We start from the raw sequence: 144,179 nt of genomic DNA on the forward strand, positions 1-144,179 counted from the left end.
TAACCAGCTTGTTAAGTCTGTTGGTGTCTCCGGCTCCAATGCTGCCCCCCCCCCTCCCTTCATCTTCTTCCCCCCCCCCCCCCCCAGCAGACCACAGTGAAGTACAAAGCACTGGCCACAACAGATGGTAGAACATCTCCAACATCTCGCTGCACACATTGAAGGATCGAAGTTTCCTCAAGAAAAAGAGTCGACTCATCCCCTTCTTGTAGACAGCGTTGATGTTGGTCTTCCAGTTCAGTCTGTTGTCATGGAGACACCAGGTACTTGTACTCCTCCACCATGTCCACCTCCTCTCCCAGAACTCTCAGCGGTTGTGGAGCCGTCGTCTTCCTCCTGAAGTCGACCACCATCTCTCTGGTCTTGGCCACGTTCAGGAGCAGGTGATTCCTTCCCGCCCACTCCACAAAGTCCTCCACTACTGCCCTGTACTCATCCTCCTGTCCATACCGTCCACTGACTCCTCCTCCCGTCCATCCCTTATACACCATCCACTGACTCCTCCTCCCGTCTACCTCTTATACACCGACCACTGCAGAGTCATCAGAGAACTTCTGCAGATGTCTTCACTCTGAGTTGTTCTGGAAGTCAGTTGTGTATAAGGTGAACAGGAAGGAGACAGAACAGTTCCCTGAGGAGCTCCAGTACCACTGACCACCGTATCAGACAGCACACTGCCCAGACGGACAAACTGTGGTCTGCCTGTCAGGTAGTCATTGATCCAGGAGACGGTGGACGTGTCCACCCCCACCACCCGCAGCTTCTCACTCAGTAGCAGTGGTTGGATGGTGTTGAATGCACTGGAGAAATCAAAGAAGGTGATTCTCACAGAGTCACCGGTTCCATCCAGGTGAGACTGAGCTCGTTGCAGCAGGTAGATGATGGCGTCGTCCACTCCCACACGAGGCTGGTACGCAAATTGCAGAGGGTCCAGAGAAGATTTCACCAGCGGCCTGAGGTGGGCCAAGACCAGCCTCTCCAGCACCTTCATCACATGAGATGTGAGGGCAACCGGTCGGTAGTCGTTAAGGCCAGATGGAGTCGTCTTCTTGGGGACAGGAACCAGGCAGGACGTCTTCCACAGCACCGGGACCTCCTCCTGCTTCAGGCTCAGGTTGAAGAGGTGTTGTAGGACCTCAGCCAGCTGGACGGTGCAGGTCTTCAGGACCCCGGGGCTGATGCCGTCAGGTCCTGCAGCCTTGCGCTGGTGGATTCTCTCCAGCTGTCTCCTAACCTGGCCAGTCGTCACAGAGAGGAGGGTGGGGGGGTCAAGGTGTCGATGGAGGAAGAGCCCTTTGAGATTGAGGGCTCTATGCAGTTCACCAGGGGGCGCAGAGGGGGAGGGGGGAGGCAGCAGCAGCAGAGGTGTTTTGGAGGTGTGAGGTGTGGAGGAGACAGATGAGAGTGGTGAACTAAACCTGTTGTTGAAGAAACAGTTCCCCCTGGTTGTTCCTCTCCAGTTCCCCCTCATCGTTCCTCTCCAGGTTCCCCCTGGTCGTTCCTCTCCAGGTTCCCCCTGGTTGTTCCTCTCCAGGTTCCCCCTGGTTGTTCCTCTCCAGGTTCCCCCTGGTCGTTCCTCTCCAGGTTCCCCCTGGTTGTTCCCCCTGGTTGTTCCCCCTCTCCAGGTTCCCCCTGGTTGTCTCTCTGTCCCCTTGAACCCAGTAATCTCCTTCATACCGGTCCACACCTCCCTCACGATGTTCTGTTGGAGTTTGGCCTCCAGCTTCCTCCTGTAGGAGTCCTTGCACTCCCTCATCTTCTCCTTCAGGTGGCGCTGCACTCTCCTGAGCTCCTCCCTGTCCCCAGACCTGAAGGCTGCTTTCTTCTTATTAAGAAGAACTTTCAGGTCACTGGTGATCCACGGCTTATTGTTGGGGAAGCATTTTACAGTCCGGGATGGTACGGTGGTGTGTTCACAGAATTTAATGTATTCTGTGATACAGTCCGTCCTGCTGTTGATGTCCTCCCCATGTGGTCCACACAGCACATCCCAGTCCGTGGACTCAAAGCAGTCCTGCAGGGCGTCTTTAGCCTCCTGTGTCCACCTCCTCACAGTCCTGGTGGTTACAGGCTGCCTCTGCACCAGAGGAACATACCTGGGAGTCAGCAGGACCAGGTTGTGGTCTGATCTACCAAGGGGGGGAGGGCAGTAGCACTGTATGCATCCATGGCATTAGCATACAGTAAGTCCAGAGTTTTATTGTTCCTTGTGGGGCAGTTCACATACTGGTGCAAAGTTGGCAGTACTTTATCCAGACTGGTTAAAGTCTCCAGTAACTAACAAAAATGCACCGGGATGCTGAGTCTGTAGTTTAGCCACAGTGGAGTAGATGGTGTCCACTGCTGCCTCTACGTCAGCTGATGGAGGAACGTACACAGCGATAACAATGGCGGACGTGAACTCCCTCAGTAAATAATACGGATGCATCCCCACGGCTAGAAGTTCAATGTCCGGGCTACAGAAACGTTCCTTCACACACGTGGTCGGGATTACACCACCTCTCGTTCACATAGACTGCAATCCCTCCACCTTTCTTCTTGCCGCTCCGAACAACGTCTCCGTCCCCCCGAACAGTCCTGAAGCCGGGTACGGCCGCGCTGTGGTCCGGGAGATGTGAGTGCAGCCATGTCTCGGTGAAACACATGATGCTGCACTCCCGGTACTCTCTCTGGGTCTTTACCAGCGCCGAGCTCGTCCGTCTTGTTGGCCAACGACCTCACGTTCCCCATTAAGATCTCCGGTACCGCTGGTTTGTATTTCCTCCTCTTCGCCTTCAGTTTAGCTCCAGCTCTGCAACCCCGACGTCTTCTCCGAAGTTCATCGGGGATCTCAGGCCTCGCTCAGGGCAGCAGCAGTAGAGGTCTACTCAGTGCAATCAGCTGATCACGAGAGTAAACAATAACAATGCCCCCAACCAGAAAAGTGGAAAAGTTACGGTCCATTACGGACCGTTAACTGAACACGAGAGAAAGAAAAAAAAAAAAAACTACGAAGAGGAGAAAGACTTAAAAAATACTAATAAACAAAACACTCGGGGAGGAGCTGCTGCAACAGGCTGCCGCTAGCGCAGCGCCATCTTACATTTCAGAGGGAAATATTTTTACTCCGCTTCATAGTTAAGATCAGAAGAAGTTCCACAACAAATACATAAAGAACACACCTTAGATCTGGATCCTTCTATTTTTAGTTTGGCTCAGTGGTTTTGGTGTTTTACATTTTCTGGCTGCGTGATGCCTTCGGTTTCTATTTCTGTATTTTTGCTGCTCCGATCGGAGTCTCAGAAACACTCTCGAGTTATCGTTAAACAAAGTGGTGTATCAGATGTTTCCTTTCACCTCTGTTTCATTTATATTTAGCTCCAAGGGGCCTTTTACCTGAATCATCCGTCTACACACACCCAAACAAAACACGCCTTGTACGTCGGGAAGTCTCTGACGGTTTCTGTCCTTCCTGCAGGATTCGTCCTCAGCTGGCCCGCGAGAAGATCGAGGGATGTCACATCTGTACGTACGTGATGCCCGGGGAGCCTCAGGTGATCCTGGGGAAGGACAAGGCCTTCACCTACGACTTCATGTTCGACATGGACTCCCAGCAGGACGCCATCTACTCCACCTCCACGGAGAAGCTGATCGAGGGCTGCTTCGAGGGCTACAACGCCACCGTGTTTGCATACGGACAGGCGAGTCTTTGTCCTCGCTGTCACAGCTGCAGCGCTGACGCTGCTCGGGGTGTGTGTGTGTGTGTGTGAGTGTGTGTGTGTGTGTGTGTGTGTGTGTGTGTGTGTGTGTGTGTGTGTGTGTGTGTGTGTGTGTGTGTGTGTGTGTGTGTGTGTGTGTGTGTGTGTGTGTGTGTGTGTGTGTGAGTGTGTGTGTGTGTGTGTGTGTGTGTGTGTGTGTGTGTGTGTGTGTGTGTGTGTGTGTGTGTGTGTGTGTGTGTGTGTGTGTGTGTGCGTGTGAGTGTGTGTGTGTGTGTGCGTGTGTGTGTGTGTGTGTGTGTGTGTGTGTGTGTGAGTGTGTGTGTGTGTGTGTGTGTGTGTGTGTGTGTGTGTGTGTGTGTGTGTGTGTGTGTGTGTGTGAGTGAGGACAGACAGAGAAGGGGATGTGAGCGGTGGAGAGTTTTGACATTTGTGTAAAAAGAGACGAGGAATTTGGACCGCTGAGAGCTCGTATTTGTCCCGCCATAGTTTTAATGAACGACTTAGACATTTCCAGAAACACACTTATTCTCTGTCTTGCTGTACACTTAATATGAAGCTGCAGTCGGAGACGTTCAGCTCAGCACAAAGACTGGAAACAGGAAGGAAACAGAGAGCTCAGCAGAGCTCCTATTACCTTGTTTCCAGTCTTTATGCTAACGGTAGCGACCTGGCTGCTAGCTCCAGAGCGACGCTGATGATCTTCCCGCAAGAAAGACAAAAAGTGGATTTACAAAATTTATGGCAATATAGCAGTTTCTTTATTAAGTGCATAACAATTGTATACATATGAAAGAAACCTCAACAAAATATAAGGAAAGAGAAACTTTGGGAAGAGCAGAGAGGGCTCCAGCGTCAACAGGCAGTAATAGCTTCATGTTACAGTAAACAACAGATCATTATTATAAAAGATCAGTGGTTTGTGATCAGTGGTTATTTTACCACAGGAGATATTTCTGCAGCTACAAGTTAACGAGGTGAGATGATGAGGGAAATATGAACACAAATAAGCAGTTGATCTTTAGTACTCTCACAGTAAACTACCAGCTGTGGTCGTCTACAAAGTCAAAATGCATTGATTGTTGAACCTTTGACCTTTAATGCAGATCAATGATAAAACTTTGTGATCAACATGGAGATTATTCGTCCATAATCTTGGTTCATGTGTGTCTCCTGGTTTTCCATACAGAGTCTCATTTTTGTGGCCAAATTAGATCAGCATGTTAAATCACGAGGGAGCTCATAATCTCATAATCCGACAAGTTCTTCTAGAGAAACAGTCATTCCCAGTTCTTCTAGAGAAACAGTCATTCCCAGTTCTTCTAGAGAAACAGTCATTCCCAGTTCTTCTGGAGAAACGGTCATTCCCAATTCTTCTAGAGAAACAGTCATTCCCAGGAGAAACAGTCATTCCCAGTTCTTCTAGAGAAACAGTCATTCCCAGTTCTTCTAGAGAAACAGTCATTCCCAGTTCTTCTAGAGAAACAGTCATTCCCAGTTCTTCTAGAGAAACAGTCATTCCCAGTTCTTCTAGAGACACAGAGAAACAGTCATTCAGTCCAGTTCTTCTAGAGAAACAGTCATTCCCAGTTCTTCTAGAGAAACAGTCATTCCCAGTTCTTCTGGAGAAACAGTCATTCCCAGTTCTTCTAGAGAAACAGTCATTCCCAGTTCTTCTGGAGAAACAGTCATTCCCAGTTCTTCTAGAGAAACAGTCATTCCCAGTTCTTCTAGAGAAACAGTCATTCCCAGTTCTTCTAGAGAAACAGTCATTCCCAGTTCTTCTGGAGAAACAGTCATTCCCAGTTCTTCTGGAGAAACAGTCATTCCCAGTTCTTCTGGAGAAACTGTCATTCCCAGTTCTTCTAGAGAAACTGTCATTCCCAGTTCTTCTAGAGAAACTGTCATTCCCAGTTCTCTCACTAGTGCAGCTGCATCTTAAAGGACCTTTAAGAACAGCTGGTTTATTAGATCCATCCTGATTCACGATGTCACTGAATATTCAGAGCAACTTCATCCACATGAACACATATCAATCATTAATGCTGCAACTCTTCCATATAACTGATATCTGTAGTTCAATGTAACATGACATTTGTTGTGTTTCAGACACACTTTTTTTTGCTGTTTACAATTAAAAAAAAAATCTTTACAATTAATGAACAACAGATATCTGGCTGAGTTTTAACAAAGCTTTCGTTACATGGATTTTTCTAAAGCCACATTATTGCTGTGGATGGTGCATTGGATGAGTAATGTGTAACAATTTATATAAACACAATAAATAAAGTTCCTTTTGAGCGAAAATGTGGCAAATGTGCAGGTTCCAGTGTGTGACCTTCCTCAGTCTTGTGATAGACAGTCTGTAAATTTGATTAATTCCATCATTTGAATATGTTGCATCTTGCTTTGGGAAATTCATTTGCACATATTTCACTGTTTTCAAATAGATTTTACAATTAAATGAAAAAATAATCTGCATATTAATTGATACTGAAGCTCCACCCCCTCTCCTCTTTTTCTCCGATCAGTCCTCTTCTTCCTGCTCCTCCTCTTCGTTTCCATCACCAGTGGAAATAACATGAACATTTTAGCCCCATAACACCCCCCACCTCCCCCGTACCTCCCCCTACTGCTCAGGTTGCCCTGGCGACAGAGCTCCCGCTGTACAGCACTCGCACGGTTCAAAAGTGAAGTGAAGTGAAGCGCGCACCTTTTAGACAGCCATACATCTTTAATGTGTGTCCGAATTAACCACGTGTCTCCGTGGCAACGGCTCGTTGTCAGTGCTGGCCTACTTCTGGAGGCACAAACACACCGTCTGCCCCCGCATCAGGACCGCTCGCCTCCGTGGCTTTACACGGACTAATCTAGATTTAGAGCGACCCACTCAGCCGCATCACAAGAACTCGACCCAACTGGGCTGCAGATAGAAACAGACAGTGATGATGTGGAGGATAAATCTGTCTGATCTGAAGAGCTGGAGATCGCTCAAAGCCCCGCTTCAGTTTTATCAAACACACTGTGGGAGAGACGAGAAGCATAAGAATCATTTCTAATTCATGTTGATTTCTTTTCTGGAATAGTTAAAACTTTCTCAAACATAAATGATTCACTAAAGAAACAAAGATTAATAAAGAAGCGATGGATCGGTTCTTCATCTTTTTCTTTTTCAGAGTCGCACACTTTATCCTGACTAAAAACAAACAGCTGCATGTGGAGTTACCGTAGAGAGGCACTGCATTCTGGGAAATGTAGGACATCCGAGGAAACGCTGGGGTAAAAGAAGGCAGATGTTTATCCAATAAAAATAAAGTTAGTAAGCAGAGATCTGCAATGAGCACATAAAAACAGTAAAAAAAAAAATGCAGTTTAACATTTATAGCAGAGACTTAATAATGCAGAAGTGAAGTAAGAACAAAGTAATGACACGTCTTCACAGAATATAATTATATATCTTTATTTGTCGAACATTATTCAAACTCCGACATATAAAGAAGTTAAAGATCCCTTGCAGACATTTTTACACATAAAATACCACTTTAAAATGACATTTACATCTTCGGTCAGTAAAAAGTCTGGTATAGTTTGTAAATATATTCTGTTTCACTTTACCCTTAAAACCATTTTTCAATGTTTGTGCTCTGGAGGTTTCAGGTTTCCGTGGAAACGCACCAGTATCACCTTTAAAAAACTATTTGTGATGTCACAAATCATACTGGGAGTCCGGTCCGTATCTTTGTGCTTTTTTTCTGACATTTGTTCCTTCCCATCCAGACGGGTTCGGGGAAGACGTACACCATGGGGACCGGCTTCGACGTCAACATCGTGGACGAGGAGCTGGGCATCATCCCGCGCGCCGTCCACCACCTCTTCAAGGGCATCGAGGAGCGCCGGCAGGCCGCCCAGGAGCAAGGCAGCCCGGTGCCCGAGTTCAAGATCAACGCCCAGTTTCTCGAGGTACGAACGCAGCTCATAGCAAAGTTTAAACAAACAAAAGAAACCCGTGAGATGTTCCTCTTGGAGCTCCAGGACGGGCGAGACAGAGACGTCACGGTCAGCTTCGTATTGTTGACACCGGCCGTTTAACAAGCCGTGACAGCAGCGCTCCATCACCGCAAACTATCCAGTGACAATTGAACTGCAGCAGCTGTCAGTAGGGGATTACGGGGTGTTGGGGGGGTGGGGGGGGGTCTGAGTCTGGTTAGGAAGAGTTAACAGGAATGATGTGAGCTGACAGTTGTGCTGCTCCGTCAGACTGAGACAGGAGCTGCAGAGGAAGATGAAACCAGATTTGTTCAGAAATCCCAGACAGGAAGAGACAGATTCACAGTTCCTGTTCCAAATGATGTAAATCAGTTTCTGTCTGTGTGATTAAAGTCCTGCAGGAGTAACAGCTGTTTGAGGGTAAATCCATCGGACACCGAGACTCACTGCAGGCTTTAGAGATTCAGACAGACAACTCCCCTCATACGCCAGTGGATGAGGATGATGATGATGATGATGATGAGGATGATGATTGGAAAAGCTAATATCTAATCAAGGCCCTGAAATATTTCTACTGTCCAACGTCAGTTGTCTTTGATATTATCTCTGGTTAAATAGATCCATTTCCAAACATTTCAGTATTTAGGTGGGGAGGGAATAATGTCCTCCGGGGACGGAGTGAAGAGTTTTATAGTTTCAGGCTCTCTGAACTCTGAGCGTCGTCCTCCAACTGTCCTTTCACCGTCAACATGGTGGTTACTGAGCGCTCAAAGCATGTAGCTTCATACTTATTATGATTATTATTGAAGGTTGTTGGGCCTGCATGCAGCGTGACGGTAGAACCTGCAGACAGTACTCGGGGCTAAATAACATTTTGGAGTTTGTTGTCTGGTTAGTATTTTAATTTTACTGTAAATATTCTATCGAAGGTCAGTGAGATGCAAATTTAACATCAGATCACAGCATCAGCCGTCCACGAAGGAAACCGATCGGGGTTGGAGATCAATCAGGAACAATAGTTGTGTTAGCGTCAGCATTCCACCATCATTTCTCTCCATCATGCGGTTTCATGTTTCTTTCTATTTAATCAGAAATAAGCTGCTGTTGTTCATCCTGTTTCATTATTTTCCTTCTTATGCTTGTCTGAAATGAAATTCAAGATAAAACGATGAAGATCTGAAGTAGAAAAACTTTGAGCTCCTATCAGCTGTGATGATTCAACCTATTATGTGAAGTTCTGTTTCTGTCTTTTGTCTTTTGTTTGCCGTCCTGCAGCTTTACAACGAGGAAGTTCTGGACCTGTTTGACTCCACACGAGACATGAAGCAGAAATCTCACATCAAGATCCACGAAGACGCCGCCGGAGGGATCTACACGGTGGGCGTGACCACGCGGACCGTGTCCTCCGAGGCCGAGGTGAAGGACACCATCAGACTGTCATTAGTCATTCAGCAGCGCACTCTGTTGGTGGCTCTTTCTTTTGCACCAGTTCGATGACTAAAGGGTCTAAATATGTTTAATTACTATTATTTTTTTTAAACTGTGTTTATTACTGTAACTGGTGGAGAAATTTTATTGTCTGAGAATTTGATGAGAGAAGTTGAATGGGAGTCTATGGAGCCGGAGGCTTTTTGGAGCCGACCTCTAGTGGCACTCGCTGGTATTGCAGCTGAAGACACTTCTGGATCGAAACCATTTTACAGACCTGAAGCTACGAACTCTTTTATATCCAGTCTGTGGATTTGTATGAAACCTTAGACGTAGTGTAAATAGTCTATAAAGGGTCAAATCATATCACATTACATACCATGTTATTTTTTTCCCAATGTTAGAATCTATAGTTCCAAGAATTGGAGCTCTAATAATCTGATATTTTTGGGTAATTCCAGAACATGTGGTCCACAGATGCCGGTGCCGACCCTCACCCTTCACATGAGGGATTTATTTCTGGAAATATCTTATTGCTCCTTTGTTCAAAGGCTCTAAATATTTTATGGATAACTGAGTATCAAAGGTCTTTGTGCTTACAGCCTCTTTACCATTACAGAGATTACAGTAATGAAGCTTCCTTTATTCATAATTAATGTATTATTCATTGCTGCACTGATGTTTACTTTTATGAACGCCACAGAGTATTTGCTGAGCATCGTTGTTTTTGTTTTAATGTTGGGTATTATTTGTGCGACTCCTCAGATGATGCAGTGCCTGAAGTTGGGAGCTCTGTCTCGCACCACCGCCAGCACTCAGATGAACGTTCAGAGCTCTCGGTCTCACGCCATCTTCACCATCCACCTCTGCCAAGTCCGCGTCTGCACCTCCGACAATGTGAGAGCAGAGAAACACGGGAAAGTAGCAGGACACCTCCTCAACGTTTGGTTTAAAGCAGGACTCGTCGCTCACCGTGTTTTCATGTCTCCACTCAGCAGGATAATGAGACCGATAACAAAGTCTCCAACGGGAACTCGGAGATGGACGAGTACGAGACGCTGACGGCCAAGTTTCACTTCGTGGACCTCGCCGGGTCCGAGAGGCTGAAGAGAACCGGAGCGACGGGCGACCGGGCCAAAGAGGGCATCTCCATCAACTGTGGGCTGGTGAGTCCTCCTCCTCCTCCTTCTCCTCCTCCTCTTCTTCCTCTTCCACCTCCTCTTCCTCTTCCTCCTTCTCCTCCTCCTCTTTCTCCTCTTCCACCTCCTCTTCCTCCTCCACCTCCTCCTTCTCCTCCTCCTCCTCACTGCTCAGGCTGTGTTCAGTGATCATTAGAAACAGACTGCCACCTAGTGGCTGAACTTCATAAGTGAAAGAGGACAAAGCCGTGATGATGCAACAGGAAACACCCAGAAAGGAGAGAGGAATATATTCTCAGTAAAACTGTGTTTGCATCAAAACCTTTGAACAAGAACTGTTTTACCCCAAAACATCCAGCAGCTGCCGTCCAGAGACAACTGCACCCTGATTTCATTCATGAAGAAGAGAAACATGCATTCAGTCATTATTTCATTAATAACTGAGTTTTCAACAATGGAAAATTCAATAGAATTTATATGTTTAATGTTAATGGTTGTGTTTCCTTTCCTTCCTTTGTTCCTTCTTTCCCTCTGTCTTTCCTTTGTTCCTTCCTTCTGTCCTTCTTTCTTTCATTGTTTCCTTCTCTGACCTCCTTTCCATCTATTTTTTACTCTTTCCTTCTTTCTTCCCTTCTTTTTTTCTTTTATCCTTTTTTGTTTCTTTGTTTCTTTCCTTATTTCTTTTTCTCTTTTATCTCTTTCTTTCTCAATTCCTTTCCAGCGACCTTTCCTTCTGTCCATCCTTCTTTATTTCCTTCTTTTGTTCCTTCTTTCTTTTCTACTTTCCCTCCGTCCTTCTAGCTGTCCTTGTTTCCTTCTTTCTTTCTTTCCTCCTCTTGTTCCTTCTCGATGATGGAACTAAACAGGAAATAAGAAGCTGTGTTTGACCCTTATTTCCGCATTTGTTGGCTGTGATTGTGTTTCTCATTCATTGTGTAACTGAGGAGGCGAAGTCAAGATTACAAGACGTCACTAATCAGAATGATCTAAAAGAAAAGTGGTGGATTAAACCAACAGCAGCTGTTTAAGAGACGATGAGATGTGATCGTACGTTGTGTATTTAGTGACCTATATAAATCCTCAGTAAATTGCTGCATTACTATGAAATATGTCCGTCCTTCCCGCTCAGCTCGCTCTGGGGAATGTAATCAGCGCTTTGGGCGACCGATGCAAGCGGGCGTCCCACGTGCCTTACCGAGACTCCAAACTCACCCGCCTGCTGCAGGACTCGTTGGGAGGAAACAGGTCGGTGGACGACTCCTTTCACGTTTCACCTCGAGCGAAGCGTCGTCTCGACCCGATGCAAACTGATGAGTCGACAGTTTAACAGTAATCCTCAAACTAACATTAAAAGATTCTGTTTTCGTCTGAAAACTAAATTAAACCCAGAAATTTGTCATGGTGATATTAAAATGCATAATTAATTAGTTTTATTTTTTCACATTCTATTTGTATTATTTTAATCGCCTGATTTTATGCACTTAAATTTTAATCCTGGTTCTTTCATTTAACTTTATTTTGTAAAGTGTTGTATAATTAAAATGTATTCTTATATTTTGTATTGTTATCAGTATCTAACAACAGTACACGTGAAGTTTAATTTGATGTTTATTGGTTAAGAGAATCTAAGGCTGCCGGCAGATACAAATCAAAATATTATCACCTTTCATCCGTCTGAAATAATATTTTGCTTAGTTTGAATCTAATTTGCATTTTTCAAACACTGCATTCATTAAATCTATCATGTGTATAGAAATACCCGGAAATGTAGAGAAGCTGCATCAACCACCTCTTTCTCCTTCTCTCAGCCAAACCGTGATGATCGCGTGCATCAGTCCGTCCGACCGAGACTTCATGGAGACCCTGAACACGTTGAAATACGCCAACCGGGCGCGCAACATCAAGAACAAGGTGATGGTGAACCAGGACAAGGCCAGCCAGCAGATCAGCGCTCTGAGGACGGAGATCGCTCGCCTGCAGATGGAGTTGATGGAGTACAAGACGGTGAGGAGACGGGAGGAGTTTTCAGAAACAGCTCCGTACGATGCAGTGAAAGTAACGAGGTGTCCCCCCTCCTGCACCGCAGGGTAAACGCATGGCGGGCGAGGACGGCGTGGAGAGCTTCAGCGACATGTTCCACGAGATCTCCATGCTGCAGACGGAGAACAGCAACCTGAGGGTGCGAGTCAAAGCCATGCAGGAGACCATCGACGCCCAGCGGGCGCGGCTCACGCAGCTGCTCAGCGACCAGGCCAACCAGACTCTGGCCCGGGCCGGTACGGCTGCACACCTGTCCTTGTTTATTGTCGTCGTGGTTTATTATATTTGTTAAGGCACAACGTGACATTTCTTCCTGCATCTCCCTCATCTGAAATCAACGCTGTCTCCCGTCCAGGTGAAGGAGGAACGGAGGAAATCGGAAACATGATTCAGAGCTACATCAAAGAGATCGAAGAGCTTCGGTAAATATCTGGAGAAGACCTTTATTATTTGAGATTTTATTATACGTATTTTTTTTTCTAACAGGACATATTGATATGTCGCCATGCGGGTAGATTTAGTTCATGTTAAGGTTGGGTGGTGTGTTGTGGGGGTGCTCGGTCTTCAGCCGTCTGCTCTCCGTCCTCAGGGCCAAACTCCTGGAGAGCGAAGCTGTGAGCGAGAACCTGAGGAAGAATCTGTCCCGCGCCTCCAACCGCCAGTCGTTGTATGGAGGCCCCAGCTCTTTCTCCTCCACCGTGCTGGCCCCGGAGAAGGAGACCTCCGACATCATCGAGCTGGCCAAGAAAGACCTCGAGAAACTGAAGAAGCGAGAGAAGAAGAAGAAGAAAAGGTAACGAGAGCGTTTCAGCCCGACGGCATCATTTGAGTTGTGCAGACATCTGAATAACTTTCAAACTGGGATGGAAATTAGTTTTAATTTATCCTAGACCCTTCATAACTGTCCAAAAGCAGATTCATTTACCCAGAAGCCACTTTGGCTTGTTGTACATTTTTAATAGGAAATGTGAAGACAGTTATTCAGTCCCTCCAGGAAGTGTGATCGTTGCAATATGTTTGAAATTCCCTCGAGTTTTCTGCAAAAATGTCATCATCAGAATCTGCGCTGAAAGTATTGATGACATAAAGTAAATCTTTTGAGACAAAACTGTCTTTATTAACAAAAATATCTCAAAGTCTCTGCTCCTGTTTTCATCACCAAATTAACTCTGTTTACCGGAACAAGAGGAGAAACAGGAAGTGACGGGGTTTGTGGGAAATGTGTTCTTCACATTAAAATGATGATTAAATGTTTGTGATCAAAGGAAGTGATTCCATATTACTGGATGTTAAATGAGTTTTCTCCACACGTCCAGTTGTCAGAGACGTCTCTTTGTTTGTTTCATCCAGCAGGTCTATGTGTTGAATGAACATGAATTAAACAGCATCTAAAGCTCTTATTTTGACAGCTGATGTAGTCCTTGTTTCTATATTCCAGTCACAGACGGTCTGTTCTGGAAACATACGCAGCTTATAGGAGCTTTTAGGACCTTTTAGGAACTTGTAGGACCTTTCATCTCCATGGTTCTCTAAGTTCAATAAATACATTAAAAAAAAGATTAGAACTAAAATATTTCTGTGATCATTATCACAGGAAGTGATTATATATGAATTCCTTTATCATTTGGTGCTTAAAAGAATAACATTTTTCTTACAATTGTTTCTAATTCCTGCCATTTTTACACAAAAAAAACTCAACAAATTACATCAAAGTTTTTGAGAAAATCCGCTGCAAAATCAAACATTATTGATCACAACAATCACAAAACCTCCTGGAGGGACTGATTATTAAAACATGTATATTTAAAGGCTCCTGGACTTTCAGTCATAATCTGTAAACTGAGGCAGTTTATAGCTGCTAGATGCTTAAATAGTTTATGTGCAGTTGACTTGGTTAATACACATGGAGGTGATGGTCATCAGAAGATGAGACCATCGTCGGCTCAGAGGCTGCAGGTTTATCCAGGATTATTAAAGGTGGGCTGTTCAGTGCGTAGCTTCTTCCTCTGACCATTCTTCCCTCCATTCTTCCTTCCTTCCTTCCTTCCTTCCTTCCTTCCTTCCTTCCTTCCTTCCTTTGCTCATCTCTTGCTTCCTCCTCTCGTTTGACCCTTCACCCCTCCACGAAGACTGCAGCAGCTGCTGGAGGAGAGAGAGAGGGAGGAGAGGGAGGAAGAGGTGGAGGATGTCAGGTTTGTCACAGCTCCCTCCCTCCTGCTGCCATTCACATCCTTTGCTGCCCCGACTTCAGCAGTTCATTTTACTTTTTTTTTTTTTTTTTTTTTTTTTTTTTTTTTTTTTTTTTTTTTTTTTTTTTTTTTTTTTTTTTTTTTGTTTCCCTTCCGGCAGCTATTTCCCCACCTGGAGTGAAGCTGTAGAAGCACTTGCATTAAACACAGTTTTTACCATTTAATAACCTGAATCTTTCTTTAGCTCTGTGCTTGTTCAACTTTCATTTATCCCTCCTGCTACACGCCCGCTTCCACCTGCATTGTTTTTCTGTTTTTTACTGAGTATGTAATCAGTATTAAATACAACTTGGAACCGAGTCAGCAGAGAGGTTTTCAATGTAACCCTGTCAAGGTGAATAACACTGTTTCCTGCTTCTATGAAAACATTTTCTGATTCAGATAATCACAACCCCGTTTCCAAAAAAGTCGGGACGCTGTGTATTTGGAAATGAAAACAGAATGCAATAATTTACAAATCGCAAAAACCCATATTTAATTGAAAATGGACCAGAGATCATTGCAGATGGACTGAGGTGAAGTGAAAACTGTCCTGAGGTCTGATGGATCACAATCTGAGATTCTGTTTGGAAATCATGGACGCTGCATCATCCAGGTTAAAGAGGAGAGGGACCATCCAGCTTGTTATCAGCTCAGTTCTAAAGCCAGCATCTGTGATGGTACAGGGATGCATTAGTGCACACGGCATGGGTAGCTTGAACATCTGGAAGGAAGCATTAATGCTGAATGATATATTCAGGTTTTGGAGCAACATATGCTGCCATCCAGACAACGTCTCTTTCAGGGAAGGTCTTGTTTATTTCAGCAGAACAACGTCCAACCACATTCTGCACGTATTCCAACAGCATGGTTCTCTAGTAGAAGAGTCCGCTGATAAACTGGCCTCCTGCAGTCCAGACCTGTCAATCATTGAAAACATCTGGAGCATCAGGACATGAACAATACAACAAAGGAGACCCTGAACTGTTGAGCAGCTGAAATCCTCCATCAGGCAAGAATGGGACCACATTTCACTTTCAAAACTCCAGAAACTGGTCTCCTCAGTTCCCAAAGGTTTCCAGAGTGTTGTTAAAAGAAGAGTTGATGCAGCTCAGTGGTGAACATGATCCTGGAACAACTTTATAGAGACGTGATGCTGCATCAAAGTCCAAAAATGTATGTAATTTGCAAATCATTGTATTCTGTTTTTATTTCCATTTTACACATCGTCCCAACTTTTTTGGAAACGAGGTTGTAGATCGGCTCTTGTGCAGAATCTGTTCGCACGATGCTTTTCTTTTCTTTGCTCTTCTGTGTTCATCTTTGGTTTTCTTTTTGCTCTGCCCATCCAGGTGATTTGTGTCGAACACCACCACAGCACTGCTAACCCTCTGTGATTGGATAAAATATATCCATCAGATCCGCTTCACAGATTTGGTTCATACTTATTCTGTGCTGCTTTTTCCTGCTGTGCTTTTTTAAATTTTGCTGTTTGTGTTCAGACTCAGATGAGATGCCTCCTCTTTGGTTTAAAAAAAAAAAATTACAATCTCTTTATGACAAACAAGCTCATGAAGCTTAATGTATGTTTTTAAAAAAATATACATTTTATGTCTTAAAAACAACAACAGTGGCTGCAAATATGATTTTAAATGAAGTCCTGAGCAGTTGTCAGCTGTGTTGTTGCACGACGGTTTGATAGAACGGCAGTGTGAGTGAGGTTTGGTTAGAAATGTGCTTCTTATTTACATGATGTACCTGCAGTCCTCTTTCTGCAGAAAACATTGTGCTCTTCTTGCATTAAACAGTGACGACTCTTCGAAATCATCTTGGACTCACAACAATCTCTGAATCTTTCAGTGCCAACAAGGAAGACGTTCCTGACAACGAGCAGGAGAAGGGGACGGAGAAGGACGGGATGGAGCGCATCAGTGAGGACGCAGAGATGGTACGACGTCGTGTCCTCACAGTCGGCCTGAATAAACCCAACGGACACTAAACTGTTTAATGTGTTCCGCTGCAGGACGTCCAGGAGGCCAGCGACCACGAGGAGGGAGAAGAGGAAGAGGAGGAGGAGGAAGAGGAGATGGATGTGGAGGAGAGCTCTGATGATTCTGACTCGGAGTCGGACGAAAAAGGTATGAAACTGTTTCAAGGTTTCAAAATCTCACTCAATGACTCGTGTTCCAGATGTTGTACTTGTGTTCCAGATGTTGAACTTGTGTTCCAGATGTTGTCCCTGTGTTCCAGATGTTGTACTTGTGTTCCAGATGTTGTCCCTGTGTCCCAGATGTTGTACTTGTGTTCCAGATTTTGTTCTAGTGTTCCAGATGTTGTACTTGTGTTCCAGATGTTGTACAGAACCATCAGAACACTACCAGTACCAGGATGAATCACTCAGAACGCTCCAAAGAAGAAGTGTGAAACACTTTTCACCCTAAACGGTCCATCTTGGCTCCTTAGAGGAAGGGGGCGGGGCCATAAAGGATTTTCAAATTAAAAGCGTGTGATGAAGCTGCAGCTGTTCCTGAACACAACATGTTTCTTGTCTGCTGCTGCTGGACAGAAGAATCAGTGTGTTTATTGAGTGTTAAACAGAGGACACAAAAACACGTTGATTTCTGGGTAAAATAATTAAAGCTGCAGATGTTTTGGAGGCTGATGTGGTCACATGATGAGGTCATTTCCTGTCAGTGCAGAGCTGCAGTGTGAGTTGAAACAACACTACTTCCTGTCCTACACAGTAAGAGTCCTGACATGGACGAGTGCTGTTTGTTAGTGTGCTGATGGAAAGACCATCTGGAACACAGCAAAGGGCTGATGTTTATCAGGCTGCAGATTCTCCAGCAGGGGGAGCTCTTCAGTCACCGTCAGACTTTACGCATGTCAGCCTGACCAACTGATCCAGTAGTACACTTTAGTCCTGCTCCTCCTCTAACAGCATAAACATGAACGGTTTTAAGACGGTAAACATCACCGTGGTTGTCCGTCTGTCCGACAGAGAACTACCAGGCGGATCTGGCCAACATCACCTGCGAGATCGCCATCAAGCAGAAGCTGATCGACGAGCTGGAGAACAGCCAGCGGCGTCTGCACACGCTCAAACAGCAGTACGAGCAGAAGCTGATGATGCTGCAGTGCAAGATCAGGGACACGCAGCTGGAGCGGGACCGGGTCCTCCACAACATGAGTGAGACTCGGGGTCCGAGGGGGGGTGCACTGCACTGCACTGATTTACTGTACATAATTCATGTGCTCTGACAGTTTGAGCTTCATGTCTCTGCCTCTCATCGGTTTATTTAAGTCTCCAAAATAAGTATATTTTTAATTTTGATTGTCCTACTTATATTTGGAGAAATATATATCTTATGTTTGATCTCAGATGTTCCTCTTTAGTAAAGAAACAAAACTCTTCAGGCTGCTCAGGATTTTTTGAGACAGTTATATTTTTAATCAGTGATGGATCAGAGGTTCGTCTGAGACACATTTTAAAAGCACTGAGGAGTTTCAAGCTCGTCTGATTTAAAGAAGACATAAAAGAGGCTCCTTGATTGGCTGTATTTTTACAGCATTAGTGCTTCTGTCTTTGTACGGAGGATCACCTTACTTTGATTATTCATTTTTTGTGTGTTGATTATTTTTAGGTTCAGTAGAAAGCGGCACCGAGGACAAGGCTCGTAAAATCAAAGTTGAATACGAGAAGAAGCTGAGCGTGATGAACAAGGAGCTGCAGAAGCTGCAGTCGGCTCAGAAGGAGCACGCCCGGCTGCTGAAGAACCAATCGCAGTACGAGAAGCAGCTGAAGAAGCTGCAGATGGACGTGGCGGAAATGAAGAAGACGAAGGTGTGACGGGTTCATTATACGCTGCAGCTACGATCTCTCCTCCTGTGACTGCACTCATTCTGCATGCTGCAGATTCATGGCTTTGCTTCTCATATAGTTACAGTAAAAAACAGCAAAGTTGATATAAACTTTGAAAACAGGCTGATTTTCTAATTTCTCAATAAATATGAAAAAGGTTTCAGATTTCTTCCAAACAGAAGACAACATATCAAATGTTTTATGAACATTTTTTGCCCATTTTGAATTTTATGACAGCAACAAGTTGTTATAAAAAGACGTGCAGTATTTCCAGTTGTGAACTGAATCTGTGATCGGTTCAGGTTCGTCTCATGAAGCAGATGAAGGAGCAACAGGAGAAGAACAGGATGAACGAATCTCGCAGAAACCGAGAAATCGCCTCCTTGAAGAAAGACCAGCGTAAACAGGAGGTAGGTGGATTTCTGCTCTCGTTTCAGTGTGCTGCCGTTACGTCTCCGCCTCTCTGGGAGTTAGAGTTAACGAGCATTGTTGATGCCGTGATCGTGTTTGTTCCTCAGCATCAGCTGAAGTTACTGGAGGCTCAGAAGAGGCAGCAGGAGCTCATCCTGAGGAGGAAGACGGAGGAGGTGAGCTGTCAATCAAACATGCAGAAACACCTGCGTGTAGTATGATCTTAGTGTGTGTGTGCTCACCTGTGTGTGTGTGTGTGTGTCAGGTGACGGCTCTGAGGAGGCAGGCCCGGCCCACCTCAGGGAAGGTGGTCAGGAGAGTCAACCTACCAGACCCGGTCCAGGACTCCGCCCACCGCCCCCCCTCCGGACGCATGTACTCCCCCGGCAACGCTGCTCTCAACGGCACGCGGTGAGTGTGTGTGTGTGTGTGTGTGTGTGTGTGCGTGTGCGTGTGCGTGTGCGTACAAATGTGTTTTATGTTTCCACAGAAGGAAGATGGGAAAATGTAGAAACTTCATAAAAGCATAAATAAATAAACCTGATTTTATCCACTTAACATGAAGACGGTAAACATCCAACTACAGTGAGGAAATCCACCCTAAAATGAAACGTCCATCTGTCTGTCCTCATGGCTTTGTCACAATATTGTTTTTTATTTTATGAGATAATTATGAATCTTTCCACCTCCCCTGAACGTGTGTGAGAGCATTTAAAGGATCTGACTCCTGAATCTCTTCCCTGACGACCCGCTCTGTGTCTGCAGGTCTTATTACAGGCGGACGGCAGGTATTTACTCCACCAGGATCGCTCGCAACAAACGTCAGTCTCTGGAGCGGCGGATCTCCGACGTCATCATGCAGAGGATGACCATCTCCAACATGGAGGCCGACATGAACCGCCTCCTCAAGGTAAAGCCTGAAGCAGCACACGGGGACACCGATGGTCTCTGAAGGATTTCCATTCAGAGGGTTGGAGGAGCAGGAGGATTTCTTGTTTTGCGCCGACCTTTGAATCTTTAAGTAATGTGCTCTTATGAACTGTCGTGGAAAAGCTGCTCTGTTCTTGGCTCTTAAAGAAAAACACAAACACCTGCTGTCATCGCAAAGGAAATATATTCACGTCGCGGCAAAGGAGGCAATATTTCCTGTTTCAGCTCTGCACATTTTTCACTGAGTCTCCTGTCCTACCTGTCTGTCGTCATAGCAACGGGAGGAGCTGACCAAGCGTAAGGAGAAGGTGATCAGGAAGAGAGACCGTCTGGTCCGAGAGGGGCCGGAGGCGGAGAAGACGGTGCTGCCCCTCAACGAGGAGGTGGACGCGCTGACGGCCAACATCGACTACATTAACGACAACATCGCAGACTGTCAGGCCAACATCATGCAGATGGAGGAGACCAAGGTGGAAACATGTTGGCACTTTATTCTGTCCCTCCAGGAGCCTTTTGGTGATTGTTGTGATCAAACAAAAAATATTTTGAGAAGGATTACGATGTTATTTCCAGAGTTTTAAGTGACTTTTTTATGTAAAATTGTGGCAATTAGACAAAAATTGAAAGGCCAAAAACAAAAAATTAAAAAATTTTTTTTTGAGCACTAAAGTAATAAAATCTGTAATCACTTCTTGTGATAATAATCCTGCTGCACATCACAGAAATATTTTAGTTCTAATCTTTTTTTATGTATTTATTGAACTTAAAGAACCGTGGAGATAAAAGCTCCTAAAAGCTCCTAAAAGCTGCTAAAAGTTCCTAAAAGGTCCTAAAAGCTGCATATGTTTCCAGAACAGACCGTCTGTGACTGGAATATAGAAACAAGGACTACATCAGCCTTTCAAAATAAGAGCTTTAGATGCTGTTTAATTCATGTTCATTCAACACATAGACCTGCTGGATGAAACCAACAAAGAGACGTCTCTGACAACTGGACGTGTGGACAAAACTCATTTAACATCCAGTAATATGGAATCACTTCCTCTGATCACAAACATTTAATCACATCATTTTAATGTGAAGAACACATTTCACTTCCTGTTTCTCCTCTTGTTCCTGTTTCTCCGGTGAACAGAGTTTTATTTGGAGATGAAAACAGGAGCAGATACTTTCTGGTTGGAAATGAGGAGTTATTATTAATAAAGTCAGGTTTTTTTTTTTTTTTAAGATTTATTTTATGATGTTAATACTTTCAGCACAGATTCTGATGATGACATTTTTTTGCAGAAAAATTGTTGGAATTGTAAAAAGTTGCAAGCTCCTACAAATATTGCAGAGATTGCTTGAATATTCGTTAATTATTGCGATTTCCTGGAGGGACTGTTTTATATTGTACTGACAGAAGTTCTTCATCTAATTACCAGCAGCTCAAGCAGAGTCTCTGAGCTGTGAAATCAAGCATTTCACACAATTTCATGTCTTTTTTTCTGTTGTTGAAGTCGTATAAATAGAATTTCATGTTTTTGTTTTTTTTCCCAGGAGGAAGGCGACACGGTGGACGTCTCTGCTGTGATTGGTTCCTGCACCCTGGCGGAGGCTCGCTTCCTGCTGGATCACTTCATGTTGATGACGATTAACAAGGTAGCTGCTCTCATCAGGAAAACTCCCGTCTGTACAGTAAAGATGTCACTACTGCCTCCAGTTATGAACAAACAAATTTTATCAAATTGAGGTGTTTCTGTTATTTATAGATATATTTATTGATATGGGATGGACAAAATAATAAAAACACCTGTCAAAACAAAGCAGTTCAACAGAATTACAAATCAACACTTATCTGACCGTTTCATTGAAAACTGACCATTATGACATTATTATAATACAACAAGTGATTGTATGTGTAAGATATGAAGTTATAGACGTGGTACTTTTCCAAACCTGACGATACTACGTCCCGCCCACCGATAGCTGTAACCTGACTCCACCACAGGCCTGTCAATCAAACAGACACGCCCCCAAAAACAGGTCTTCTTGAATCTTCTTTTCTAATGAATGAGGGATTATTTTCAGATGGACCTCCAGAAAACTAATAAGAAGGAGTGACTTTAGCTAACAACACCGAGATAACTGATGGACACATTTTATTCACTTTGGATTTGATGAGAGAAGTTGAATGGGAGTCTATGGAGCCGGAGGCTTTTTGGAGCCGCCCTCTAGTGGCACACGCTGGTATTGCAGCTTAAAGCACTTCCACTACTTTTTCAGAGCTGCAAGCTCTGAACACTTTTATATTCAGTCTGTGGTTTTAACTCCAAGTTGGAGAGCAAATACAAACAGTGTTTAATGTGTACTGTGTGCCCTGTTCAGGGTCTGCAGGCGGCCCAGAAGGAATCCCAGGTGAAGGTGATGGAGGGCCGGCTGAAGCAGACCGAGATCACCAGCGCCACTCAGAACCAGCTGCTCTTTCACATGCTGAAGGAGAAGGCCGAGTTCAACCCCGAGCTGGACGCGCTGCTGGGGAACGCTCTGCAAGGTGAGGACGGCCCAGGACCCTGAACACGGACCAGAACCCACCGTTTCACTCAGACCACCTCCTGAGAGGCTCGCTGAGGTCATCGTGTAGTTTCTCTTCCACCAGTTGATTCGTGTAAATTCGTCCCTGAACCTGTTTGTTACGAAGCTTCTCAGGAGGTGAACCGGGTCACGGGTCAGTTGCATGTTTGGGCCTTTTGAGATGCTGTTGCTTGTCGCTCTCTGCTGAACAGAAGCTGCGACAATTAATTTCACTGTTAAATTACATAAATACAATCATGTTACTCATGTTCAAGGTTAGAGATGAATTTAAAACTTCATGTGTTTTCAATCTGTGTGCCGGCCTCTGTTCAGCAGGGCGCTCTGTTTACAGTAGATGCATTATATTTTATTTTATTTTATTAGAATTTCGGGGGACTGTGTTTTTGATTTGTGCATTGCCTTTTTTCTGTTCCCCCATGTTTTCTTTTTCTTTTCTTTTTTTTGTGATGTTTTTGCAGAGCTAGGTAACCTGCCGGCCGGTAAGTGAAACCACGTTAGACTCTAATCTGTGTCATGGATGCATGGTTCCTTCCCTTTGCACTCTGACGACTAACTGAACGTAACAAAAAACAGGTGCATGAGGTGCAGTGCAACCAAGCTTCCCTCCATCTGTTGGCTGACACCTTCCCCCCCGTCTTTTACCCGGATACACTCGTCCTCCCCTTCGTCCTCGTCCTCCTCCTCCTTGCAGCTCACATGTGCTGCAGCCTCCATGCTTTAGCTCCTGCTAACCCTCCCCAGGAACCATACAGCAGGGATGTTTCATCTCTGTTGGACCCTGTAGGTCAGCTGACCCCATCAGGACCAGCGGACTAATGACTCCTCCCCCTCCTCCACCTTGTTGTCTCATGTTTGGTCTCTTACCTTCATCTGACCCCCCCCCCACACACACACACACACACACACACACTCTTTATAACCCCTCTCTGACCTCGGAGCTCTCATCCTCTTCGATCCCATTGAGCTCAGCGAGGACGGTTTGTTAGAAGAAGCATGGCGCTGCGCTGACGTCGCCCTCATCTGCTTCCCCTTCTTCATCTTCTACATTCATTGTAAAAATCAAGAACACGGGAAAAAGGAAATAAATAATTTAGTCGTAGGCGAGGTGTATTTTGCTAAGAACCATTTTATAAAGTTCAAAGCAGATAAATCAGCTGAGAGCATTATAGATTAACTCTGATAACATTCACTGATCTCATCTGACAGAAAACGGGGACGACAGCAGCAGCGATGAGTCGGCACAAAGCCCGTCTGCAGAGGGAACGTGAGTCTACGTTATCACTCGAATATCACACATATATTACATTCATATTACCGTTAAACATCAAAGGAAATCCTGTGTTACATGTAATGTTGACATGTTTTATTTTTACGTGCTAATTGGCTCTAGAAGTGTTTTGCTTCGGGTATATTTTGTACTTTTATGTTTCATTTATTTACCTTAGATGTTGATTATATTTGACATTGTTTCATGTTGTGTTGTATTTATGTTGTTTATATTATTTATACTTCATTGTGTAATGTCAGGTTCTGTTTATTTTGTGTTTATTTCTATTTTATTAAAGCGATTTTATGTTGTATTGTTTCTGTGTAATGGATTTTGCGCGTTGCATCTTTTTATGTTAAGTGATTGTTGGACTGTGTGCGTGTGCACAGGGTGTGTTTTAAAACATGTGTGTGTTCCCTGCAGCAATTTGGCATCAGATCTCATGAAACTCTGTGGAGAGACCAAAACACGGAACAAGGTATCATAGAGTTTCTTATGTTTTATGCATTATGTTGTGCTCATCTTTCTCTCAGTTCACTCCTTCACTTATTTCTCTCACGTCTGTGCTGCACAGGCTCGAAGGCGGACCACCACTCAGATGGAGCTGCTGTACGCTAACAGTGACTCCGCCCCCGACGCATCCGCCGCAGACTTCTCCGGTCCGATGCTGCCGATGGCGGAGGTGCCGGACGGGGGCGGAGACACGGAGGTGTCGGGCTCATCAGTCAGGGACTACACAGCTCTCTCACCCGGCTTTTCCTCTAAAATGGGCAGCATGTAAGTTCAGGCCCGACACGCTTTTCACTAACACTTTCAATTCTACTTCCTGTTTTATTCCTGCATGTTTGATGTTGCTGCTACTTCTTCTGCTTTATTGGATTTGATAATTGTTCATGAGCATCTTTGCAAATCCTTACTCATTTAGACGAGCCCTTCAAAGTAAAAGCATGAAGATATGAGCAGATATTAACATGTATATGGCTTGTTTATTGCTGTCCTCTAAAGAAAATAACAGCACTTCTAATTCTTTAGTCACATGATAAAAGCAAAACTATTAACCAGGCTGCTTTAACAGGCCAAAGCACACTGAGCACCTCAGCTCATCCTTATACACACATTCAATTATTAGTTTTATTGTTGGATACTAAACATGAGCTTGGCGACGCCCCCCGCCTGTTTTGGGACTTTACATTTCAGGTAACGGTGTTTCTGTGTGTACTGCATGCTCACCACTCCATCGTTGCCATTGTTTTTCTGTCAGTTTCAGGTCCCTCGGTTGTTTTTTATGATTGTTTCTGTGCACTGTCTCTGTGTTGTTTGTGGATTAATCGATAAATCCGAACGCTCAGTTCTGGCTCCAGAACTCCTCCGGTTGTGGAGAAGCGAGTGCCGGAGCCTTCGCCGCTCTCTCGCAGGAAGACCTATGACAAGGCGGCCGACAGGGCAAAGGTCAAGGAGATTAAACAGTAAGAGCTTGTTGCCGCCAGCATTGTGGCTGTGAAGCCGAAAAAAAGAAAAGCGGCATAACTTCCCTCTGACTCTACTAATTCTCCTCCTGTGGGTTTCCTGCTGTGAAAAAGCATGTGGTGTGAAACTAGATCTGACCGCTCTGCGTCCTGTTTGATGACCTTTGACAAGTTCTACGCTGAATTTAAAGTCTCCTTCTTCCTACCCGTGTCTTCTCAGAGCCATGATGCTCATTTCTCCTGCTGCTTCTGGTAGTTTGACTCAAATTCAGTGTTCAACTTGCTAATCAGTTCCTCTGCTTCTGACCTGCATTTTACTGATTGAGGAAATCACTTTTCTTTTCCCTTCTTGTGCATATGCTGAGTCAACACTTCTAAAACTGGTGAAATAATCATTCAATAATCAAAGTAAAAAACCATTTCTGTCACCCTGTCTCAGATTACAGCACAGGAACACTCTGGGTTACTTTCACAGCCGATAGATGGATCTTATGTGCACAGATTGTTTGCCAGCTTGAAACAACATTTACTGTGCGTTCGTTCTGAAGCACGTCGGTGTGCGAGTGCATGAGGACAGTGTGAAGCCGAATATTGCTGCATTCACGTCAGATGGCAGAACCAGGAGGCAAATGAAGGATTGTTTTTCTGTTTGAATTTCAGTCTTGAATTGATAGTAGAGTCGAGACAGGAATCGTGGGGGAGGAGAAGGAAATGACGATTCCCTGAGTTGAACTGTGTTTTGACCACTAAGCTACTAAAACACCCAACAGGACGAACTCTTCATGATCTCCATCTTCACCCTCAGGCTAACTTTGACCATTTTTATGGAGAGTTTCCTCCTTTTTCCTCCTTATATTTTTTTCCAGGTGTTTAATGAGCCCTAGTTCGGCTATTGTTAGATTTCAGCTGCTCTTAAAAGTTATTTTTACATGAGATGCACGATATTTCTGTCTTGATGTTATTTACATACCTAAAATTACAGAATGGGTTCAGGTTTCTCTTCCAAAGCTGCAGCATTAATAAATGAAGGTGTGAGAAAAGATTGAGTATAAATAAAGTCATTGAGGCTGCTTCATTGCTGCGATATGTCAGGTTTTTAAATTAAAACTAGAATTACTGGCAGCAGCTGTCTGCCTCTGCTGACCCCTCCAGTTGTACTTTACATGGATATATGTGTAAACACACTTCATTGCGTAGCCAAAGTGAAAATTTGTGGAAAATGTGAAGAAATTCCCGTCAGGCGTCCCTGAGCTATCGCGTTCACGAGGCTATCGGCGGCATAAAGAAGGAAAATAAACGGCTGTAGGAGATGTGAAGTGAACGTTGCGGTGAAGCAGCAGCTTTCATGATGGAGAACAACCTGCCTGAATGACCGGCCCTCGGTCGCCCCCGTCTGGTGACCCGCGTTGAGCTTCAGCCGCGGGTTCCCTTCCAGCTTCAGATGAGTGTGAACATGTGAACGCCTCGCTGTGAAACCCCCCGACGCTTCTGCCATGTGACGTGAGCGCAGCATATGTGCCCCCCCACCCCCCTCCCTTCTGTCCTCCCACTCTTCTGCTCTCGGTGTGTTAAACAGCTCAGCGCACACTTTCATTACGCTGCACCTTAATTGGCAGCGCCGCTGTCTTCCTCCACAGCCCGGTCAGCAGGAACCCGAGGAGCAGCCCGCCACTTCCTGTCCCCCCCGCCGCTCGGCCCACTAGCCACGCCCCCGCATTTAACCGTGCGACGGCGTGCGTGGGGCGCACGGTGAACGTCCTGCAGGATAAGTAAGCAGCAGAGATAAGTAAAAGTGACATCAGCAAGCCGGAGAGTCAGATTACAGCTGGAAGGACGAGCAGGGAGAAAGATTTCACTCTGACATCCGTCAGTCTGTCAAACGCAGCCCGACGGCCGACGGCCAACTTACTGTAGATGTTTCCTGTCAATGAGGACATGTGGATTTGGAGATGTAGTTTTTAGAGTGGGTATGTTGTGGTGTTAAAAAAGGAGCAGCGTTGTCGAGGTCGTATTTTTGACCATTGTAGTTGTTTTGCAAAGTTTATTGTAGGACTGAGGATTCATTTTTCACCTTCCATGAAGCCATCGTTCATTTCAGTTGTGCTGGCTCTCGTGACCACGCCCCTTTCTGGGGGACAACAGACTGCTTTAAACGAACCGCTTTAAATACTACCGCTATACTGAGGAGTTACTGTGTAGTTAGTTGCACCAACAATGATGTGAAAACCTCTGAAGAGGGATCAAATGAAGCTTTGTGATCGATGCAGCGTGTCCTATACTAATTTAAATATCTACTTTAAATGGTGTTTTTGGGTCATTTATACACTAATTAAACTTTTTTAGTTTGCTTTTGAACCACTATTTTACATTAACGTCTACAGCGAGGGTCACTCGTTTTCCCCCAAAAGGGGGCGGGGTCTCCAGTCTGACCTATAGAGAATGAATTTAAACCGACTTAAAGACTCATCGTTGACCGATAACCTATCAAAGTAAACTTGTTTTTGTTTAGTGGTCAGTGGTGCATTTAAAGATTATTTCCAGACATGTTTTAATACATTTGAACATTGATTTGTCTGATATTTTTATCATAAAAGAAAATAATAATCTGCTTACAAATTCTGAAACATCTACATCTCCCTCCAGAAGCTATAAATATGTTAACTTCTAACACTCGGATATTTAATATTTTTTTCCATCCCATTATGAGAAACATAACATAAAAACAAAATTAAAAAAAAAATCCTTATTAATCCTTATAAATATTCAGTGGGATATTTTTTTTTAGCAGTTTCCAACTCCAGTATTATATTTTCAAACTGAACTGTATGACCTGGAATAATAATAATGGGAGAGAATATTCATAGTTAGGGTTTATATACCAGGAGAAACATTTACTGAGGCTGAGCATTATGTTTTTGAAATACTTTGCTTTTACATTATTGATTATCTCTTGTTGTAGCTCGTTCAGAATAAAGAGGAGAAATGAAGTAGAAACATCAGAAACTCTCTTCTCCTCCAGGACGGACGGATGTCTCCACCTGTCCTCCATCAAACTCCTCCGCCCCGCCTCCCCTCCGCTCCGCCATCCACTCAAGTACAAACTGGGTTTTTTATTGTTTTTGATCTGCCGTATGTTTCCACCTTCTGGTGCACGGGGTCAAAGGTGAATCTTGAAAACAGTCACGTGGTGTTGGAGTCTCTCTGATCACGACCAACACTTGGTAGAAATCCTGCAGGTGGAAAGTTCCTCGTCTCCTTTAATATAGTGTTGAAACCACCGACTGGATATAAAAGAGTTTGTAGCTTCAGGTCTGTAAAATGGTTCTGATCCAGAAGTGTCTTCAGCTGCAATACCAGCGAGTGCCACTAGAGGTCGGCTCCAAAAAGCCTCCGGCTCCATAGACTCCCATTCAACTTCTCTCATCAAATCCAAAGTGAATAAAATGTGTCCATCAGTTATCTCGGTGTTGTTAGCTAAAGTCACTCCTTCTTCTTAGTTTTCTGGAGGTCCATCTGAAAATAATCCCTCATTCATTAGAAAAGAAGATTCAAGAAGACCTGTTTTTGGGGGAAGTGTCTGTTTGATTGACAGGCCTGTGGTGCAGTCAGGTTACAGCTATCGGTGGGCGGGACGTAGTATCGTCAGGTTTCCGATCAGATCGGTCAGATCCACCGCTGGCCCCTCCCCCAGCTCGTCCAAATATGGTCGCTTCCTACCCAACTAGCAAGATGAACTGGAGGCTTCATAACGTTCACAAACCAACGATGACATCACTGATGGATGATGACATCACTGATGGTTGCTGCTTAGTAAAAATATATCCCAACATGATTACAGGCCAGCAGCTGTTCATCAGACGGTCCTGTAACGGAGCTGTGACAGAAATCTGACAGAATCAGTGAATGAGGTTGAAATCAGTGAAGGATCTCGTTCCTGGGATCAAGAGATAATTACAATAAAGATTCATTGTGTTCAGCTAATTACAGCTTCAGTAATCCTCTCTGTTCATTAGCCTTTTATCATTCTGGTGACACTTCTTTTAAACCTCGCTCATTCACAGCTCCTGAGTGTCGATGTGTTCACCACCACCTCCTGCTGCTCCTCCTCTGATAGCTGTTAGCGTGCAGCTTTTTGACCGTTACACCATCTGATGACAATTTCTTGATCTGACAGGTCGATCGGTAATCGATCAGGATCCCGGGAAGCTGCTGACGCTCGCTTTAATTTCTATGGCAGGCTGGAAAACACAAGCGTCTCTGTTCATGGGTGTTTTTAGGGTTCTCGGCTGGTCCTTTGTTTCTTTTCATCACTGCACCGTCTCATGGTTTTTCTTTGGACTGCTCCTGTCGTCTCTTCCTCCTTCTGATTTTCTGATTTGCAGCCTTGTGCTCATCAGCCGTGAGAGCTGTTATGCATGAGTGGTCGTGATTTATCTCTGCTGATTATTATGGGTTACATCCACGCTGCCCCTTTTCATACTGGTGTGTGTGTGTGTGTGTGTGTGTGTGTGTGTGTGTGTGTGTGTGTGTGTGTGTGTGTGTGTGTGTGTGTTTTCTCCAGGGGCGTCATTAACCCCGTCCCTCCCATGAAGAGCAGCCGCTCGGCGACGCTGCAGTGCGTCCACGTGGCCGAGGGTCACAGTAAAGCTGTTTTATGTGTCGACTGCACCGACGACCTTCTGTTCACCGGGTCCAAAGGTTGGTCCTCACCGTCCTCCTCTCAGCATCCCGCCAGGTCTCTGATGGTGAAAACTTAAGACGTATCTCTTAATCTTGGCACTTAATTGAAGCTCAATTGTTTCATTCATTGTGTACTTTTCTCCTGTTTTGATAGTATTTGAAGTTCCTCCCTCTGTGCAGCTTTGGGACGCCGTGTTGTGTGAAAGGTTTAAACACGAGTTGAGTTGCGGTAGATGTGTGTGGCGGTGACGGGCTGCGTGTCCTCCTGCAGACCGGACCTGTAAGGTGTGGAACCTGGTGACGGGGCAGGAGATCATGTCGCTGGCCGGCCACCCCAACAACGTGGTGTCGGTGCGCTACAGCTCCAGCCTGGTCTTCACCGTCTCCACCTCCTACATCAAAGTGTGGGACATCCGGGACTCGGCCAAGTGCATCCGGATGCTGACGTGAGTAGCAGCGTCTCGGAGGACCTCCCTCATGTGTCTCTACCAAAACATCTGAACTGGACACACAGACACAGTTTTTCATAATTATCGACGTGATGAACTCCTAATAATGATTTATGTCTGAGGCAGTTTTACCCAATAATCCGTCCCTCCAGATAATGACAGTAGTTCAAGCAAACTCCGCACTAACTTGCAATTTGATTAAAATCCCACAATTTTTCTGCAAAAAAATGTCGTCAATAGAATCTGCGCTGAAACTATTAACGACATAAAGTATGTCTTTGCAAACAAAACTGACTCTATTAATAATAACTCCTCATTTTCAACCAGAAAGTCTCTGCTCCTGTTTTTATTACTCAAATAAAGATCTGATGAAATGTTTGTGATCAAAGGAAGTGATTCCATATTACTGGATGTTAAATGAGTTTTCTCCACACGTCCAGTTGTCAGAGACGTCTCTTTATTTGTTTCATCCAGCAGATCTATGTGTTGAATGAACATGAATTAAACAGCATCTAAAGCTCTTATTTTGAAAGGCTGATGTCGTCCTTGTTTCTATATTCCAGTCACAGACGGTCTGTTCTGGAAACATATGCAGCTTTTAGGACCTTTTAGCACCTTTTAGGAACTTTTAAGACCTTTTATCTCCACGGTTCTCTAAGTTCAATAAATACATTAAAAAAAAAGGTTAGAACTAAAATATTTCTGTGATGCTCAGCATGATTAGTAACACAGGAAGTGATTACAGATTTATTACTTTATCAGGTAGTGTTTAAAAAAAAAATAAGCAATTTCTTTCTCGACTAATTCCTGCAATTTTATGCAAAATTAAACATTTTGATCAAAACAACCACAAAAACTCGACCAATTTATAAAATGAGAAGAACTATTGGGATTAAAGAGATGCAGGAGGAACTTCTTGAGCTTCTATTCATTTTTCATCTGGACTAATGTCACATTTTCACCAAAACATCTCGTCATTAGTCCTGAAAGTTATTCAGTGTGCTTCTTTCCTTCTGAACTACTTGTTTCACAGATGTTTCATTATGTGTCTCCAGGTCCTCGGGTCAGGTCAACGTTGGGGACGTCTGTGCGTCCAACACCAGCCGGACCGTCGCCATCCCAGCAGGAGAGAACCAGATCAACCAGATCGCCCTCAACCCCAACGGGACGGTTCTGTACGCCGCCGCTGGAAACTCGGTCCGAGTGTGGGATCTGAGGAGGTGAGCGGAGCGGCCGGAGGCGGGTGGGGGACACGCTGTTGTCACGGTGATAACAACCTGATCTATCGTGGGATACGGTGGCCCGCAGGGTCAAACGTAAAAACATTTCACAGAACAGCTTTTGTGTTTTCTGAAATGTTTTTGCGCTTAGTGCAATATTTGTGTGTTCTGTGAAATGTTTTTGCGTTTTGACCTTCAGGGCCACCGTAGAAGGAGATCTTCACCATTTTGCTGATGATTTTGTTTTAAATGAGTTTTTTTCATGTCGTGTCACCAACAGATGAAAAAGATGTCTTCAGGCCGGTCTATCACCGGAGATTAACACTAAAATGATAAATATTAATGGGAACTAGGAACTTTTCCATGTCCAGGATTTAAATGATAAAACTGTTTTTATGGTAAAAAAAAATAGTACTTTAGGCATAGTTGTTAGATTGAAGAACATTTGAGTTATCTGCCTTTCTACATTTGATGTATATAAAATATCTACAGTGACCATGAGTTCATATTTTCACTTTAAGAAAATATTAAAAGAACAAAGTATTTAGGCTGAAATAACTTCTACTGACTGTCTGTTCATGACGCCCAGTATTTCCTCTTCGCTCCCCTTGATGCTGAAACACCGTTTATTAATGCACAACACACATCGTGAGTTAATACGACGCCGTTTCTTTTCAATCAGAGGACTCGTATGAAGTATCTGATCCAGATCTGTCACCCGTCACCTGCAAAACAACTTTAAATCAAAACGCCCTGTGAGGACACGTTATAATTAGACTGTGTTTACCCACATGTCACATTTGAACATGACAGAATTATTTATGAAGTACAACTCGTCTGCTCTTTGTACTGGAACGACTGAATTTTACTTTGATGTGATGAGGATTCATGTCAGTTTCCTCCCCGTTTTTTGTAGCTGGCCAAATTTAAACATTTGAATTATTGAGTCTGAAGGTTTTCATCTTTCAGCATACGAGTCTGCTGCTTTCAGACCGACGTGTTGTTTGAAACGTAAACGTACCTGACGGCTGATGTCGGCCTTAAACGGAGGTGTTGTCAGGAGCAACAAAAACCTGGTCTGCAGTATTTTACTGTTATTTTAAGATTTCATTTTAAAGACAAGAATGTGCACCCATTTGTTACACAACACACACACACACACACACACACACACACACACACACACACACACACACACACACACACACACACACACACACACACACACACACACACACACACACACACACACACACACTTGTTACACACATGGAAGCATGCAGCAGCACACAAACATGCAAAAGAGTACAGTGTGAAACATTATTTCTGCTGCTGCGATGCTGCGTTCGGATTTTGAACATAAAGCTGTTTGTTCGCTGAAGCGCAACAACGTCTGAACTGTTGAAGGAAACTCAGAAGGTTTAATGTGGAAAGATCTCTGCAGACTTTGTTTTACAACATCTTTATCCAGATTATGACATGACAGACATGACATCACTGTGACGTAGATCACTGCAGATCCTCGACACCCTGCACGGTCTCCATATGCACTTCATTCCCAAGTGATGCTGTTATGACGTATTTTATGTCCTTAAATTCCTCGATGGGCAATAAAGGTTTTTTTATTCATTAATTTTTTACTCTGTCAGATTTGCATCTACTGGAAAGCTGATGGGTCACCTGGGCCCGGTGATGTGTCTGACCGTGGATCAGTCCGGAAACAACCAGGACCTGGTGATCACGGGCTCCAAGGACCACTACATCAAGGTGGGCTGCACAGCGCCACCTGCATGTGGAGCTTTAGCACTACAGACATTTCTCTGTGATGATATTTCACCAAACTTCTCTGTAAAGCGTTGACCGCGGCGTGTTGTCGCTGTTGCAGCTCTTCGACGTGACTGAAGGTTCTCTGGGAAGCATCGGTCCAACGCACAACTTCGAACCGCCGCATTATGACGGGATCGAGTCGCTGGTGGTCCAGGGGGACATTTTGTTCAGCGGCTCCCGTGACAACGGCATCAAGAAGTGGGACCTGGACCGCAAAGACCTGCTGCAGGTACGAAGGAGAGATGACAAGATAGAGGGAGACATTTAGATTCTTTGTGGGTCAAAAGTAGATATACAACTAAATATACTATTACAAATTTTATATTCTCTATTTACATAATGCATTTTTCAGCCGGAAAATCTTCGTTTAATGGCTACTTGTCAGCAAGTTAGAGATCATAGTTTTACTTTGCAACAATAAAGGTGACGTAGTAGCTCCGCCCCCAGAGATCTGATTGGTCAACTAAACATTTGGAACAAATCATTATGACATCACATCCTGCTCATCACTAGAAATATCACTCCACCTCCTCAATGGGAAAATAGAGTTAAAATATAATTTCATATAATATGTAATATAATGTAGTTTCTACTTGTTATAGATCTATTAAATGACCCATTTGGTGAAGTCGGGTCTCTTTTGGTCCTTTTTGGTCGCTCTGAGCACCCGTACCGTAACACCACGGATAGTCACGCACTTACAGTCCTAGAGGAGGCTAGCTGGACCGGTTTGGTTTGAACACATGACACGGAGCTAAAATGTTAAAAACACATGAGTCCATGGATATCTTTGTTCATCAGATATCTTTGTTCATCACATATCTTTCTTTGGTCATCAGATATATTTGTTCATCAGATATCTTAGTTCATCAGATATCTTTGTTCATCAGATATCTTTGTTCACCAGATATCTTTGTTCATCAGATATCTTTGTTCATCAGATATCTTTGTTCATCAGATATCTTTCTTTGTTCATCAGATATCTCTGTTCATCAGATATCTTTGTTCATCAGATATCTTTGTTCACCAGATATGTTTTTTCACCAGGTATCTTTGTTCATCAGATATCTTTGTTCACCAGATATCTTTGTTCATCAGATATCTTTGTTCATCAGATATCTTTGTTCATCAGATATCTTTGTTCACCAGATATCTTTGTTCATCAGATATCTTTGTTCACCAGATATCTTTGTTCATCAGATATCTTTGTTCATCAGATATCTTAGTTCATCAGATATCTGTGTTCACCAGATATCTTTGTTCATCAGATATCTTTGTTCATCAGATATCTTTGTTCCAACCAGACTGAGCTAGCTGATCAGTTTAGTGTTTCTATGTTCTGTATTTATTCAGTTGGAGACTAGAAATCCTCTGTTGCTAGGTGGTTGCTAAGGGTCGGACTACTTCCTGGAGTAGTAAACATTACATAAGAGTCTACTGATGTGAGTGAAGTGTGTTCACTGATTATTTTTGGTGTTGGTTTCTTCCATCAGCAAGTCCCCAACGCCCACCGGGACTGGGTGTGTGCGCTGGGCGTCGTCCCCGGCTCCCCGGCCCTGCTGAGCGGCTGCAGAGGAGGGGTGCTCAAGCTGTGGCACACGGACACGCTGGGGACTCTGGGGGAGCTAAAGGGTCATGAGAGCCCCATCAACGGCATCTCAGCTAACAGCAGTCACCTGTTCACCGCCTCCGAGTGAGACACACACACACACACACACACACACACACACACACACACACACACACACACACACACACACACACACACACACACACACACACACACACACACACACACACACACACACACACACACACACACACACACACACACACATACATGCAGACAGAAAGGAAATGATAACACTTCAGGGATGACTGGATCCTTCTACTGTTTCCTTCCTACGAACTGTTTGGTTAAAAAAGCAGCGGTGAGGAAATCGAGGTGTAAAAACACTCGTCGTTCTGACACCGAGAACAAGACTGTTTTCAAGCAGTGATTTCCAACATGATTTCCATCATGATTTCCATCATGATTTCCAACATGATTTCCAACATGATTTCCAACATGATTTCCATCATGATTTCCATCAGCACGGTACGACACAGTGGACTTATTCTTTAGCCTTTAACCAATCGGCATCGACCACCATGTAGACACGGGAACGGCGCCAGCTTCATCTCTGATTGGGGAGCTATCCTGGATGTCAACAGGGTTTCCACACTATCGTTTATTTACAAAAATAAAGTGGAGTTAAGCTATAAATTATCTTCAGGGCTTCTAACAACAAACTAAACAATCCTATCTTTGTAAAAAATAATCTTTGATAACCTGAACTGAGGTTGAGAGAAGGAAACACTGAGTTTTACCTTCCTAACCAACAAAACCAGGAGAAAACAGGAAACAGCATCTGTTGGTGGCTGGTTGTGAGTCCTCCTGCACAGGAACCAGGACCATCTTTGGTCCCTCAACATCATCAGGACCAGAACCCTGCACACTCAAATCTACTCACACATTCAAGGAAACAGCAGCTTTATGAGCCCAGTCGTAACGCCACGATCACAGCTTTTTAAAAACAGGTCTCTGGACAGCAACGGTTGAAGTGTTGAACTGGGCGGAACCAGGACACCAGTCTGGCCCTAAGAGGTCCACTGGACCTTCAGTATATGTGATCAGCAACTTACTCCTGGATGGAGGAGCCAAACACGAATGAACTTAGTTCAGTGAACAGCTGACTTCATTGGGAGGATGTGTTGTGACCTCTTTCCGTTTGTTCTTTCAGCGACCGCACCGTGAAGATCTGGCGGGCCCGCGGCGGGCTGGACAGCACCGTGGAGACGGTGGATAACGTGGACGAGGTCGCGAGTAACTGAACGCAGCGCCGCCCTGCTGGTTAGACTGTAGAAGGACATGACGGCATGCTGCGATGCTGCTGCTGCTGCCCTGCACTTTGACCCCTAAACTCCTAAACCACGACCCTTCCTACACCACGTAACCTTGACAACGGAGCTGTCAGGAAACACACAAGCTAACACGCTAGTTCTTCTCTTAGACTCAGAGCGCCGCCGTCATCAGGAGGTTATTAACGACATCACTGTTAACGATAAGAAGTCACACGATAACGCACTCTCAGCACACACAAACACACACACACAAACACACACACACACAAACACAAACACACACACACAAACACACACACACAAACACAAACACACACAAACACAAACACACACACACAAACACACACGAACACACACAAACACACACACACAAACACACAACACAAACACACACACACAAACACACACACACAAACACACACAAACACACACACACAAACACACACACACACACACACACACACACAAACACACACACACACACACACACACACACACACACACAACACACACACACACACACACACACACACACACACACACACACACACACACACACACACACACACACACAAACACACACAAACAGACAGGAAGTGTTTGAGGCGGCAGAGCTTCTGGGTTGGTAGCTGGTCTTCACAACCCAGTTCTCCAAAAAACTAAACTAACATCCCGTCACTCTTTAATCCCAAATAACTAAAGTGTCTTTACTGTGTGAAACAGACAAATCACCGTCCTCTGTCTTCACTTCAGAGGCCAAAAATAAACCGTTCAACTGTCGTCTCGTGAAACAGAAGCAGTTCCACATTTACAGAAAATATACGCGTTATCTTTCTGAATTAGATGAGAAAATCAGCACCACTTATCGACCTGTGCATTAAAGTTAAGGCTACAGCTCATCACATTAAATCTCATTTATTTAATCTGGAGGAAAGAACGAGGTTTTTACTCGTCGTTTCCTCCTCAGATTAAAAGAAACACGTTTCTCTGTTGATTACGGCGTTTTGAAGGTTCAGCTCGGCGAGCTGTTTCCTGTCTTTATGCTAAGCTACGCGGCCGCTAGCTGCAGCTTCATATCGACCACGAGTGTGAAAACCGTCTTCTGGTTTCATCCTTTAACTCTTCAGCACTTGTATAAAAAAAACACCAAAAAAAAGAGTCACGTAATCCTTGTTAAATGTGGCCGGTCGAGGATCTTCTTCACGTGTTGTTCATGTTTCATCGTGTGTTAAATAAAACGTAGCTTCACTGAACCGCTGAGTCGTCGTCTGCTCACCTGCTTCTACCCAATCAGAGGGCTTCTAGTGGTGGACTCCGGGCGAGGTCCACTCGTTACCGTAGCGACGTGTCTGTGTCTGTACTAGTATGTTTTTAGTTCTGGAGAGGAGAGGAGATGCCTTCAGACTGTCCGTCTCCCGGTCCTGGTCCCTCGTGGACTTCTGGTCCCTCGTGGAGGCTCCCGTGGTGTCCCTCCACTTTACCGCTCTGTTGTTGATGATGAATGTTGGGTGAGACGGCAGCTGTCACTCAAACACGTATCTACTGGATGTCGTTGATGTATTTAATGAGCTGTGACTGAATGTTGGTGTTGTGGGACCACCGACCCGAACGCAGTCTCACGCTGAGCCAACAGTGAATGTCGGGACTGAGGTGGCGGGTGATGTTTCGTGGCCTACGGTTAGTTTCTTTTTTTCCCGGGCGTTTCCTCCTCTGGAGTTTTAGACTCTGTAGCGATTCTAATGTCAGATGCCTGGTGAGAATAAACGCCATCTGTCAAAAACAACCAGCTCTGTGTGGCTTTTCTTGGTTTCATCTCTGCTTTAAGAATGTCATTCCTGCTCTTCATACATCTGCAGGCTGGGTACTTATGGAAATATCTACAATTAAATATGATCATTGCATAATTCTTTTTACAAATCGGTGAGAAAATTATGTTTAAGCTGCAACAATAAACTAGTTGATTGACAAAAAAAATGTATTGATTAATGTTCGAGGTTAATTTACATCCATTTTAATACACATACAGTGGAAAGAGGTGCAAAGATAATTATCTTAAAACACACAATTAAAATGTGTTGCCAAAAACATACTGAAGACAATAACAGAAGAGCAGAGACCAACTGGAAAGATAAAAAGTGCATCAAGTAAGAGGAAATAAATAATAGACATCAAATACAGCACAGTACTTCCTGTAGTGAAGCAGCATGAAGAAGTCCAACCAGGTGGAGTGTTATCATGTTATATTATTATTATTGTCACTTCATTTAATCATTTAATCATTGAGAGCCATTTTGACATGAACAACCTCCAAGTTTTGAACCTTGTTAATGTCCTTGTGATGTTGTTTATAGACTGCAGGACATTGAACGCCATGACTCAGCGTTTCTGTGTTGGACCTGCAGTGACGGTCACATTTTTAAAAAAAAACAGAAATCAGACAGATCATGTTTTAAAGGTCACAGACCTCAAGAAGCAGCCGTGTCATCATGCACGGCTTTCCAAAGGGGTGGGTGGAGGTGCAGGTAGAGGAGGTGCAGGAGGAGCTGGAGGTGGGGACGGTTTGCATATTCATAGTCACGTACTGAATGAAGGCAAAGGTGTTGATTATTTTCTTAGAAAAACCCTCAAAATCTGTAAATCTGATGTGTAAAACTTAGTTTTTAGAGAGAAACTTGATAAAAAAAAATAAAAAATAAAAGACATTCTTCGATTGAAGCTCCTGAAATGTTTTCTGGTTCCTTTAGTCCTCCGTGATAATAAACGTCTCCTTCTGTCTTTAGGAAACACTGGTTAACATTTCTCACCATTTTCAGACATTTTAAAGACCGAACCACAAATTGATTAATCAAGAAAATAAAGTGATCAATCGATAATCATGATAATTGTTCGTGTCGGTGTTTATGTCCTCTTCATCTTCTTTTCCAGTCTTGAATATCTCCTGCGTCGGTGACCTCTTCCTCATCACATGCTACGTTGTTGGTTTTTGGGAATCTTATCACCGTAATGAGTTTTAATTTCAGGCTTTTTTCTGCTCCAGAGTTTCTTCATTTCTTTCGCTGTTTCCTGTTTTTAAATCTACTTCCTGTAAAGAAGTCTGACTTGTTGAAAACTGGACACAAGATGGCAGCAGCAGCACCTGCAGGTCCGACCGGAGAAAGCCGAGGTTCTCCTCAGAGCTGCCGGAGTCCACAAACACTTCCGCTGAGGTTTCACACGTTGGTCTGGTTTTATTGTAAATGTTCCCGACGAGCGTCTTCAGAGCGGAACGAGCTGCCGGCTCCCGTTGACCTCGGAGTCGTGCAGATAAACACAAACTTCAAACAGAAAAAGCTTCGTTACAGCACACATTACATCTGTGCTTATTTTAATCTCGACCATTCTTTAAAATCTTTATCTTATTTAATACAGAGCTTTTATTTTGGTCCAGTAATCTGACCGTGTTATCGATCGGATCGTCTCATCTGATGCAGTTCACATATTTCATCTACAGTGATGAACTTTTCCAACGACGAGCAGCCATCCAGACAAGTTCACTAATATTCTACACAACTCACGAGAGGCCGTTTACTTAAGTGTCATATGGATGCAGCTGCACAATATTATTAATACGTTTTTCAGGGTGGATTTATATCAACATATGTAAGAAATAAATGCTTATAAAATCCTAATGAGGTTAAATAAAAGACCAAAACAAGCAGAAAAAAAAGCATGTTTCTTCTTACAAAATGAGCAGAAAAAGAGAAATTCCTGTTTTAATATTTATTATTGTTCAGATAAAGTTACAGTCTTTAAAGACACGGGAAGTGAAACCTGTGTGAGAACAGATGGGATGAAATAAGGTGGATTTGATGTATGTGAGGTTTTTACTCCACGACATGAAGCTGACAGCTTTGATGTTTTATCAGTGCAGACACATACGGTGTCTTTAGAAAACGTATAAAATACAATACAGCTCCGTTAAAGAGAAACTTCCCTTCCAAACCTCTCAGGGAGTTTCATTTGAATAACTGTTCAAAGCTTTTATAAAATCCAAATAAAACATTTAAAAAATACAAACACAACATAAGCTTGAATACAAATTTGTGACAAAAAATGTTTGGTTTGTTTTTCTCCCACCATATTAATAGTCTCAAAAACCTTTAGCTGTGTTCATGTGGCCCTTTGGAGGGGCTCGACCCCACCGTTGGACACCACTGGACTAAAGTACTGGTCATCTTGGTGTGATTAAAATAGTTTAAATTCACTCCATCCTCAGTTTGTATCATTGCTTTTATTTAAGTAAAGCATCTGAATTCCTCCACGACTTTATCATCACATTGTAATTCCACGACCTCATTATATATTTTACTCTTGATAATCAGTATCACGGCAAAACGTGAAATAGACACGCAAAACTTGAGGTAGCCAAGATTTGGGCTGTTTAGGCGGGAAAGGTACACATTCTGAAAGCGTGAAACTTGCACGCACGTAAATGTCACATGATTTTAAGTCCATTGAGACCAAGTGCAAAGGACAGTTTTTGTCAGTATCAGGAGGCGTGGCTTGGTGATGTCATCCATCGGTTTGTGAACGTTATGAATCCTCCAGTTCAGATTCTGTCCGTCACCATCTTGCTAGTTCGGAGCGGTTTGGAGCAGGAAGTGACCATATTTGGACGAGTTGGGGGAGGAGCCAGCGGTGGATCTGACCGATCTGATCGGAAACCTGACGATACTACGTCCCGCCCACCGATAGCTGTAACCTGACTGCACCACAGGCCTGTCAATCAAACAGACACGCCCCCAAAAACAGGTCTTCTTGAATCTTCTTTTCTAATGAATGAGGGATTATTTTCAGATGGACCTCCAGAAAACTAAGAAGAAGGAGTGACTTTAGCTAACAACACCGAGATAACTGATGGACACATTTTATTCACTTTGGATTTGATGAGAGAAGTTGAATGGGAGTCTATGGAGCTGGAGGCTTTTTGGAGCCGACCTCTAGTGGCACTCGCTGGTATTGCAGCTGAAGACACTTCTGGATCGGAACCATTTTACAGACCTGAAGCTACAAACTCTTTTATATCCAGTCCAATGTTTTTTCATGAGTTGTTATTGTTCCTTAACATCAACCACATGTTTTTGCTAAAAGTTACATTTTTATCGTAAGAAAGTGTGTAACTTTCACGACAGACAACGCAGAGCGTGGCTATCTCACGTTTTGCTGTAATGGACCGGCGTGTCTATTTCACGCTTTGTCGTGATACCGGGTTGACTGTTCACTGTGTAAACCACCAGGGTCTGTGGTTGTGTGTTTTGTATGCTGTATGAACAGTAAAGAACAGATTCTGGCCTGCAGCAATAGAAGTTTAATAAGAAGGTTGATATCTCACATGTTCGACTGGAACACGGTGTCGAACACACACGTGTCAGATGTTGTTTTCCGACGCCTAATGAACGACTCGGCAGGCCTTCCCGGTCTGCTGTCATGAATCTGCAGGACTGTCTGACAGGCAGCACCAATCAACGGCCTCCTGATGGGACCGTTACCGTCTCTGAGGTCACGTCGGGTCGAACACTTCAGGAAGCTCAAGACAATCATCTTCTTAGAAACTCCTCACACAGACTTACTGTACATCTCGTTTCACAAAGACATCACCAGCTTTTTATTAAATTGTCCAGCTAGCTTTTCCACAAACATCTAATGTGTCAGAAGTCTATTAATCTTCTTTTTTTTTTTAAAACAGCCCGAGCAGCTGTTTCACAAGATGCAGAGATGTGCAGATTCTCCCCGACCAGCATGGAGAGATTTCAACCAGCATCAGCAGAAACTGGATCTGAAAGAAGCTTTTTACCGTGAACACTGTCACATCAGACCAGGTGATGTTTACTGCACGTGGACACACAACTTTCACTAAAGTGGCTGTGCTCGGCCAGAAAAACCTCCTCATCAGCAGAAACACGGCTGAAGCGATAAAAATACCAACATGTGAAAAATAATGATGTTATTACAGTAAACCTTTTAACTGCACTTCACACTCTCCGCATTTCAGCTGGTGTCTTCTGAACATTCAGGATGTTGGCGTGACTTGAGAATAAAGTTGTGTTTGAGGAGGTTTTACATCCATCACAGAAAAACTCTGGCACATTAAGAGAAAGGCAGATTGAGGAGAAGCTGCTTCACACTCGGATAAGTTTAGATCTATTTATGGCACTAAGACATGAATATAATACAGCACAGTGGGTCAACATTCACTGGCAGCTCAAAGCAAGAACTATTTTACAATTTAACAAATTAAAAACCAAACTTAAGTAATGAAAGTACTCTGATTTTGAGTTGAGAATAAATCTCAAAATATATTTTCACATTCCCCAAATTTTACAAAAGTTTCAATCCAAAGACATAACTGAACATCAGAGGAAAGATTAGAAATGAGTGTGAAGGCGATAAAACAGCTCCCCAATAATAAAACTCATTTGTCAGACACCTTTCTTATATGATGATGATGATGGAGCCCACCACTTCACCTAGAAGTGCTCCCCCAACAGCACTATAAAACTAATATTGTGCTCGTACTGAAGAAGGGCTGAGATGAATTAAATCCATTATATACCCCCACGCCCTCCCACCCCCATCATCATCATCATCATCATCATCATCATGGCTCCTGACTGAGCAGAAAACAGACTGAAACAAGCCACAGCAGCAGCACGGCAAAGTTTGTGTCCTGCTTTAGGTTGAAAGTTACTTTTATTATCGTTTAAACCCATTTCCTCTTTTATTTTGAAAGTCTCTGAGTGTTCACCTGTGGTCCTCTCTCTCTCTCTCTCTCTCTCTCTCTCACTCCCTGCTGTGTTACCTGCAGGCCACGCCCACCTCACCTGCTCTCTGTTCCCTGATTGGCCCCAGCTGCTCTCACTCTCCAATCACCTCTGTCAGTATTTATTCTGCAGGTTTTCAGTTCGTGGTGTTTGGTTTTTCATCTCCAGGTCGTCTCCGGGTCGTCTCCTGGTCGTCTCCGGGTCTTTGTGGATTTTTACTTCGACCCTCTGTGAGTTAATTTGTGTGTCTGCATCTGTTGGTTTGGTTTTGTTATGGCCCTGTTCTCTTGTTAGAATACATCTTGAGTTTGATTCCGAGCCTTGTGCCTTGCATTTGGGTCCAACCTGCTCCTGAACCTTAACAGGACCCTATTTTCCCAAAGTCCTACGTTGCCAGGCTCCAATTTGAAAACATTCGGTCTCTCTTCACTTTCCCTGCTGTTCCCACTTTATAATTAAGCTGTAAAGTTCTGTTTACAACCACTAAATGCCAGCAGGAACCCGAACTAAGTGACTGTCTGTCTGCTTCTCCCCCCCCCCCACCAAACACGTTTCAGCACCATGGACAGCGAAGCTCACAACAGCACTTCATAAGTCGTGCAAGTCAATCTGATAAAAACAGAACAGATCAGCTGCATCATAGTCAATTTAACTGGAGAAACGTTTTTAAAGAGGTCGGGTCTCCTGATCAGCTGTTTTACCTGCAATCTGTGATCTCTTTCTAATTGATTTGTCATGAACGAATTGACACACAACACTGACTTTTTTACTACTTTTTTGCGTGCAGAAAATCAACTTGTGACTCTAAAATGGACGATTATTTAGAGCTACCCCTGAACGTCTCTGAAGAAGGTTTTCAGGGGAGCTCGGCTTGTTTTCGACTTGTTATTCAAACCATGTTCCCAAAGTCATACGTTCCCACGGTCCCCCAACCATGACATGAAAACCTTCCCCCACCACAACCCATATCATGTTAAGCTGCTGCTGAGCCAGGGAAGATCCTTCTATCCGGGAGCATGTGATCCATCGTCATGCTCTTATGCGAGTTCATAACGTAGCCCGTTCTTGGTTGTATTTCTATACAGTGTTTATATATGCAAGTTATGACTATCCTGATATACAATGATAAAACGTTGCCGCTTGATATTTCACCACCTTCATTTAGCTTGTTAGCATGCTACCGTTTGTTAATTGGAATCACCTATAGGAGGTGTTTATATGCGGATGACTGTTGATTTCTTACCTCATCCAGGATGCAGTGTACCTGTCAGCAACTGCAGTCTAAAAAAACTGTCATTAAACATGTGAAGCTGAGACTTTTCACACATCTATCTACTCCATACGAGGTCTGAAGCAGAATCAGCGGATGCTCATGTTTGGAGGTGAAGTTCTTCCAACAACAAACTGTCTTTTTACCTGAATAAGAGGGAAAAGTCTGAGATGTAACCAGACCACAACACAATCAAACGCAGTCATTTCAGTTGTCTGTTTCTCATTTGTTCTTTTACCGACCGTGGAGATAAATGGGAGGGAGATGATCGTGTGCTTCCGTTAGATTACCAGGTGCTGAGTGAAACTCTTTTCACCAGAAAATCACAGAAATTGAGGGAAGAATGGAGGAAACCGATGAAATCCTAACATGCAGTAAGGTTGTGGTTTCAGTGCGTTAAAGCCTCGTCCTGTATTTACTGGTGGAAGCTGCCTAATTGTGTTTTCTTTTGTCATGTACTAATAACACAGTATGTCCTGAATGTCTTCATGGTTTTGCTTTAAGCCTCTTAGTTCCAACAGAGAAATCCTCGTGCTGTTGCAGACATTTTAGCTTCAACTTCCTGTTTGGGGAGCTTTAAAATATAAACATACGTGCTTAATGAAAATGTCATAAAATATGTATAAAACCCCCAAAATGTTAGATTTTTGCTAAAAAAAAATGCCCAAAGTTGTTACATCAGACCGGCGTACAGCAGCGATGCCTCCGAGCGACACAAAATGGGTCACAAGTTGATTAACAGCATGAAAAAAACACATTTACGTTCCTCATTTTTCCCCGTTTGCTTTTCAGCCATGTTGGAGGCGTGACTCCGAGGGGGGCGGTGTCCGTCTGGGGATCCGTCACGCTGGTCCAGACTGAAGGAACTCAACAGCTTCTGGCTGAGCTGCTGCGGTTCTTCCCCCGGAGGTGAACCGCAGTGACCCGGGCGACCAATCCGCTGCTCTCTGACGTGGTAAACATGATGTCTGCTGAGCAGCGTCAGGCAGGACGCACTATTTAGTTACTAATTCTTCTTTGATTAGTTATCACTCTGAACGTAGACCGCGGGTTTAGGAAGTGACATTTGAATGATCTGATGGGTGACTACAGCACGACAAAACAAAGCAACATTTTCACTCGTAATACCTGCAGAGCTGCTGCTGTGGGACTGACATGGAAATACAAGAAGCAAACTCATCAAACTCTTCCGCATATTTAGAGACATTTCGTGTTTTACGAGGACGATGAAAAGTCTTCTCTGCTGTAATTAAGGTTGCATTTTATGATCATATAACGGGCCACCTGTTTTTTTTAATTGACTGATTATTCGTTTTGCCTGTAAAATAAAAGAAAAAGGGAAAATATCCTCATCACATTCTCTACCTGTCCATAAATAGGCCTAATCTTAATTAAAGTCTAGTTTCCAAATATGAACAAGAATTTCAGACATACAACGCATAAAGATCAGAAACAATACTGGAGGCTAGTATTGATTTAAATCACACAAAAATAATGATTATGCTGTAAACTGCAAACACTCCTTTGGCCACAGTTATAATTTAAAGACTCTACAGGTTACAAGACATGATAAAGTTGTACAAAGATCTTCTTTTGCATGAACGTGTGTATATGGACGATCTTTGTTTTGGCGTGGGAGCGGTCAGGTGGGCGAGCGTTGTTGTCCGCAGGTTTTCGCGCCGCCCCAGCTCGTCCAAATATGGTCATTTCAGACCAAAACATTTATTTTTTAAATGGCGACGGTCACAATGCCCAATAAAAGCATCAGTAGGCGGGTCGTCTTGTGTTACCGGTAAACTCGCCTGACGAAGCCTGGGTGAGTAATTTAAGTAAAATATCAAGAATTGCAACGTGGACAGTAAAGTAATATTTTGACTTTATCAGCGAGCATGTCGATACCTTCCTGGTTTTTAGAGAAATATTAACAACTTTACGGACTTTGTAGCAAAGTCTTCTCTAAGATTAGAACAGAATGATGGTAAGAAATAATCCACTGCTGCAAAATGTATCTCAGCATCATTTGTGCTGCATGTTGGTGAGTCGTGTTTCAGCCCAGATCTCTTCACCGGAGGAGTGAACAGGTGTTTGACCCGCTGAATGAACTCTGTCAGTTTTCCTCTGACTAACGACAGCTGACAGCTGTTCCCATTTTTAGCTGCCAGGCCGTCGCTGGGGGGTTTAATCGGGTTTGTTTTGCTCAGGTGTTTTTTTTTTTTTCACTACAGTTCAATCACAATTTCCTCATCAGAGCCTCTTTTTAACTTGTTGAAGGAAGCAGCTCGCTCCATGCGGCTGGAGAAGAAAGAAGAATGATCCACGTGTGTCCTGATTAATCCCGAATTACTGATGCTTTGTGTTTGGCTCTGTATTTAAGTCGTGCTGTTGTTTCATTACTTTTGAGTTGAACTCCAAACACTGATTATTACACTCCGTCCCACCCACAGGGAGAACTCAGCTGGCTGGCTCGTGAACAATCCTTCATATTTCAATACAGGGACCGACTACTTTCATTTTTTTCATCTCTAAAACTTTTTTATTCAAAACAATAGGTTGTAAGGAAAATTAGCATTCAAATAATTTAACATTGTTCACTGACAAATTTCAAATAAGAATCGTCAGACGACTGCTGGGATAAAATATCATGAATTAAATGAACACGCAGCCTTTTTATATTAACAGTCAAATATTTCTGCTGTTCCACAAGCGTTTTAATTGGTTTTAAAAATGCATGAATCTCAGGAATCGATGATTTTATCGAGTGGTTGTTTTGTTAAAGTTATTAAACGAATGTTTTTTTTTAGGTCTTTTTCTTTTAGTGCTGCGGATGACAACACAAACTGTCCTGAAAAATATTCTAAGTACAGTTGATATGATTTTTCAGTGGCAGATTAGTTTTTCTGGTCTTTCTTGATAAAAAGACATAAACTAGATTGTCTGTTCACGACTGCGTGTATTCAATGTGACTTTACAATCCTCAGTTATAGAAAAACAAAACAACAACTACTAACTAACAGCAGGGCACACGTATTTAAACTGAATCAAACTACAGAAACTCTTAGAGCCGGTGTTACACTGAAATCTGTCCTCCATCACATCCTGTGACCTCCCCTCATATTTGAACCCGGACTAAACTGAACCAACACACCAAATCCCAGATTTCAGTGCAACACCAAACTGCTCCGGTGACTCACTGCCGCCCCCTAACGTACAAAGAGGAATTCAGAAATGGAGTTGAATTCTTCCAAATGACAGTTTTAAGGATTATTGTCACCTGAACACATCTGGGACCAGATGTTAGCCTCCACATCGGTCCCCAGTTCAAATACAAATCTGTAATTCACCCTCTCCGACTGATCCAACTTGGTAAAAAAGGTCTTCAGACATCTTCGTGGAGAGACTGCTGGATGTCTTTTGTGACCTGAGGCTGCAGCTGCAGGTCTTTTCTGCTTCCAGCTGCTATTATCTCTCAATTCCAGACACCAGTCCAAAACAATGATGGTTTCCAACGTCATCCACAAAACTAGAACCCCGAACCAAAGGAGCATTTATCCTTCTGTCTCTGGTTCCCTACAAAAAGACGGGAGCTGTGATGTTTGCCTTTATGTGTGTGTGTGTGTGTGTGTGTGTGTGTGTGTGTGTGTGTGTGTGTGTGTGTGTGTGTGTGTGTGTGTGTGTGTGTGTGTGTGTGTGTGTTCCCGCCCCTTTCACACTGTCCTCTTTCCTCCTGAGCACGAAGGCGCACACGCGACTCCGGCGCGCTGCAGCTTTGCGTCCGTGGTGTTGTTTTTTCTCCGCCTCTCTCCGGTGCCTCGCGCTGCGCTTTCTGACAACAAACGTCTCGCTCCGTTGCCAAGGTTTCCTCTCTTCCTTCCTCCCCCTCCCGGTGTCTCGGCTCCTCTCATGCCGCCGTTAAGGCGCTGGATAGTTGTCGGTTTGTGATCGACCACAGCAGCAGCTCCATGAACATGGCGTGCATCGGGGACGCAGACCCCTTCACGGCTGCGATACCTGCCACCAAAGTGGAACTCACGGTTTCGTGTCGGTGAGTGTAAACTACTGCGGAGAAGCATGTCGGTATATGTCAGATATTACTCTGATATCTGACAGTTGACGGAGAGTTGGTCGCTGAGGACCGTGAACGCACCACAAACTCTCTTTCCGCTCGTTTTCTTCTCTGAAGTCCAGTTTACTATCAGGGATTTGAACCCGAGACGTATAATTTTGAGGATCACTTTTCTCTTTGGTTACAGTCGTGGAAGTTGGGTGATGATATTGCAGCTCACATTGGGAGGAAACAGGGGAATTCAGCTGCATGTTTGTGCGCCTGTTTGGAGGCACTTCGCCTCGGGATGAGCGCCAGATGGAGGTCAGAGTTGTCATGTCTTTACTCTGAGCGGTGAGATATCTGCCACGCGCAGAGCTGTGGGAGTTTTACAGTAAATGACCACTGATGTCACTTTGTGTCGTGGTGGTTGTGTGTGAGGATTTCCTGCAGGAAGGATGGATGAAAGATGCACAAGCACTTAGTTTGGTTCGCATTGAGGCGTTGGTGTTTTTTTAAACACAACCAACTATTCTCAGGATGAAACTTCTCATATGTGACCATTTTCTTTTTCATATCATGCATAATATGATTACTTTCTTGACTAAATAATTAAAACATGTAGTTATATATCAACCTGTGTCCCATCAGTCTGTGGTCTGGTTCACAACCAGATACCAGCTGATGCCAAGGATTGATTTGCAGATTATTTGATTGATTTATGATTTATTGTTTGATACTAAATTGGGGGAAAATTCCTGCCACAATTCCTAAAGTGGCATCTTTGTATGGAGTTGCATTGAAAACAAGTCAAGATATTGTATTTCCAATCCCCGAGGACAAAAGGAAGCAGCACGTCTTTACTGCGGAGAACGGGAACCAGGGAACGTTTATTTCAACAATAAATAATCCAAATTTAATGTTCAGTCGATCGACATGACTATTTGATGAGTAGTTAAATGCACCTCTGTGATATCTAGAATATCTTCTATCTTCCGGAGGATTTTCTCCGTGTAACACGTCAGTGCAAAACGCCAAAGCACATTACCCACACCACATTACCATCAAAACTAAATCTGATCAGCTGAACAACAGAAAATGATATAAACAAGCAATTTACATAATCATTCAGTCATTTAAGACATCTCTGAAGCAAAAAATGTCAAACATTGTCTGTTTTCAGCTCCTCTGAAGTGATGATTCGCTGCTGTTTGTTTTTTATGGCAGAAACTAGAAATATCTGATAATCAAAGACCGTGTTGTGTTTCTGTGTGTGTGTGTGTGTGTGTGTGTGTGTGTGTGTGTGTGTGTGTGTGAATCTTTTCTGGCTGTAAAACTGTGATGGTTATTTGTTTCCTGATATTTAGCTCAAGTGATCCATGTTTTTCCTCTAAATGTGTATTCGGTCACCCACATACCGTAAGAGCCTGCGCACTAGTGCAGTTTTTACATTTGACATGAACCAGATAGTATAAATGATCCAAATCATTTCTATTAGTCGACTAATTGCTTCAGCTTTAAAAGTCCCCAAAACATATTTGACAATATCAAAATGCAACGTGATATAATTAAATGAAAAATGTCAAGATATTTTGGCAAAGCAACATTCAGGTTTAGATTCAGGCGCACACCTTGTTAGCACACCTTGTTAGTTTGTCATTTTACCAGAAAACTAAGCCACCTGATTTGAGACATTTACAGAACAAAGAGTTAGACGGAATTATTTCTCCACTGAAAATCAGCTGTTGCTGGAAACTGAGCTGCAGTTGCAGTTTTGTGCCTAAAATAAAAGCCTGATAACGGTTGAACAGAAGAAGTCGGCCTAGTAATGACCTTAATGATGTGAAGGTGTTTAGTTTAGGGACTTTGTATTCCTACAAAATGCTGTTCTTATCGAGGCCAACGTGACGTAGAAGCTCCGGCGGACAGTATAAATACTCCTGACTGTAAAAAGGCACCAGTTATTATAGAAGATGGAAAATGGACAAACTGCCCTGACATTTCATTAATGGTTGTACAGTGAAGGTGTTTTGAGTCACACAACCATTAAGTAGTGTGTTTCTTTACTGTCAGATATCACTATAAGAAACGTGAACATGTGGACGTGTGTTGCTCAATGTATGGAGGCCTGTGATAGACAAAATTACAAAAGTCTCTTTGGACAAAAGAAAGAATGGGTACATGAATGAAATCAGCTTCAGCAGAAGCTTCGGGTGACGATCGACAGAGGGGGAGTCGATATTGCAATCCAGCAGCGGTGCTCTGTCCGACCGCGTTCAGCCCAGTTCACCGGTTGAGAACGACGCAGAGGAAAGCTGCAGCAGCGTGAACGTCCCGTCTCAGCGCGACTCCGACGCTCAGACCGCGGTGGGCCGTTTGAGAGCGAGAGGAGACACCGACACCGACTCCTCTAAACTGTGGTTGGTTGGAAAAAGACGGAAGAAAGTGACAGAACATGAGAGGTGTGCTGTCTGTGTGAGCCGGGTGTTCCCCAGGTCACTGCAGGGTTGAGCTGCTGTGGTCATGTGTGCACTCGCCAGTTATTTGTCTAAAAATGATGTATTTTCACTCGATATTAATGCCAATAGAAACAATAATCGCAGAACATTATTAAAACAATCTTTTTCTGAATGGACTTCCACTAGCAGGTACAGGTGTAGTTAAACTCCATCATACTCTTGTTGGTCCGGTTTATCAATACTCGAGTTTGTTTTCATGAATTAAAGTAACTGAAATGAGACGAGCCGGTCCTCGTTCAGGGTCAGGTGACCTTCAGGTGGCCTGGTCGGGTCAGGCTAATGAATTGACGCTAACTTGGGCGCTAACCCTGTGACTTTAACCAGCCTACCTCCGTTACACACTCTTTCTCTGCTTTCTCTTGTTTTCAACCTTTTTTTTTCTCTCGTGTTTTCGCTATTCCTCTAGAAACGCAGCTGTTGTAAAACTTCACTATCTTTATGTTTTTAGTCGCTACGAATGATGTCCAGCGCCAAAAAAAGCCTGAAAAGTTGTTGGTGATGCTTCAGTGCAAGGAGATGTTACAGCGTCTCGTCTGGTTGCTTCGGTGGAAGCTGGCAGGTTTTGAACGTTGCCTACCGGACGACTTGCGAGTATCAAATCTTTGGTGCTAACTGGCCCTCACAGTTTTTGCTTGTTGTGCCAATTAACTGCAACTTGGTGATTAAGTCCTGGCAGATAGTTTTGATTTAATGTGTCTGATGTTTTTGAGATTTCGGTGTCTTGCGGTGGTGAATGCGGTTTGATTTTTTGGGAACAAAGACATCACAGAATAACAATTGAAAACTCAACAGCAGCAAGTCTGTCCAGAATAATGACTTTTTCACTCGGCAGTCGCACAGCAATTTTCATTGGTGCTATTTCTGCAGTAAAAAGAGACTCAAGTGTTCACAGGGACTTCTGAAGAGAAACCGGGACATTGGAGAGCAGCAAAAATCGATTAACTTTCTTTATATTGGATTTGTGACATATCTCAACACATGGGAGTTGGACTATACGTTGTTGTTGTTTATATGGATTTTTGGGCGAACGGATGCAGATGAGGCAGAAAGTAGGACCAAGGAAGTGAATGTTAAAGGCCAGAGATCTGTCATGAAGGGGATCTCTGTTGATCTTGCACCTCAAAATCAGTTGACTCTTCATCAGGAGGTGAAACAGGTCTTCAGTGACTCTGGAAGATCTTATCAAAGCTTAGAAAGTATTGCTTTCTTGATTTATGGCGTACTAACTTTAACAGAAAAGCTGCACTACAAACTGGAGATGTGAAGACATGAATGATTACCAGGATTATTGAAATAATTGATTTGCATCATGGGAAATGTAGGATGGTGTTGGATTTGGTTACAGCTGCAACAGACTTTAAGTCACAGTCTGGAAACTCTGTTCACATTAAGGTTTGGTCGCCACTCTAATGCAGCGAACCAATCAGTGACCCGTGATGGTTGACTGGTGCGAGGACATTGAGGTCAAACATATGTTTTAAAATAATGTTCCAATAATCGTCGAGCTCGATGAAGCGATACGAACAGTTGTAGCGATGCCAGCATATAGCGATGATTTAAAGCTGAAGCAAGATCAATGCTCCTTGTATCCTTAAATTTATTCTATATAAAGTTTGCAATGGGGAGTTACTGAGATGGAGTTGCACTCTTCTCTCATTGGATGAGAGTCTTTATTGTTTACAGCTGATTGGTTAAAGGCTGCCCCAATAGTTTCAAAATGAACCCGTTGGGATGCAACGACTAGAAACAATCTTCAATGGGGTGTCACCAGAGGCATCTTTTCAGTGTTTTTGGGATCTGGTAACACCAGACTAAATACAGATATCAGGAAAATATCCGATATCAAAAGTCCTGTTTTGTCCAACCAACATCTAAAACAATCCTGAGCAATCATTCAGTGAATCTTTGTGGTTGTAATCGGTTTCACTGAATGCACTTCCATTTGTAACCAATCAGTAACCAGCAGTGATGTCATCATCCATCAGTGATGTCATCGTTGGTTTGTGAACGTTATGAATCCTCCAGTTCAGATTCTGTCCGTCACCATCTTTACTAGTTCGGAGCGGTTTGGAGCAGGAAGTGACCATATTTGGACGAGCTGGGGGAGGAGCCAGCGGTGGATCTGACCGATCTGATTAGAAACCTGACGATACTACGTCCCGCCCACCGATAGCTGTAACCTGACTGCACCTCAGACCTGTCAATCAAACAGACACGCCCCCAAAAACAGGTCTTCTTGAATCTTCTTTTCTAATGAATGAGGGATTATTTTCAGATGGACCTCCAGAAAACTAATAAGAAGGAGTGACTTTAGCTAACAACACCGAGATAACTGATGGACACATTTTATTCACTTTGGATTTGATGAGAGAAGTTGAATGGGAGTCTATGGAGCCGGAGGCTTTTTGGAGCCGACCTCTAGTGGCACTCAGTGGTATTGCAGCTGAAGACACTTCTGGATCAGAACCATTTTACAGACCTGAAGCTACGAACACTTTTATATAAAGTCTGTGGTTGTAATGTTTATGCCAGTATACTACTTTGCAGCAACATCCATTGCATTAATGTGATTGTTATCACGTGTTCAGGCTCTTCTAGCTGCCCGGGTTGACACCTTTGACAGCTACACCAAAACAAAACTGTGTGCGGTGGGATTTTCCCACTTTGGTGTCGCTGTTTTTGGACAACGCCGCTGAACCACTCAGTCTAGATAGATCCCTTGCTGGAGTGAAAGCCCTCATTCACTCAATAAATCCAAACCGTCTCTGGTCTCATCGTTTGTGTCTTCAAGCAGCCGAACTGACAGACTGATTAACTCGAGGCCAATACGGCGTGTTGGTGAGTGGACGATCCCTCCGTCTGCGTATCACGCCGGATCGTAAGGCCACGATGAAATCCGCACATGCAGCTTGATGTGCTTAACTGTCTACAGTCCAGAAGGAGCACGGCAGGCCTACAGCGCTGACGACCAGAAGAAGCAGTCGGTCTGTGTGGGACTGTTTGTGTTCACAGCTGTCTTCTGATCTAAGTGGTCCACAGCGGAGAGATAGCCGTGACCTTTGGGCACAAAAGCTACCTTTTGTATCCCGTGGAAGAATTGAGGCGCTGCGATGTGGCTGTATTGAAGCCGGACGCCGACCTGCTGGGAGGCCGGTCGATGTGTCACAGCCGATGTGGCACTCTCCACGAGGAAGGTGAAGAAAGAGACAGAAAGACTTATTGGAGCAGAGAAGGAACCCGGAGAGTGCAGATTCCTTCTGTCACTTCTGCACACAAACGGCCGTCACGACTGTATTAGTGAGCACGTTTATTAGGCAGCAATTATAGCAATCATACAAAAAACAAATGGAACAAAATATCCCACAAGACAAAACGATATATAATTCCGTTTTTTTTAATTTTCACAAAAAAAGACAAGAGTAACATTTCTAATATAACAGAATATTATATTTTCTATATTGACACTAATGTGAATTGTTTGGTGCTCACCATCTTGCAGTGGTGCATTTTGGAGGGAAACGGCAAGTTTCATTTTACAGCAGCAGGGCCGAGTACACGTGGAACATCTAAGTAGAAATTTCATATTTCAAGCTTTGTTGCTGAATAATGAAATTTAACCAAGTAGTAAATATGCAGATCTTATTCAGTGATTTATTTATTGCTGTATTAGGTCACCGGGTGAACAGATTTTTGCTATTAATATATCTTTCAATATTCTCAAATATGTTTGTTTTCCTTAAGCCCGTCAAACTGCTGTTTTCAGTTCATTTAGTTAATCATCTGATGAACACAGGACTGAAATGACCTGAAAACTGAATGAAATGAGTTGAAAAGAAACATCCTGCTGCACCGTGCAGCTCTGCTCGCTAAATCCTTCACAACTCAGGTGGAACAGAGCAAAGAGCATAAAACCAACAGATCCAGTCGGCCTCAGCTGGCGACTCCAAACCGGCAGTGGCTGCATTAATGAGTTTCTTGAAGCAGTTATTTAGTCTAATTAAGGCACCAGGCAGCCACCGTAGCTTCACCTGGTTACCTCCGAGAGACGACATGCCTCCATCACATTACCAGCGGCCTCACCTCCTACCCCTCCCTCCCCCCATGCTCTTCTGCTTTCATCTTTTGCATTGCCTCTTTCCTGCATCTCTGTGATCGCTGTGGACAGATCTCATGTTGATTAGTGTTCAGTGATTGATGCCTTTCTACTGAAGACAATACGGGATTTTTATGCAGATTTATGTCAAATTTTGAGCTAAATAAAATGAGACTTTCAGAGCTAGTAAATACATTCTAAAATATGGTATGAAGAGTGAAAGTCCATCAAAATCCTCTTCAGATAATATACACATGAAATCTGGATGAATGGATATGAGGGAGTGTTTTTTTAAAAGTGCATTTACAGTGATTTTCTGGCCCTGAAAAAATGAGGCCAACGCAAAAGTGTCTTAAACTGCAATACCACGGAGTGCCACTAGAGGTCGGCTCCAGAAAGTGCCAGTTTCCATAGACTCCCATTCAACTTCTCATAAAATAAAGGTAAATAAAGTCAATACAAATGGTACCCACATTTTCTGTGTCATTTGCCAAATTCTCTCTTCCAGATTAGTTTTCTGGAGGTCCATCTGAAAATAATCCCGTCACTAATTATAGAATACAATTTTCTTTTTAAGTGTTTTTGGGGGGCGTGTCTGTTTGATTGACAGGCTTGTGGTGCAGTCAGGTTACAGCTATTACTGCTGGTTGCTGCTTGGTAGGAGCGCTTGTTTTGAAGTTGCTGATGTGCCGAATGAAAATGTGGCATAATTGTTGTCATTCAAAAATGAGATTGCGTAGACACGTGAATCGAGATCGGGATTTTATAATAATAATTGTACAGCTGTAGTATCGTTTACATAGTTAATCACATGTTGCTTTTAGAGTTATTATTGCAATCACTTAGTAAAATGTAGGCGGACTGCTGGTGTCTTTGGTTTCTCCCAGTGAGGCAGCATGCCTTTAGTTCATTATTGGATGCACAACAGTTTCCCCTGATGACACACAAGCAAACACAGAGACTCTGAGAAAATCGTTGAGCGTTAAGAGCGTCTCAGGTGCTTCAGAGATGCATTGATAAGACCAGCGGCGTGTTTTCCTCAGTCTCAATTGACCGTATTGATCCGGTGTTGTGCTGATCATTACTGTGTTCACAGATGGAACCTCTTTATTTACTGATTTATTGCTCCACAGACAACTGCCACTCTAGCAGTAAGTAAAACTGCACGCTGGCTTGCAGGGCTAAATGTCAAGCTCATGGCCTTATGTGCGGTTATGCGATGGGAGTAACCGCCCACGCTTCAGCTGGAAGCTCGCTGGGTTTAACAAGCAAGAAGGCGAGAAGATTTTTCATGCTGGGAAAGTTTTCTCGCCATTGTTGGAATGAAGAGAGTGAAGGCTGCCGGGAAACTCAGCCACGGTTGATGCTTCACTCCCATTGGGGCCATGCAGGCGTAAAATGTATCATCCATCCAGCTCATAACGTGTTTAAGTAGTTGAATGGTGAGACTGAGTGAAATTAATTTAAATTTGAATTTACACAAAAACACAATGAATTTCTGAAACTCTGTTCGCGTCATATCGTGCAGAAATGAATGGAAACTAATGCCTAAATATCAGAAGAACCGTTTGTAAATTGTGAGCAGAAATTAATTGTTTATTCAGTTGATAACGAATAAAAAATCTTGCAAAAAGTATGATCCTTTAAGCTCCACTCACTATGAAACACTGGTACACATATAATGTCTCATTTATGATGCCAGTAAAGTTAAAAGCAAAAGTTTGGCACTGCTGCGTAAGTACAATATTTAGTAGATTTAGATAGTAGTAGTAGTAGTAGTAGTAGCAGTTGTAGTACCTTATATAAGCTTTTTTCAAACATTATTTTTTTACTTCAAAAAAATGATTAAAACAATGTGTGGCGTGTGAAAAAGTTTGGCATCTTTGTACACGTGTACGATACTGTTTTTGTTTTTCTAGGTCGATACTGATTAGCCTGGCTACACCCACTGAATTCTTTCAGCTTCAGTTGTCACTGTGTCCATAGTGTTGAAACCCTGAGGAGGGTTTCTGTTCTTTACAATAATAAAGTCTGAGTGCACAACATACGTCAATGTGATTGGTTAAAGGCGGCTCCAGTAGTTTCAAAATGAACCCAAGATCTTCGCACATAAGGACTGGAAACAATCCCAAGTGGAGTATTTCCAGACTATTGTGCAGTAAATTTGGGTCCTTTAATACCAGACTAGAAACCGACATCACAAATATTCTGATACCCAAATGTGGTCATCAAACACTTGTGATAAAGATGTATATTGGCAGTAGTTTACTGTTTAATAGTAAACTTAATTGTCCAACATTGGTGCATTGAATCAGTGAATTTCACTGGGAATATTGTAATTATAAATAATTCTAAATTACAAAAGAAAAAAAATAACTATGGCAATTTCTAGATGATTCTGAGCATCTTTTTCTAGATTTCTGTTCTGTAAAAAAAAAAAAAAATTGCATATCAGACAACATATGTGTTGATGCGGATATATCTGAAAGATCGGATGATAAAATCTGATTTTCCTGCAAACACCATTTCTCACTGCAGGTGTCAGGTGATTGCTTTTACATCAAATTAGTTTAGATTAAAACATTTTTTTAATAAAAGTCTATATGCACATTGTCCTTTAAAAACATTGGGTTTTTTAAAAAAAAAATTGCATTTTACATATAATATAAAGCTATAAATAATATTTAGAAAACACAACTAAGCATTGTTAGAATGATATGCACAGAAAATGCAAAATACCTGCTGTATTCATCATTTGAAATAGAATATAAGGTGATTTCTAGCTTTCTCACTCCTGCTGAGATGAAATCCTTCTTTTTCTTTTTGTCTGGTTTCAACCATCTGAGGGCGGGCACATCTATTCCCTTTTTTTCAAGAACACATCTCAAAGAATTTGCTCTCAGTTGCTCTCAGAGATGGAAGTCCCCCTCCAGTTCCTCCCATACCGGTATTTAAGGCTCCAGCTGCCATGTTTAGGTGGCTGTGATGTAACTGTTGGGATTTCAAATGTAATTCTGGTGTCGAGGAGGGACCGCCGTCGTAAATGTTTAATGAACTACGAGGCACTCTGCTCGGACCGCCCAGACGTTTCGAGGCCGCCTGCAGAGGAAAAAGTCTTTTTAAAGAGTCGCCCATCTCTTTCAGGTGGAAGCCCTCGGGTGCACATGAATCATAGGGAGGTTACCATATCCAGAGAAGTGTGTGCGCACTTCTGCAAACACACACGCACTTACAGTTGCGTGCTGTCTTTCATACTTCTTTTTCCTCTTTCCTTCACTCCTTCGTGTTCCTCTCCTCCACTCGTGCTCCTCTGGGAGTTGCCTGGGTACAGTATTTCTCTTTATTGGACATCTATTCCATTTGGCAGGTGAAGTCGCCCACTTCTCACTCCTACACAACCTCTCAGCCAGTCAGAAAACACAGCCCCGATATGAGTGGGCTCAGTTCCATCGCTTATTATCATTTATTTAAGGTCTTAAAGTTGGGGATGGGCCGGTGGGCGTGGCCTGACAGCGAAGCAGCCGAGCGTGGCGTTTTACCATCTGGGCCACACTGGGATCAGCACAACACGAGTGCCTGATCCAGATACATCACGAGCCATCAACGGCTTGAAGACGCTGGCTGCTTGTCAGACAGGACAGGACGGGGGACAGAGTGCTCGCCCTGCAGGCAGCATGATAGCAGGAGCCTCTCTCCCCACTCTAACCCGTTTTTTTTTATTCCCTATCAGCAGTGCACAATATGGACAAAGTCATGCTGCTGGGATTGTTGCAGCTTAAAGTGATACACCACTATTAGGACATCAAAATATAGCCTGCTAATGTGGATTTAAAAACGTCTGTGAAAAGTTTGTAGTTTCTCACAGACAAGAAGGCTGAAGTCAACTTTAACTTATGTCAGTTTCAACGGGTTTCATTGATGACCAGGTTTCACAGTGGATAAAATGATTCCAACGAGCAGGAAGTGACCATATTTGGACGAGTTGGGGGAGGAGCCAGCGGTGGATCTGACCGATCTGATCGGAAACCTGATGATACTACGTCCCGCCCACCGATAGCTGTAATCTGACTGCACCACAGACCTGTCAATCAAACAGACACGCCCCCAAAAACAGGTCTTCTTGAATCTTCTTTTCTAATGAATGAGGGATTATTTTCAGATGGACCTCCAGAAAACTAATAAGAAGGAGTGACTTTAGCTAACAACACCGAGATAACTGATGGACACATTTTATTCACTTTGGATTTGATGAGAGAAGTTGAATGGGAGTCTATGGAGCCGGAGGCTGTTTGGAGCCGACCTCTAGTGGCACTCGCTGGTATTGCAGCTGAAGACACTTCTGGATCAGAACCATTTTACAGACCTGAAGCTATGAACTCTTATCCACACTATATCCAGTCTGGTTTTTTCATGAGTTGTTTTTTGTTCCTTAAACCCAGCCACATGTTTTTGCTAAAAAGTTTCATTTTCATCCTTTGGCATTGCAAACTGGATTCAGTTTTTAAGTGTCTTCCATTATCAAAGAGTCTTTTGATTTAAAATGTCATTTAATAGAGTGCAGCTATAAATTGAACGTGTGTATTATCTTTTGATGTGCTGTAAAATACTGACGTTATTAAGCCTTTCTGTGTTCGCTCTCTGAAAGCTCTACGGAGGTCTAATGTAACATTTGGCGGGAGTGCAGGCTGAGTGACAGACTGAAGGGTTCACTTCAGCCCGCCGGGATGTTGTTGGACTTCTGGCTACCTCCTCCTGAGCCCTGGTCACTGTAAGCAAACGACAAACCACAACGGCCCGTCGCTGGTGATGACGTAACAGCCCAGGTCTCCCTCTTCCTTTCGCCCGAGCTGCAATTCATTTATTTTTTTCCTGCTCTCTGGTCTCAGGCAGCTGCGACATCTTTATGTGCATATTTAATTCCTTCAGAGCGGTATAACCTCGGAGTACCTCAGCAGTGCCGAGCATCTGCTCCGTGATGGGACTCTTTGGTGCATTTATCCCTCCCCATGCAAAGAGCAGAGACTGGAGTGTCATGTAAATTTGATGGCAGCCTCCGCTGTTGCTTCTGCCACCGAGGGAGCGCAAAAAAAGTGAAAAATAGTTCCTCTCCTCTGCTGTTTTCTCCATGTTTTAAAAATAAATGGGCTCCACTTTAAGGTTGATTTTATAGTCTGCTTAATGTTGCTGCCAGGATGACTGGATGAAATGGCTTTTGTTAATCAAGTCAGAAGAGGATTATGGGTAAACAAGTTGTCAGTGTCACTGAGGGAGCTAATTAGGGGAGTTTTAATGATGTATTGTAGTTGCACTTTCTTTGTTGAGCTGTCATTAATTTCTGTCAATGTGTTTCTTTGTTTTCTTGTTTTTCAGAAACCTGCTAGATAGAGACACGTTTTCCAAGTCTGATCCAAGTAAGCCTGTCTTTCATCTCTCTCTCACACACACACACACACACACACACACACACACACACACACACACACACACACACACACACACACACACACACAAAATCTACCACTGCACATGGACATGTGGACATTAAATTCTGCAGACAAACAGAAATATCCACAGACAAACATCCACCACATGCAGGCAGATTATAACTGTACAAACACAGGCTTGCATGCACACACACACACACACACACACACACACACACACACACACACACACACACACGGACACGTACGCCGCCTGTGTGATTCAGTAGACATTTGCATATGTCAGGGGTCGTATTCGTCACTGTTCTCTGTTCCCAGTGTGAGTGAGGGGAACCGGATCATCTTCACACACAAACCAGCCACTTCCATCCTACAGATTAAAAGCCCCCCCCCCCTCCCACACACACACACTTGCTTGACAGCAGGGGTTCAATTTGGCGACTGGTCCAGTGGTTTTTAAAGGCCCAGTCTGCTCTCCAACAGTAATTCGCTTCAATAGAGAAACATAAAACGTTGGTTTAAAGTTTTTCCTTGTAAATAAACTGAGTTCTCATTTTGGAGAATGAGTTTGTGTTTTAACATGTAAACACAGCGGCTCGGTGTCAGACCTTAATACTTTTATCATACAGAATAAATTGTGTTGTCACACCATCAAAAAAACTGATTATAACAGCCTGAACCAACAGACATGATGCGTCATGAAGGTCTCAGTTGAAGAGAACCTTTTCTCATTAAGTACTTCTACAATGTGTTTGTAACATTTAACATGAAAAAGCTCCTCAATTATATAGATGGAAAAGAGAAAGAAGAATGTTTTCACCTTCAGTTGAGGAGCATTAATCACACCTCTGGGATTGATGTCACCCCCTGCGCACCTCTGAATGCTGCTCACCTTCACACTCACCCACTCTGGACCAGCTGAGCAGGAAGAAGGTTATACAAACCAACATTTATTAAACTATCTTTACACGAGTAAAGTGGTGGAACATTAAAGTGTGTGCCTACGACCACCTCTCTGATCACCTCTGCACATCGTGTACGAGCTACCATCAAAAAGATCAGACTTGTTCCTGTTTCGCATGAATGGAGAACACAAACATCATCCATCAGTGATGTCTCCAGACCATCAGTGAGATCATCATCCATCAGTGATGTCATCAACCATCAGTGATGTCATCATCCATCAGTGATGTCATCGTTGGTTTGTGAACGTTATGAATCCTCCAGTTCAGATTCTGTCCGTCACCATCTTTGTTAGTTCGGAGCGGTTTGGAGCAGGAAGTGACCATATTTGGACGAGCTGGGGGAGGAGCCAGAGGTGGATCTGACCGATCTGATCGGAAACCTGAGGATACTACGTCCCGCCCACCGATAGCTGTCACCTGACTGCACCACAGGCCTGTCAATCAAACAGACACGCCCCCAAAAACAGGTCTTCTTGAATCTTCTTTTCTAATGAATGAGGGATTATTTTCAGATGGACCTCCAGAAAACTAATAAGAAGGAGTGACTTTAGCTAACAACACCGAGAGAACTGATGGACACGTTTTATTCACTTTGGATTTGATGAGAGAAGTTGAATGGGAGTCTATGGAGCCGGAGGCTTTTTGGAGCCGACCTCTAGTGGCACTCGCTGGGATTGCAGCTGAAGACACTTCTGGATCGGAACCATTTTTTAGAGCCAGAAGCTACAAACACTTTTATATTCAGTCTGTGTTTTTTTCATGAGTTGTTTTTTGTTCCTTAAACCCAACCATACGTTTTTGCTAAAATTTTCATTTTCATCCTCCACAAGAAAATGTCTAACTTTCACGCCTAAACAGCGCAGAGCGTGGCTATCTCACGTTTTGGTGATATTGCAGTTTAAGGCACTTCTTTCAGACCTGAAAGCTACGTCCGCTTTTATATCCGGTCTATGAATGTGCAGCAGAGTGATGTGCATGGAGCAGGAAGTCTACGTTACGTCACTTGGTCACCATCAGTACCTGACTTTTGCCCACCCGTTTTGGGAACAGGAAGAAGTTGCAGGGAGCCGAATGTGGCAGTTAGGGATGATGGGGAGCTACGCTTGTTTAGTTGCGGTTGAAAAACTTGTTGGAGAACCAAACTGCCACTTTAGGTTGTTTCCTCTGAATGTTTTTTTCCTCAGAACGTCACAGTAGAACTCGGTGTTGACGGTCTGGACCTGAAGGACGATTTCATGGTGCACAACCTTGCACACGTCAAGGAAACCGTCCCGGTTGCTCTCCTGACTCGACGCTCTTTTTACGGTCGAGGAAAGTGATGTTCTGCCCTTCTAGAAATGTGAACGCCTCCTAAAACACCTCATTTGGCTCGTTGCTTTCTGAAGCACTTCGAGGGTTTCCTTTTTTTTCTGAGTTTGACACAAAATCCACGGTGACGTGACGTAACTCTGAATACTTCCTCATGAAGGTTACTGCTTCCCCATGCTACGTGCTCATTACTCAACTTTTTAATCAGACCTAGAAAATTGTGACAGACGACTGCGTAATGATTGGTGTGAATGTCTGTAAGAGAAATAATATATGAACGTGATCGACAAATCTGACAGTCACAGTCTCATAAGACAAATACGTTGTTTGTCTGATTTAGTAATTACTTGTTGATCAATAGTTTCTGATTTCAGTCGGGCTACTGTTAGATCACCTTATTGAGTTCCTCCGTGGCTGCTCGTCTCCAGAAGATATTAAGAATTTAAGCAGCTTCGAAGCTCTTTTTAATTAGTAAAATCAAGATTTGCCTCGCAGCCCTTTAATTGCAAATTCAAATGGATTCATGCCAGACTAAATGCTGAGAACAGATCCTGTCATCCTCACACACACGGCCCACGTGCACCGGCCCGCCCGAGGACGGTAGGAGTTCCTTGGTGTTTTTTGTCTGTCATTCCTGCTTTGTTTTCCGGAACAAATTGTGACAGTCCTGTCAGATAGCAGCTCTCTGAAAAAAACACGATTGGAGGAAAACACTTTGAGGTGTATTAAAATTATGAAGTATCTTACTCACCCTCTATTTATCCACGGTTTGTTTAGTGCTCATTTTTTTAGCATCACCTTTCTCGAAAACCTGAATATTCAACGCTTTGCCACCTGAGTGCCGCGAGTGCAACCCGGCGGCGGTCTTAGTCTTTGGTCGGTTGTGTGTGAACTCATAATTGATGAGCTCCCAGAATTTGCGGATTGGACCTTTAAATGTCAGACGGTGGGAAAGGAGGATGAGCATCCCTGCCCGCCCCAACGTTTATGCAAGGAGGCACTTGTGCTGCGTCCATGTCTCTGCTCTGCTGACAGCACTGGCCCCAGTCACACAGCATTAGACCGCCTCAGCAGAGCCGCGCACACACACTCTCACACACTCTCACACACACTCTCACACACACTCTCACACACACTCGCGCACACACACTCTCACACACACTCTCACACACACTCGCGCACACACACTCTCATACACACTCTCACACACACAAAAGCGCACACATACAGGGCCTCAGGCAAGCTCACGTACCATATTCATATTAGCCTATAAAGCTGAACAACAATCCAGTGTTTCTCTTTTTTTGTGCGTGTTTGTGTGCTTACATGTGTGTGTGTGTGTGTGTGTGTGTGTGTGTGTGTGTGTGTGTGTGTGTGTGTGTGTGTTGTGCATGAATGTGGACGTGCTTTGATCAGTGTGCTTCAGCAGATTGGAAAAGGGCATTAAGCAGACACGAACATTATCAAAGTACGCGCCGTCGCTATCTCCCACATTCAAAACGGAGATGTTGTTAGCAGCATCATCATCCTCAGCTTGACGAGCAGGACGAGTTGAAAGTGCAGCGGCACCGACGGGCGAGGGTGCGTTGCTATTTACAGGCGTGTGATTGATGTATCGCTTTTTTCTCCCGTACAATAACGCAGAGACCATGTGTCATCCGACGCTTCACGGCAAGATTAAAGGCCGGCTGTATATCCGGCCAGCTGAGTGCCAGCTGGCTGCACACCACCCACAATGCAACGTATACGGCACGCAGAGCAGCGGTCGGCCAGCACCCGGCTCGACCGCCGCTCTGCGCACTGAGCACTCTGAGCACTTCTGCAGGGTGAAAAAACATCAGTAATAATATAGTGCAACTTCAGCCCTCCTCTAAAAGATGAAATGTCTTTTTTTTTTGGGTGTAAAAAGTGGGTTTGAAACTGTCACGGCTGCTAATGAAGCCATGAATAAATCAGTCAATTCATCTGTTGGTGGCAGCTCATACATTAACTCAGGCATAAATTTACAATTAATTAATGCTGCTGTTAATGTGGAAGGTGTTTCCTCCCTAATCAGATGTGACATGATCGACTCAACTACATTTTTTCTTTCACGGAGCTCTCAGAGCGTCTCGTCTCTGATGTGGTTGGTTTTTTTTGTGTGCCAGGCTGACAGCACCTTTTTATTTTAGAGTTCATAAGTGGATTTACCTTTTGGCCTCAATAAGCTTCTTCCCTGTAGATAAAATATAAATTCCCGCCTTCATCCTTAAAGCTTGTCAGAATTGATCTTCTTGCTTTTCTGTGCAAATAGACGGTTTGAAGTCAGAAACGGTAAAGAAACATTTCAATTGCTTTTTTTTTTGTCTCTACTGTGAGAAAATTGAAGGTGATTTAACCATAAATCAGACGCTGAACATGTGACAGATGTGTTGGAAGACCGTAAAGGCGGTCACAAGCAGTCCTACAAAAACATGGCGTAACCGTGGTGAAATAAAAACCAACCAGCGTCGCTGTTGTAAACCTGCGATCATCTGAGCTCCACTGAACTCCTCAACCAGTTCACCAGCGCCTCCGTGGAGCCCCCCGGGGGGTCTGCAGGCCAGGCGGACCATCTTAGTGGTTTCTGAGCACTCAACATAAGCTGACAGGCTTGAATCTGCTGCTTTCGTAGCTTTACTTTTTTTTTGTGCGCGTGTGCAACCAAACAGGACAAGGACAGGCAGAGGTTGTTGTTGTGGCCTTTTAGAGCTGAGGATCATTGTTACTCAGGTGGAATGGGTTGGAAACGGGTTCCTCTCTCCGCCTCCCTCCAGAGGTGTGTTTTCAGATGGTTCCTAGAGGATGAAGCTCCGGTCAGAGCGGTGAACAGCCGCCAATCAAAAACAGGAGTGTGTGTTTTGGGTTGGTTAATGTAAGCCTTCTCAGCAGGTTCGGGTAGCTGGGTTACAGCACTCATCTTTATTTCAGAGCTAATCTATGTGGTGCAAGTTTCCTCTGTAAATCTATCTCTTTTTATTTTCTTCAAACAAAACAGGTTAACGGACAAATTAGCAGGTTAGCAGCAGCTTTGTTGGTTCGGTCAGTGACAGTCGCACCCGTCAGTTATTGGATGGAGATATTCAGTAACAACTTATTTCTCGCTATGTTACTGTAAGTCCAATAAAAGCCCAATAAAATATGTGCATTTTTAAACCCAGCCGACCTGAACGTGGGGACAGAGGACGCTCGGCTGCTCATCACCAGTCGTCCCGGCTGCAGATCTCCTGATGAGACAACTGTGACAAGAGCAGCTGATTTGGAGAATAATCCACGCGTGACATAAAACTGTAATGAAACCAAATGTAGGCGACACATTTCCTTTAATGTTATATAATTTACATCACAATAATTTCCTTCATTATTACTGTTTGGGAATTTGTGGCATTTTGTATCAATGTATTTCTGGGGAAGTTTATCTGGTCACCTGTTTGCTACACCTGTTGTTTGTATGTGTAACGACAGCTGCTGACCACATCACCAGACCCTCCACCCGGTGCAAACATCCAGCCCCCCCCCCTTCCCCCTCCAATACATGACATATCACCAATGACAGGGAATAAGGTCATTGAACAAACAAATTAGCATTTCCCAGCACGCCTTCTTCCTTTTGTAACTTTAAAGAATGAAGTAACCAAATTAAATGGGTCAAACTGATGTTTCAAAATAATATTCATTTGAATAAAAACATGACATTTTTACTTAATCTGTGTTATATAAGCTGAATACGTTATCTAACTAAGTTATTGCTTTTTCTTGGACTTAAAACACAGGTCTTTGCAACCTGGTATCCCGGCAAAGCATGAAATAGCCACGCCGGTCCACTACAGCAAAACGTGAGATAGACACGCTTTGGGCCGTCTAGGCGTGGAAGTTACACGTTTTGAAAGCATGAAACTTCCATCCACGTAAATGTCACGAGATCATGTAACTGAAGTCAGAGGCAACAAAATATATTTTTTAGCAGTATTAAGAGGAAGGCGGGATGGCTTTGTGTTAATAGTCCCAGACTACCACGATGAGGTTTGAATACGGAAGTGACAGCGTTTTTGTTCAGTTGTTTTTTGTTTGCTAACCTTTCACAAGTTAGTTTTCCTGTAAAGCACATGACACGACGCATGCAGTAAGTTTCATTTTCGTCCACTACAGGAAACCGTGTAACTTTCCCTCCTAGACAGCCCAAAGCGTGGCTATTTCACATTTTGCTGTAGTTTTGACCGGCGTGTCTATTTCACATTTTGCCATGATTCTGGGTTGGTTGAGAGGTCTGTGTTTGTCCCATCGAACCACGTCCGACCTCTACCATACACAGACTTTACCAATCTTTATACTTCATCACATGACCTCCTTCTTTGACCCAGGTCATTCATGCGTGTACTTTTCACGCCTAAACGCCAAGGCGAAGCAAAACGTGACACTGACAGAGTATTCTTTTGTGGACAGATAACCGGCTGAATAATGACTGAAATACAGGAGCGTGTGACTTATTTCATAATACTACAAAATGTAGTTTACATCAAAAGACAACCAGGTAATCTAATTAAGAAAGACCCGAGTTAGTAAGAAGAGAGATAAGACACAATTTAATGACATTTTGTTTTCACATAATAAAGATAAAATCCTGAACTTTAATGAACAGTCTGCATAAGTTTTTCCACCAACACACTATTAACTCTTTCGTAATGTTAATCAGTCGAAACTAATTTACAAGTGTCTGGTCCCAGGGGATCTCAGAGATGTCAGCCGCTGCTGTGTGTGTGTGTGTGTGTGTGTGTGTGTGTGTGTGTGTGTGTGTGTGTGTGTGTGTGTGTGTGTGTGTGTGTGTGTGTGTGTGTGTGTGTGTGTGTGTGTGTGTGTGTGTGTGTGTGTGTGTGTGTGTGTGTGTGTGTGTGTAAATACAGTAGAGGCTGCTAGAATGTAAATGAAATGTCATTTTAGTGCCAGCTGAATGCCTCTCTCTTGTCTCACTGATAGTCCATCATCAAAAAACACTCCAGGACCCCTTCAGATGGAGATGCTCGAATGTCAATAAGGAGGACTTTCCGCCCACACAAACACTCATAGATCCCATCCTCACCCCCCCTCGCTCTTCCCTCTCCCTCCTCACTGAAATATCATCACGCTGCAAGGCAAAGTTCTAGTGACATTTAATTAGGGAGTTTTCCTCTCGTGGTGGGGTCTGGGGAAAGAACACGCTCTCAGCTGACTTCTCAGCGATGTTTGTTCACTGTTAAACACTCTTCAATGATTCTAACCTCCTCTCTGTTTCTCATTCAACAGTCTGTGTCCTGTACGTTCAAGGAATAGCCAACAGGGAGTGGAGGGAGGTGAGTACAGGGCTGGGATGTTGGGGGATTGTTTAGAAATGCCACCAATGCAGCATATTGGAAAGTCATACTGAAGCAGTATCATGTTTTTTTTGGAAAACCTGCCTGTGAGCCAGCTTACAGTTTGTTATAATAATAATAATAAGACAATCAGTCTCTCCAGGAGTTTTTAACATGTATTTTTCACTTTTTTTTATAAGTACTACCTGATAAAGGAATAAATCGGTCATCACTTCCTGTGATAATAATCCTGCTGCACATCACAGAAATATTTTAGTTCTCATCTTTATTCATTTATTTATTGAACTTAGAGAAACGTGGAGCTAAAAGTTACAAACAATAATAAAAGCTGTGTATGTTTCCAGAACAGACCGTCTGTGACTGGAATATAGAAACAAGGACGACATCAGCTGTCAAAATAAGAGCTTTAGATGCTGTTTAATTCATGTTCATTCAACACATAGACCTGCTGGATGAAACCAACAAAGAGACGTCTCTGACAACTGGACGTGTGGACAAAACTCATTTAACATCCAGTAATATGGAATCACTTCCTTTGATCACAAACATTTAATCACATCATTTTAATGTGAAGACCACATTTCACTTCCTGTTTCTCCTCTTGTTCCTGTTTCTCCAGTGAACAGAGTTTTATTTGGAGATGAAAACAGGAGCAGAGACTTTCTGACTGTAAATGAGGAGTTATTGTTAATAAAGTCAGTTTTGTTTGAAAAGACTTATTTTATGTTGTTAATACTTTCAGCACAGATTCTGTTGATGATGTTTTTTTGCAGAAAAATCGGAGGAATTTAAAAAATTGCAAATATTGCCGAGTTTGCTTGACTTTGTGTTAACTTCTGCAATTTCTTGGAGGGACTGAACATGATGTTTTATTGCTCCAGGAAAGGCCAGGTTAACATTTGTTGTTTTGTTTACTTCTTTTGTTCTGAGCATCTTAACAGTCCTCTGCAGGCATTTCTTTTCTGGAAGTGTAAAAATGTTTCGTTACTATCGCTGGGTATTCACGTTATATCCGAGGTCTTTAATGGCCTTCTCATTTATCAGAGAGACAACCTTATTTTGTGTTGCTGTTCTTTCTCTGTTTGGGTTGATGGTACCTTTGAGCTTGAATAATTATCCCCAGGTTGTCTGACAAACATTTAATATAATCCTGGAGTTGTTTGTTTCACAAATGCAATTTGTAAGCACTTCTTGCATGGAGATGATGTTTTACAAAGTATTGTCATTTGCTAATTGCAGATACATTTGTGCTACTGCACGAGCCACAATATTGGAGTGAAACCTTCTTTAAAATAATTTGACGCAATGATCTCAAATTGAAAACTGTGGCTGCAAATAAACAGACAACGGGTGTAATTTAGTGAATATTTGACCTCCGCAACCATTAGGAAGTATTTTTATGGGCCCATTTTGGATTAGCCAGAATAAGTCTTTGGGCAACTTTATATTTCACATAAGTAACCGAGCATTTCAAATGATCACATGACAGATGGAAACCAAATCAAACTTTTTTTTTTCCTAAAAACAAAATTCGCAAAATGTGCCCAGACTGGTGCATCCACATCTCACAGGTCGTCTTCACAGAGGCCATTTTAGCAGATCTCAGACAGCTCGTCAGGCTCAGTGCTTCATTGTAGGACGTGACTAAACTCTCAGCAGCTTCTGGTGAACTTCATCATTATATTTGAAATTTGGCATCTTGACCTGTTTTTACATTGACAACAGATTTTATATTTTTGTCACATTATTGGTACAAAATTCACATAAACACAATTTTTTTATAATTGCACCTTCACAAAGCTAAAATAAAATATATAACATCAAACAGGGCTATTTTTCCAGGTGTGTAGTTGAAGTGATTTTTGCAGCCATTAACCAAAGATCACCTTTCTCATTTGTCTTGTAGTTCGGAAGAACAGAAGTCATCGACAACACCCTGAACCCCGACTTTGTCCGCAAATTCGTCCTCGACTATTTCTTCGAGGAGAGACAGAATCTGCGCTTCGACCTGTGAGTCAACGATGAACTTCTGCATGTTGACGTGTGTTCGTCTTTGTGTATTTTATAGTCGATTGATTGTCAATTATTTCCGAATGGTTTTTGTAAAGTATTTTTGCTTGAATTTTCCATCCCTTGCATCTGTGTGTGTTGTGCAGGCGTGGGTGAAAGTGCTGCTTTGTGCGGAGCAAAGTTAAGACTGAAATATTCATGGTTTGCGCCGAGGGAGATGTAAGTCTTCTCTCTTCTGAATAAAAAAACAAGTTTTCATGCCACGTTTTCAGCAGCGTTTCCATTTGAAGTTCTTCCATTCATACAACGCTGTGGGACAAAAGGGGGCCAGATGGCCACCGTGAATCACACGTTTCTTCATGGTTATAGCATGTTTGCTCTCATCTTGGTATCCAAGACAAAGATAGGTTTACCTTACAGCAATATGTTAATGCAATCACCTTAAATTATTATTTTAAACATAAAGTCCCATTTTAGGGTGCTGTGTCGTGCACAGAGAGCCCTGATGAAAGTAACAAATGACCTCCTTTTAACAGCACATGCAGAAGTCTTAATCCTTTTAGACTGAAGTGCGGCATTTGACACAGTTGATCATACAATTTTAATTGACTGCCTTAAGCACTGGGTGGGTATCTCCGGGTCAGCGCACAGTTTTCTCAGAGCTCACCGCTCAAGTAGAAGCTGCTCTGTTAAAACAGGTGATTCTTCAGCTGCAGAAAAAACAACCACGTCGTGCTCCTGGATCGTATTTTGTACGATCATTTCTGCAATATATGTGTGTTGAGTAAATTTCCGAAGATATCCCGGTGGATTAATTTGTATTTGAACACTTTAGACTCAAGAACGTCAACGATGACTCCTCAGTCAAAGAACATGAGCAGAAACAATGATTCTGATTGGATTCATTGATAAATAAACACCAACATTAGATCGACGATATCAAGACGCTGGCACATTGAAAGGACCTGCAGCAGCAAACAGCACAGGTGCGTCATTAGAATGAGGGGAAGAAGTGTCAAGTACAGGTTTGGTAATATGAGACATTAATCAGCTGGTAGTTGATGAGACAGCCAGTGATTTAAAGCACGAATCAAGCAGCTGATGTAGATCAAACCTGTATTTCTTCACCTGAGCTAATGCTGCGTATCGGGACCAGTACCCAACATTTATGAGCAACACTGAAAACCATGTTACATGAAGAAGAGCTGCGTTCTGGAGATAAGAAATCCATCCAACCGGGGTCACGGGGGGGCGGAGGCAGCGTGCACCCCGGACAGATTGGCAGTCTATCGCAGGGCGTCGGAATACAATAGTTTTTATTTTAATTTAATTAAATATATATATAGTTTATATCAAACGTGTCAGAATTAATAATAACGTGAACGGAGCGCTGCACAGAAATGTGCACGAAGAATTAGGACGCTATAAACCTTTGAGTTAAGTATTTATTATGCTGCTGGATCAACATGAACATGACAAACTTGAGTTGGAAATCAAACTTGTGTCAAATCTGATGAATTTGAACCTTGGATTTCTTGTGGACAGTTTAATTATCATTTGGGCTGTTGGTTTGGTTTTGCTGAGGTTTTTGTTGTTGTTTGTTGTTGTTGTTTGGCATAGTTGGGCTGTTGGTTTTGTTATTGAAAACTTGTTTAATCATAAAATAAATAAAAAAATGATTTGAAACCCAAATGTGCATTTACCAGCAGTCAGAAAAACACACGTTGATGTTCAAGTGTCGTAACTCTGAAGGCTACAGGTTCCCACTGCTCCATGAACAATCTCCTGCTGTAGATATTAAATTATATCCAGGGTAAAGCCAAGTTAACTTTCATCATAATAGAAATTTGTTTTTAAAGTTGTGTAATCTTGCTGGTTTGTAAACTGGCAGCTTACTTGTCTAGTTGGCGAAAAGTAGAAAGATTTGATTGACATACAGTGAGGAAGTTGTCCTGATTGGTTCTTTGGGTTCAGGTATGTTAATATTGACAGATTTCTTTATGATAATAATAACACAGTTGAATTTCCTCTCATCCACATCATGTACACTTTATTTGAGGTCACGGTGCTGCTGAGTTAAAAAACAAGTCGGGTTTCATGTAGCCCTAAAACATGAGCTGTCCGAGTGGTTATGATAATTTTCTCTATTGTGCTGCCGCCTCACGCATCTTCTCTGTGTTTTCCAGCAGTAGGTTCTGAAATATGAAATGGCTCTCATTTGTTTGTTTACTTTTTCTCCTGTCAGCGGAGCCACATGCTGCGTACAAGCTGTGGGAGGTTACAGTGAAGGTCAAGGAGAGAAGCAAGCTGTTTCTGTGTGTGTGTGTGTGTGTGTGTGTGTGTGTGTGTGTGTGTGTGTGTGTGTGTGTGTGTGTGTGTGTGTGTGTGTGTGTGTGTGTGTGTGTGTGTGTGTGTGTGTGTGTGTGTGTATAACTGTGTGTCAGATATTAATGAATATCTGGGAATGTAAGTATGTGTTCAGGTTTATGTTTGTCCTTTTTTAGGGGTAAAGTGTGAATATAAAGTGTGTGTGGTGAACGTATGTGTGATTTTTCCGGTTGTATGAATCATTGTTGTGATATTTTGTATATGTGTGTGTGTGTGTGTGTGTCTTTTATCATTTGTGTGTACATTATATTCCTGCAGACTTTGTATCTTGTAAGATGTTAAAAGCAGACAAGTAGGGCTGAGTATCAAAGTTAAATACTTTACTAAATAAAGTATTTAAGTCATTAATATATAAATAAAATACTAAATTGCTTTGATACTGTGTTGTATCAAAAACAACCTCATCATTCGTAGACTTAACAAGCGTCGTGGTCATCAGCTGTGAGGCTCCGCCCCCCGTCATTAAACACAGTTGCAGCAGAGAAACAGACAAATTAGCGCGACTCGATGACAGAAACATACACGAGCGACTCTGATACTGCGCTGACATGAAACGGATGCACAGGATCTAAGTCAATAAATCGTAGTTACTGGACGTAACTGCAGTTCTATGAGTACGTGTTCAGTAACGGGACTGGTGGCACGTCTGTCTGACGCCGGCAAGCTGGCACAGAACATCGGTAGATTTTAGTGACGAGTGATTGTCTGTAAATTATAGCTACAGAAAATCACCTGGGTTACACTCTCCCCCTCTAAATGCATGAAAACTATACATTTGTATAATGATGTGTCAATTCAGTTTCTTTTTCTTTAAATAGATTTGATTAAATTGCTTCAAAGTCGAGGTATCGAAACTGGGATTGAAGATTTTTGAATGACACAGAGCGTTTACTGACATGCAGTGAAGTGTCTCTGTGTGTGTGTGTGTGTGTGTGTGTGTGTGTGTGTGTGTGTGTGTGTGTGTGTGTGTGTGTGTGTGTGTGTGTGTGTGTGTGTGTGTGTGTGTGTGTGTGTGTGTGTGTGTGTGTGTGTGTGGTCTGGCCTGGCCAGGTCCTGCAGGGCTTCTTGTGAGTGGCAGAGCAGCAGACTCCTGTTTTCTGGCCTGATGGCTCTGTGATCAACTGTAACCAGGGCACATCCGCCCCTGCGCACATGTGCTGCCCTCAGAACAAGGAAGATGTCCAAACACACACACACACACACACACACACACTCACCCCCACAGGGCGCCTCTGTCCTGAGGTCTGAAAACAGTTTTACTGTATCTCCTGCAGCTCCCTCCTCCCTTCATTACCTCCACCTCCCTTCTTCCTACATGAGGTCTGAAAACAGCCGGACGGCACCGAGCTCCCCACAAAACCACCCGTATAGATGCTCCAACATCCCACGCTCTCTTTACCCGAACACCCCCAAAGCCACAACACACTTCTTTGCTTCCTTTGCTGCCATCCGTGCCTGGAAATCCTGTTAACAGCATCTCACTGCTGGCCACACTCAGCGCTCCTCACCTCCTTTCTTTTTTTAAGATTTGAAACTGGAGATGCTCAGTGAAGCCAGTGGAAGACCCCTGGCTGGGTAGTTCTCTAATCAACTGTGGCAAATTAAATCAGACCTCGAAAAAATCAATTGAAATATCCCCCCAAAAAGGAATAAAAGAACAAATATAGCTGTATTAACTCTGTTTATTTCACTGGATTTAAGTCTTCTTTTTTTTTTTAGACCCAAATGTAAAAATTTATTTCATGCTTCAAATTTTGTATTTGTTTGTAGAAAGACTGTTATTTTCCATTCTAATTTACTTATGGGTCTTAATTTTGTAATATTCAAGTAGTCATTAAAAAAAAACACAAAAAATTGATTACTATTTGCGACTATCGTTTTTCTTTATTTTCCCCATTTTCACCGCTGCCTGCTTGTAATGCGTTACTCCCGTCAGAAGGTGGCGGTAATGTTATTGAACACTGTGAGTAGAAGAAGAGCACGTTGTCCGGCCACATCGACTCAATATAAAAGAGTTCGTAGCTTCAGGTCTGTAAAATGGTTCTGATCCAGAAGTGTCTTCAGCTGCAATACCAGCGAGTGCCACTAGAGGTCGTCTCCAAAAAGCCTCCGGCTCCATAGACTCCCATTCAACTTCTCTCATCAAATACAAAGTGAATAAAATGTGTCCATCAGTTATCTCGGTGTTGTTAGCTAAAGTCACTCCTTCTTATTAGTTTTCTGGAGGTCCATCTGAAAATAATCCCTCATTCATTAGAAAAGAAGATTCAAGAAGACCTGTTTTTGGGGGCGTGTCTGTTTGATTGACAGGCCTGTGGTGAGGACGACAGAAGTTAATTAATAAGTTAATCATTGAATAGTATTTTTGTTTGAAATGCAAAATCTCTAATCTTCCTGTATGGACCTGATCTAAAAACTGGAGGGTCACGATTTCCTTCTTTTCTACATCCGTATCGTTGTTCATATACCACGTTGTGGATAATCTGGAGACCAATTAGAGCCTTGAACGCACAGTACGGTGAAAACACGCGTGTTGTATGTCGTATCATGAAGCTGTTGGTGAACCGAGCTCGAGTGTCTCTACGGCCCCGTTTGTTAGTGTGCCGTCATTAGTCATCATTGCTCTGTTCAAACGGAGCTCTGAGCGCACACACACACACACACACACACACACACACACACACACACACACACACACACACACACACACACACACACACACACACACACACACATACACACTCCCCCGCAAGACAGACAGCACAGGAACCAAAGAGAAATCCTGCCTGGCCTGGTGCCAGTGCAAAGTGATGTCATCTACATAAACACACAGCAAATGTGCACTCACAAGGCGCCGAGGGACATCTACAAACACTCGTGTGTGTGTGTGTGTGTGTGTGTGTGTGTGTGTGTGTGTGTGTGTGTGTGTGTGTGTGTGTGTGTGTGTGTGTGTGTGTGTGTGTGTGTGTGTGTGTGTGTGTGTGTGTGTGTGTGTGTGTGTGTGTGTGTGTGTGTGTGTGTGTGTGTGTGTGTGTGTGTGTGTGTGTGTGTGTGTGTGTGTGTGTGTGTGTGTGTGTGTGTGTGTGTGTGTGTGAGACCAAATCAGCATACATACATCCATGGTATGTTTTATTTTTATCGCTCTCGCCCTCTTTGGGGATTTCATCATTAAATAAAATTGAATGAATGATTTATGAACATTTGGGAGTGACGGAGGCGAATAGAACATGAAGCCCACCTGTGCATTTTGCTGGCGGCACGTTGCGTAACAACAGCGTGTTTCCTTGTTCTTATGGTTTACATTAGCAGCAGCGCCGTACCGGAGCCCGGTGCCATCCCGCCGTGACACACCGCGTCCCCCGGTTCTGTCAGCAGGCGCCTTATCGTACATGGCATGCTGTCTGTAGGAAGTAACGCTCAGGCTCTCCCTTTTACACACTCCGCTGCACCCTGCTGCACACACACACACACACACACACACACACACACACACACACACACACACACACACACACACACACACACACACACACACACACACACACACACACACACACACATATTGACGCACAGCTGATACACCGGAGAAGGTTCCATGTTGCAGCAAGTGAATAAAGGTGGATGAATTGCTCTCTGGAGAGGCCGGTAGATCACATGATCTGCTTAACGTTGCTGTTACTGATGGTTTTGGATGGATGTTTGTTCCTTCATTGCACGGACAAATATTTCAGGTGTGGATTTGTCATTTGTTGTACCTTTGAATTAGTTTCTTTGCTGTCACGTGGGAATTTATGAATTGTTCAATTTGTCAACTATAAGCTTAGTGGGCGACAAAAAAATGTAGACTACTTAAAGAGGAAGCCCACACATCAAAATGTGTTTACAGATGTTAAAGAAGGTTGTATAAGGTACCTTAAGTAATGAACTTGAGTCAGTGTTTGTTACAGCCATAAAACTGACTGTGTGGAGTGAGACAGAAGTGAGCTCAGGAGACACCTGCAGCTCACACCTTATCACTACTTAAGGCTGAACCACTGACTGTTTATAAAAGTGTTCGTAGCTTCCAGCTCTGAACAATGAGGCCGATGCAGAAGTGTCTTCAGCTACAGTACCAGCGAGTGCCACTAGAGGTCGGCTCCAAAAAGCCTCCGGCTCCATAGACTCCCATTCAACTTCTCTCATCAAATCCAAAGTGAATAAAATGTGTCCATCAGTTATCTCGGTGTTGTTAGCTAAAGTCACTCCTTCTTCTTAGTTTTCTGGAGGTCCATCTGAAAATAATCCCTCATTCATTAGAAAAGAAGATTCAAGAAGACCTGTTTTTGGGGGCGTGTCTGTTTGATTGACAGGTCTGTGGTGCAGTCAGGTTACAGCTATCGGTGGGCGGGACGTAGTATCGTCAGGTTTCCGATCAGATCGGTCAGATCCACCGCTGGCTCCTCCCCCAGCTCGTCCAAATATGGTCACTTCCTGCTCCAAACCGCTCCGAACTAGTAAAGATGGTGACGGACAGAATCTGAACTGGAGGATTCATAACGTTCACAAACCAACGATGACATCACTGATGGTTGATTGTTGGGTTGAAGGCTACATTCGCCACTACAAAAATATCACCATATTATCTAGCCAAATGGTAGAGTTGCATTGTGGGTAATGTAACCACTGGGTTTGACAAGAAGAAGACTGCATGAAATAAAAAATATATATCTGGTTCTGCTGCGTCAATTTTCTGTGAGTCAGAACGTGTTGCATGAATGTAATTGGTGGAATACTCCTTTAACGCAGCAGCATCATCGATGCAGGGCTGATTAAACATTTCAGTGATTATCTGAAGCCACTTTCAGTTTCGGTTGTGTGTGAATTTGTCCGACAAAGAAGCTAAATTGACTGTTGGGTCACATACTCATACAACTCAAGTTACGTCCAGTAACTACTATTTATTTATTTCAGTTCCTGAGCACGCGTTTCATTTCATCTCATAGAGTCACCTCATAGTTTTCTCTCACTGAAGGTTGTGTGAATTTCTTCAGTTTTTTTCTGTTTGTTTCCCGCCTCTCAGATGAGCTCCCCCCAAATCCTTCAGCTCCATTTGCCAAGTTTCCCTCCTTGTAGCACCCACAAAATAAACTAACGATGAGCATCCTGCAGAGAGCAAAAGAGAGGAAAGAAGGTGGTTCTTCATAAGGAAGCTACTGGTCCTGATGATACTGGATACTGTGTGTGTGTGTGTGTGTGTGTGTGTGTGTGTGTGTGTGTGTGTGTGTGTGTGTGTGTGTGTGTGTGTGTGTGTGTGTGTGTGTGTGTGTGTGTGTGTGTGTGTGTGTGTGTGGGCTCTTTCTGTCTTGTTCTTTTTCCACGTTTCATTCAACCACCTAGAATTGTGATTGTGTATGAAATACTGAAACTGAAAACAACTTCTACAAAAACATCAGTACTAAAGACTGGAGAGATTTTCCGTCATCCGTTGTGTCCTCGTGCATGAAATCAGATCAGTACAGCGTTTGGTGCTGCGATCTCCGTCCAGCCTCTTCCCTGATGGGTGGAGCAGTCGGCTGCATTAACGTTACCAGATGACGGAGAAAAGCATCAGAAGCTACTAATTTGTGTTTTGGTCTTTCAGCCACAGATCAGCTGATCTCAGATCTTCATATCACAGCTTCCCATCTGATGTTTTGTGTCTTTTCTCTGCAGGTACGATTTAGACTGCAAGAGTGACAACCTCTCCAAACACGTGAGTGTCTCCTTCACCGCAGCTCTTCAGCAATCAGTCCTGCATTCACTCATATCACAGACACACTTCCCCCTCCACGACAATAGCAGTCTGATTTTAATCTGAGCGGTGGGAGTTACAGCAGTCCTGTTGGCTTTTAGAGTAAAGATCTCTCTCACCCAAACAGGAGACATTCAGAAGGCCTTCACGTTGTTCGCGATACGATTACAAAACAGTGAAAAACTTCAGGCTCACAATCACAAACTTTTCCCTCCTGAGTCGTGGTTTGTCTTGAATAAGAGCTGCCACTTCTAGTGACATTATGTGAAATGTTTTATTGGTGCATCTTTTTAATTCTTTGTCTGTTTTACTGACTCATTCAGATTTATGTCTGATGAGCGTGTTGCTTCTCTCAAAAGGAGTGAAACTGATATTTAGCTGTCAAAACAGAAATGTCTGATTTAGAAAAAGTATCAATTTGCAAAGATATAAAACTAAGACAATTAAATCCTCATCTGCTCGCGGCAGCATCGATTCTGTCTCTGAACATGATGACGTCATCGTGGGTTGCGCTGCGAGCGACGTAAGAAATCTGATCTGATCGCATTTCATGTGTTTTTTTATTTGCTGTTCAGACTTTAAAATATCGATCTGGATGTGACAAAGACGAGATTTGTGCTGTCAGTCTGAACGTAGCCTCGGTCAACCAAGTTTCCATTTGTCGTTTAAATTTTTAAAAATAAATGTGTCCTTATTAACGACCTGCTGAAGCATCGGCTGCAGCTGAACTTCCATTTTCACTCACCTGTTGTGGGAAGTGAATGACTCGCGTTTGTGAAGTAACGGTGATTCATTTTCTGTAATCAATTATTATGTATATATAATATATATTTAAATAATTAAACTAATATCATAAACATGCAACAACTGGTCAACCGTTGACTTGAAGTAACGACTATAAATCAGACCCACTTATTTCTATTTACATTTGAACATATCGTGGAAAAGCTGTTCTGTTCTTGGCTCTTAAAGAAAAACCCAAACACCTGCTGTCATTGCAAAGGAAATATATTCACGTTGCAGCATACGAGACAATATTTCCTCAATGCTCAAAGAATCTGCACTCAGGTCCGGCATCATTACACTGAACACGGACGCAGCACATCGTTTCCCAACCATGTGTAGATGATTATGAAACAGAAATCACAGTCGGCAACTCATTTCTGGCAACATATGCGTCGTGATGAAGTTACGACCTGGGCCTCTCGACCTTTAACCTTTTACCCGACTTCAAATATCAGACGGTCTGACTCCAAGCACAGCAGCTTCTCATTTAACATAGGAATAATACGTTTATTACAAAGTTTACTTTCACAAACTCCAACAAATGGCTGCATATGGACCCGACAATGGTTTTATATAAATACTGCAGCAGAGACTGAAGAGTAACCGAGGTGGAACCAATACTTCTGGAACAGACTGTATGTTGTTTATCTGGTTACAAAAGGCTGTATTAATATAACAAATAGATCCCAATACAATAAAGACATTTGGTATCTTAAAGGGAGAAACAATGAAAATAATCAGTCTCCACTCTGACTCTCTGGAACAGCTGTTGACCAGCTGTTCCAGCGATGAGCTGGTTTCCTCTCAGACTGCTGCTGGTTCTGGATCTCTACCTCCGTCTTGACTTACAAACCTGTTCACTTTTAAGATTTCCTTCAAACAGTTTTAGCAGCTCCTCCACTTCAGTTCAGTTCTGTCTAAAACCTTCGTCACCACCTCGACCCCCCCCCACACACATCCTCATCCTCGCTGCCAACTGCTGGCGGAGTTCTTTTCCTCAGCCCCGACCCCAGCGAGCCCGGAGGCGTCGACCGAGCGGCGAGCGATGTGAGCGCAGCGGCTCACTCTAAGCATGAAGGCTGAGGACGCTTGAGTGCGTCCTGTCGTCACCGTGGATGTGTGGGATCGGAGATCTGGCACGCAGTGATGGCTCCATTGTCTGGGCCCAGTTCATCCTATAAATACCAGAAAAAAGGGCAAGAAAAGAAAAGCAAATGTGAAGGAGTACAGTATCTATTGTGGGAGCTTCAATGGCAGCCTTTGAGGATCCCCCCCCCCCCCCCCCCCCGTTAAAACGTGTGGAGCAGGAAAGATTAGCCTGACTGCAGCAGACTTTAACCCAGGGCACGATGGATCTGTGGGTCAGGACCCTCCGAGGGATCTGAACATAAATTAAATGAAGAGAACTGCAGACGAACATTTTGAAGGTTTTTTTCCTGCTCTTGTGCTTCTTTTGTTGAATATTCTTCCTTTTCAGTGGAAACAGTTTAAGGAGGTAAAAACACTCTCAGGTAGAATTACTTACAGACCATGTACAGTCCATCCTGTGATGAGCAGCAGCAGCTATAGAAGAGCGTTTTGCTCCTTATCCTCGTAGAGTTTTAAAGAATAGGGGATGTTTAAAGCATCGGAGGCTCACGATGAGGTGATCAGACAAACGTTATCATCCGTCATCATGGTAGTGAGAGTTAGAAAGAAAATACAGTGACTGTGTGCAGTTTTACTTTGTTTTATGACATATTTGTCACATTATTGATATGTTGATGTTCATTTGATTTGCATACTAATTGATTACCACTGTGGTCAGGTTAGATTATTACCTGTAACGAGGGTATATGAGTGGACTGACTGTGATCCAAATATTTATGTTTGGAGTGGGCAGGAGTTTCTCTTTTTATCATTCATATCACCAGCAGCCAGAATTAATCCAGATTCAGACAAACTCTGTGGTCTCCCTTTAGCTGTCTGCAGCTCTCGGCCAGTTTTGCTCTGTGGACACAGACTCTGGATGTTGTATGTTAGCGACTTAGTGAAGCGTGGAATTCAGCTGTGATCTTTTCTTACTTAGAGATGCCCTTCGAACCCTTTTCCTCCTCTGCCACCACTGAACCTGTTAATCCGAGGCGTCTCAACCTCTAGCCTCAGATTGTCGGAGGCGTAGAGGCGCCGGGCATCGGGCTGCTCGCTAGCAGCACACTGCTCAGAGAACAGAGCTTTTTTTGTCATCTCTTTTTGTTTCAAGACCTCAGCTTGGGGAGAAATTTACTCAGCACCGGCAAAGATCTTTGGAGCAGCTTTCTGCCCGCCGGACTCAACAGGGCTCATCTGTCAAGCACTTTCACACACACGCACACACACACGCACGCACGCACGCACGCACGCACGCACGCACACACACACACACACACACACACACACACACACACACACACACACACGTGCACGCTGACTCCAGCACCCACGTGCATACACAATCCTGTCGGGCCCTCCATATCGGTGCATGAACAATCAGCTCAGGCCTGTTGTAAACAGACTTTTTATTTATCTGCTGCGCTCTTCTTGTTGGCTAGAGGCTCCGCCTCTCTCGTGGTCACCCTGCAGTGATCAACAAGGACACGAGCCTCATTTCACGCTGGGCTGAGATGGCAGTGTGCAAAACACACATGGCTAGAGAAGTGTTCATGTTGAATGGAAAAAAAACTTCATTTAATCTGGTTAATTTGTCAGTCGAATGCAGTTGAAAAGATTTGTGCTCTGCATTCCTCTTTATTGCAGGTTCTGTACACAAATTGAGAAAATACAACTTTGCTTTTTTAGTTTCATTTCACAGTTCACTCTTTTTTTGCCCATGTGCCCCTGCTGTGTGGTACACTGTATCTGCAGGATGGCTGTTTGTTCATTCAGCCTGAAGCAACAGCCAATATAACATTACCAGCTCCACTCGTTTGACGTGATTGACAAAGATATTGCGATTAAAGACAACTTATCAAATGTTATAACAGAGAACTTTTATTATTTTATGAAAAATGTATGCTCATTTTTAATTTGATGGCAGCAACACGTTTAAAAAAAAAAAAGTTGTGCCAGGATCATGTTCACCACTGAGCTGCATCAACTCTTCTTTTAACAACACTCTGGAAACCTTTGGGAACTGAGGAGACCAGTTTCTGGAGTTTAGAAAGTGAAATGTGGTCCCATTCTTGCCTGATGGAGGATTTCAGCTGCTCAACAGTTCAGGGTCTCCTTTGTTGTATTGTTCATGTCCTGATGCTCCAGATGTTTTCAATGATTGACAGGTCTGGACTGCAGGAGGCCAGTTTATCAGCGGACTCTTCTACTAGAGAACCATGCTGTTGGAATACGTGCAGAATGTGGTTGGACGTTGTTCTGCTGAAATAAACAAGACCTTCCCTGAAAGAGACGTTGTCTGGATGGCAGCATATGTTGCTCCAAAACCTGAATATATCATTCAGCATTAATGCTTCCTTCCAGATGTTCAAGCTACCCATGCCATGTGCACTAATGCATCCCTGTACCATCACAGATGCTGGCTTTAGAACTGAGCTGATAACAAGCTGGATGGTCCCTCTCCTCTTTAACCTGGAGGATGCAGCGTCCATGATTTCCAAACAGAATCTCAGATTGTGATCCATCAGACCTCAGGACAGTTGTCCACTTCACCTCAGTCCATCTTCAATGATCTCGGTCCAGAGAAGGCGGCGGTGTTTCTGGATCATGTTTCTATCTGGTTTCTTCTTTGGAGAGTTTTAACATCATTTGTGGACGCAGCGATGAACTGTGTTCACAGACGATGGTTTTCACAAGTGTTCCTGAGCCCATGCAGTGATTTCCACTCCAGAATAGTGTTGCTCTTTTTATACCCAACCATGTTACTGATCTGTGAAAGTTAAGATAGTTGCTGACTCATATTCTTTTAATGGACTAATTGTTTCAGCTCTAAGTCAGCGTAGAGAAAGATTTAAAAAGAGGTCAGATGGGTTAAATTTTGCAAAAAGGAAATGTTGCTTTACGCTGAGTTTGCTGTGGGATATTTGGAAACCGTAACCTTAAGTATCAACTAAAGAAACGTGAAGAACATCGTAATGAATGTTTCTTTCTGCTCTACATGTCTTTCCACATGCAGGACTTCCTGGGACAGGCTTTCTGCACACTGGGTGAAATCGTGGGCTCCCTGGGAAGCCGCCTGGAAAAACCTTTGATGTAAGTTGCACAACGAACCATGCACGCACAAACAGACACTCGCACAATATATCTTCTGATATTTTAATTAGCGCTCCTAATTGAAAGTGAGGGGCCAAAAGGCCCGGCTTGAATTACTCTAATCAGGCCGTCACTATCATTAGGTGCCACAAAAAGCTGTTTTGGTTTCACATCCTCCTCCTCAGTGCGAGTGAATTGAAAATCAGCATGTGATTTATGTGATATTAAGATCACTTGCCGCTGTTTGTCTTTGAAGTGAAGCAGGGGCATGAAAACGGGCCAACATGTTGATGAAAGCTGTCTCCGTCAGCCAAATGAGATGAATAGCTGAACAGCAGCAGGCCCTAACGACAGACTGTAAACACGTCGGGATGGTAAACAGTGTGGAGTGAAAAGGGACAGTTCACCTAAAGCAAAGATGTCAGCGATGAGCTCCCGGCTCGTTTTCTGACGAAGCCTAAACTGAACTGAAGCCTCAACTGAAGCCTAAAGACACAACGAGGGATATTTTCAGATGAATACACGTCTGATTTTCTTCTCAATCTCCTCATTACTGCAGCAACGCAGTGATTAAACCTGTCCATGTCACATCGGTTTGTCTGAGCTCAGAAACATCCTCTGGGGGACAGGAGGTCTCACTCGCACACCTTTTTAAACTTCTCTGTCATAGCAACGATGTCACGTTTTACAAAAAATCATCTTAAAACAGATGTTTTCTGTAAACAGATTAAGAGCTGAGCTGTTGGCCTGATGTTACCACAGCAGAGGGTTCGATGTCACACAGTGAAGCACATCTTTGAGTCACCAACTGAATAACATGGAGTCAAAATGTATTTATATTGTGGGGCAACTCTCAAAATATACAACTTTTTTGTGAGAACGATCTCCGTTTCCACGGCAACACATAGGGTACGACTAACAACTGGAAAACGATCACACGCGTCAGTAGACTCTAATGTAACGTATGCAATGTTTGCGACTCCAGGAAGTAGTCGGACCCTTAGCAACCACCTAGCAACAGAAAGGCAGCATCCTCTTCCTCAGTCTGAACTACAGCATCCTCTTCCTCAGTCTGAACTACAGTATCCTCTTCATCAGTCTGAACTACAGCATCCTCTTCCTCAGCCTGAACTACAGCATCCTCTTCATCACTCTGAACTACAGCATCCTCTTCCTCAGTCTGAACTACAGCATCCTCTTCCTCAGTCTGAACTACAGCATCCTCTTCATCAGTCTGAACTACAGCATCCTCTTCCTCAGCCTGAACTACAGCATCCTCTTCCTCAGCCTGAACTACAGCATCCTCTTCATCACTCTGAACTACAGCATCCTCTTCATCAGTCTGAACTACAGCATCCTCTTCATCACTCTGAACTACAACAATTTGTTGTTGTATTCTTTTTCTTTCCGAGGCAGCAAGCCATCAGGTTAGATGTAACCACCGCCTCAACCCCATGTCCTCCAGTGTGTATGAAGGTGTGTGTGTGTGTGTGTGTGTGTGTGTGTGTGTGTGTGTGTGTGTGTGTGTGTGTGTGTGTGTGTGTGTGTGTGTGTGTGTGTGTGTGTGTGTGTGTGTGTGTGTGTGTGTGTGTGTGTGTGTTTTGTTCTTGTTCTTGTTCCCTCTCAAGTTTACAGCGTCACACTCCTGCCCAGCCGGAGGACGATCAAACTAATACATCAAAGGGACATTATGCTCTGACCACATGCAGCACAGTTTAATGAAGTGTTACGATACAAAGAACTTTTTTTTATGTTATCTTATTTTATACAACAAGTAGCTCCGCCCCCGGGATCTGATTGGTCAACTCATCATGACATCACACCCTGCTCATCACTAGAAACATGAGTGATGTTTCTGGTGATGAGCAGGGTGTGATGTCATGATGATCCTCAATGGGAATATAGAATTATATATAATATGTAATATAATATAGTTTCTACTTGTTATAGATCTATTAAATGACCCATTTGGTGAAGTCGGGTCTCTTTTGGTCCTTTTTGGTCGCTCCGAGCACCCGTACCGTAACACCACGGATAGTCACGCACTTACAGTCCTAGAGGAGGCTCGCTGGACCGGTTTGGTTTGAACACATGACACGGAGCTAAAATGTTAAAAACACATGAGTCCATGGATATCTTTGTTCATCAGATATCTTTGTTCATCACATATCTTTGTTCATCAGGTATCTTTGTTCACCAGATATCTTTGTTCATCAGATATCTTTGTTCATCAGATATCTTTGTTCACCAGATATCTTTGTTCATCAGATATCTTTGTTCTTCAGATATCTTTGTTCATCAGATATCTTTGTTCACCAGATATCTTTGTTCACCAGATATCTTTGTTCATCAGATATCTTTGTTCACCAGATATCTTTGTTCATCAGATATCTTTGTTCATCAGATATCTTTGTTCATCAGATATCTTTGTTCATCAGATATCTTTGTTCATCAGATATCTTTGTAAATATCTTAGTTCAGCGGATATCTTTGTTCAGCAGATATCTTACTTCCTGTTTCTCTTGTTCCGGTGAACAGAGTTTTATTTGGTGATGAAAACAGGAGCAGAGACTTTCTGATTGGAAATGAGGAGTTATTTTTATTAATAAAGTGAGTTTTGTCTGAAAAGACTTTCTCAATACTTTCAGTTCAGATTCTGCTGACGACATTTTTTTAGTAATTAAATCACAGCAATGTAAAAAGATTGCAAACTGCTGCAAATATTGTGGAGTTTACTTGCATTTCCGTTCATTGTTCAAATCGCAAGACTGAAAGATGAAGAAATATGTCTGAAGCAATCCTTCTGTTTCTTGAAAACATTTCTGTTTTGTATGATGTGGTATGATGCAGGTTGAGGAGAAGGTCTGAACTCTTGAGTGCTTTTTATATTTTCAACATCCTTTTCAGCCACTCTGAGTTACTGATGAGCTCTAAAGGGTTTCACAGTCTATAAATATACGTCAGTGATACTGGTGGAAGCATTTCCTGATGTTGTCTGCCCGTCCCTCCACTCATTGACCTCTCAGTGAGCTCTCCATCCGTCCTCTGTTTGTGACTTTGTCCCTGTCCGTCTCTGTCTCACCACTCTGCCCTCTTACTGAGTTCATTTCACTGAATGCCTCCCTGTTCAAAGGAGGATGGCGCTGAGTCTCAGGTGACCTGCCTTCAATTTGCCATCGATGTCTCTGTTTCCCGGTTTTGTTGTGGTCTCGGTGCCGTTACTGGCCACTACTTATCCGTCTCTGGCCTTCCTCGTTGTGAATCAGGCCCGCGGTCTGTGGCATTCGTTTGGTCTATTTTTAGTGGTCAGTCTCCGTTGGCTTTATTGGCTGAATATTACGCTTCGCCTGCTCAGGATGCAAACAAACATCGCAGCTGAAATGTCACTGAATGTGCTGACATTATTTTGATGTTCTTTTCTGAAGGTTTTCATTCAGTATTAATTCATATTCATTTTTAGACAATCAGGTGACGAATGTGAGAGGAATGATGTTCCATGTCTGCAGGGGTCTCCGATTTTACATTTTTTAACTGAAACTTAAATGGCAGAATAATCTCACTTACTCAAAAGCCTTGATTATTACTGTCATGAATAAACATACTGTGATGAATAAATGCTACATGAATATAATTTTTTTTTTTAAATCAAGAAACAGTATCTTTTAAAAAAAAAGTTTTAAATCTAACGAGAAAGTTTAACTTTAATAAAGTGCTGCATGAATGATGCTGTCACGTACAGAATAACAAAGTGTTTACAGAAGAATCAATGTTTTTATGATACATATACAGCTGGAATGGATTTACAAGGTAAAATAAGACCTTATTTATCGTGAATATGGCTCAATGTTTCCTTTTTTATTTGTTTTCGTAGAGGGATGCCGGGGAAGAAATGTGGCACCATCATAGTGAGAGCAGAAGAGCTGAGCAACTGCAGGGTAAGATTCTGTCTTCATTCGTGTGATCTCCTTTTATAGTGCCAGTACCGACCCGGCCCGACCTGACTCGACCGACCCGACCCGACTCAACCCGATCTGACCCGACCTGACCCGACCTGACTCGACCCGACCTGACTCGACCTGACTCAACCCGACCTGACTCGACCCGACCCGGCTCGACTCACTTTCAGCACCAGTCAATCTTCCCGATGTTATTTTTTCCGATGCAGAAAGCAACACCTCTACGAAGCCACGTACAACCGCTGTGATGTCATCTTCAATGCAACCAAACAGACGAACGCCTGCACCTCAATCCAAACTGTTAATTCAATTCAATCCAAACTGTTAATTCAATTCAATCCAAACTGTTAATTCAATTCAATCCAAACTGTAAATTCAATTGAATTCAATTCAAACTTTATTGTCATATGTGCAGGAAACAATCTGTCACACAGTACAATGAGATTCTCATTCCGTGAGTCCTCCCAGCAACAACACACATAAACACACCTTCAGTAACATCAAGACATAAATAACAAGATAGACAATCAGTCCCTCCAGGATTTCACAAAGATTTTTTTGTGATTGTTGCAATTAAAAATGTTTAGTTTTGCGGCGGATTTTCTCAAAAATGTCGATGTAATTTGTGGATTTTTAAAAAAAAATTCAAATCGTGAGAATTTGAAAAAGTCAATTTTTTTAAGCTCTACCTTAAGAAAGAAAGAAATATGTAATGACTTCCTGTGATAAATATCATGCTGCACATCACAGAAATATTTCAGTTCAAATCTTTTTAAAATGTATTTATTAAAGAACCATGGAGATAAACGTTACAAAAATAAATCATAAAAGTTCCGTATGTTTACAGAACAGAGAGTCTGTGACTGTAATATAGAAAAGTTCATAGTTGTGCATGAAGCGTGTTTCCCATGTGAACATAAGGACGAGTACACTGAGACGTCTTTCCCCCTGTGGGCTCCATAAAATATTAAATATATAGTCAGTGTAGTAGCTCGACTAGTTATCACTTACGTGTTTTTGCAGAATGTGCTGCAGTAATTGCAGCCCATTGAAAACAGCCTTTTCACATAAACCTTTAGTGTCAGCTGGTGTGGATCCTGGACGGAGGAGATACCAAAATAAGAGCAGCTAGCAGGTGGAAAACAGGCTTTCAGAGGCAGTTTGTTTCTTTTAGACAAAGGTGGTGAAAGCTGGAGAGTGTTCATGTCATGTGCGACAACAAAAAAAGAAGAAAAATCACAGACTGTCCCAGTTGACAGACGTGCAGATTTTAATCAAATGATGTCACTTAGAATACTTTTACTCTGAAAGGTTACAGCTTCCTGCTGCTTTGTGCACATGACCGTGCTTGCTTTTTGATCGCTTTGTTTGAGACACTACTGTTGCTAAGATACCAGAGATTTCTTACTTTAATTAGAAAAGCATTTCATCTAAAAGTGTGTTTTCTAAAAATACTCCAGTTCCAGAATAAATCTCCTGCTTTGTGTTCCTGAATTTACTGAACTGATCTGAAGAAACTTTTATACAGAGGAGGGTTTTTTTTTAATTTATTTTCTTATTTCTCTTTGGACAAGAGCTTTTATTTCTGTTCTTGTTTGTATTTCTTGTCGTCCAGCATGAGATGACTGGTTGAAACCCAGCGAACTGTTTGTCACGTCTTTCACGTGGACTTTGTGTGCTGAGTCGGACTCTGAGTCTTTTCACATCCGTCTCTGTTTCCGAGGGACAAAAAGCATTCGGACAACGTTGTGAAAACAGCTGTCTGAAAGAGGACCTCCCTGTTTGGGTGTTTTTATCGCTTCACAATACGTTTTTCTGCTTCAGAGGTCACGACATGTTTTCACATTGTGGTGTCTGAATATGAAGAGATGTATTGCAGCCATTAGAGACACTGAGCAGCTCGTCTATCACTCAGTTTTGTTCCATTTTAACACTAAACAGCAAAATAAAAGAAGCTCACATCCATTTTTCTGTGTTCCAAAGGCATGCAGGCAAACAAAGGAAGTGTAGTGATTAAGAACTGGAACACAACAGGGGAATTCATTGTCCTAAAAAAACCTCTGCACTTGATTAATCCTTGATTTAAGATGATATCACTGTAATAATATGCAGGTATCAGAGTGTTGGAGGGTGTAATTATGCCTGATGATCTTGATGCAGTCTGCCGGTGTCAGTTTTGAGGGCAGGTGGAGATGAATTATTGATGTCAGCCAGCAGAGAAAACAGTGTTTCCAGATGTAATAAAGAGCAGACAGGAGATCGCTCGTCCTCGTATGCATGTGTTCAGATAACAGCAGCTCTGTGCCTGCTGTGTTTCCTCCTCTGCAGGAGTCCGTGATGCTCCAGTTTTGTGGCAACAAGCTGGACAAGAAGGACTTCTTCGGGAAGTCGGATCCTTTTCTCGTCTTCTACCGCAGTAACGAAGACGGATCGTAAGTTGACAAGCGAACCTCCTGATGACGAATCGAGCGATGCAGCCATGTTGATTTTAAGCACACAAAAAAATACACACACAACATGTCAAGATGTCTGAAATGGATGCAGACTCTCGGCGTGATTGTTCATGCTCCAAAAACTCCCATACAGAGAAAATAAACTGCCTATATGATGTTACGTAATGCTGCGGGGTGTATATGTGGCTTCCATCCGTCAACAAGAGGAGGGATGAGCGGAGATAATAGGACGACACACACACACACACACACACACACACACACACACACACACACAGAGAGAGATAGAGGATGGAGAAAATGGAGTTAAGTGGAAACTGTGTGGAGGTCGCACTTTCTTTGCCCCGCAGACGCTTTTATTCAATTCAACTTCAGCGTCTCGCACTTAACACATCCTCCTTCAGTGCAGCTGGGCCTTTACTGATGCAGCCTAAATGTTCCGCTGCAGGGAACGACAGCAGCACGCCGGGTCCAGATGTAAAATAATAAAGAACAAGACGCACTTATTTCAGCTTTAAGAAATCATTTTTACATTGTGATCGTAACGAGTTTGTAAACTGGATGTGGATTTGTCTTTGAACGTTTCGCAGCTTCACCATCTGCCACAAAACAGAGGTGGTGAAGAACACTCTGGATCCGGTGTGGCAGGCGTTTAAGATCCCCGTCAGGGCGCTGTGTAACGGAGACTACGACAGGTACGACGCTCACACACACATCAGAACATTTAACTGTGTATTCAGGATTTAGTACAATTTATTTGAAAACACCAAACTTAACCACCGTCAGCTTCCAGATAACGTAGTGAAAAGGAGACGTGAGGCTGCAGGGTTTAGTGCCGCTACCTAACGTTTCAAAATGATATTATAGATTGTCTGAGGAGAAGCCGAGCGACGAGGTTCACCTGGAGAGAAACTACCAGGAGAAGGTTGCAATGCATCAACACAAAATGGAGCTTCACATAGTTTATGGACCCCTAATCTTCATCCTCAAGATTTGACCTCCTGGTGTCGACTAATGACGTTTTCCTTGGATTTGAGAGCAGCTTAACGAACATCCACCTGGAAGGAGAAGTCCTCTAACAGCTCTGATAGATTCAACTCATGTCTTTATAATTTGATATAAAAGGAACATTACGGACCAGAATTTGTGACACTCAGTGTTGCAACACATTCTTCTGTGAGTTTGTTCTGCCGGTGGTGCCTACATGTCCCAGAATGCATTGCATGTGAGCGTGTTGCAGTTGTATCCTGTAGAAGGTTTCCAGCACTCCTCCGCTGAAGTGACGGCTAAAACTTTTATTGCAGTGCAGTTTGAACGAAGACATCGTCGCTCCGTTTGCATTCAGAAGCTCAGTTTCTGGAAGGTCCCGGCCGGTTGAATCTTCTTGCAGCTGGCGCAGCTAAACCTCGTCTGTCACACCGCACTCACATTTCAGTATTCATTTTTGGAAATGTGTCGAACTGCAGAAGAAGTGAGAAGAACATGTTTTGTCGATAATGGCTGATGTTGCAGAGACACACAGAAGGAGCTCTTATTCTGATACAGATCAGGTTGAAAACGGACAAACTGCTCCTTTAATGTGGACAAACATGGTTTTAAAGTTTGTTGTCGTGAGCACAGTGAAGGCTCTGCAGCCGGCGTTAATTTAGTCTCTGGTACCTTTGTGGAAAACAAGATGAGACTGGGAAGAGTACTTTTAAAAAAAAATCATTTTTCTTCACCAGGATGCTCTAACAAGGACCTTTAAGTGAAAGCTCTGTAGTTTAATCTGTGATGATTCTCTTCTTCTTTCTCTCCAACAGGAGCATTAAGGTGGAGGTGTACGACTGGGACAGAGATGGAGGGTGAGGGACAGTTTATTTAGTATTTTATGTTTTTGTCTGTACCACACTCTGCATTACGATGCCTCTAAACAGCATTATTTAATTAAATCTAGGCACCATTTTTAAACTCACAGAGAGCACGTAGGCCCGTCGAGACTGTTTCTGACTGCTCCTAAAAAATAAAAAGTGCCTTGATAAAGTCCGAGCATATGTGCAAAGTAGGGAAGGGCTGCTGGGATTAAAGTCACAGATCACCCTCCAAACGGCCGTCCTCATACAGCCTCGTGTTTTCCACTGTTGGAGTCGATACTGTGGAGAAATCTCCATGTGGAGCCGTGCGCTTCCCGCCACTTTAAATACATATTTTCTATTAATATTGCCTGAGCGGCCTCTCGGTAGTTGCCCTGGTGGTGTCAGTCAGGGAATAAAGATAGTGTTTATCTATTTCCAGTCCTCAGAGGCACAGTTTGCTCCTTCATTGTTCATTTCACAGACCGTCTTTTTTTTTTTTTTTTCACATTTGAAGGGCATTTTGCCTCCCATTAATATCTGACCCTGATTCCAACGACGCTGATTATCGCCATGAAATTATGAAATCGGTTGCTACGCCCACTCCTGCCATAACCAAGGATCTTATTAGATGTACCTTACAGTGAACACACCACAAAGCAGGCGTCTGTGTTAACGCTTCATGTGACTGATGTTTTTTTACAGCCACGATTTCATCGGAGAGTTCAGCACCAGTTACAGAGAAATGTCCCGGAGCCAGTCACAGTTCCACATCTATGAGGTGATGTCACACACACACACACACACACACACACACACACACACACACACACACACACACACACACACACATAAACTTGCACTTTCACAATTCAAATTAAAACTTAAAAATCAATGAAGACCTGACAAGTCGTCTTGTCTCTTGTTCAAAAATATCCTCACAAACATTTCAGTAGTCCATGACGGGATCTCCGTTTCTCCATTTTCTGCAAAGAGCATGAGGTGAAAAAAGCTTCAGAGGAAATCGTACAGTTCGACAGTAAAACTTTAATGTTTTGGTCAGTCAGAGGTCAACAAGAAATGTTCCACAGAAGCGAGGCTCCTACATTATACACGTCTTTTTGCAATTCACGCGACTTCTTGAGAGTTGAGTTCAGAGGAGAGCTGAGCTGCTAACGACACGTCAACTGAAGTGAATAATAATATCTAGTGAGGTTAGCAACATGGGGGGGACTCCACTTCAGATTCTGTCCGTCACCATCTTTGCTAGTTCGGAGCGGTTTGGAGCAGGAAGTGACCATATTTGGACGAGCTGGGGGAGGAGCCAGCGGTGGATTTGACCGATCTGATCGGAAACCTGACGATACTACGTCCCGCCCACCGATAGCTGTAACCTGACTGCACCACAGGCCTGTCAATCAAACAGACACGCCCCCAAAAACAGGTCTTCTTGAATCTTCTTTTCTAATGAATGAGGGATTATTTTCAGATGGACCTCCAGAAAACTAATAAGAAGGAGTGACTTTAGCTAACAACACCGAGATAACTGATGGACACATTTTATTCACTTTGGATTTGATGAGAGAAGTTGAATGGGAGTCTATGGAGCCGGAGGCTTTTTGGAGCCGACCTCTAGTGGCACTCGCTGGTATTGCAGCTGAAGACACTTCTGGATCAGAACCATTTTACAGACCTGAAGCTACGAACTCTTTTAAATGCAGAATGTGGGTGAAAACAGGTAGAAACCAGTTAGAGTGACAGACGATGACAGCAGGAAGTCGTAGAAAAAGTCAAAGTGTTCTTTTAACAGATTCTGTTGTTGCATCTGAATGCTGATATTTAGCAAAGCAAATGTACTGTTTTGGTTCATTTGTAGCTGGTAATTTGTTCATATGGACTTCTGGAAGATCAATCACACATAATTAAATTCTCCATCTTTAATCACCGTACAGACGAACACAGTGAATTAATGAGAACAGGATAAACATCAGAAAAACAAACAAACAAACAAACACAAATATCCAATATAATGGAGGCAAAAAAAATAATCTATTTTTCACAATAAAAGTGAACATAACTTCTCCATCTTCTCCACTGGCTGCATGAAACACAAACAACAAATACACAACTTCAGATCTGAGTAGAATATACAGAAACCCTGATGAGGTCATTTCTGACATCGGCACACCTGCTGAGATGACTTACATTCAGTTTATATTCTGAGAACACCAGATGTTTTCTGAAACCTTCCTGATTGTCAGCTGCTTTTATCCCCAGGTGAGCCTGGCTCCTCCCACCTGAGAATAAATTACCACCTCATACTTATTCAGCAGTTTTTTATTGATCAGGAGAGCTGACATAATAATTTACCAACCTCACTGTGTGGTTCTCATGTCAGCAGTGATTTCACGTTTATTCTTTTTGATCATTTAACGCCTGAGACTCATCCTGGATGAAATGACTTTTCACTGCCAGTATTTTATAAATTCTGTCAGATAACATCTAAAAAAAACTGTCGTAGAGCTGCTGATGGGAGAAGTGCGTGCACAGTTTGCATTGATCTGGCTGGTGTGTGAAAATCTCACCAGACAGCAGATATAAGAACTCCTCATACTGCAGTGGTTAAATCTGTGTGAACTCATGTGGTCTTGAATATAGCGGACGATCAGTTACACATAAAAGCACTGTGATGGACAGAAGCAGGAAGAGAGCAGCGTGATCTCCCTCCACATGTGGAGCATCATGTGATCATCAACTCTCAGCCTCAGCTCTGTTCAATATCACTGAATATCTCTATGAAACTGACTCCAACATAATAATTTCCTCCGCAGGTCCTAAATCCAAAGAAGAAAGGGAAGAAGAAGAAAAAATACCTGAACTCAGGAACGGTGAGTTTTTTCTGTTTTATTCTAGAATTAAATTACTGTGATATTTTTCTCATGCTATTCAGGGTTTATGTGATTTTGTATTATTTATGTTGAACTTAAAGTGATGGTGATGTCACATCACTTTCGTACCTCCAATCTTTCTGGTTGTATAATTGAAGAACACAGCACGACCAGCCTGGCGTACCCAAACCCATATAATCATGTAGCGAATTTACATTTATTAACATCCGAGTGGGCGTCGACTTTGTGTTTATTTTAACCAATCAGCGGGAGCCAAAACTGGCAGACACTCCCAACTACTACCAAGTATTTTTCCCTGAGCAAAGCGTATTTTAAAATAGTTTTTAATGGGAGTATGGCGAGGCGCTGAGCCTTTATTCTCTGCTGAATGTTTGATGGTTTTTTTCCGATCACGGAGAGTTAAAAACGTTCTTAACTTTAGGTAAACCGCTGCGCTCGTCAAAGTCACTTTTCAGCCAGCCGTCCGTAATCACAGCAAAAAACTGAACTGTGAGCGATGGTCCGATGGACACAACATGTCTGAATGACCTTGTAGAGTAGAGCCAGACCAGGTGAGCTGCATTTCCATGACTCCGCCCACAGACTCCTGCAGGTACAGGTCTGCTCACAAGGTCGTCGCACCTGCTTAGTTTGACAGATCTTACGACGTCGTCCTCGGCATCGATGACGAGGCACGAAGTCAACGTCAACACCGATCGGTCCGAGTCGTACTTCTACTGTTATCAGTCTCCTGACAAACACATGATCAGAATTTATGGCACTTTGATTGTCTAATCTGACAGAGTTAAAATCATGAAAGAAGAAATATGTTGTTTCTCAGGCCCAAGACACAAAACAAGTCTCATCAATGTTTTCAACAACCAAAAATAGAAATGTTAGAAACAAACACAACTGGTGTGTTCCATTAACTTTTCCTCTAAAACGTATTTGTGTCTCTCGGGTGATGGACAGGTCACCCTGCTGTCCTGCCTGGTGGACACTGAGCTGTCCTTCCTGGACTACATCAGAGGCGGGTGAGTTGATCAGGCAGCAGCGTCATTAATTGCAGAGGATTACGACATCCTGTCATCTCTCAGCTCCGGCATGAAGACGGACAGCTGCCGATAACCTGCTGCGTGACGCCGCTCTGCTGCTGCATGCTTTGAAACATGCTGCGGTCTAATGTGGAGCGATCGACGCTCCCATGTTCCTCCTGACGTGATTTATGTTCCCTTGTAGGACGCAGATTAATTTCACGGTGGCAATCGATTTCACAGCGTCTAACGGTGAGTGTTTCAGAGCTCTTCTCTTATTACTGAGAAACATGAAGTGTATTAAACACAAAAAACTTTGGTGGTTATCGATCAGATCTGTACGATGTGAACTTTATCAGTCGGTTGAAGTAATTCCAACAACTCTTAATACAAGCAGAGAGAAGGAAGATAAATAAAGCAGCGAAAAGCTGGAGGAATATTTCAACGTTATCTGGAAACTTCACAGCTCCTTCTGAAGCTCTTTAATTGCTGCAGCATGTGAAGTTTGTGCGTCTGTGTGTCGACAGAAAGTCATTACACCCACTTGTTTCCAATGACATTTACAGATCAGATTGTTGTCTCCATGTCTATGAAGCCCCGCGGGTAAACAAGAGTTCATTTATCAGTGACAACAACTTAACCACCAACAAACCAAATTAGCTGCCCGGATGAGAGATGTTCACATTTTAGCAGGAGATGATTAACTGAGTTCATATTTCTTATACAATTTTGAAGACATCTTTATTGAGCAGGAGAAGTGAATGACTTTCTGCACCGCCATCAAATCAGTTTCTCACATTCCCATCTTTGAGAGAGGCTCAAATAATGAAGATATTATGAGTATAATTATATTATACGAAGGTAAATCAGTAAGTTCTGAGACTACTGCTAGTGCACGGAGCAGCAGAAAGAAAAGAAATGGAAAAATCAAAGTGATCGATTAACTGATCCTGGTCTTTGCCATAGAGCCCCACAGTTGTGAAGTAATTATGAAGAACTCACCGGAGCACAACGTGTGTTTAAATCCGCAGCTGAATCTAATCCTCAACTAATTGACCCTTAGTTCCTGCTCAAGGAACATTCGCTAAAAACTGCCATGCCGAGCTGTTATAAAAAATTACAGAGAAAATATTACAGAGATTTCCATTTAAAAAAAAAAAACCAACAGAGGAGCAAAGATTTCCAGACGGCTCCTGTTGAACAGCACATTAATGAGCATGGAGCGGCAGGAAGCCCCAAGGAAGCCCCTACCTTCGTGAGGAAGCTCCGACCTTCGTGAGGAAGCCCCGACCTTCGTGAGGAAGCTCTACCTTCGTGAGGAAGCTCCGACCTTCGTGAGGAAGCCCCGACCTTCGTGAGGAAGCTCCGACCTTCGTGAGGAAGCCCCGACCTTCGTGAGGAAGCTCTGACCTTTGTGAGGAAGCCCCTACCTTCGTGAGGAAGCTCCAACCTTCGTAAGGAAGCCCCGACCTTCGTGAGGAAGCCCCGACCTTCGTGAGGAAGTCATTGGTTCAACATCAGCAGCTCAGTTACTCGCCTCTCTCATCCACACAGCTGAAGCTTGAGCACGCCAAAGATTGTGTCCAACCTTTGGGGAACAGACAGAAGTGGCTGAGAAGCAAACTTTCATACGCTTACATGAGCAGACATGTGGAGAAGCGAATGGTTTCCCTCAGACGTGTCAGAAGGTCACAGTTGAACTCGATGTTGACAGTCTGACTCTGAGGGACGACCTCATCGAATGTTAAAAACACCCAGCCGGTTGTTCCCGACCTGATGCTCCATCACGTCACCCGGCTCATCGCTGTAGATTCTCTGAAGCATTTCCAGTGTCTCTGCCGCTGATTTCTGTAGTTTGACACAAAATCTGATGTCTTCTGCTCATCTTCACGGAGAAGTCACGATGTTCTCCGACCAGCGGTCACAGAAACGTCTTCCTCAGGGGCTGATGTTTAGATTATTATAGGTCCGCCTGTTCATTTTAATCCAGATTCGTATATATTTCTGACCCATTTTGAAAGATTTAAATGATTAAGAACTGATGAGCTTCAGGCTGAATCATACAGATAAAGTATAGAAGTTTTCACAGACAAACTGGAACGTTGTTGTGGTCTTGTGAAGTTGACAGTATGAAAACTCTCTCAATAAATCCTTTAAAGTCATCAATGCAGTAACCGTTTTTTGATGTTCTTTCATGTATTTATTTTGATCTGTTCTCATTTCTCTGTTGACAGCAAAAATAAAGAGCAGACAAAGAAAGCAGGACATAATTATTCTTTTTTTAAACCTTTTATATTTCTTTGGGTGCATTTAACGGCCGGAAAGTTTTACCCGACAACGTTTTGACTTTCCTGTAGTATTGTGTTGAATTCCACGACACGCTGAGGTTTGTGGGATTATTTGTGCCTCGGGTGCAGCTGTGCCGCAGAAAAATGTTGGTGTAACTAAAACTGTAGTCTGCTTTTTTTTAACCCCTCTCACCCACTCTCCTCCTTTTTAATTTTGCTACGACTTGCAGCCCAGCAGCAGGCGTAATGACAGCGCCGTGCTGATGTGTGTTTTCTTGTGCTGAACCGTTCCGGTCGCAGGCAACCCGTCTCAGCCCACCTCGCTCCATTACATGAGCCCGTACCAGCTCAACGACTACGCCATGGCGCTGCGGGCCGTCGGGGAAATCATCCAGGACTACGACAGCGACAAGATGTTTCCCGCTCTGGGCTTCGGCGCCAAGCTTCCCCCCGACGGACGGGTCTCACACGAGTTCGCCCTGGTGAGGAGACGACTTTCTGAACATCCTGACATCCATCTGACCGCATGCATACACGAAACACGCAACCACTGGCCTGTTCATTTATTCCTCATCATTAAAGCTGAAGCCACTTCCTACGAGACCTCCAGCAGAAAACTGCAGGAATGATTTACAACAAAACAATAAATACATGGCGGCGTGGCAACAGAAAGCCTGTTTAAAGTAACGAAATAAAAATGAACCACGGCTGAACACCTGCAGCTCTGTGAGGATGTAAGTAGGAACAGCTGAGCTTTGTGCTAACGTCAACATGCTAACCTGCTGGACAGGTTTCATGTTTGTAGTGTTAACTGGCCTCTAATTGAGTTGAGAACTGGTATTTGGTCAAAAACAAAGAAGGCAAATTGGACAAATTAGACTGAGTTATGAGAAGCACCAGTGTCTCGTACGTCAGAGTGTCTAGGAACCGGAAATGTCTCCCTCTTTTTGTGCAATCCATCCAGCAGATGCAGGATTATTTACTATACAGAGCTGAAAACTTTCACCTCTTGTTAAAACTAAAGGAAAAGTCAGAAGATTCAATCTCTGGGAAACATGAGTGTCTGTACCAAATATTGTCCCAATTCATCCAACAGTTAAATTCTCGTGAGACCAGAAACTAAACTTTTGACCGAAGGAAAAAAAAGAGTTTTTCTGCCAATGGCTCTAAAAACAAATCTTTGAGCGTCCTTCATGCCGGCTCCAGGAGTTGTTCAGTCACAGTGAGAACACAAACAACTTTCAGAAAGCATAAAGTTAAACTAAAACTACTCTACGGAAGTCTTATTTTGGAGAGCCCTGTCCTTTTCGCTCTGTTTATCAAACCCTTAGTTAATTAGGGATGACCAGGTGATAATAGGAATAATAGTTTAGAGCAGAAGATTCGTCTGTATGCGGACGACGTGTTGCTGGTTGTCACAGATTTTATTCTGGATGTAAATTAAATGTTCAAGTTATAACTACAGCCCTAAAAAAGATAAACAAAAAAGATTTGATTTTAAATGGAAATCATCAACTATTAGAAACCTGGGGATTCAAATACCTAAAGACATTTCCGAAATATGAGTATTTATGGCCCCGTAGGTAGGAACATCAAGTCAGATATCGGGAAAGAAACCCAAATAAACTACAGACAACATGCAAACAGGCACTTTCGTACTCAGACGAGCACTTCCAGGCTGCAGTGTGTTGGTGGGTGGTGAAAGCTGGCGTCCAAAAAACATGAAGGAGAGCATCCAACCTGTCTGCTCACACTGTGCTGATGGAAGCCAAAAAAACTGGTTCGTTTTTGGCAGTACATTCCTGTCAGTTCTGCAAAACTGCCAAATGTATTTATGTATTTGCTATATAATGCCAGTGTAATTCCTACTGCAGTTATTTCAACTGCAGTTTCACCTTTCCGTGGACGTTTTACCAGATATAGACACGATTTGATAATTCCAACGTAAGGAAATCACGTAGTCCATTAATGATACATAATCTGGATTATCCTCGTCCTTATCTCAGCACTGTTAGCATTCAACCATGCATCGTTTCAACTCCCCTCCACCAACACATCCATCCATCCATCACACCACTCTGTCCCGACGGCTCCTCGGCCGCCCGTGATCCTCCTCCTGGTCCGCTCTCACCTCCCAGATGTTCCGTCAGACCTTCAGACGAGGCACGTGTGCATTAATCTAACCATTAAGGATTCACCGTCGTCGTGGGAGACGTAATGATGCAAGCGCCGTTTAAAAAGCAACCGAGTCTCGTGTGAGCCGTTCGTACTCACGAGTAACCAAGCAGAGCTCGTCAAGATGCTTTCTTACTGAGATAATTAGAGACCACAACATATGGGCAGCTTAGATAATGTACTCTGTCTTATACTCAGTCAAACAGCCAGGCATCAACATTTCTCAAAAAATGCGGGAGACAGAAAAGATTACTGCAACATCTGAAAACACAGATTTACAGCCAGTTAGACGAGAAACTGTCATCAGACTTTGTCTCTTTATAATCTTCATAAAGATGTCAAATCTTTACTGAAACACAAGTTATCAAATTGCAATAAGTGCTATAATTTTAACGTAGGTTAGATTTTGACTTCCTTCGGGGGCGTCTGTGATCCTGCACTCGGCAACGTTTCAGATGATACTGGGGTGTTATTGATGTTTTGGCCCTCCGGGTGCTTGTTTATGAGGCCTCTTGTAATCTCGTTATCCTGCAATTTGCATGCAAAAACATGACCAGTTAGAATATAAATTGTAATTCCATCTCAGTAAACATTCCCATAATGGGATATAAAAATCTGCAAATGCGTAATATTTCTTCTCCTCCAGGATGATGCGGGGTTTATTTTTCATATCAAATCAAACAGTTTTTGGACTTTGTTTTTATTTCAGCAATTTATACTGGTTTTCTTTCTTTTTTTAACATACATTTTTACAGCTGTATGTATATTTTATAGACAATTGAACAAAATACAGAAAACAAAACTTCTCTCCACGTTAAATATTTTACTTGGAATAGAAGAAAGATACAATTTAGAAAAGGATTACAAACAGGAATCCAAACGTAAAACTACGACAACAGAAAACAAACAAAACGAAAAGAGGGACATGTGTAAGTGTTTGTTTATGCACAGTGAGGTACATTAAGTTGGGAGTATTGAATTCAGTTTAACTTTGATGCAGAAATGTAACTGCCCTTGAATATACTGTATTTAACACGTTCTTTATGTTGTCTGACGTTAAATCGGTGAAGGTGACTCAACGTCTCCGCCTGTAATGTTTCTGAAGCCGGAGACTGCAGATTATCGAGGTCTTCACAGTTCTCCTGCAACTCAACACTGAAACCGTGCAGCAGTGATGAAAATATTACCCACAATTCAACAGAATTTCCTCTGATGTCGGGATCAGTACGGAGACATAAATGTAGAGATACTTTACATGCATTCAAAATACGTCCTCTTATTTATGGCGATGATGGCCGTCATGAAATTAACACTAAAGTCTAAAGACACGAAAGTCTTTGTACGAGATTACGACCAAAATGCAAAACAAAAATGGCCGAATACCGTCACTCGTGATGTTTCTGTTTCATCCTGCTTCGCTGTTTCATTCCTTTGTACATAAGAAACATGTTAATTACAGAGAAACATCAGATGTTGTTGTTTTCTCACCGCTTCTTTGTCTCCCTGCAGAACGGTAATCCTCAGAACCCGTACTGCAACGGCATCGAGGGCGTGATGGAGGCCTATTACCAGAGCCTGAAGTCCGTGCGTCTCTACGGGCCAACACACTTCTCCCCTGTTATTAACCATGTGGCCAGGTAGGTCCACTCATCACAGCCTGTGTGTGTGTGTGTGTGTGTGTGTGTGTGTGTGTGTGTGTGTGTGTGTGTGTGTGTGTGTGTGTGTGTGTGTGTGTGTGCGTGCGTGCGTGCGTGCGTGCGTGCGTGCGTGCGTGCGTGCGTGTGTGTGAACTGCTGCACAGCAAACGCAGGGGATTAAAATAAATGTGCTATTAGCTCCGTCACCTCGGAGGAATCGATCGGTGCTGCAGAGCGATGCTGATGAAGGTAAACGGTGTGAACGGTGACTGAACGGTGACTGAACGTTGACTGAACGTTGACTGAACATTGACTGAACATTGACTGATTGACTGAACGTTGACTGAACGGTGACTGAACGTTGACTGAACGGTGACTGAACGTTGACTGATTGACTGAACGTTGACTGAACATTGACTGATTGACTGAACGTTGACTGAACGGTGACTGAACGTTGACTGATTGACTGAACGTTGACTGAACGGTGACTGAACGTTGACTGAACGGTGACTGAACGGTGACTGAACGTTGACTGAACGTTGACTGAACGGTGACTGAACGGTGACTGAACGTTGACTGAACGGTGACTGAACGGTGACTGAACGTTGACTGAACGGTGACTGAACGTTGACTGAACGGTGACTGAACGTTGACTGAACGATGACTGAACGTTGACTGAACGTTGACTGAACGGTGTGAACGTTGACTGAACGGTGACTGAACGGTGACTGAACGTTGACTGAACATTGACTGAACATTGACTGAACGGTGACTGATTGACTGAACGGTGACTGATTGACTGAACGTTGACTGAACGGTGACTGAACGGTGTGAACGTTGACTGAACGTTGACTGAACGATGACTGAACGGTGACTGAACGGTGACTGAACGTTGACTGAACGGTGACTGAACGTTGACTGAACGATGACTGAACGTTGACCGAACGTTGACCGAACGTTGACCGAACGGTGACTGAACGGTGACTGAACGGTGACTGAACGTTGACTGAACGTTGACTGAACGATGACTGAACGTTGACTGAACGGTGACTGAACGGTGACTGAACGGTGACTGAACGTTGACTGAACGATGACTGAACGTTGACCGAACGTTGACCGAACGTTGACTGAACTGTGACTGAACGGTGTGAACGTTGACTGAACGGTGACTGAACGGTGTGAACGTTGACTGAACGGTGTGAACATTGACTGAACGTTGACTGAATGGTGTGAACGTTGACTGAACGGTGACTGAACGGTGACTGAACGGTGACTGAACGTTGACTGAACGATGACTGAACGTTGACCGAACGTTGACCGAACGTTGACTGAACTGTGACTGAACGGTGTGAACGTTGACTGAACGGTGTGAACATTGACTGAACGTTGACTGAATGGTGTGAACGTTGACTGAACGGTGACTGAACGGTGACTGAACGGTGACTGAACGGTGACTGAACGTTGACTGAACGATGACTGAACGGTGACTGAACGGTGACTGAACGGTGACTGAACGGTGACCGAACGTTGACTGAACGTTGACTGAACGGTGTGAACGTTGACTGAACGGTGACTGAACGGTGACTGAACGGTGTGAACGGTGACTGAACGGTGTGAACGTTGACTGAACGGTGACTGAGCGTTGACTGAGCGTTGACTGAGCGGTGTGAGCGTTGACTGAGCGGTGACTGAGCGGTGACTGAGCGTTGACTGAGCGGTGTGAGCGTTGACTGAGCGGTGACTGAGCGGTGACTGAGCGATGACTGAACGGTGTGAGCGGTGACTGAGCGGTGACTGAGCGGTGACCGACGTTGACTGAACGTTGACTGAGCGGTGTGAGCGTTGACTGAGCGGTGACTGAGCGGTGTGAGCGGTGACTGAGCGGTGTGAGCGTTGACTGAGCGGTGACTGAGCGGTGACCGAGCGTTGACTGAGCGTTGACTGAGCGTTGACTGAGCGGTGTGAGCGTTGACTGAGCGGTGACTGAACGGTGACTGAGCGTTGACTGAACGGTGTGAACGTTGACTGAACGGTGACTGAACGGTGACTGAACGTTGACTGAACGGTGTGAACGTTGACTGAACGGTGACTGAACGGTGACTGAACGTTGACTGAACGGTGTGAACGGTGACTGAACGGTGACTGAACGGTGACTGAACGTTGACTGAACGTTGACTGAACGGTGTGAACGTTGACTGAACGGTGACTGAACGGTGTGAACGTTGACTGAACGTTGACTGAACGGTGTGAACGTTGACTGAACGGTGTGAACGTTGACTGAACGTTGACTGAACGGTGTGAACGTTGACTGAACGGTGTGAACGGTGACTGAACGTTGACTGAACGGTGTGAACGGTGTGAACGGTGACTGAACGTTGACTGAACGTTGACTGAACGGTGTGAACGTTGACTGAACGGTGACTGAACGGTGTGAACGTTGACTGAACGTTGACTGAACGGTGTGAACGGTGACTGAACGTTGACTGAACGGTGTGAACGGTGACTGAACGGTGTGAACGTTGACTGAACGTTGACTGAACGGTGACTGAACGGTGTGAACGTTGACTGAACGTTGCCTCGAGCTGCACCAGAAGGAAACAAGCACGTTAAAAAGAAACTCCCCCGTGTGCCTCTGAAGATCCCGGCACTGTAAATAACGTTAAATGTCACACCTCCCACCGTTTCACAGATAAATGAATCCCTGCAGACACGTGGAGAAAAGATGTAGCAGTGCTTCAGTATGAAAACGACCTGAAGCCTTATTAAAGCCAAATTTACAGCCTGCAGTTTTATTGAAGCTACAATAAGCTGCTCTGTTTGAAATATTTAAAAGAAATAATGTACGCTTGCAGCAAGCTGTCAGCTGCACTCGACCAATTTACACAAACACCCGCTGACAAAAGGTTCCACGCTGTTTTGTAGTACAGTATTTTCCCACCCGACAGATCTGGTCTCAGGATCTTCAACACTGACTCTAACAAGCACTTTTCCCGCCTTTCATCTCTCGCTCTCCCTCTCCCTCTCGCCCGTCCGCCCACTCAGCCTCAGAATAGCTGCATTGTTCACTTCTGACTCAAACCCACGAAGAAGACGCCGCTTAAAAAAACGTGACACCGAGTCGCATCACCTTCAGAATTGCTCGACTGTTTTTGCGAAAAGTAAATAACATCCTGCGACATCACGTCAAACATTTCACCCTGGTTCATATCTAAGAAAAGTGCTGGGAGCTGAAACAGAGATCCGACTCCCAGCTAGAACAACATATTACACGATATGAAGCATCAACATCGTTATGTCCAATGGATGCTTCTGTATGATATTAAATTCTCCGTGTTTTATATGAACTTTTCAGGCTGTCTGTTGGCAGCTTCATGTCCTGCTTCAATAAAACAGTTTGGAAGTGTTACTTTCATTAAAAAAAAAACACTGATTATTGAAATTAATACACACTGATGTCCAAAACTTTTCCAAAATAATTTGTGCAGCCAAAAGCTGGAAAAAATGCTTATTTTTCCTTTTACATAACATTTATTAACGATGGCACTCCTCCTGTAATTGGACCGTTTGTAAAAAGCATCCTAATTTAATCTGATTTTATTGATCTCTGAGGGGTAATAAACAGATATGAGGTTTTATGTAATTGGTGATTGCTGAGTCGGGGTGCTCCAACAACTTCATATTGTACTTCGATAAAGTCGCTGCTTTCATTTAAATAAATCGACTCCACGTGACAAATAAACTGCTGAGCGGACAACCTGAGAAATAAACATTGATTGATTTAATATCAATAATATGTAAAAATCCAAACTGTTTGCCTGTCTGACCTCTGACCTCTCGCGTCCCCCCATGGCAGGTACGCGTCGGCGATGACGGACGGCTCGCAGTACTTCATCCTGCTCATCATCTCTGACGGCGTGATCACCGACATGGCGCAGACCAAAGAGTCCATCGTCAACGTACGGCGCCACTTCCTGTTTTCTCTTTATTTTAATAATCAGTTCCTCCAGGAGTTTTTTTGTGATAAAAATTTTTGATTTTGCAGCAGATTTTCTCAAAAATTGCAATGTAATGTAAAGTTGAGAATGAAAAATGTAAAAAAAATGTTAGCACTACCTGATGAAGTAATAAATCTGTCATCACTTCCTGTGATAATAATCCTGCTTCACATCACAGAAATATTTTGGTTCTAATCTTTTTAATGAATTTATTGAACTTAGAGAACCGTGGAGATAAAAGTTCCTAAAAGCTGCTAAAAGTTCCTAAAAGGTCCTTAAAGTTCCGAAAAGGTCTAAAAGAACACATTTCACTTCCTGTTTCTCCTCTTGTTCCTGTTTCTCCGGTGAACAGAGTTTTATTTGGTGATGAAAACAGGAGCAGAGACTTTCTGGTTGGAAATGAGGAGTTATTGTTATTAATAGCGAGTTTTATTTGAAAAGACTTAATTTATGATGTTAATACTTTCAGCACAGATTGTGATGACGACATTTTTTGTGGAAAGATCGCAGCAATACAAAAAAAAAGACTCTAGTTTGCTTGAATTTGTGTTAATTATTGTGATTGCACGATTTCCTAGAGGGACTGATTATTGTTTGAGCTTTATTTTGAAAATCATCTTAATTCGTAAACGTACAGTGATGTACGATGTTTGATGTTTGATCTGTGATTATTCAGCTGGTTTGCTAACGTGACCGTGATGACGATCCGATAAAGCAGCAAACACGTAAAACAGGGAGATGAAGAAAAGCTGCTGTGTTTGTCTTTTCTGTCTCTCATCTTCACTCATGAGGGAAGGAGGAAGAGGAGGGAAGGGAAAGGAGGAAGAAGAGGGGGTCAGTCTGCCCCCCTCCCCCATCCTGCTGCGTTCAGCTCTAATCACTCTGCTTTCTAATTAGAGTCATCAGAGTTAATGTGTGGAACCATTTTGGCTGAGCTCGTAAATTGCCCCCCCCCCCCCCCCCCACCCCAGTGATGTAATGTTATTGTAAGATTGGTAGAGTAATTATTTACTCGCTCGCGGAGGATCCTCGCCCCTCGTATCTCCAGCTATTTGTCCGTCCATCTCATAACCGCATGGAGTTATGAAACACTGAGGAGGAGAAAAGCTTCATTCATCACGGGAACTGTACTCCAACAAGATTTAATAAACAATATTGCGAGGCAGGGCAGCAGCTCAGCCGCCGCTCGGGGCGCCGGAGGAAGTAGACGGGAGTCATTTTTAAACTGTCAAGCTTTTGGGAAGATTTAGACAAAGTTGTAGATGCATGAAATTGGAAATCTGGAAGTGGCGGAAACAGGAGTTTTCACGGAGGGCAGATGGAAAACCGTCAGTCCGAACAAAGACGCCGAGCTTTTCCATCCAGTTTCCTGGACTGATACGCTCCGATTTACTGAAGCTTAGCGTGTGTAAAATCACATGCAACTGTCACGCCACCCGCAGATACATGTTCAAGCTGATCCACCAACAACGTGCAGTGAGGCTTGAGTCTTTTAAATGTGGGTGTGTCTACTTGAACGTGTAAAGTACCAGGATGTATTTTATGGACGCAGGAAACCAAAGAATACGCAGAGAACGAGGTTTTACACCCGTTTAAACATTTCTGATGTCAGAGGCAGAAATTATTCAGACAGGTCATCTGTCCAGAGATGATATTTCAGAGTTATTGATGAACTGAATGATGATTGACAGCCAACAGCGTGCTGTAGGTATCTCTGCTGGGATATCTCAGTCCTGTTCTTCAGGGAAGCTGGCCGGGTCCTGAACGCGTCGCTGTCCCTGGTCCTGAACGCGTCGCTGTCCCTGGTCCTGAACGCGTCGCTGTCCCGGGTCCTGAACGTGTCCTACAGGTAGCTTAATAAGGTTCCCACTGAATGAAACCAAGTCATCACAGAAAGATCTGGACCTGCTGCTCAGTGTTTGTTGGAGGATCTCATCCGTCGTCCTCTTTTATCAGATGTTGTTTTTCATGGCTGGAATCACTTTAAAACACGTAAACACATCATTTAAACAGTAAATCACCTGCAAAACGGGTGCAAAATAAATGTGCAAACACAATTTTAGTTCCCTTTATTCCCGATGTTAGTAAATCCGGCCCTGAGATTTAACGTACAGTTGGTATTTTGGTTTTTTTATTTCCATGACGACCTGCAGGATTTAAAACATGTTTCCTTCTGTTCCTCTGCAGGCCGCGTCGCTGCCCATGTCCATTATTATAGTCGGAGTCGGACCAGCAGAGTTCAATGGTGAGCAGAAGATCATTAATGTGTGTGAGCATGTCCTCCTTCCTGTCTCCTCCTACTCGGCTCCTTCATGTCTCTTCTTCGTTCTTTCTTCTTAAATGAACGTCCACCTCCTCACTTCCTCCCCTCACCTCTCCTCCTCACCTCCCCTCACCTCTCCTCCTCACCTCCTCTCCTCCTCACCTCCTCTCCTCCTCACCTCCTCCCCTCCTCACACTCCTCACCTCCTCTCATCCTCACATACTCTTCTCCTCACATACTCTCCTCGTCACCTCCTCCCCTTCTCGCCTCCTCACCTCCTCACCTCTCCCCCTCCTCACCTCCCCACCTCCTTACACTCCCCACCTCCTTACACTCCTCACCTCCTCACCTGCCGGCTCCCCGGTCTTGTTGCGTCGCCACGGTGATCACGCTTCCCTGTTGATAACGTCCGGCTGCTCGCGGCTTCACGTGTTCTCTGGTCGGCGCTGCGTGTTGATGACTGCAGCGGTCACGTGTCTCCGTCGCTGTAACATGGCCGCCGCCTCCTCACAGCGTGACTGATGTGCTTCTCTCTTCAGAAATGATCGAGCTGGACGGGGATGAAGAGAGGATCTCCTCACAGGGACGCTTCGCAGAGAGGGACATCGTTCAGGTTCAAATCATTATATTATTACAACTTTATATCTTTCTGTTCTTCTCTTCTGATTCTTCTTTGATGTTTTAATTCATTATCTCCTCTTTCCATGTGTCCTCCTCTCCTCTCCTCTCCTCTCCTCCCCTCTCCTCTCCTCCCCTCCTCTCCTCTCCTCTCCTCTCCTCCTCTCCTCTCCTCTCCTCTCCTCTCCTCTCCTCTCCCCTCCCCTCCCCTCCCCTCCTCTCCCTCCCCTCCCCTCCTCTCCTCTCCTCTCCCTCCTCTCCTCTCCTCTCCTCTCCTCTCCTCTCCTCTCCTCTCCTCCTCCTCTCCTCTCCTCTCCCCTCCTCTCCTCTCCTCTCCTCCCCTCCTCTCCTCTCCTCTCCTCTCCCCTCCTCCCTCCCCTCCCCTCCCCTCTCCTCTCCTCTCCTCTCCTCTCCTCTCCTCTCCTCTCCTCTCCTCTCCTCTCTCCTCCTCCTCCTCCTCCTCCTCAGTTTGTTCCTTTCAGAGACTACATTGACCGGAGAGGGAACCACATCCTCAGCATGGCTCGTCTGGCTAAAGAAGTTCTTGCTGAGATCCCGGACCAGTTCCTGTCCTACATGCGGACCAGAGGGATCAAACCGGGGCCCCTGCCACCTCCTTACACCACCTGCCCTCCACCAGCCCTCCACCCGCTCCTCACCAGACGGGTGAGCCGGATCTAAAGGCCGTGGCCTCCCCCCAGCTCCTCTGGCCTCTGCTCTTCTGTCTCAGCTGCTTCTTCTCGCTACTCTTCACTGGAAGCTCGTGAGCTCGTGGCGAACTCCGCCGGCTCTCTCATCTCGCACTTTCGGGAATGTTCGGCCGGGAACGGTGTTTCGGGGAAAACCCCGAGTGGGACGTTTCCACTTTTTTTTTGGAGGATGTGACTTCAGTGGACGAAGGTGAGGGTGCTGAAGGGTCCTGGTGGCGGTCTGAGGTCACCTGGCTGCACCGGGAGGAGAGAACGGAACAGAAACTCAGGCTGAAAGGGTCCAAAATGAAGAGGATCGCTTTGGAAACACTGTTCTTCTGTCTGCTCTTTCTATTTCCACTTCCTCTTGACTTCACAAAAAAACTCTCTTGATATCTAAATGTTTACAAAATGAAGGACTGGGGTGGAGGAGGCTCTTTTTCTACCGATCAACGTGAAAACGTTCAGATTCCTATTTTTCGGCTGCAGAAACGGGAGCTTGTGACTTTGTACAAAAAAACTGAGTGTGAACTTTTTTCTTTTATAAATGGAGCATGTGCTAGTTTAACAGAAGCATGCACTGTTGTCCTGCGCTCAGGGCTTCGCCTCCCCCCCTCCCCTCCTCCCTCCCCTCCTCCCCCCGCTGCCACATCTCATTATGAACAAACCCACCTGAAATCTTCCCACGCTCTTCTCTTCTGCTCCGTCCACCTGGCTCCGCTCAGAAGGAAGGTGGCGCTGCCCGTGAGTCCGGTCCGATCAGATGCAGCAGGGACTTCAACCAGCCTTACTCTTTTTGTCAGATAACATTCGTGGCTTCTGGAAAACGTGGATCTCCGAGCCCAGAAGTCAAAAACACACACATCCCGCCACCCTACCTGACTGTGCATCGCGTCTTTACTTTCATGAAATCACACTTTTTTTTATTCTCTTTTACGTCTCTACCTCTCACTTTGTTTAGTATTGCCAAAAAAACAAAAACAAAAACAAAAAAAAGTTGTTGAAATAACACGTGTTGTCTGTGATATTCGGTACGTCTCACGAAATATACAAAATGTTTCAAGCTTCAGGTTGACAACGATGGCATTTTGGTTGCTATCGAAGCAGGTGGTAGCAGCACACTGTGAATACGTGCACAGAAAACAGTTACCCATGATGCAACCTGCTTTTCTTTCAACAACTATCAGAAGTTTCATCTGTGAAGGACAGTTTTTAGTTCCGTGTTTTTAATGCAGCCGTGTTGCAACTAAAAGTTGAAGCCATTAATAATCAGTGACCCCGAAGGTTTAGTAGCATCTCGTCAACAGAAAACGGTTTTTTCACCTCCTGAAGGTTTAAAGGAGCTTCGTACTGACAGCGGCTTTAAATCACAACAGTTACACTGGATTTCACTGGCGGTCTCCCACTGGCTCCGCCCCTTTTTGGGGTTCACAAAGAAGGGTGTCATCTGCAAAGAATGATCTTTAAATTAAACAGCTGTACACTGTTGTAATCGACTCTCAGTATATTTCATCAAAATATTTTACATTTTTGGTTCCAATCTGCCTCTTACTATGAATTATTGGTCCTTTAAGCACAACAACAGATTGAATTCACGCAACAGATTTCTGTTGTTTTACCTGGTTTGGGATCAGCTGGAGCAAACGTGATGTCACATATTTCAGTGCACCAATCACGGCGTCATAATATAATGAGAGTTTTTACCTTTGCAAGCAATGTCAGTGAGATGTGATGAAACCAAACCTACACAGTCCTGAAGAAGAAAATCAGGCTTCGTTTAAGTGTTATATTGAGTATCAATATGTATGTGAATGACATGTAACGAGACAGTTAATAGTTACATAACACAACGGTCAAAGTTTAGCATTTTCCAACTGCATTTTAAACTGGAAATACGGTGCAAGGCAGTGCTCAATGTGGGCGGAGTCAAATGTGACCCGTCTTAATGCACAGATTTCGTGGTTTACGTCTGTTTCTGTGGACGATTTTAAAGGTTTCCGTCATAAAACTGGGTTTCCGTTGTTCTCCACTGTAACTGCCGTGAGCATGTAGCTGCTGTCCTCTCCCAAAACGTGAGCTCCAAACCGTCCAGAGCCGGCGAGTGTCCGGGGGTTTGAAGATCAAGGTTTTTCAGGTAATTGCACTGTCACTTTTAGATGAGTTTCAGCCCACAAATGGGCGTCTGAAAACTTCACAGTGGGACTTTCAGTAAAGCACAAACCATTTCCTGTCAGACCGGCGTCCAACGCCGAACCCAGAGAAGCCCTCTTTATTCATGATAATGTGAAGAACAGCATTTTACTCTGTTTTTTTTTAGGGCCCTATTCAGTCAAGGAATCAACTTAAAGGAAAGTTTACAACATTTTTCTAAACTCACGCCTCAAAACTCCTGATGGACTTCTTAGTTTAACGACGCTTGGATAAAACGTCTACTTCCAATCTGCTTGTGAAACATTTTCTTAGACGTTTCTACACTGTACAAAGTTCTGCCTTTTTTTTGTGTCAGTATACCGAATGTGTAATGCTGCTTCTTTACTTCTCATACAAGTATTACATTTTATACCGAGGCCTGTAATCATATTTAAATCATGACTAACAGGCCTTATTAATGTTTATACGTAAGTTATTCATATTTAAATCATGAACGACAGGCCTGTATTTTTTTATAAACGGTCAGGTAGTGATGTGTTTCATGTGTGCGAGTTATTTAAAAGTCGACCTCCTGATCGAATCTGTAGCAACATCTTTCTGCCAAATTTGACATGATGTTACTACGTGTAGCGTCTCATCCTGGGGAAAAAATGGCTATTCAGTTTGACTGAATAGGGTCCCTGTGTGTGGTGGGGGTGGGGTGGGGGTGGGGGGTAGCTTTGTTCTCTATGGTATTGTTGTTTCATGACGGGGACTCACAAGTTACAAGAAGTGGGGACGCCGAATTGCACAATGTAGCACTGATCTCAGGTCTGGTTTGAGACACCAGGCTGATCCAGGTCGGACAGAAACAGGCTTTTTATACGGACATGTAAATATGGTTTCTTCTGTAAATATTCTCTGGAGATGTTTTCTGGAGAGTTTTCTGCAGTGAACTGCCGGGACTCTGATTCTCCTCCCGAAACACGAGGCAGGGCCTTTCATTTATTCTGTCAGCTTCTCACACCCACTCTCTCGTACATACTGTACATGCGGTGTATGTGTTTGTATATGAAACATGCATGACACTTACGTAACAGCGACGGCTGTGTGAGGAAAAAAAAGGGTTTCTGGCTTGTTTTGTCAGAGAAAGTTTTATTTCACATATTCTGCTTTTAAAAAGTTACAGCCAACTGATGATGAATTAAACACATGAAGATTCATTATTTTGTCATTTTAATCTGGATGGTCATAAAAATACACACAAAGACAATCATGATATACTTGAACCAAATTATTTTGTATCAGTTTCAGTCAATAACTCCAAAAATGTTATAATGTTCAGAATGAATTTAAAGAAATTGATTTGGATCCACAGCAACACTTTTCTCTTTGACCATGACTCACATTTTCACCAATGAAACAATTTGGACCAAAGATTTAAAATAATGAGAATACCACACGTTGAAAACAACTCACCATTCGCTAAGCCCCGCCCCTCCAGTCCAAAGCGTGTAATACACCCGCTCGGCCACCAGGGGACAGCGTGTCAGAGCGGCCGTTGGCGTGAAAAGTAGACGCACGTCACGTGTCACAGATCATGTGATGTCGGGAGGCGGCGGACTTTCAACCAGCGTTCACGTCCAGGAGAAAGTTACGTGGAGAGAAATCTTTTTTTTTTTTTTGATGCCTCATGCTAACCCACGTGATTATATTTTTCCTAGACCTCGTGGTTTTTGATGCCTCGGTGACAAAAAGCTGTGACACCGACACGCTGCCCTCTAGTGGACTGGAGGGTGTGTTGCACGCTTTGACGTGACACCGGGTTGAATCTGCTACCTTCACAAACAGTAGATAGTTTATTGGGACATTTACGACAAAATTCTTAGTCATTCTCCAAAGAAAGGGTTCTGGATTTCAACTTACTTTTTTAAGGGTTGCTCGGGTACAATAGTAAAAGTCAAAAGAAATAAAATTAAATTTGGAACGCGGGGGTTGATGCTTAAAATCCCAAAAATCACTTTTCTCTCACTGATTTGTAAATATCCAAAGCTTGACAGGCCTGATGTTCCTCGGGACAGCTGATCAATTATTGTTGAAGGGTTTAGCAAGTGTTCATTTGATTTTTAATCTGGATTTCGTAAATAGGTAAGCATGAAACCCCGTTTTAATATCTAGAAAACCCTGTCAAGTCCAGATGCCAACGATGCTGCATCACACTAATAACTACCAGATCATTATTCTATGGTGTAACGTCTTGTTTTGAACTTATGTAGATCTTTTCTTTGGGATGCAACGATTTGCCCTCAGGAGGTTTTAACGAGTGTGACGTCGCCTCTGAAGCTGCGTCAGCGTAGCAGCAACAATCAAAAGCATTTATTGTGTCGAAGACCACAAGGACGGACAAAAAAACAACATTAAGGAAGCAGGCGTGCACGTCGCCGCCTCCCAGTGCATCCCTGTATGTCAGCATGCCGGGCCGTACGAGCGCCTGCGTAACCTTCACATGTAAAACATGAACGTTGTTTACTGTAAATTATGATATTCGACAAAAGTGGTTTAACTGAAAGCTTGTGATGATGATCCTGTCGTATCCTGGTGTTTCTTTTAAAAGCATGCAGTACGTTTGCATGTCGATTTGTTTTTTTCTAACAGATGCACCAGTGAGTGTCAACAAAAAGAATAATCGTACTTCGACATCTTTGTGTGTTATCTTTGAGTATTTCATTGAACTTTTTTGCCTTAAAAATCTCACTGATCAATCTTGGAATTGTGCGATTGCCTTCAGATGTTTCTTATGATTCTTCTTTTTTTGTGGTTTTGTTTTGATGCACAGCCACTTGTGTCAGACTCATTTCAGCGTTCTGCTCTCAGACTCAGTGGTTGAAGTGATGTGAAGAAGAGGGAGAACGATCCAGACAGAAAACAACTGGGCTGCCTCGCTCTCAGAGGACAGCGTCATTCGGCTCGGAACAACGTGGTCCGGCATCATGCAGCCGAGTTTAAATTTACAACAGATCTGTATTTTATTTAAAAAAAAGAAACTGAAACAATTCATCTGCTCAAATTCATCAAGTGTTCATTTATTCATCGGCCCTCAGATTCATGACTTCTGCATGATGCTTGTAATTACACACAAAGACCAGATGATTTATCCATAGATGCATCCTGTTAATCAACATCAGAGTTTAGTGATGTTACAAGTTCTACTGTTCCAAACAGGAAATATGGAAACCACAAAGATTGATGGATTTAAAATGACTATTTCTGTAAGAATTGAAATCTTTAAATAAATATTCCTATCAAATGTTTCTTTTTTTTTCTTACCATGGTTGTCTGGTAAACAACATCACATCTCACTGTTGATGGACATCTCTCCTGATCGATGCTGCCAATAAAATCTCTTCCAACAGAGCCGGCGTTAAACCTTTAAAGTGTTTATCTGACGATCTCCTGCGTTTTATCAGGCACACGCTGTCCATCTTCGGAGATGTCGTCTCACTCCGTATGAATTTAGAGGACAGAACCAGTGTGCCATTTGTCTCCTCATGTCGGACAGTAAAATCTATATCAGGACAATCAAAAGAGAAGGCTGGTTTTATTTCATTTATTTTTTAATGTATTATTTTATATTTCAGGAGGAAATCGGGCATTCATTGGGGACTATTTGTAGCGGCGGATTAATGCACGTTCGGTTCTCTGTTTAGTGTTCCCACCAGCAGGGATGAACAAACTGCTGTGTGTGTTCATGGTAATGAAGGAAGATGTCACACACGGCAGCGCTGTGGCTTTTTGATGTGTTTGAATCACAGACTGAATATTAAAGAGTTCGTAGCTTCAGGTCTGTAAAATGGTTCTGATCCAGAAGTGTCTTCAGCTGCAATACCAGCGAGTGCCACTAGAGGTCGGCTCCAAAAAGCTCCATAGACTCCCATTCAACTTCTCTCATCAAATCCAAAGTGAATAAAATGTGTCCATCAGTTATCTCGGTGTTGTTAGCTAAAGTCACTCCTTCTTCTTAGTTTTCTGGAGGTCCATCTGAAAATAATCCCTCATTCATTAGAAAAGAAGATTCAAGAAGACCTGCTTTTGGGGGCGTGTCTGTTTGATTGACAGGCCTGTGGTGCAGTCAGGTTACAGCTATCGGTGGGCAGGACGTAGTATCGTCAGGTTTCCAATCAGATCGGTCAGATCCACCGCTGGCTCCTCCCCCAGCTCGTCCAAATATGGTCACTTCCTGCTCCAAACCGCTCTGAACTAGCAAAGATGGTGACGGACAGAATCTGAACTGGAGGATTCATAACGTTCACAAACCAACAATGACATCACTGCTGGTTTGTGAACAGCTGTTATGAATGCTTTCATGGTGAGTTTAGGTACTCTTCATCAACTTCAAGTCAGTAAATATCACATGAGGATCTTCCGTCACTGATGAGGACAGAATCATCTGGACTCACTAGAAGTGAAATGATGAGCATCACAGTGCAGTAAGTGCACTGAATTGTTCATGTAGGAGCTAACTGGCAAATAAACAACTTTTATTATCTCTTCTCATCTGTTTTGATGAAGAAGAATTTGTGTCCAGTCTGAATTGTAGTTTGATTACTAAACAGCAAAGTGTTTATAACAGATCTTGTAGGTGAACCCGAAAGCGGACAGCTTCATTTTTTCTTAATTTGTCATTCATCCACTCATCATGAACTTTCAGTTTCCTTCAGCCCCTGGCTGCGTTCCCAAACGTCAGATCCAATCAAAGTTCTGCAGATTGGAGGTCCTGATGCCGGCGGTCTGGTCTGTGTACAGCACATGCCAAAACACATCACACACACACACACAACACACACACACACACACCACACACACACACACACACACAACACACACACACACACACACACACACACACACACACACACACACACACACACACACAACACACACACACACACACACACACACACACACACACACACACAACACACACACGACATCCAAAACACATCCAGAATGTGGATGTGTCAAGAACCACAAAAGCTTATTGACCAGGACCCGATGAGTCGGACCTTCAGGTGGTCTGTCCTTCGAAGGATCCTGAATTGGATTCTTTAAAGCTTTAGTGCCGGACTCTGAAATATAAATGAGCCAAACAAGTTCACACAATGCCGACTGACCACCAGATCAATCTCTGTATCTCACAGTAGAGTTCTCACATCCCTCGATGAATGAATGCTGGCCACGCTCTGTGGGCGGAGCATGTGCACCAGAGACTTCAGGTTTAGTTGTATGGTTACTTAAAGAGAGATCAAATCATTTCATCACGCGGCTCCACTCGACTTTCCAAATGTTATCAGACCGAATGGATCAAATTCTGGTCATGAAACTTGTCATTTCATGTTGTGATGCTCAAAACAATTTAGTGATTGTGGATAAAAATCCACCATTTTAAATGCACAACGGTAATGATGGGCGGGGCTACAGCAAAGATTACGATATCACCTAAATCTATCGTATCTTCCCCACAGTGCACTTAACACTTGCGTGCTTGAGCCTGAACCTGGATAACTAATTCTGTTATGATGTGACGATGCTATCCTAAATGCTTGGTGAGGTGGTTTGGGTTCAAATATGTCAATTTTTTAGATTACGGGAGCTTCATTTTCATGCTTTTAATAATAACAGGGATATGAGTATGGACTGGTAATGTTTAAAACAAACAGCCTTGATAGTTGTTTTATGACAGGAAACGGTCCTGTGTTAAAGTCCAATATTTTGCCAACCATCCATCCGCCCCGACCTCCTCCTTCTGAAATAGCCACGCTTCGGGCTTCATAGATGTGAAAGTTTCAGGTTTGGAAAGCGTGAAACTTACACGTAGGTAAATGTCATGTGACCAAGGTCCAGAAGGATAAATCACACACTGCGATGTAGAACGATGAAGTTTGAATACAGGAGGTGGCGACATTTTTCATGAGTTGTTTTGTTTCGTAACCGCAACTGTGTGTTTTAGCTATAAGTCTCATTTTCCTGTAAATCACACGGCTCTACGTGTGCAGTAGGTTTCATTTTCATCCATTTCATTTCAAAGCGTGTAACTTTCACGTCTAGACAGCGCAAAGCGTGGCTATTTCCATGATACCGGCTCGCCCTCTGCCAACTTTGCAGCGATGTCACCTCACTTCCTCGTTTGCTTCCGCATTTATTACGACAGCCACTAGAGGGCGCTGTTACTGGAAAGGAAACACGTGGGGGAATTTACTTGAAACCTTACTCTGGGTTGTAATAAGTTGCTCGCACAAATGGACAGTGGGACGTTTTTTACGTAAGGGATAGTCTCCACTAGTTCATCCATTAAAGCTGATTTGAACAACAGGCAGACACACAAACACGTTTTTTGGTATCACTTGACTCTTTGTGAAACTTTATACTGTAAGTCTAAGCTCTAGTCTTTTAGGCACAATATGAAACAGACTATATTTGGACTCCAGTTTATCTGAAGGGCTTTGAAAGGAGGTTTGTGTTTATGAAGTTTTCTCATGGCAGCAGCAGTCAGTACCATCAGACACTGAAGGGGTTCTCGTCACGTTGAGCCATCTGGAGTTTTCGGTTGAAGGATTCCTCAAAGCCCTTTTTTATTTTTTACATTATCTGACACCAACATTGCTCGCACGATCACATTTTATGGACTCTGCTTCATTATTTAGTACTTCAGGGAGTGTCGAGGGACAAAACAAATCGAAACAAAAAAAAAGCACATGGCTTTTTTAGAAGAGAAAGAACAAAACATAATGAGGCCTTCATGGTGTCGGAAACCAGACCTCCGAATTTATTACAGAAAAACTGTTTCGTGCGCATCAGCATCGCATGTGATGACTTTGTTCTGCATGCTGTGTTTTTATTCAGTGGCTTGCTGAACTGGCCATCCAGCAGGAGATGCAGAGGCAGTGTTGTGTGAGAGCGTGGCGGCCCTCCTGTCTTTATAAATACAGCTTCATTATCTGGCACAGTTGTTCCACGCTTTCACTCAAATGTCCCCTGACAGATCCACTGAAAGGGTCCGATGGCGAGAGACCGCCAGGCCCTGATGGATACCAACGGTTCACTGCCGCTCTTCAGAATAGCAACACAACAATCGGTTGATGCTGTTGGGAAGCGATCTGACATGTGAGGAGCGTGGGCTGCTCTGTAACAAGTGACAGTGTGCTAATTACAGCCAGGAGACTTTTCTTTCTCCTCTTCCTCATTTCAGTTCCGTCCAGGATTTAATGAGCCCTCGTCGCTATCTGCTCTGCGCGTCGATCTGCATGTTACTTTTACCTTCGTGCTGAGTTATTATGTCATTATATCCACCTTCCACTTGAAGCTATAAACAGACATTTTAATCGGCATCCTCAGTCCCACAAACATGTAGGTTAATATGTAATGTGAAAGAAATCACAACCACAGGAATAATATCTGCTGCATTCAGGAATTTTATATTACATTGTGACATTTATATTAGTGGCACGATTACAAACATGTAATTATTCATACGTAACTCATAAAAATATGGTGTTGAATAAAATATGAGCAGCAAAAAAAACACTGAATGAGGCAAAAGGCTGTAAAGGCTTTCTATAAAATATAAGTAAAGTACGATTAAATAAATAAAAGACAAATATAAAATGTGAAGGTTATATCGCATAAAAAGTATTAGAAGAGGGTTTTTATGGTGGAGTAGATTTCTTAGTCAGGTCGGCAGCTGATGTGTGAAACAAGGTTGTTTTTTTTTTCCTGTTGAGGCTTCTGAATATTGTAGTTATGAGCTGCTCAGCTGCTTTGCTCTTCAGACGAGTAAACAAGACATCGTAATAATTGAGGCGACACAACTGTGCGTGTGTTAACAGTGTTGACATTTCTTCAGTCTTTTGCATCACTTTAGCAGCGATGCGGTGAAGCCGACCGTCAGTCTGAGAGATGAAATCTGTTACAGAGTTGATCTTTGAGGTATTCCCTGTTTGATCTCGGTTTATTGGTAGTCATATTATTTTTAGCACCGGACTGTCAGCCCAACCAGCAGTGATGTCATCAACCATCAGTGATGTCATTAACCATCAGTGATGTCATCATCCATCAGTGATGTCATCGTTGGTTTATGAACATTATGAATCCTCCAGTTCAGATTCTGTCCGTCACCATCTTTGCTAGTTCGGAGCGGTTTGGAGCAGGAAGTGACCATATTTGGACGAGCTGGGGGAGGAGCCAGCGGTGGATCTGACCGATCTGATTGGCAACCTGACAATACTACGTCCCGCCCACCGATAGCTGTAACCTGACTTCACCGCAGACCTGTCAATCAAACAGACACGCCCCCAAAAACAGGTCTTCTTGAATCTTCTTTTCTAATGAATGAGGGATTATTTTCAGATGGACCTCCAGAAAACTAAGAAGAAGGAGTGACTTTAGCTAACAACACCGAGATAACTGATGGACACATTTTATTCACTTTGGATTTGATGAGAGAAGTTGAATGGGAGTCTATGGAGCCGGAGGCTTTTTGGAGCTGACCTCTAGTGGCACTCGCTGGTATTGCAGCTGAAGACACTTCTGGATCAGAACCATTTTACAGACCTGGAAGCTACAAACACTTTTATATCCAGTCTGTGTGCCTGCCTGGCTGTTCCTTCTTGCTTCCAGTCTTTATGCCATGCTAATTTAAGATAAATCTAATCTTACAATAACTCACAACATGAGGGGAAAACTTCTCACATTTAAAACAGGTTAATGGTTTTGTTCATCGCTCCATCAGACCTCCGCTTCATCTGATCTGACATGGACCTCTGGGGAATCTCGTGTCGTGGCTTTTCTCACTGCAGGGACCGCCTGCATGGAGCGTTCAGACTCTGAAGCAATAAAGCAGCCTTGAACAAGCTCAGCATGAAGCTGATATCACTTGATCGGATGCGAGGAGCTGCTCGGGTTTCCGGGCTGCCGTTTCTGCCGGTTTTATTTCCCTCGTTCCCCCTTTTATCAGCTCATCAACGGTAAGATGCCCGCATGCTGAAATAGGCAGTGATGAGTAATGGAATAAGCAATAGTGTAAAAATTTTATGACACACACCTCAAAAAACCCTGCAGCCAACACACAAACACACACCAACCCTGCAGTAGGCAGTGTGTCCGGCCCACTCAGGAAGTACGAGGATAAAAACATCCTGGCAAGTACAAGGCTTGGTCCTCGGATGAATATGAAGTGTCTCTGCTGCTATTCTTAGACGTGGATGGGGGCATGTTGCTAAATATAACCGGATCGTTTTATGCCTGATGCTCTATTTTTACTGAAGCGGAGGCCTTCCTAGGCTGTTGTGGTCTTTACTTAGACTATTACGTAATAAACAAATCTCAAGGCGTGATGCAGTGATGCAGAATGAAGTCCTCCATCATCCAATCCAGACGCAGAAAGGTGTGCTTTAAATAAAAAGGAGATAGATGTGGAAGGTTTCCATGCAGGCTGTGTTGTGGGGATTTCTGTTTTTTTGAGGTTTTTTTAAATGTGTGCTGGAGTCCTGACGGGGTTAGACAGCCCGGAGGACGGCCTGTCAGCTCGCTGATGTTTGACAGGGAGAGGAAGGTAATGAGTCGGTCTTCGGGGAGATGTGTCGTCTTGAGTATGCAGAAGTAATAACATTAAAAAAAACGCAGATTTTTCAGTATTCGAATTTGGACTTTGGGACAGTTAACTGCTTGTCTTGGCGTGGTGAGAAACGAGCCTGTCCGGACTCTGCATCTGTGATGTCACACATGTTCGGCTCCGTCAACGATCGACTGGCAATACTGGAGAATAAAAATGTGACAGTGCCGTAAAGGATCTTCGAGAGATGTGGCTCCGTTTCAGAGTTTATATAATCTGTGTGCACATCAGTGTAAACGCCTGAATGCATGTTTTTAACAAAGTCAGTGTCCACAGAAAATACTGTCAACAAAAACAGATAAAGAAAAATGAGAAGTTTTGATTTCAACAGAGCTTTGTTGATGTTGACTAAGTCATCAAAATTATTACTATTCTCCTTTATTTGAGGCTTTTAAAGTATAAGTACCTCTTTAATGTAGAACACCTTAATACTTGAACCAACCAGCAGTGATGTCATCAACCATCGGTGATGTCATCGTTGGTTTGTGAACATTATGAATCCTCCAGTTCAGATTCTGTCCGTCACCATCTTTGATAGTTCGGAGCGGTTTGGAGCAGGAAGTGACCATATTTGGACGAGCTGGGGGAGGGGCCAGCGGTGGATCTGACCGATCTGATTGGAAACCTGACGATACTACGTCCCGCCCACCGATAGCTGTAACCTGACTCCACCGCAGGCCTGTCAATCAAACAGACACGCCCCCAAAAACAGGTCTTCTTGAATCTTCTTTTCTAATGAATGAGGGATTATTTTCAGATGGACCTCCAGAAAACTAAGAAGAAGGAGTGACTTTAGCTAACAACACCGAGATAACTGATGGACACATTTTATTCACTTTGGATTTGATGAGAGAAGTTGAATGGGAGTCTATGGAGCCGGAGGCTTTTTGGAGCCGACCTCTAGTGGCACTCAGTGGTATTGCAGCTGAAGACACTTCTGGATCAGAACCATTTTACAGACCTGAAGCTACGAACTCTTTTATGTCTGTGGTTTGTACGCTTCACTCCTCGAAGAGGTAAAACGTGACACTGACACACCTCCCTCTAGTGGAAAGACAATGGTATTACAAGCTTTGGTACGAAGCTGGGTTATTCATTCAGGTGTAGGTATGAACATTAGTCATAACACTTTTCCTGGTATCTCTCCTTTATTCTGGGTCAATGCTGCAGTTTAATGATGTAATCTATTTATTTGTGTTGATTGTTTTCAAAGAATAAACATCAGGATATTGCCAGCACTGACATAATGTTATGTGATAATGGCAGAGAATCTTTGTTTTAGCAATCTGAAATATTGTGTCAATCACAGAATTAATCAGAGCATCCTTCCAGGCTGTCTGACGTTTACCTTTTCTCCAGCAGACTTTCTGCCTCTCGTTACGTTACACGAAGCGGGATGAGAGGAAGTCGGTCCGCCACACTCAGAGGGACACCACACCGCTATCCAACAGACAGCAGAGGAAAGACTCGTCCCTCTGTCAGCTGACCAGCAGACAGCAGGAGGAGGAGTCACGTGACAGACCCACTCAGGTGACCAACACAGGAGCACCTGTCATCACAAACACTGAAGTCAAACGGACGCACATCCTTAAAAATACCAGATGGGAAAGATGCAATGCAGCATCTACACATATGTGCAAAAATGAGATGAACAAGTGAGCAATAAATGATTAATGGTCAATTTACTGGTGGGCCTCTGAAATATTGAGAGACAGCTCAGCCATGAAATGCAATGTAAATGGATCTATTTATAGAGGGAGCAGATGAAGTCATGTGGAACGAGCCGGTCCGGGGGGTGGAGGGGGGGGGGGGGGGCTTGTTCATATCGCTTTTAGAGGCAAATGATGGGGGATGAAAAAAAAACACACTTACACCCACATTTGCATGTAAAGCCACTTGTCACGCCTACATTAAACTTTCAGACACACAGCAGGAGGAGCAATAAATAATTTCCACATGGAGGAGAGACGGAGCCTCCCACGCCTATTAAACCCCCCCCCCCCCCCCCGCTCTCACTTTGTCTCCGGGGATTGTTTGGGAGTGAAAAGGAAGGGAAGTGACATGTTAAAACCCCTTTTTATTAATTCTGAGACGGGGGGAGGGTTAGGTGGTGGGGTGTCACGGCGGGAATGGGGGGGGGGGGGGGGTAGCATGAATAACTTAACACACAACCCCCGAATTGGTGGGCTAACAGTTATAAAATATGATTGTGTTTGCAGCAGGAGCTCCATCACAGTCTGTTGTCTTAGTGTGATGTTCTGCAACATGCTACATACATGTCATGAGAACCACACGCCAGTGGAAGCAGCCTGGAGTTAAACATCTGCATTTAGCACCTTCATACGTCGCCCTGCATGTCCATGACTTGGGTGTTTAAGTATTTAGTGACTGACCTATTTCTCAAAAAGTTCTACAAAAACACCAGACGGTTGCATTGAATTATTGGATTTATCCACCAGTTATTTTCTGGATTTCTTTGGTTTAGAAAATGCCAAGAAATAGTGAAAATGTCCATCACAGGTTTCCATGAATCCTTATTTTGTTTGAAGATCAAAGATATTGAATGTATAAAAACATAAAACTGAAAAAACTTGAAAATATTCAAATTTAACGGGCTAATTTTTGGTATTTTTTTGTCATCTTTTCTGCCACATACATATTTACAGTATATATATATCCTGTAGTTTTATAAGTTGACTCAAACACAATTACGACACTGATCAAACCCCAAAAACTTCAGTGTGTGATGAATAATTTAAACTGCAGGGTGATTTCAGTCTCTTTAATCTGATGTCCATCACTGCAGCCATCAGTGGGCTGTATTATTATTACTGTATGATAACTCATCATGGAAGGGTGGGAGTGCACTGCCCTCTGCTGGTTCCTGTGTCCACGTGCAAATGTTATTCACACGTGTGGACACCTGAACGCAGCACCCACAGCTGTGATGGTTGAACACCTATTCTTTTGTAACAATCTCGAAGCATGAAAAAGATGTGTTGAGTCAAATACTTAAAACATGCAACTTATTTTGTCCACATACATGTTCCTCGAATGTCTGCAGTTCCTCTGAAGCATCACAAACATCTGAAGAGGCAGGAAGATGATTGGCAAGTTAGAGTGAATTTAAAAGATATTTTTTACTTCCAAAATGTTTATTTTTTTTATTTCTATTTACCCTATGATGACAAAAATCTGCTGTTTTTTTTTTTTTTTGCAGAACACTGGAGAGTTCTTACTGAATTAGACGCATAACTCTTTGACTGAGCTGCTCACAGTTCATGTAACATGTGACCAGAGGTTGTCTGGTTATAACGGCATGCAGGAAAAAACATCTGGCAGCTACAGTTAGTGTAAACTTCTGTACATCATCCCAAACAGGCCGCCGTCAGGCTTGGATATTCTTGTTATACAGACAGGTATAATTTTTGTAATATTTCTAAACTGAAACATCTTTATTGCTTCACTGTAGCCCGGCACACACTGTGACTTTCTACTGAAACTTTCTGGGGAAACTCCGACAATCTGCAGCTGAGCAAAGAATAGATTAACCAGAGATTCATCAGCATGTTCACCCCTTAAAATAACTTGTTTTTCCAGGCAGGATATCTGCGTGATTATCAGCAGGGTGAATTAACTCTCCTGCATGAGAACAGAACAGCTGACACCTCACGGGTTTAAGGGACTGAGAGGAGCCGGAGCCCGACTCACTCGTGGCCCCCGAACACTGAAGATGAGAGGTCTCTGGATGCTGCTGGCGCTCGTGGCTGCGGCCAAAGCTGACAAGCTCTTCATCGGGTGAGTTCATGTGATTTATTGTGTTATTCAAGCTCTCACTTTGTCACTCTTTAAGCCAGTTGATGGTTTTTATACTCGGAGCCCGGCCGGCAGAAGAAATCATACGACAGTCTAACTGATGTGATAAAGGACACTTCCGTCTACATTTGTGGCTCCTAACAACCATTTATTGTAGAAAACACTCAAAGAAATAAATCGTATGGTAAAAACACAGCAGTGAGCTGTTCTTGGTTTCCTGTTGTCAAACTGGCAGAAAGTCCTTTTTTTTAAAATATGTAAATAAGGCTAAAAAACACACACATCTCTAAAGTCTCTAAAAACCTATGTAGACTCATACTTTACATTATCTAAATATTCAAATATGCAAATAGACAAAAACAATAACCTCTCAATGTGGAATCATGGGGCTGAAATCATGAATTCATATGAAAATAATTTTTTTTTAAGTAAAATGAAATGAATACTCTCCGGTGTTCCTCCACTGGGATCCACTAACAACTCAATCAATCTGTGTCTGTAATTATAGAGCACATTTTAACCTATAAAATAAACTTCAACTTGCTTTTCAAATGAATGAGATTTTCCAGTAACTTGGCTGTGATTTAGTATTTAGAGGAAGAAGATGCCGTCTTTATTATTTGGCTGAAATACACTCGGCTCTTATTGCCTTCTGCTCTGTGTGTCAAACTCAAGTTGTAAAAGTGAGTTCGTTCTCGTTCTCGTAGTCGGAGCATTAAATCCTCCTTTTCTCCTCCTGAACTCTGCAGGTCGGTGCCAATAAGAACATTTACAGCAAACTGAAATAATAATGAAACGGATTTCTTCCAGAGATGAAGTCCTCAGGGTCAACCTGCAGTCGGAGGAGCAGATCCAGCTGCTGCAGAATCTGGAGACTGAACAGGAGGGGGAGGTCAGACTCTCTCTCTCTCTCACACACACACACACACACACACACACACACACACACACACACACACACACACACACACACACACACACACACACACACACACACAAACACCTACGTTCAGATTTTCTCTTCTGCTTCTGTCAAACACTTCATGAACATCTAAAAAGCACTCAGTGTGATGATGCCGCTGAAAGTGTGTGTGGGCTGATAGTCATCATCATCATCATCATCATCATCATCATCATCATCATCATCATCAGAGTCGGTGCCTCTGCAGTCGTTCTGCTCGTCACCTTTCAATGCATTAAAAACTAGACGTGAACCTGTCGTCTCCTTTGAAGACATAAATTCATGTAAAATACATAAAAGGAAATGTTTAAACTCCAATTCATCTTTTAGGTATGTTATTGTACAGAAGCATCACTGACCCGTCTTCCTCGTCTCCGGTCCCATCTGTGTGGTTTCTGATTGGCTGTCTGCTTCCAGCTGGACTTCTGGCTCCACCCGGTGTCCGCCGAGCTTCCCGTGGACCTCCGCGTGCCCCGCTCCAGCCTGAGCTCCGTGAAGGAGTACCTGCTCGCCCACGGCATCCCCTTCACCGTCATGATCCAAAACCTGCAGGTGTGTCCTCCGTGAGCGCACACGGATGTCCTGCTGTCCCTCACCAGAGCGGTTTGATTCTGAGAATGAAATGTCCCGTTTCAGGAGCTCCTGGATGAGGAGAAAGCTGAGATGGACCAGAACCAGATGAGGGAGCTCAGCAGCAGGAGCTTCAACTTCGGAGCGTATCACCGTCTGGAGACGGTAGGCCGTTCACATGTTTCCTCCACGTCACACTCACAGGAAACCCTTCATTTAACTCAGAACCTCCTCAGAACCTCCTCAGAACTGCCTCAGAGCCTCCCCAGAACCTCCTCAGAACCGGAGGAGAATAATCGAGGTGTTGTGGTTGACAGAAACATGTTTCAGCCCTCTGCTGTATGGAAACCAGTTAAAAAGTCCTGCTGGCCACCACAAAGGACACTGAATCAAAGTTGTATTTTGAAAGGGTTAACATTACTGCACACTTCTGAAATCTTACTAAATTCAAGTTAAAACTCAGATGAAAGAAACAATTTGATTATTAGCAACAGAAACATAATATCTGCAAAAACATTCCATCAATTACCTCCTTTGTTGAGATGGTGGCCATTTTGAAAAGGTGCCCTGTTAGCCACGCCCCCTTCAACTATTGCATCACTAAGAGCCCAGGATGTCCTCCAGACAGGACAGTAGGAGTCTATTAGATCTCATAAATAGTGTTGGACTGAGACGTCTCAGATTCATGTCCCCCACAGAGGACAGAAAAGAATGAAATCAGTAGCATGAAGTCTCAGAGACACGTAGTGATGCTTCAGGCTTCATCATGTATAACTACTATATACAACTTTATACAACTTTATATAACTTTATATAACTATGGCAGCAAAAAGCCAGTTAGGAGCCCCGCGTTCCTTCGTTCGGTGTCACCGGTCAGCAGGTGTCGCTGATTGTTGCCATGGTAACACGCCTCTCTCCCCTCTGCGTTTCCTTCGTGAGGAGGTCGGTTAACTTCTCAGACATTTAAAAACTGACGCTGCAGAGTCTGAAACATCTTCGTGAGACTCAACTCGGATTTATTTCCTCTGCGTGTGTCTGTTCACACACACTTCCTGTTATGTGATTATGGCCGTTGAAAAGGTAACTTGTGAGTTGTGTTTGATGTTTAAACTGACGTCAGTGAGGCGCATAGATACAAATCTGGGAATTTGTGTGACTTAAGAATTATTGTTATCAGCAATCTGCTTTAAAAGACGGCAGACTGCCTGCTGGGGCTGTGCAATATATGGATATTATATGGATATTATTATATGAGACTTTGTGATGTGACATTGGTGTCTTCTTTTCCTGGTTTTAAAGGCTGGATCACAGTAAAGTCATGTTATCTTCTGAACTTAGCAGACTGCACCAGCTGTTTTATTACGACAAGTCGGGACTCTGTTTAAAATCTAAATAAAAACAGAATGCAATGATTTGTAAATCTCTTAAACTCATGTTTAATTACAAATAGACCAAAGACAACATATCAAATGTTGAAACTGAGGAATTTTATTGTTTTATGTAAAACAAACTTTATTTTGAAGTAATGGCAGCAACACGATTCAAAAAAGTTGGGACAGGGTCATGTTTACTGCTGTGTTGCATCACTTCTTTTGACAACACTCTGTAAACATTTAGGAACTGAGGAGACCAGTTTCTGGAGTTTTGAAAGTGAAATGTGGTCCCATCCTTGCCTGATATAGGATTTCATTTTAAGATGCACCAAATTATTTAAAATGACAGAGACGACACTGATGTATTATTCCTGTTTGGTATCAGACGGGTCTAAATTGTCCTGCTTCTCGTGTTTCCTCTCAGATCTACAGCTGGATGGACACTCTGGTGTCTCAGCATCCCAACCTCATCACCAAGGAGGAAATCGGGAGATCGTACGAGAACAGGCCGATGTACGTGCTGAAGGTAGGTTCATGTTGCAGCTTCACGTCTCTGGAAACTGAAAGCGACGAACATTAATGTTCCATTTTGAATCAAAATATTTCAGAATAAATATGGATTTTATTCTTTTGTATAAATTAATGTCCAATCTAGAAAAAAAATCTGTTTCCTTTTATTTTTGGGAGAATAAGTACAAGCTTGTCAAACACCACGGTGGGCCAGAATACAGAAAGGGAGGGCCAAAGGTGGCCCGCGGGCCCCAGATTGGGATGCTTGTCTCTGGAAGCACAGGATTCAGTTTGAGCAAACACACACACACACACACACACACACACACACACACACACACACACACACACACACACACACACACACACACACACCTACGTAGTACAATAAGTGTCAACTTTCTGTTCAGTTCAGCACCGGCGGCTTCAAGCGTCCGGCCATCTGGATGGACACCGGTATCCACGCCAGAGAGTGGGTGTCTCAGGCAACGGGCGTGTGGACCGCCAACAAGGTACGACAGCCAATCAGAGCTCTTAGATTTCAGGTGCTTATTTTCACTTCATTATGAGGACGAAACTTCTGTTTTAGAGTTCTTTTAAAGATTTAAACACAATCTGTGTAATATTTTTTTACAACTTTGCAATGTTTGTGTAGAATTATGAAATAGACGACGTAATGTTTGTTTTTCTTTCCGTCTCCTTGTTAATAATCTTTCCTCTGATGCAGCAGACTTTGTTTAGTCCACATTAAACTGTCCCTTAAATGTATATTTTCCTTCCTTTAACATCTCTGCTTCGTGCTCTTGCTCAGATCGCCTCTGATTACGGCGGCGATGCGTCCCTGACGTCCCTCCTGGACACCATGGACATCTACATGCTGCTGCTCACCAACCCTGACGGCTACGCTTACACCCACAGCAACGTACGGCATCACCACTCCTTCACATCTGGTTGCATTTGGGAAAAAACATTCTCATTTTCTCTTTGATTTGAAGCCGTATAATATCTGAATGGCCCGTACATTCAAATATAGAACAGAATGTGTAAACGATGAAACACACTGACTACTGTGTGATGTTCAGAATCGTATGTGGCGTAAAACCCGCTCCATGACGTCCGGATCCTCGTGCCGCGGAGTCGACCCCAACAGGAACTGGGACGCAGGCTTTGGTGGTCAGTATCGCAAAGACAGTGAACGCATCTCACGAAGTTCATTTTTGTAGTATAGTGCACACAATAGGGAACTTTCTTGATTAAAAAGAAGCATTCTGCAGATACAGATAGAAACTGACAGCCAAAAACTAAATAACATTTCTCTTTCAGCAAGTTTTAAATTCATGTTTCAGTACAAAAACACTGAACGAAAAAATAATGAAGTGCGTCTGAAAAAAGTATAGTTTTGTGATAAATAGTTTCTGTAAATAAGAGCCTTGGTGGTCAGTGGCCACTTTATTAGGTACACCTGTACTATCTAATGCAATTCAGTGCAACAATTCTACCACCTAAACAAAGATTATAACGTTCATTTTTGTGTGGACGTGGTCAGAATATGATGCAGTGCAGATGGACCTCCAGAAAACTAATAAGAAGGAGTGACTTTAGCTAACAACACCGAGATAACTGATGGACACATTTTATTCACTTTGGATTTGATGAGAGAAGTTGAATGGGAGTCTATGGAGCCGGAGGCTTTTTGGAGCCGACCTCTAGTGGCACTCGCTGGTATTGCAGCTGAAAACACTTCTGGATCGGAACCATTTTTCAGACCTGGAAGCTTTGTTCACTTTTATAAACAGTCTGTGAGTACAACACCACAGCTAATTACAATCTCAGTGCTAAAACACATGTATAATAAAAATAAAAAAAAACTAAACAAAAAACAACAGGCATCATAAATGAAGAGTGTCTGGCAGAGCAGTCGTATTGGATTACATCATGTGTACCTGTAAGTATCTGTATGACATGTACAGGTGTATAAATTCAACGAGATGTCTGAGATTGTAATGTATATAAAACCCTGCTGACGTCTGCCATGTTTCAGTATTTCTGTGAGTATTTGATGTGAACTTGTTCCCCTGCAGGCCCCGGGGCCAGCAGGAACCCGTGCTCCGACTCCTACCACGGCCCCTCGGCTCACTCTGAGGTCGAGGTGAAGAACGTGGTGAACCTGATCAAGAACCACGGCAACTTCAAGTCCTTCATCTCCGTCCACGCCTACTCTCAGCTGCTCATGTACCCGTACGGCTACTCCTGCAGAGATGTGCCCCATCAGCCCGAGCTGGTAGGAACCGAGAGAACGGAGGAAAAAACGAATGTGACACATGCTGAACGCTGTCCCACTAAACTGTCTGTATTCTCAGGGAGACGTCAGCAATTTCTCACCTCATTAAAGTTTCATAGCTAAAAATTCAAATAGTTTCCTCCAGGGTTGGTGAGTTAGAAACTCATCACGACTAAATATGACAAATTATCTGCCCTCACTCAGCCGGCTGAGCGCTTTCTCAGCATTATTCTGCTTCATGTCGGGACGACGGGACAAATGAACTCTGAGGAAACAGACGTACAGAGCTGCAGTTATTCACACGCAACTAAACGCTTTGACTCAAATTAGTGGTTTTAGGGTGAAATGATAAAACTGCTGTAGCTTGTGTGCCTTGAGGCTCGCAGAGTTTTTTAAAACATTTTTATTCAGGTCCCCTTTCCAGAAGCTTTCCGTTTGATTCTGGCTTTGTTCTGAGCAGAAACCTTCACAAGCACACGTCTGTAGGCCTTTTTCTCATCTCAGTGTTGTGCACTTTTTTCTCCTCTGCAGGACGCCGTCGGCAGAGCGGCGGTGCAGAAACTCACCTCCCTCTACGGCACAAGGTACAAGGTCGGCAGCATCTGCAAAATCATCTGTGAGTAACTTTTCCTTATGTTTGTCTGCGTTACGACGTAGAAAATCAAATTCTAGAGCTGCAAATGTTACAAATGCATCTATTGTGTAGAATAAAATATCACCTTCAAACAATTAATTTGATTTATATCATAAATCATATATATGTTCCTGTTCGTCCCATCAACCATCGCCTGTCTCCTCCTCTCCCCTCAGACCAAGCCAGCGGCGGCAGCATCGACTGGTCCTACAACCTGGGCATCAAATACTCCTACGCCTTCGAGCTGAGGGACACCGGTCGCTATGGTTTCATCCTGCCAGCCAATCAGATCATCCCCACGGCCACGGAGACCTGGCTGGCCCTGAAGCACATCATGGAGTACGTCCGTGACCATCCTTACTGAGGAGCACGGATGGAGGAGAAACTTTAAAAATCACCCGACTGAGCTTTTATTTTTACAGATTTTCTGATCTTTACTCATCAACCTGTGATTAATAAAGTCGGTCTGTGTTTCATCGCTGCTTCATGTCTGTGTTTGATTCTTTCGCTGTGAGAGAAGAGTTTCAGATTGTTATATTATATATTATTATCATATTGGTGCTGTGATTTGCTCTGACTTGACTTTTGGCCCACAAAAGTGCTGAATAAACTGCAGTTATTTCTCATTAGTATACAGAGAGTTGACACTTGTTTGGTTCTTACCTTGAAATAGACCTTGGCCTTGATATTATAAATTTAGATTCAGCGAGGTTTCATTGTTAGAACAAAGTCGAGTCTCCTTTGTTCTTGTTGTCATCTTCCTTGTCATCATACAAACTCACCTTGAATCTCTGCTGCCTCGATTGTTTCAGGGACAAATGGTGAGTAAGATGCCAGATTTTTCTGGTTTTGGAAAACAAACAGTTGGATGAGTAAACTGCAAGTTAGAGGAGCATCACCGTTAAACTGACCTGCACGAGGAATTGGATGTTAATGGGCCACCTGTGGTCAAATGGTGGCACTTTGCAGGTAAGACATATTTTGTTTAAATGCCAAATGAATTCATTTGTTTACCTGTTGAAGAAAGCTTCAGAAAAAAGAGTAACTTCTTGAATAAAAAGTGTAAAGAATTATTAGAGTTTTGTTTAATTATCAGATTTTGAGCATGTAATGAATAATGTTTTTTTTTTTAAGCACATCGACTTTATTGTCAAAATTTTAGAAAAAAACGAATGTTAGGAACGAAGGTCACGACATCAACACGTGAAGCATTAAATATACACTAAAACATACATCTGTAACGAGGCAGAAGTGATGAGAGGTTTCATGTCGGGGACGCAGATGAGCAGACGTGTTCAGTTTTGAATTGAAGGTAATAAAAAACCTTTAAGTTAAGTGTTAGAAGAATTACTCAAGAGGCTTGGTTCAAAATCAAACACATCGGAGATTTAATTCTTGCAAGAAGGAGCAACTACATGCACCCTCAAAGAGAGGGGTCCAGCTGGGCTCTCCCCAGCAGTCCTTCTTCAGCAGTCCTTCCAGCCTGGCTCTACTCAGCCGGGCTCTACCCAGCCGGGCTCTACCCAGCCGGGCTCTACCCAGCCGGGCTCTACCCAGCCGGGCTCTACCCAGCCGGGCTCACCCCAGTCCTCCTCTGCAGTCCTCCTCTTTTCCTTTCTCCTTCTTCTCTCACAGTCCTGGTCTTCCTTAGGGCAGCTTTTATAGTTGACAAACAGTTAACAGTCACTCCCATTCCCTTTGTATCTGCTTTCGTTTGGTAATACAGAGTTGGTTGTAGGTCACAAGATAAGGACAACGGGGAGTCGTCAATTAGATGCGGAAAGAATCACTTGCAAATAAGACAGAAAACAAAGGAAACTTTTCGGAGCCTGCTTGACAAAGACTTTCTGGAGCCACAATGCAAACGAGAGGAAGAGACAAATCCTTTTTCTCCATCATTAAGGAATAAGAAATGTGTTTGGGTTTGTTAAAGTTCAGTGAAAAGCTATTTGTAAGAGACCCTGCAAAAGAAAAAGACCTAAAAAAATAATAATCTGTATCTAAAGTTCAACAACCAACCAAACAACTGCTCAATAAAGTCATTAATTGCTCTGAGATTCATGCATTTTTAAAACCAATTAAGACTCTTCATGAAAAACCTCCTCTTGGTGAATATTTGACTGTTAATTCAGCAGTATATAAAAAGGATGTGTTCATATAATTCATGATATTTTATCCCAGCAGTCGTCTGACGATTCTTATTTGAAATTTGTCAGTGAACAACGTTAAATTATCCGAATGCTAATTTTCCTTACAACCTATTGTTTTGAATAAAAAGGTTTTAGAGATGAAAAAAATGAAAGTAGTCGGTCCCTGTATTGAAATATGAAGGATTGTTCACGAGCCAGCCAGCTGAGTTCTCCCTGTGGGTGGGACGGAGTGTAATAATCAGTGTTTGGAGTTCAACTCAAAAGTAATGAAACAACAGCACGACTTAAATACAGAGCCAAACACAAAGCATCAGTAATTCGGGATTAATCAGGACACACGTGGATCATTCTTCTTTGTACAACACACTTTATTCTCCGTTAATTGTTTTCTGAGGCTCGTATCCTGTTTGATCTTCTCCTCTCCTGGTCTTCCTCTCCTGGGACATCCTCCCGAGAGCCAGATTTATCACTTGGTTTTACAGTTTTTGACATTTCAATACTGGGGATGTCCACGTTTTTCTTATTATCAACAAATCCAATGTGCAGATTAAAATGAATAATTAATTTTATTTCATTGAAAACCTTTTTTTTTTCTGTGTTCGTCAAACCTGTCTCTGGCGCACCAAATATAAATTAATCCAACTCTGAAAATAGTCCCTATTAAACAACACAGTTTCCTCCTTCGCGTAATGTTTGCTGAATTCTGCAAAAACAGCTTGTATAGAAATTTAGGAGCCTTCCTAAAAAAGATTTATGTCCTCAATACTGACTTTTTCTTGTTCTCTAGTGTTGTATATGTTGAATTAAGTTTATACATTATTCAGAAAACATTTAACATTTGCAATTTCTGGTGTGTTTTGATTTTGCTTTTGTAGAAAAGCATATTGATATTTCTTAAAGCAAACTTTGGCATCTGTTGTACCAAAAATAAGCACTGTGAGTATGGACAATTAGGATACACCCATTTTTTCACCAAATGTAAAATTTTTATCAATAAAAATAGGTTGTTGTAATCCAACCTGATTGATGTTGTTTGGTGCATCATTTCCTTCAAGTGGTTTCTGTGTCAATGAACACAGTTCATAGTTGTTTAGTGTTTTGGTCTGCCATTGAAGTTTCAGGGAATTTTGACTCAGAGCATGAACCATAATGAACCCAGTATGGCTCTGCATGAACCCACAGACACTCATTACATATTCAAAAAAAAAAAAAAAAAAAAATCCGTCCGCAACTTTATTCTCGGTTCCCATATTTCCGACAGCACGTGAACGCGGCAGCAGGCTGACTGGCTCAGTGAAGATGGCGGACTGTATACGTGTTCCTCTGCTCCTGCTGTTGATGTGCATCTTGTCGTTTGTTCATGCGATTCGAGGAGAAAACAACGCCGTCGCCAAACTCACTGCCAACGCCGAAAGCTTCCAGAACCCAGCCGGAGGTCCGGGGCCCGCTGCGGTGAACCCGGGAGCCGCTGAGAGGAGCCTGGGCGCCGGGGCCTCGCTGCCTCGGAGGCGCCCTACCGGCTGGAAGCTGGCTGAGGAAGCGGTGTGCAGGGAGGACCTGACCCGGCTCTGCCCCAGACATTCATGGAACAACAACCTGGCGGTACTGGAGTGTCTCCAGGACAGGAAAGAGGTGAGCTAGCGGGAGTCGGTGCCGTGGTCCCGGGGAAGGAGAAGGGTGTGCCGGCTGAACGAACCGGCTGGCGTTAGCTGCCAGTGCTAGCCAGCTGTTAGCCCCGTATTGCTCGAACGTCACGCCAAATCCCGACCGGAAATGCTGCTTTTTATGAGTCGTGATCTCATTTTTGATACGAGACCCACCGAAAGACAACATCAAAGACATGTCCGGTGTCGTCAGGGTCCGGTCTTCCCTTCGGCATGATGCTACACCACCGACGGCACTCGGCTTCTTTCCGACCTGGAGGTTCCCCTCAGTTAGCTTCATGTTTCACCGACATGCACCAGGTCGAGCCAGAGAACATTTACATGTTCTCCGTTGTTCCAGATGGATTCTCCAGTTTTCATCAGCTTCTTGTCAGTGAGCTCAACGGGATCATCGGTGTAGTACATCCGGACTGATCTGGAATTACTCAGCGTTTCATCTGGCTCCAGACCGGAAGTTGTATTTACTTAATAACAGGCTGGTTTAACCTGCTGTTACTTCTGTAGGGAAGGATGTGGTCGGATGGAGGAACCCGAACCTGAACCTGAACCTGAACCCTGAACCGCTCTGTCTGAGGACGGTTCGCTTCTCTTCCAGGGAGAGGTTTGGGTTTCCTCCTGCTCGGCCGGGCAGCACCAGAGTCGGGCTTCCTGCGGGTTCCTGTGGGTTCCTGCGGGTTCCTGCGGGTTCCTGTGGTTCCTGCGGGTTCCTGTGGGAGTGAATGTTGTCCCGACATGTTTAAAACAGTGCTTGGGTTTGGGCAGAAATACAACGTTTGGGTCTGATCAGGCTGATTACTACCCAGCTGATACCTGATCAGAACACAACTTATGGCGCAAAGGTGACACATTCATGATCAAATCCGGCACCAAACATTCAGTATTTTCTGTAAATATTAGTTATTTTCACTATCGACAAATGTTTCTGCTATTTCTTTGATTAATTGATAAGTTTATTAATATATTGCCACAACAAATTTGAAACACAAATGTCTGTCGGAGTGACAAGGGGCTTGTGAAGCAGTCCTGAACTGAAAGCTCGTGGATCTGAGCATCTTGAGCCCACTCGGGTCTAAAGATAGTAGTTTAAGGATGGTGGAGGATTACTCATCACTCACTCAGGGAAGGAAGAAGTCTCGTCTCCCAGCTCGTGGCTGATTATCCGGCCGGCAGGTTTCTTCGGTGACCTCCCGGCCCGCTGGAGGCTCCTTCAGGGATCATCTCTGGTGTCTGCTGGGTGACAGCTGCTCACTCACTCGTTTGTTTAAGTTGATTAGCTGCATATAAACAGCAGACTGAGACGCAGGGTTTTACAATGCAAGTATATTTTTTCTTAAATAGTGTCAGTATTTAAAAAAAATAAAAAAAAAGTTATTTCCAGACTTTCTATCATGAAAAATCTTAAAAACGTTTAAAAATTTGCATATCTGATTTAAAAAGCAGTGTTGATGTTTTAAAAGCAGGTTTGAATGTGTCAACAGTCGATGGACAGAGAGCTGCTGGGGAAAAGATCAAAGGTGGATTTTATAAACAGTAGAAGTACTCGGTGGGAGGTTCGTATCCATAAACGTGAGGAGGAACTTTTGGTGTTTGGTTGCTTGTCTGATAGAAAAAGTAATTTGAATGGGCCAAATTGGACTGTTTTAGTAATTGCAGTGATTTAATGGTTATTTTTACTATTTCCCAACGTTTTATAGAAAAAGAATATGAATCAAGTAATTGGCAGATAAATCAGGAATAAAAAGACTTGACACATGCAGCTTCAACTGGACGATCTACAGATGAATCAATCAGGAAATAATACTTCAATGTGGAGTTTGCATGTTATCCTGCGTCTCCGTGGTTACCGCCGGATGTCCCGGGTTCCTCCCACAGTCCAAAGACGCCAGGTGCATGTTGGATTAATTGATCATCTAAATTGTCTGTAGGTGTGAAGGGGAGCGAGCTTTGTAAGAACAAAGCAGGGACATAATAATTGATGTAAGGATTCATAAAACATTTCCTCCAGCTAAAAGCTGAGCTCCATGGAGGGCTGACTCTTGTTAAACATGTCCTTGTTCTTCATGCTGTTGTGAACTACATCTGCTGACTGATTTTTATCACCTTTGAAACACTTTTAATGCCACTGAGAATTATTTTTAATGTCACAACAGAAATGAGCATGAAAGATAAAAAAAACATTTTTTTCTTTGGCAGAGGTTTTGATGTTGAGAGCAGAGTTTAGTTTATGATGACAATGATGTAATTTGAGGTGCTTTTGTCTTGTTTCCTTTCTCAACAAAGCAGCGTGTTTCATGGGAATTTTCATTTCCATGTTTTGTTGTAATTATTTAGTTGTTCACCAGGAACAGCTGCAGGTTCCCAAAGAGAACTTCCTCGTCACTATTTTTAGTGTGTGTGTGTGTGTGTGTGTGTGTGTGTGTGTGTGTGTGTGTGTGTGTGTGTGTGTGTGTGTGTGTGTGTGGACTCGGACATCGTAGCAGAGTTTAAGGTCAATATTAAAAGAAGCTTTGAGTCTTTTCTTGTCTCTCTCTCTGGTGAAAGGAAAGAAAACCACCCAACTCGAACCCTTTGACAGGTTTATTTTCTGGTATGAATTTAATGCATTTGAAGGCCCAGTATTCCTGCGTTTGGGTCAGATGTCCCGTCTCTCTGCACCCATCAGGAGTGCCACCTCTAAGGCTCTGAGCCGCCCAGCTGGCACTGCTGCTGTTGTCTGCTTCGACGGTGAGATTAAGAGCTGCTTTTAGACTCAATGGCATTTTTGTGTGTCTCTTGGCTGTCCGCTGTCAGGCCTGCTGGTGGCTGTGGTTTTGTGTACGTGGTGCGGAGCCTCCGAGTCCGGAGGGTGGAGGCTCTGGACCAGAGCTGGAAGCTGATCCCTTTTTAAAAAAAACATGTTTTTTAAGGAGGATATGAGAGCAAAGAAATGTAGGAGCACAGTGAAAAACACCACACAGTTCATAACAAACAATTTATTATGTACATTTGTTTAATGCGTGTGTGTGTTGTGCAGTTATGACATGAAAACAGGTGGACGACTTTAAGAGGAAGAATGCAGCATGACCTGAAATACTGACAAAGCTTTTTAAAACATTGAGATTTTTTTCGTTGAAAATCAGACTTAGAAAACAGATTTTAAATTTTAAAGCACAGTTGTTTACTGAATCACAGCTTTGTAAATACACATAAGTTCTTTTTTAAAACATTTGAAAATTTTCTATAAATATTGAAGCCCTGAAACAACTTTTTGAAGAACTATCGACTCTACATTCATTCACCTAATTTTACACAGATGTCCATGACGTGATGGCATTTCATCTCCAAGAGATCAAAGGGTAAATTCACTGCGACATCATGATGTTCGAAAAAATAAAAATATTCTGGCCAGTTATTCAATGTTATAACTCAGGAACAGAAGGAGAGATCGTGATCATATTTTACATTTAGCATTATAACCGTCTCCCAATATATTTAGCAGAGATCAGTAAATTGTAGCGTCTCATGATATTCTGAAAGTGAGGCGTTTAGGGGACATCTGTAAATTCTGACGAGCAGTCCCTTTGAATATCTGTCACATGATGCGTGTACATCCATCCGCCACCACGAGGTTATTGTCAACCTTTGAGAAACATCGAGATGTCTCGGCTCTGTCTGTTTTGGACACGAGTTAATCGTGAGTCATCTGTACTCGCTGTTATCGTGGTATGATCATAACTTCTGTTCTCGTATCATAAACGAATCCAAAATGAACATATGTCACCAAACGAGAAATGTGAGAACGTACATGTTGGCACTTATTAAAGGTGTGTGTGTGTGTGTGTGTGTGTGTGTGTGTGTGTGTGTGTGAGAGAGAGAGAGATTTAGTATTAATATTTAACTTAGCATGGCATTGCTATTCTGTTACACTCTGGGTCCAGTCGTTTATTGTTTCAGCCCACTCATCCATGTCGATGCTGTTTATACCGTCTGCCTGTCCACAGTACTGTTCTGTTCCTCTGGGATCAGTCTAAGCCCCGCCCACACAGGTCAACTCAGGTCAACGCCCGCAGCAGGAAAATAAGTTGGCGTCCACACAAACGTGGCGTTCAGTGGGTTCCTCAGAGACCGAGGTTTAAACATCATGTGAGCTCCTCATGCTACTGCAGGCTAGACTCGATGTGAACACACGCCTCCATTACAGACACGCTTGCAAGGGATTATGGGAAGTTATTGGTGGCAAAAGATACACGGATGTATCTTCAAAATGTAAATAAATTTTTTTTTAAAAAAGGCTTAAACTTAAAGTTAATTACTTGAACTAACCTCTCTTCTCTCTTCTCCTCTTTCAGGAAACAGAAATCGCAGCAGAGTGCAACCATGTAAGTGTCCCTCACAGGCTCCCGTAGGCCGTCGGCTAGCAGGACACGCACATCAGACCACAGAGGGAAGAACTGGACTGAATATTCAGCCCAAAATAAAACTGGATTACCCAGCGTCCACCACCATGAAACATCAAACGTCTAGCGTGATAAGATACGATAAGACTTTATTAATCCAAATTGAGTTGTTACGACAGTTTAAGAATACAGGTGGGAAAAGAGAAATACACAAAAGAAAAAATGACAAGTATGCCTGCAATAAAAAAATAATACAAATATTATTTTTTTGAAGAAATTAAACAAATAAAAACGAATGTATAAATACACACACAAGCAAGCTATACACACTAAATACATAAAACACACCTTAAAATATATTGTTAATTGTAAATTTCCCAGGATATACTGTATATTGTACATCAGTGATATGGATTGTTTTATAAGTGATGTGCATAGCATATATAAATATATATTATACACTGTAGTATAAATGTGCAGAATAGTAAATAATAAAATGTATGAGGTACATCTGTAATGTTTCCTGTTTCTCGTCCCTCCAGCTGCTGTGGAACTACAAACTGAATCTGACCACCGACCCCAAGTTTGAGTCCGTCGCAGTGGAGGTGTGCAAGACCACCATCTCTGAGGTGAGTCCCTGAAGCTGAACCTCGACAGCTGAGCTGCAGCGTTTCATCTCGGCTTCCAGCAAAGTTATAAAGAAACCTCAAACATGTTTGTAAAGAGCTGAAACATGCAGCCTTCAAACCGGAGACGTTTGTTCTGGAAGAGCGCAGAAGTCTCTGAGAGAATAATAATAATAATAATAAACTTTATTTGTATTGCAAAAAAGTACACAAGTCATGAGTTTGGAGTGATTGTCTCTGAAGGTAATATTAGGTCATGGCTCAGTTTCATTTGTTTTATTATTTAAAATATTATGTTGAACCAAATAATCAAAAGCAAAGTCTGGTTTTTGTCAGTTTAAAATCATTTTGAGAAGAATTGTGTTTTTCTTCTTGGTGCATCAGTTTTTGAGTCTTTCATTGACTGTTTGGCAGCTTTCACGCTCAGCTCTCTGAAGCAACGTTGTTTGTGCTCTCATTATCTTGATCAATTTAAAACAGCTGTTAGCGGTTGCTTCACTTCCTTTTGCAGACTGCGTTAGTAGCTCATGAGACTGAAGCCGACACCTTCACCGTTTTGGTAACACATTGGCAGCTTTACAAAAAACATGCACATACAGAATCATATTCACCCGCCAGGAAACACATACGTGGATCATAAAGAAACGGAAAACACAAAAGTGATACTGGAAACGAGGTCATGTTTATTATGTTCGTGTTGAAACCGTCCGTCGGCGTCCTCTCCGTGTTTTTCTCGGTGTGCTTGAAGATGTTTTCTGTTTCCTTGAAGCTTTTTTTTCTTAATGAGCGTTTGAAGGTGATTTTCTGGTCTGTCTGATGTGCCGGGGAACCTCTCTGTCATGAGATTGAAGGTGTCTGTTATCTGTAACTTTTCTCAATCCAACATCCAGACGCTTCATGGCACGTTACACCCACATTTCCCTTCTCTTTCAGCCGCCCTGTTCTCATCTGCTTATCCACTCTTTGGAGTTTGTCCAACACCTGCTGCCAAGTGCGCTGCAGATGTCCAGTTTCAGAGAGATGAAGTCATCCTTTTCCCATCCGATGCCCACGTTTAGTTTTTTATTGCATATATATTTGCCTTTAAAAAAAAATGTATGAACTGCAGAACCAGATGAAGAAACTTCAAAACAAAACCCATTTTTCAAGGACGGACAGTAAATCTATTTAGACCAGATGGGAGAAAAAGTAACAATGAGGTGACGATAAGGAAAACAAAAAGAGGAATGAATTAAAGGGAACAACTGTTCTCAATTTAAATTATCCAACAAATCATATTAATCTGGGTTTTTATCCGCTCGTCTTCTGGTCTGTTTCAACGTGACGCTGTCGTCTCTCCGCTCAGGTGAAAGAATGTGCGGCGGAGGAACTGGGGAAAGGCTACCTGGTGTCCTGTCTGGTGGATCACCGTGGCAACATCACCGACTACCAGTGCAACCAGTACATCACCAAGATGACCAGCATCGTCTTCAGCGACTACCGGCTCATCTGTGGCTTCATGGACAAGTGTCACGACGACGTCAACGTCCTGCGCTGCGGCAGCATCAGCACCGGGGACAAGGTGAGAGGACGTCCAGCCCACCTTCAACCCGACAGTTCATCACGGCTCAAGGCCTATTATTATTATTATTATTATTATTATTATTATTATTATTATTATCAGCATCATTAATAATAATATTATGAGTAATAAATTATTATTGTAAATATTATTATTATTATTGATATTAATCATATTAGGGTTTAAGGCTTGTATTATTATTATTATTATTATTATTATTATTATTATTATTATTATTATTTATCTTCAAATGGCAACAACATCCTTAGGGGGGGAAACAGTGAAATGTCCCACCTGGTTGTCCCTGATGAGTCCTCATTGAGTGACGCTGGCTGCTACCAGCTGTTAGCTGACCTTTGCTCTCTGTGCAGGACGTCCACTCTCAGGGGGAGGTCATCGCCTGTCTGGAGAAAGGTTTGGTGCGGGAGGCCGAGGAGCAGCCGGGGGCACACCCCATCAAGGAGGACTGTAAGAAGGCCATCATGAGGGTCGCCGAGCTCTCCTCCGACGACTTCCACCTCGACCGCTACCTTTACTTTGCCTGCAGAGAGGACCGAGAGCGCTTCTGTGAAAATGTAAGTACATGACCGTCTTATGCACGTGATATATTATTTTAATGCAACTTTATACTTCTGCTCCATTTAATAGGCAAAGAGGCAAATATTGTACTTTTTATTCCACTCTATCATCTGACAGCCTCAGTTACTAGTTACCCTTCCTCTCTGGTGATATTAATGCAGCTTTAAATTTGTAATGTGAATCTTTCTGACAAACAGAAGTGTGTTTTTTTTAAACAAAATGCATTGTTTTTTTTGAGCTTGTTGACTTTTCAGAGAAACACGGTTCTTGCAGAACAGAAATATACAAACATAATAATTCTATGGAATATGATCCATTACTGTAGACTGAACAAACCAACTGCACATAAAATAGTTAAAATAAGCACAACTTTAAATAACTACAGCAGTAAAATGCACATTACATCAACAGTAATATTAATCCAAAACATAATAAACACTAATATGAAGCATTAACTGCATTTTGTTTACTTTTCCTTTTGATAATATTTGCATACTTTTACTTATTTAAGGTTTTGAATGCAGGACTTTAACATGCAGTGGAGTATCAGTACTTTTACTTGACCTAAATACTTCACTGGTTTTAACAGGAAGTGGTTAACTGCATATGAAGTATAACACAACAAGAATCCACAATGTTTAAGCAGGTTTTTTTGTTAAACAGACTATTTTGTTTTTTTGTGTTTTTTTCAGACGCTGGCCGGAGAGGGACGAGTTTACAAATGTCTCTTCAACCACAAGTTTGAGGAGGCCATGTCTGAGAGGGTGAGCGCTCCTTACTCTGTCTATGACGAGAAAACGGTTTTTAATTTTCATCTGCAATAAATAAAGTTTTAATTTTCATCTGCAATAAATAAAGTTGTGTATCTCCTGGTTTAAAGTTAGAAGATGTTTTGCATCGATGGACAGATTCCCGTGTCACTGCTGCAGCTGCATAACGAAGCCTTGTCGTGAAATGTGTCGTCGTAGTCCGGACACCAGACTAAATGAATGTTGTGCTGACGCTCTGCCGTGTCCTCAGTGCCGCGAGGCGCTCACCACCAGGCAGAAGCTGATTGCTCAGGACTACAAAGTGAGCTACTCGCTGGCCAAAGCCTGCAAGGCGGACCTGAGGAAGTACCACTGCAGCGTGGACACCAACATGCCGCGGGCCCGAGAAGCTCGTCTGTCCTACCTGCTGCTGTGTTTGGAGTCGGCTGTGCATCGAGGTGAGCTGCACCAACCTGTCAATCACTCTTCGTTCTAGCTGCTGATCAGTGAACCGGTCAGCTGTGTCTCTGTTTAATCTTGGAAAAAATGTGATTATTAATTTTAATTGCTTATAATTTTAACAAAAAAGTTAGAGATTTCTTTCAGCACAAGTGTAACATTATGCCTTCAAATACTCATTAAAAATAAACTAAAATGATCTCTTAGCTCTTTAGTTTGTGAACAACAGAAACTCAAAGTGAGATTGGGATCCTGTGAACATTGGTGAGGAGGATTTGGAGCTGCAGCTCCATCAGACCAACGTGATCACCTGCAGAGTTTCTAATTGTTTCCTTCAACGATGTTCTGGCCTGATTTTCAACATTTTCCACTCATTAGCGTAGTTTTGGGCTTCTGTTGCCCCCCGGTGTGAAACACAGAGAGGACAGAGGAGGAGAAATAACGCGATTAAACTCGCACTGAGCTGAAAGCCTGAAGAATACAGCAGCTTTCAGTCCTGATTGATGTCGATAAGCTGCAAACGTCCGTCGTCCGCTTCCGAGTATGATGTCGTTACGTCAGCGAGGCGGGAATTGCTTTCATCACGATATAATTGTCTGGAAAATGATATCAGTATTATCGTGAACGATATAATAAGTGCTGCGGTTAACTTCATGCTCTGAGGTCGATGGACACGACTATTAAAACAATAAAACATAATACAGATGATGTGCTGATGTTATTTTCCATCACTAGTAAAAAAAATTTATGATTCATTCCATTAACTCCTATACGTTTTGTCTGTGTGTGTGTGTGTGTGTGTGTGTGTGTGTGTGTGTGTGTGTGTGTGTGTGTGTGTGTGTGTGTGTGTGTGTGTGTGTGTGTGTGTGTGTGTGTGTGTGTGTGTGTGTGTGTGTGTGTGTGTGTGTGTGTGTGTGTGTGTGTGTGTGTGTGTGTGTCAGGCCGTGTGGTCAGCGGGGAGTGTCAGGGTGAGATGATGGATTACAGGCGGATGCTGATGGAGGACTTCTCTCTGAGCCCTGAGATCGTGCTGCACTGTCGCAGTGAGATCGAGGGTCACTGCTCCGGTCTGCACCGCAAAGGACGAACGCTGCACTGCCTGATGAGAGTCGGCCGAGGAGACATGGGGGCCATCGAGCCCAACTGTCAGAAGGCA

General features: G+C 43.2%; 4 protein-coding genes across 10 annotated transcripts in view; all 4 read left to right on the forward strand.

The window, feature by feature from the left end:
- The window catches only part of kif21a (kinesin family member 21A), a 57,589-nt gene extending 19,699 nt beyond the window's left edge, over window positions 1–37,890 (forward strand). The window contains exons 2-35 of one of the 7 annotated variants that reach the window (XM_069714477.1): window positions 3,458–3,680; window positions 7,473–7,655; window positions 8,958–9,098; window positions 9,876–10,007; window positions 10,106–10,276; window positions 11,379–11,494; window positions 12,058–12,253; window positions 12,336–12,525; window positions 12,645–12,711; window positions 12,879–13,082; window positions 14,419–14,481; window positions 16,378–16,465; window positions 16,541–16,655; window positions 17,519–17,707; window positions 18,162–18,361; window positions 18,682–18,789; window positions 18,898–18,966; window positions 19,056–19,201; window positions 19,556–19,700; window positions 19,996–20,190; window positions 21,260–21,361; window positions 22,088–22,253; window positions 22,753–22,773; window positions 23,501–23,558; window positions 23,985–24,039; window positions 24,136–24,338; window positions 24,911–25,027; window positions 29,589–29,725; window positions 29,979–30,153; window positions 31,212–31,376; window positions 33,026–33,143; window positions 33,262–33,432; window positions 34,697–34,896; window positions 35,987–37,890. In XM_069714477.1, the coding sequence (XP_069570578.1) occupies window positions 3,458–3,680; window positions 7,473–7,655; window positions 8,958–9,098; window positions 9,876–10,007; window positions 10,106–10,276; window positions 11,379–11,494; window positions 12,058–12,253; window positions 12,336–12,525; window positions 12,645–12,711; window positions 12,879–13,082; window positions 14,419–14,481; window positions 16,378–16,465; window positions 16,541–16,655; window positions 17,519–17,707; window positions 18,162–18,361; window positions 18,682–18,789; window positions 18,898–18,966; window positions 19,056–19,201; window positions 19,556–19,700; window positions 19,996–20,190; window positions 21,260–21,361; window positions 22,088–22,253; window positions 22,753–22,773; window positions 23,501–23,558; window positions 23,985–24,039; window positions 24,136–24,338; window positions 24,911–25,027; window positions 29,589–29,725; window positions 29,979–30,153; window positions 31,212–31,376; window positions 33,026–33,143; window positions 33,262–33,432; window positions 34,697–34,896; window positions 35,987–36,077 (4,720 nt within the window). In that variant the 3' untranslated portion in view covers window positions 36,078–37,890. The remainder of the gene's footprint in view (window positions 1–3,457; window positions 3,681–7,472; window positions 7,656–8,957; window positions 9,099–9,875; window positions 10,008–10,105; window positions 10,277–11,378; window positions 11,495–12,057; window positions 12,254–12,335; window positions 12,526–12,644; window positions 12,712–12,878; window positions 13,083–14,418; window positions 14,482–16,377; window positions 16,466–16,540; window positions 16,656–17,518; window positions 17,708–18,161; window positions 18,362–18,681; window positions 18,790–18,897; window positions 18,967–19,055; window positions 19,202–19,555; window positions 19,701–19,995; window positions 20,191–21,259; window positions 21,362–22,087; window positions 22,254–22,752; window positions 22,774–23,500; window positions 23,559–23,984; window positions 24,040–24,135; window positions 24,339–24,910; window positions 25,028–29,588; window positions 29,726–29,978; window positions 30,154–31,211; window positions 31,377–33,025; window positions 33,144–33,261; window positions 33,433–34,696; window positions 34,897–35,986) is intronic. The other 6 variants (XM_069714478.1, XM_069714482.1, XM_069714479.1 and 3 more) reach the window with 6 other exon arrangements.
- A 10,073-nt stretch (window positions 37,891–47,963) lies between these two features.
- On the forward strand, window positions 47,964–109,538 carry LOC138630272 (copine-8-like). The gene is made up of 20 exons (XM_069714501.1): window positions 47,964–48,219; window positions 60,202–60,242; window positions 67,847–67,893; window positions 69,821–69,924; window positions 78,004–78,043; window positions 83,013–83,089; window positions 86,961–87,024; window positions 89,374–89,477; window positions 90,089–90,193; window positions 91,301–91,342; window positions 92,036–92,111; window positions 94,162–94,218; window positions 95,191–95,252; window positions 95,458–95,504; window positions 97,841–98,022; window positions 101,225–101,352; window positions 105,206–105,308; window positions 107,535–107,592; window positions 108,150–108,223; window positions 108,697–109,538. The coding sequence occupies exons 1-20, from the start codon at window positions 48,137–48,139 to the stop codon at window positions 108,907–108,909; spliced, it is 1,707 nt and encodes a 568-aa protein (XP_069570602.1). The 5' UTR covers window positions 47,964–48,136; the 3' UTR covers window positions 108,910–109,538.
- A 14,791-nt stretch (window positions 109,539–124,329) lies between these two features.
- LOC138630261 (carboxypeptidase A2-like) lies at window positions 124,330–131,335 on the forward strand. Its single transcript, XM_069714485.1, has 11 exons — window positions 124,330–124,512; window positions 125,341–125,422; window positions 125,909–126,043; window positions 126,128–126,226; window positions 127,859–127,960; window positions 128,355–128,456; window positions 128,756–128,866; window positions 129,027–129,117; window positions 130,026–130,225; window positions 130,757–130,841; window positions 131,036–131,335. Exons 1-11 carry the CDS (start codon window positions 124,361–124,363, stop codon window positions 131,221–131,223), a joined length of 1,347 nt encoding a protein of 448 aa, XP_069570586.1. The 5' UTR covers window positions 124,330–124,360; the 3' UTR covers window positions 131,224–131,335.
- A 2,943-nt stretch (window positions 131,336–134,278) lies between these two features.
- LOC138630271 (Golgi apparatus protein 1-like) overlaps window positions 134,279–144,179 on the forward strand; it is a 27,971-nt gene continuing 18,070 nt past the window's right edge. The window contains exons 1-8 of the mRNA XM_069714500.1: window positions 134,279–134,641; window positions 139,002–139,031; window positions 139,592–139,678; window positions 141,021–141,236; window positions 141,608–141,811; window positions 142,508–142,579; window positions 142,836–143,022; window positions 143,965–144,179. Coding sequence (XP_069570601.1) covers window positions 134,309–134,641; window positions 139,002–139,031; window positions 139,592–139,678; window positions 141,021–141,236; window positions 141,608–141,811; window positions 142,508–142,579; window positions 142,836–143,022; window positions 143,965–144,179 — 1,344 coding nt within the window. The 5' untranslated portion in view covers window positions 134,279–134,308. The remainder of the gene's footprint in view (window positions 134,642–139,001; window positions 139,032–139,591; window positions 139,679–141,020; window positions 141,237–141,607; window positions 141,812–142,507; window positions 142,580–142,835; window positions 143,023–143,964) is intronic.

The sequence above is a fragment of the Brachyistius frenatus genome, unplaced genomic scaffold (genome assembly GCF_029030835.1).
Source record: "Brachyistius frenatus isolate BFR_SWC_R1_liver_20210118 unplaced genomic scaffold, ASM2903083v1 Contig_131, whole genome shotgun sequence".
Classification (NCBI taxonomy): Eukaryota; Metazoa; Chordata; class Actinopteri; family Embiotocidae; genus Brachyistius; species Brachyistius frenatus.

Coding starts and splice junctions, on each gene's coding strand:
- LOC138630272 (XM_069714501.1), top strand. CDS start 48,137: ATGAACATGGCGTGCATCGGGGACGCAGACCCCTTCACGGCTGCGATA. Junction 67,894..69,820: donor CCAACAGGGAGTGGAGGGAG/GTGAGTACAGGG, acceptor TTTGTCTTGTAG/TTCGGAAGAACAGAAGTCAT. Junction 69,925..78,003: donor CAGAATCTGCGCTTCGACCT/GTGAGTCAACGA, acceptor TTTTCTCTGCAG/GTACGATTTAGACTGCAAGA.
- LOC138630261 (XM_069714485.1), top strand. CDS start 124,361: ATGAGAACAGAACAGCTGACACCTCACGGGTTTAAGGGACTGAGAGGA. Junction 124,513..125,340: donor GCTGACAAGCTCTTCATCGG/GTGAGTTCATGT, acceptor GATTTCTTCCAG/AGATGAAGTCCTCAGGGTCA. Junction 126,044..126,127: donor TCATGATCCAAAACCTGCAG/GTGTGTCCTCCG, acceptor GTCCCGTTTCAG/GAGCTCCTGGATGAGGAGAA.